Raw genomic sequence first — 119,313 nt, 5'->3', positions numbered from 1 at the left:
ACAGTTTTATGGAAATGAAAAGTGCTTGTGGTCTAATTTTATAATATTCAAAAGCTTCTCCCAATGCTGCATTATCTGAGAGTTCATAAAAATTTGCAAAAACTGAAAAATGGGCAGTGATTTTAATAATTTTCAACAAGATGGAAAAATGTGGCCAAATTGGTGATTTTAAAAAAAGTTTAATAATTTTTAAAGTATTAAAGTTATTTATCAGTTTCAAAACCCAGATAATTCTTCACGGCAAGATTATATACATAGTTTAAAATCATCGCATTGCTTCAAGGATAAAGCACTTTAACTGTGGCTTTTTTATTTTCCTCTTGGCGACAGCGCTTCGAAAAACAATGTTAATAAATAGAAATGAAGCAGATATATTTGTCATCCGCATAACAGATACGTAATAGTTGAACTACTGATCTAGTTCAGCCCACTACCCTCATTAACCTTTATTTTCTACTGTAATTTAATAATTTCTTCTGTTATTGTTACGTTTTTGATTTTGATAACTATTTAAAGTTAAAAGATTAAAACTAAAAGTGATTGTTTTTATTATTGCTGTGTTAATTCACCTTGCATTTCTTAACAAATATAATCAATAAATAAAAAGGTCATTTGAAAAAGCATTTTTAGCAACCATTTTTCAATTTATAAAACCATCAAAAATACTTTTTAATGTAGTTTAAGTCGAGCCATTAAAAAAATAGTTAACTATGGATAAACTGTTTCCCATCTAAGCATAAAATTAAAACAATCCCCCAAAACAACTTTAAATGACAAAGCAATACTGATATTTGACTTTTAGCCCCATTATTAATTAATATCTTTGGTAAAAAATGTTAAGCACGTTAACGCATTTTTATAATGACTGAAAAAAATAAAAAAATAAATAACTGATGGCAGTTTTGAGCACATGATGATGGCTGTATTCTTAAAGTTTAAATAATATTTGCAATAAAATTATAAAGCCGCAATTGAATTCACTAAAAAATTGCTCTCGCAACAGTATCAGCACTATAATAATTGTTTAAAAAGTGTAGCCAATGACATGTGAGGAATTTTTAAATTGAATAATTTAAACTTTTGAAAGAGCTAAATTTATTTTCCAGCGAGAAACGGATTTGAGAGTTGCTATCTGTAAAGTTTAAAATAAACATAACAAGAATTTTTTAAACTTTTTATTTATTTAAAAGTAAATAAAAATTCCAAGTTTCATTCCTGATATATTTTGGTTTTTTATTGTTAAAGTGTTGTGCAGGATCCTGCGCTACATTTATAATTGTTCGAACAATGAACAAGGCAAATGGAACTTATAAAACAGTACGATAACTAATATAATAACGAATAACTAATAGAGATTATTTGCGACACGTTGATTTTAAGTAATTTAAAGTTTGAAAAGCTTACCTTTTTCATTTGTGCAGTTCAAAATTGTAGATATATAGATATATTTTAGAATTAATAAATATCTTTAGAATATACTTTTCTACTCAGTTTAGTTCAGTAGAAACGGCTATCTTTTGTTTTAAATTTTCAATAAACAATGTTATGTAGTACAGAAAGGACAATCACCCATTATTGAAATAATAATGGATTCATTATTTCAATTGCATACATATCACATTCCTTAAAAAAATGTTTTAATTTATAGCAATAGATGACGCCACCACAAACTTGTGTTCAGCTACAGTTTTGGATGCAGAAACATATATATTTCCTTCTTTTCGAAAAATTAGCTGTTATAAAAGATTAAAAAAGTGTTTATCACTCTATTTTTATTAAAATTAATCTTTAGTGAAATAATAACATGTTTTTTTTTTTTTTTTTTTTTTTTTATTTTTTTTTACGAATAAAATATTTTTTGGAAAATGTAATTTAATTAATTTGTGTTGATTGATGTTATTAGATAAGAATGTTGTTAAAAGAAGTATAAAATAGTTAAAATATGCTTTTTATTATCTAATTTTTTTCGCAAATGTACTTTTAAAAAGTATTATCATTTCTTTTTTATATTTCTTTTAAATAAATAGGCAAAATCTTTTTTCAAAAGTTTTGTTTCTAATCTTTTATGATTCTTGTCTTGATTGGAGTTTTAACGGTTTGTTTGATTTATTTTATTGTTTATTGAGTAGGATGAGAAAAGGAGCCGTGTATAACTTTTACATTTTCTTGCCAACTTACAAGATTTTTAAAATTTAATTTTAAAGGAAATTATTGCTTAGCAATGATGTCGCCATCTATCAACAATTTGTGGAACAAGAATTAAAAATGCAGCTGTTGGAACACTATTTGATTCCTATGTTCAGAATACCAAATTCTAAATCTATTCTAATTATTGAGAGTTACGCATGTTTTCAAACTCAATACTACTATTTTAATGGTTGTATCGTATGCTAAACCAGCTCTACAATTTGTATTCATATTTTTTTTTTTTTTTTTTTTTGAGATTTTGATGAAGAGGTTTAATAATTAATCATGAAGTTTAAGTTCTTATTTAAGTGTCTTAAGTACAATCAATTCTATATCAATTTTTGAACTCTTAATAATCAATTTTTGAACTCTTAATAATTTTTGAACACTTAACACTTTTTAAATAAAGTATTAGCGATGCCTTCATGTCGACTAAACTTTTATTTGTTAAGCGTTTTATTTCATTATTTTCAGCGAGATAAAAAAAATCCTATGAGAAGCTGCCACTGTTTTGTGTGTACAACTTTATCATATTGTTTTGTTACGCGGAAACTATAAAACTTTGAAACTTGTAACAACAAGGGATTCACAAAAATTACTGCAAATATTATGGAATAAAATAAATTAAAATTTAAAAAAAAACTGTGTAATAGATACTAAAAAAAAAATAATAACTATACCAAAATTCAAAAAAAGAAGTTGAAATTTTTTTTTCCGTTCATATTCAAACCATTTTTAAGATCGATTAATTGAAACTAAGTACAAATTTAAAAAGAAATATTGTTTGGAATTGAGCCGTGTTTGGCAGATTTAACATCTGATGCAGAAAAAGACACGTATGTTTCATGCTGCATTTCATTACCATAAATTATTAAAATGCTAAATATAATATTTATCACTTATATTGACCTACATTACTACAAAATAATAAAAAAACGATGAAAAATGTGCTTCATAAAAATTGTTCATCAAAGTGTTAAGGGTTTAAACCTTTCCTCGATTATTTTTTAGCTATAATCATGAAGAATTCAATTTGGTCTGAGCTTAAAATTCGTTAAGGTAATTATAGCCATTCAAATATAGGATCATTCAACCTAAAGGCGGGGAATTTCTTATTTTTGCTGACAAAGGAGTAATGCGGGTATAAGTAACAGCAGCTCATTAGGGAGATTTTGCTAATTTAAGTTAGCTTCCGTAAACAAGTAATTGTGCATGCTCCTGTGATAAAAAATCAAACTTACGTAAGTAAAAATAAGAGATTTTGAATAAAATCCGTAAGTTAGGAACGCTAACGTAGTAGAATAATATTTCAACTTTGACCACAAAATCAAAACAAAGATTTACGATGAACGTAGACTATCTCTTTAAAGCTCTGGCATGCGATTTAAGATGCATTACTCTATGTAAACCTGCTGATCTGTGAGCAAAAAAATTTTAGTAGATTGTTGATTTTGATGAATTCAGCAATAAAGAATGCAGATTGTTATTATTATTAATATTTAAAAAAATATTATTGAACTTTTATTGATTATTCATTTAACTTCTTTTAACTAAATTGTATTGTTAAAATATAAATACAGGGTGATTCTAAAAAGATGGGAAAATTATTAGGAAGTGATAGTGCACACCCAGACAAACAATTTTTATCAAAGAATGCATGGTCGAAAGCAAAAACCAAAACCGCTAGAGGGCGTCAAAGTTTATATTCTTATATGAGGCAAAAACACACAAAGAACGATGAAGTTAAGTTATAAAAGCAAATTTAATGGCATGTGATTACAATAAGTGTTCAAAACAGTGGCCGGCAGCGGCTATGCTGGTACAACGGCGAAGAAAAGATAGGCGAACTTTCCCTGCAGCGGCCGAAAGCTTGGCGACAAATAACGTAGCGCAGTAACTCGCAATAGGAATGGAGCTCTCTCGTTTGCATGAAAAAACTTTCCAAATGCACCAGCACCTTTGCGTTTTGTTTTCGACCATGCATTCTTTGATAAAAATTGTTTGTCTGGGTGTGCTCTATCACTTCCTAAAATTTTTCCCATCTTTTTAGAATCACCCTGTATAATTTATAGTTTTAAAATAGCGAAAAGAATATCTAGTTTCTTTTGGAACTAGTGCAATTAGACAACCATAATGTAGGATAAAAACCAATGAAATTACTTTTTTATCGAATGACCCAATGATTGAAAAATTACACGATTCATTTCATAATTTTAATCAATGTATTTCTTCAAATTCGCATTTCATGTCCATGTTTTTAGTTCGAAGGTTAGCTTCACCAGAAAACAACATTTAAACAGCTATAAACAGCGTGCTTGTAGCTCTGTTTTTGTTGTGTAAATCAAGCCGTCATAATGTAAAGATATGTAGCATCTAAAATAAACGCGGGGGATGCGCAGTTGCTTCAAATCTTACGTATGGGGAGCATTCGGAGGCTAACGTAAAAGGGTGGAATATCCTTTTTAACAGTTTAAAATTAAAAATAAAAAAGATTTGCCTGTACAAAGATAATTAGGTACTTTTTATGCTCTTACCTACATAATTTTACAACTTTTAAACTGTATGTGAATTAAAGTGTTCCTATCGATTGCTTAAAAAATACATGGGGATTAATGTCTTGTTTGTCTGGATAGCAATATCAGACGCATAAATATGTATGTGTCAGAATTCGCTCTTTCTATCTAAAACATAAATTCTTTACTATTAGATACATCAACTTGGGTATGATTTTATTCTATTTTGCGTAAAAAAACACCGGTAACACTATGTCATTTGCCTAGATTGCTAAGAGTATGTTTTGTCCCTCTGTCCCCCTCTCCCTATTCTAGTGCTCACCTCACATCAGATATTTATATAGGGCTACATTTTTAAAAAAACAATCACATTAAAAAAAAAAAATGTACAGCTATCCAATAGCTATTTCAGCATTCAATTACTCAGGTACAGACCTTAAAGTTTACAGTCATGAAAGTTGAATCAGTAACCATTCATTTGTTAATTGGTTTCAGGTGTCTGCTATCCTTTAGGCTTCTTTTCCTGCGAATTTCATACTCGTCCAGTTATGAAAGATGTGCAAATTTTCTGTTTCTAGTTACTTTAAGGTCAATTTTAAGGTTATGTTAAATATACAGTGCGCAAAAAAAAAGCTGACCACCCCGAATAACTTTTGATCTAATGATCTGATTTTTATGTTCTAAGATTCAATCTTAATGGCTCGAGAGGGTGACCTCAAATATGCTAACTAATAAGTGCAGACGAAGTTCCAAAATCAGACACAAAAACGTACCTTCTCTGAATAAACATACCTTTTTTTTCGACGAATTTTTGTTTCTCACCCCCAAAATATAGAGGGTAGTCGTAATCTGAGAAATATGATTCCGATAGTTTAGCCAGGAGAACTCCCCAAAGTTTACATCCTTTAATAATAATTTTACTTTTTTTGCATTTTGCTATATCTCAAGATATTTTTTATACGAATTGAAAGTTTTTTGCAACCAATTATAAAATTCGTTTATCCAAAGATAATTTTATGCAAAAAATAAATTTCAGTGAATATATAATACTTTTTATTTTTTTATTTAAAAATGGTCGAAATAATTTAAAATGGTAAATTGTACACTCTTTGCAACATTTTAAAGAATGTAATTTTACATTGCAAAATACAAAATTTGAGTAAAATCGGTCGAATAGTTCCTGAGAAATTGAATTTTAAAAAGTCAGATATTTAAAATTCGATTTCTCAGATTTCCAATTTTTCACAAATTTCGTGTTTCGACATGTGAAATTATAAAAAATTTAAAATGATGCAAATGATTATACCTTAAATTTCAAAATTTGTTTCGACTATTATTAAATAAAATATAATAAACATTTACTAAAAGTGTTGTTTGCATGGAATCATCTTTGGATAAACGAATTTCATAGTGGAGTGCAAAACTTTTTCAATTTGCTTAAAAAGTTCTCGAAATATAGCGAGATACGTAAAAAGTAAAATGAACGTTAAGGGGTTAAAACTTTGGAGCGTTCTCTTGACCAACCGATTGCGGCTACCCCCTATTGCGGTCAGCAATCCGCATTCGTCGAAAAAAAAGGTATGCTTATTCAGAGAAAGTACGTTTTTGTGTCTGATTTCGTAACTTAAAATATCGTCTGCATTTATTAAGTAGCATATTTGAGTCATCCCCTCAAATCATTAAGTTTGGGTCCTCGAAAGTGAAGATCCGATCATTAGATCAAAAGTCAGTCAGGGTGGTCCGTTTTCTTCACTGTACATCACACATACGTTGATTTTTTTAATACAACTCATCAGTATGAATTCACAGAAATACACACATTTGTGGTCGTCTGTTAGCACAAGTAGTTTCCGACTGTCAAAGTCTGAGAAAACAGCCCCATTCCGAAGATTTTTGAATGACCGCTTCGCCTCAAAGGTCCATTGAATGTATTTATATCTATATAGTTAATAAGGAAGTAGTAGATGACAGAATAATATCAGTGCCATGGTTCACTCATTTCACAAAGGAAGTGTTGCCGCATGAAAAAAGAATTTTTTTAAAAGAGGAAGATCTTCAGTTTTCCGACCACTCAAGACCTAGAAACGCTCTACCACAAAAATAACATAAACTACATATCTGATGATTTTACATAAAGAACATATCCTGCAAATTTCAACATAATATAAAACGTTAAATATCCCATCATGCCTGACTTGATCGGTTTTTGAAATACCTGGCTCTTAAATATCATCTCAGGAAAAATTGATAAAAATGTATAAAATTAAAAGTATATTTACTTAGAAAAAAAATATTATACCGTGTATTATATGCCAGACAATCAAACATAATTTCAGTGACATATTTAAAAAGAAAATTAATATATTTTTCAGTTCAAATATTTAGAATGATTCATATTTATAAGGAATCAGTATAATTTCATTTAAAATATACAGTGTGTTCCAAAATTATCTTTACATCACCTGGCTTGTAATTGATTACAGACTGGAAGTGCTTAGGGCCATCAATGGTGCGCATGTTGAAGTGTACTAAATAAAACTTTATTAGTTGCAGTAATACACGCAAAAGACAGAATATAAATATCTTGTTTATTTTCGAAGTTATGAATTTTTGAAGTTGTAAAGAGAATTTTGGAACACCCTGTATTATAGTTCAATTCACTTAAATATATTTTTCAGCTCAAACATTTATATAATTTACAAGAGAAAGCTTATTTTGAAATTTCACATCAATTATAGCATTTATATTAATTTTTAAACGTTTTTCAAAATTAGTTAAGGGGACAGTGAAGTAAAATTCTTTCAAAAATTTGATTTTTTGAATTTGACATCATCTATTAGCCTATACTTTTCTGATTAAGAAAATATATAGGTTTGCTAATTTTCATAAATTTAAAGTGCTTTAAAAGCAATAAAACAAAAGTAAACAAAAGTGCCACGCCCACATTTCAAGGTTTCGTTTTCTGTTTACTTTAGAATTCTACTGTTTTTTATGTTTTTTTACATTCTGCCTTGCGCCTAGAAACGAAATAAAGAAAGAAGCTCTTTTGTGGATCGTTAGTGACGGAATCTAACTTATTTATTGATTTATTGAAATTACATGCATTTGCTGACTTGTGTGCTCAATATAGGCTTATAAGTCATTGTCAAGTAGAAAATACAGATAGAACAATTCAGAGAAAGACATCACAAAGAATACATCCAGGGTTACGGTGGGATTCGAACCCGCTACCTCGAGATAAAACAAGTTATGGTGCTGGAGAGCTTTAAATTTATGAATTATTTTTAACTATATGTTTTTTTACCTTTAAATCTGTTTTTCTCAAAACATTATTTTTTGTTACTTAGGTACATATATCTCTTGTTCTATACAATTTAAAAAGATAAAACTTGGTAGGCTTATACATCATTGATTGTTTTATACAGTAAACCTCAAATTTAGTTAAAAATTTAAACATTTTGAAATCTGGAGTAAAATTTAATTGCCGAAAATCAGCAGAAATTGGTATTTTGAAACAGTCAATTTTTTATTCTGCAAAAAATTGTGCATTTTAGTCTAATTTTAGGTATACTGTATACTCTAGGCTATATATTGTGTGTATAATTTTTTTCAGACAATTATATTGAGTAGTTGTAGTTTTATATGTACCTTACTGATGACATAATTTGAAAATTTAACTAAAAATTTGCCTATAAATTGTATGAATAAAAATTATTGTCTAACTTAATTTGTATATTTTACTGCAGAAATACATTAAAAAAAACCTAACAAATAAATATTAAAAAATTTAGAAACCTATCATTAAAATTAAATTTTTTGTAGCAGTTATTGCAAAAGTCACTTCACGCCGCATTTTCGTTCAGCGAGATGTTCAATGTCCCCTTAAGTTTTCTTTGTAGCTAGAGTTGTGATTTATAACATTTAAATTTTTTAAACCCTTAAATAAAGCAATGTGATAAATTAATTAACCTTACCAGACACCGAATAGAGCTAACAGTTCGAATACAACAGAAAAAGAGAAAAATAAGAATATTCAGATGTTCAGAATTAAATAGAATATTATTATTCGATAAAGACAGAGAGGGAAAAGAATTGAATAAACACATATTTTCTCCAGAATACATATAGCTTTCTCAAACTTGGAAATCAGAACTCTTTAAGATATTTTTAATATAGTTCACAAAATTCATGGCTTTAAAGATTTCATTTTTGCTTGTAGGCATTTCTCAATAATCCCTTGTCATCTCAAGCATCTGAAAGGAAGAAAAAAAATCGTAAATAAAAGTTTTAGAAGAATAACAGATTTAAATATTTAAAAGAATAACAATAGAATAAATGCATATGTCTTAGGTTAATTGAAAAATCTGGCTTAGCGAAGTCTCGCTGTCATTTTGCAATCCACAATTGGAAAAATCTGTTTACATTTTGTCACATGTCTAATACCTATGAGGATTACTACAATGGGCCCTGATAATGCGGGGTGGATCAGAAGATAGAGCGTTCGTCTTCCAATGAGATGAACCGGGATCGAATCCCAGCGATAGCTGGTCGATGCGAATTTCGCACCTGGCTCACACCAATCACATTGCTGACGCAAAATATCCTCAGTGGTAGACGGATCATGGGTTAGAGTCCCCTTACCATCAGGTGAACCATGGAAGGTTTTCGTGATTCTTTGCAAGTGATGCAAATGGGGGTCAATTCCATCTATAAGTCTTATGCGAAGGGCAATACCTCAATCATTGAACCAGGAGTTACCTTGTCTTCTAGATTGGGTTCAAAATTACAATGCTACAGAGTTAAACATTAGTAGTCGTTAATCCAAAATTGGGTCAGCTGTTTAACGACGGTTATAAAATAAAATAAAATAAAATAAAATAAAATAAAATAAAATAAAATAAAATAAAATAAGCCCTGATACTTAGAAGACAATTAGGAAGTATATCAATCATTGTTCAACTAACCTGATTTATTTTAGGCCGTTTACGATAAACCTATTTACTTTTACGCTAATTAACTAATGTAACATTCGCTGCTCTAGTAGTCTCATTCGATATACTTCTTTATTTATAACAAAAACATAATGCTTCACTACAATAATCCTTAGCAAATTTAAACTGATTGAGTAAATCGTCGATTGTGTGAGTAGTTAGCCCCAAAGTATATGGGATAAATGTACTAAACGAAAAATATCAGTTTCAAAAGAAAATATTTCGACTTAGCTAGACGCTTAGAAAAATGACTGATTATAATTTCCAAAAAACTAAATTATAATTTTAGAAAGATACATATAAACACGATACGTTGATTTATTAGCTAATATCTAAATATAGTCACTGCTGCTGTCATGACACAGCGTTTTTTTTTCGTTGTTTTTGTTTAAAAAAATATATAAATTAGAAGGTGCAAAAAGAATATATTTTTCATTAATTTGTTTTTAGTATTCACCCAATATCCTAAAAAAACAAAAATCAAATCAAACCGGAAGTCTTGTAGTCCTCATATAACGTCATAGCAGCTCGTATTAGTGTAAATTAAGCGGTATATTTTTTGAAGTAAATAAAGCTTTTTCATCAAATGATATCTCACAGTTTCAGTTTCTTGACATTATTTATTTAATAAGCCATAATTTATTAAATATATTGAAGTGAATATAGTTTATTGACTAAACGAATTGTTTAATTGAAAGATGCTACAGCATGTTTCAATTAAACATTTTGGATGAAAATAATAACTACAAAAATTATTTTAATACGAAAAATAAATAAATAATTGTTATAGACATAGGTTTTTAACTTATTCTCTTGGTATCGATTTCGCTATTCTTATCTTTCTGTTGATAAAGAATACGTGCCATTATGAAATAACACGGAATTGAATTGCAAATTATTGATTACCTTATGATATCAATAAAATATTGAAAGATAAAAAGATAATACCAGTACTTTGTGCATGATTTCGCAGTTTTTGAACTTTGACATGTAAAAAAACTATGTTAATTCAAACTTTAGTAAAATTTATCGATATTATATTCATAACTGGACTCAGACGAGTGAATTTGATCAATATTGGTATTATTTGTGTGTAATATTTACAAATAATAAGTCAAAACATACCTTGCACAAAGTAGCCCCCAAATGGGGCTACTTTGTGCAGCGATAGGAATTCAGTTTAATAATCAAGTTTTTAGTAAAATATTGATATGAAATTTGTAAAAAAGTTAAGTGTTGACATTTTTAATAACAAAAACATCAAGATATGTAAAGATATTAGTTTGAAAATAATTTTCAGCGTTAAAAAACCATTTTTCATAAAGAATTTTTTCTTAAAAAGAATGTTTATTTCAAAACATTTGAGCTTAAACAAAAGGAAACCATATACATCTTTTGAACATTGAAATAGATGAAATTTCAAAAATAATAATTATTACATATTCATTAACATTTATAATATTGATAAACGTATTTCTTGTGAATTTTATTAGAGATAGTATTTCTGTGGATTTTGCACTTCCGAGAAGCTTCTGCAATTGACATACCACCAGCAACTGCTTGCAAACATTGTTGCAGCTTTTCTAAAGTGTAATCACGGTAGTTTCTCGTTCCATGTATTTTTTTATAACGTCTGACCATTTTTCTGTCGAAAAAAAAAACTAATTAAACTTTGCACAAAGTAGCCCCACGGTGCATTTTTTTTTTCATTTTCCGTTTATTTGTTATTAATTTTCAAAATTTTTTAACGCTAACATGATATAATTGTTTATTAATATATAAATAAAAAATTTTGCACTTACGACAATTGTTTTATCAACGTCTTTGCATTTCACAGCTAAAGTTTCGACGCACACTTTTGGACATCCGACGTTCTCGGAAAGTTGTTAACATTGGATAAACAAAACACACTCTGAGATTGTTTTAAAATTCGAAAAATTGTTCGTAGTAATAGAGGAGACTTCTATCTTCAAATTCCACACATTTTTAAAGTGAAGAAAACATAATACTGAATAGCAGCACTTGAAAAGTGCCAAATTTGAATTTGCACAAAGTAGCCCCACTTGACGGTACGTAAAGTAATTTTTATCATTCAAATCTTTTTAAAATATTGTGGGAAGACAAATAAATCCCCTATACATTTTTGAATATTTTTAAAATGCTATCTATTATCTTAAATTTTTATTAACATATACCATACAAAAATTATAAAGATCTGCTCACAATTTCTGCCAAAGCCATCCTCAATTTTTTTTTTTTTTTTTATAAATATGAAACCAGAAAACAAAGCTTGCAAAATCTCAATTTAAGTGTACTGCAAGGCAATAACACCTAAAAATGTATAGAATGAACGAAAACAAAATCATATAATGAAAAATATTGAATAATCTATATTATATAAAACGCTTATAAGTAAATGGTTATAAAATCAATTTAAATTCTTTTCATGCTTCGGCATAAGTATCAATAAAAACAGTTAAACTCTGTTTCATTATTTCATATTTGAAGATAAATTTTGTTTTAAGTTTAGTCAGAGAAGAGTCAGAAATACTGCAAAAGGATAGCAGCGTTCTAATTCTGCAATCAATTATTTCTTTCCGTTCATCCTAAACGAAAACCTAAGTTTTAGACCTAAGTTAATGATCTGATTTTTATTAACATAAAGTTTTGTTGACTAAATTATTCTGTCGACATCGGCGATTGTATACACCTTGGCTATTGCATTGGCACTTACTGTACAAAAGCAGTGATGGTTTTTTTTAGAAAATAATAAATAAAGATTTATTTTTCAGTTTTAAATTATGACATTAAAATATTATTTTAAATTATAACATTAATATATATTAATTAATATATAATTATAGCATTTATAGCAATAGGAAAGAAAATTTAATTAATACAAAAAGTAGGTTAAAAGATTAGTAAAAGGTTATATTATCCCCTAATGGCGACGAAAAAAATTAATATAATAAAGAAACAAGGTTCTATTAGTTTTTATAATACATTAATTATTATCTTTAAGATTTGAAATGAAAAGTCATTTTTAAAGATTGAGAGTTCGTTAAAATATGCCTTTTATTGTAAAAATACTGACTGTACTTACTTGTAATACTTACTGACACAATTATTTTTTGACTAAATTTTTTCAAAGGTAAGGTATGTATGTATGTATGTAGCATAATAAACAAATAGCAAATACAAAATTTTCTGCTTTTCAGCAAGAAAAATTTGCAATGAATAAAATCTTTCGCAGGGCATGACATATACTGTGATGTATATATTGTGCAACTATTGAAAGCCCGAGCATAATTTTTCATTTTATAAACCCTTCCTGTAAAGAGATAAGACTTTCGATTTAAATAAATGAATATATAACTTTTTTTTCTCGATTTCCATGTGTATTTCTTATATATATTTCTTATTATTATTAATACATTTTGTTAACCGTTAAAAACAGATTTCCCTAACATTTACTTCTTTAAGAAGAGATTACGAAATTATTCGTATAAGAGTTATGCTACAGTTAAATTTCCACGCATAGCCATGATTGAAAAATAATAAAAAATCAAATATAATCCAAATATTCACAAAATATATTTTTAATAAAACAGTAGTATAATTGTAAATAATAGCGAATAAATAAATATAGATGATAGAGATAAAAAATAAGTTTAAATGACATGACATCAAAATAATGAAAACTTTTGACATTTAAAAAATTGAAAATTTTCCTAAAATTTTTTTACAAAATTTTGATAAAAAATAACTATAATTAATAAAAATTTGCATTGTACGTAAATTAAACTAAATAACTACAATTAGGGGAACTTAGCATTAAAATCATTAAGTTACAATCGAAATAATGAAAAAACTGGTATAAGTTGAGTATCATAACTAAGAAAAATTAAAATGCGCATAAATGTAAACCAAGGAAAAATTGAAACCACCATTAAAACCTTTGAGAACTTATATTTAGGAAACATTACGCAATGTTTATAAGAAATTAATAATAATTAATAACTGAATATTAATAACATAACATAAATTTAATTAAATAACTGCAAACTAAAATTATTAACTAACATTAAGTTATAATTCATGGAAATGTATGATTTTTAAAACACCATTTATATTAAGTGATAAATATAGAATTATTTTACTTCATTCAAGATAATAACTTTCAAAAAAACACGTGCTTTCCTCTACTAATCAGCATTATAATCAGCTTGTTATAAATAATTTGCAAATAAGAGGCGATGAAGGATAATCCTTTAGCAGCCCTCTTCAAGCTTCATCTTAGTTCTTCACCCCTCCGATTTTTCTTCTCCGATTTTGACAGTTGAAGATTGATTAAGGATTACGCCCACTGAAGAGGGGGAGAATTCGTGTGACGAAGGAGCTCGCACGCGCAATTTTTCTTATCTTACTGACGATAATAAAGCTTATTATTATTAAAAAGATAAAATCTTCATTATTATTAACCTGCCCATACATGAAAGGACCATAGCAGGGGAAATCCCCTACTGACCATAATATGCAGCTTCATTACTCCATATTTTAAGTTAAATTTTGTTCTATTTTAAGTTAAATTATCTTTTGTTAAAAGTTGAATTTTGTTTTCTTAAAGTTAATTTTTGTTGGATTTTAAATTATGCTTAATAATCTACGGACGGTGTACAGGTATCTACGGAGAAGAGAGAACCGCTCTAATGAAACTCCCGAAGAACAACACCAATGAAAAACAATCAGAAATGCTGCAGAAAGAGGGTGGCGTTCTAAGTTTTAAACCAATTACTTGTTTTCCTTTATTCTAAACGAAAACAAGAAAGTTTTAGAAGGAATGTTTCTTTATTTGATTCCTATAACGATACCAATACCATCTTATTGACAATAATAAAGCTTATTATTAATAAAAAGAAAATTTCTATTCATAAAAAAATCGTTTCCTAAATTTTTTTTTCCACTAATGATGTTATCAATATTTTATTCAAACAAAGGTACAGGAAGGAGAGGGAGGGGCTGCCAACGCATCACAACGTGGCACCCTCTTTTCCTTTGGAAATGATTAAAGGGACTTTCCCTTAATTGGAAACGAAATTTAAGAAACTGATAAATTCCATTATGTATCTCCTTCATCCCTTTATATATCTCCTTTACCTTAAGACTTTAATAAAAAATATTTTTTTTAAATAAATTTATATTTTCTATTATTTAATTTAGTAAACATTAAACATTTCTGGAAATTTAAGGTTTACAAAGTTTTACATTTCAAATGATGTATTCTCTAAATTTTTTAAAAAAAATTATTATATATGATAAAATATAGTAAATAATAATAATTCCATAATTCCATCATCGCATTTTTTTGAAGTTTTTTTCTTCTTAGCAACTATTCAATCTACTTCATATACATTTCAGCTGATTTCTTATAAATTCTGGCTAAAATTTCAAAATTGCGATTACCTTCTTATTATAAGAGCAAAAACTAAAAAATGCCGAAGAAAAATTAGATTTAATCAGAGAAAGTGCATTTCGTGTCCCATTTAATGACTTAATTCCACCTTTATTGACCACAATTAAACTGTGTCTTTTCAACCATTTAAAGTTTCCTGTAATTCATAAGAGTTTCCTGTAATTCAACAATTCAAACTAGTTGTGAGGCTAAAACAAATTTCAGAATATTAATATCACGATATAAATAAAGTGTAAGGTTAACCATGTTTTGAGTGTTATCTCTTATTTGGCTACACCGGTGCGAAATATCACCGTTTGTTATTTTTTTGGGGTGCATCTTGCAGGGCATAGCATGCTTGCCGATTGGTCCAAATTCCTATAATATTTGTTTCGTTTCAATTTAAATTGAAAGAACGTGTTATATTATAAACACTATAAGTATAATAAAATTTGATGGCACCCTTTCTCAAGCTTTGGCTTAAAAATCATTTGGAAGTATAAAACCAAACGTCTTACAACGAATTTTAGCATCTAGCCCCATCTTTGCTTAGATTTCACGATCAACCATCCATATTCGAGAACATGTCCGACACATAGACTTATGATAAATTACTGTTGCCACCTTCAGGCAATAAATGTTTAGGACCTCTACTTTATTTCTCACTCTAAAATAAAGTTATTAATCTAATGCAAGACAAGAGCTGTTTAAAACTTACCAGCATAAATTATTAAAAGATAATACTTCACATATTTTCCCCCAAATCATATAGAATTTGAGCAACTAAATCAGTATGGCACAAAAAATCTTTCCAATGCTTCGAAGTAAAAATTAATTTTAAGTTTTTGCTGAAATATTCCTGCGCGCAAGTCATAAGATCCTTGTCTAGATGCAAATCAGCCAGAAAGAAAGCGTCACAGACATTTTCGACGGATAATTCTTTCTTCAAATGCACGACACATTCTTTTTTTAACGAATCAATCTGATACTTGTCAGCGGCATAATAGAGTGTGACCGCATCATCCCAATTAAGATATTCCAAAGGTTTAAAATACAAGAACTGAATAAGTAAAGCCATAGTATTGTTATCAATATCATCAATGTCAATTGAAGTCCAATCGTTTTCCTTCATCTGACCTTCGAACATGGCGTGAAAAACAGGTGACTTAGAGCACAGAACAGCTTTGTCAACAACGAATTCCTTGCTCGGTGTTCGAAGTCTTACAAAACTGTATTCTTTTTTCTCTAAAAGTTTGATCAGTGCACTGCCATCTTTCAAATCATCGCTTGTCTCGGTTTGAGTAGTCTGAGTTTTCGTTTCTTGATTTTGATTTCTATCATTTAATGCCAATTCGTGGAAGTGAAAATCATAGGTTGGCGGAAAAGACAGCAAATCAGACGGTTTCAAATTTGAAAAGTATTCGACGGGTCTGTGCCACAATTCGCTGTCATCTCCCATTCTAGATATTATCAGACACTGAGATCTTTCGGATTCTAACTTGTTTTGCCTGACACTAAAATTTATTGTCAATGACCCGTTGGGTAAATGAACCCATGGTTTTCCTTTCAGTTTTTCCAAACTCGTTACCTTGAGTATTCCATATCCACTGCAATCACCCTTATTGTATCTATAATCCGGATTTTCTGAAATAGAAACCCATTCTGTGCTCGTCAATACAGATATGCTAAATCTAGTGAGACAGTTCTTTGGGTAAGTCGCTTTGAAAAGAAAAACTCCCAAGAATCCATCTTTTACTGCGATTTCTAAGTGCCATTTTGATTTCAGCTCTTTGATTTCAAAGGATGGACTTTCAATAGATAAGTTAGGACTTGTTTTAAAGTTTTCAACTCTCCAATAGCAAGTAAAGTCATGTGGGTCAGCGTAATTTTCTACTGATAATGCCATTATGATGTAAAAAATATATATAATATATACACTCAATAACACGATAAAATATATACACTGAAATTTAAACGAGACTATAACTATAACATAACCTCTTTTCACTGCGGATCTTACAATAGCATCGAGATTAATTATTGTTCTGAATGATGATGAATGTTATCTTATCTATAGGTATAAGATAAAAACAATGCAATCTACATATTAAATTAATCAAAAGTTTCGTTGTTTTTTTAATTAAAATCTAAAGTTTGTTTTAGTGGAATCTCTTGAAATAACTCTTAAGATTACTTGGTGAACTTATATTAATTATTAGAATTAATCTCTTTTTCAACTTATTTAACTGATAATTTCAATACCTTTTTTTCGAAAAAGAAATAAATAAATAAAAATAAATTGTTTAGAACTAATATAAAATTGATCGCTTTGCTCATTTTAAATTGAGAATATTTATTGATGATTAAACAGTTAAATACTTTTATTATGAGTCTACAGATTTAACGAGGAAATGTCCCCTAAAAGGTTTGTTGAAAGTAAAAAGGCCTACATAAAATGCTATTATTGCCAGCATAATTTGGATTTTAGGAAGAATTTTGCAAAACTTCTTGAAAATTATATGTATTAGTGAACGTGTCAAAAGAAAAGAATTCTGCAATTTATGGAAATTTCATCCGTAAAGGGATTTAAAACATCCTTTTTTTCAATGTGTTCACATATTATATGTCAATAAATAATAAAGAGAAAAAATATGAAATTTGTTTTACATATCTTGTCCTGAATCGCACAATGAAACAACTGGCATAGGATGCTGTTATGCAAACAATTAAGAAGATTCTATTCTTACATTTTCTCATCTGCCTATGTGCATTATATTCCTGACTAAATACTTATAAAATATAGAATCCAGCAAAAATGGGGAAGAGGCAATTTCAATGAAAGATTGTGAAAAGACGTAAGCTATTTTTAAACCTTTTCGAGTACAATACTTTTGTATATATTATAGCTCTTATTTTTGATAATTTTCGGATTAACGACTACCCTTCTTTCTTTATTGAATTGTCTCGGATCCTATGCTCTCGTTATAAGCGACACTATCACAATTACGAACAGTGTCTCAATTGGGTTGGACTATATTCCAACTGTAGCAAGTATTTAAAATAACAGAAAATATGGTATTTCATTAATTAATGTTTCAGATAAAACATTTTTTTTTGTCTGCAAACTTTTAAATTTATTTAGCAATTAAAATTGAATATATAGAAAGTACTGTACGGTATAACTTTAAAACAAAAATTACGTTTCATGCATAAAGTTAATACAATCATTTTGCTCCTTTACTATTCATTAAAATACAGTATAATCTTTTAAAAATAACACCCAGTTAGCATTAGGGCAGAAAATAATCATCAAGATCGAAAAAATAAAAAAACTTACTTCATTTTAGCTTAGAGGAAAAATGTAGTCATTACCGCTAAGATTTTTTTAAAACAATTATTGCATAATGTAGAAATGTTTCTTAACTGCGAGATAGTAGTGGTGACAAACAGTATTTGGCTATGAACAGTTTGTGATTAAGCAATTTGGTTTAGAATATTTTACTCCTCCCGGAAATCAAAAATAAAATTGTTTTACTGTCAGTTTCTTCTCCTTTTCATTTTTTATTTCTTACTTTTTTCTAAATCTGATGGTCAGCGTACACAAGGTTCTTGCCGAACTTACATTTTTTCCTTTGTCCTAAAAAGTGAAACTGTTCGTCAGATACTAAATTTTTGTTTAAGCAGTTTTCCTCCGAAAACGGCTAAAAGAATAATAGCACTAGATACCAACATGCCTATAATTTTTTTTTCACAATATAGATCTTTTAAAACGTTGTTTTATCTCTTATTTTATTATTCTATTATTTTTAGAATAATTGAATTCATCTATCAACTAGGATCTTAAGATATAAAAAAAATAAACAAACTACTTTTATAGAAAAATAAATACTCGGATTTTTCTATTTACATCCTGCATATTAATACATTAGACTTGAATTAATCAGCAAATAAATAATTAAAGTATTTCATTTTGACGAATGATAGTGTTGATTATGTTTTAACGAATATTGACGTTGTATAACATCTCGTCAACCAGAAAAGTTTCTACAAATTCGGCCATATTGATAATAAATCGCTAGAAATTGTACATTTAATGAAAAATGAATCAGGGAAACAAAAAAAAATAATTTTCAGTTAAAGTGCAGAATCGAGGGCCCCTTCGTTTGGCGACAAATTTCAATTGTAAAATTTGACTGAAGCTGTTTCCTGTTACCATAATATTCTTTTTTTGCTGTCTCTACTTTTAATGAAGTCAGCATAGGGTTACCACAATTTCGATATATCGTTATGTGATTGGTTCTTTGTTTACTTTCATATGTATATACATAGGCATGCTTTCAAATCTCCAAATATCAGAGGGACCATCTATTCTATACTTTAAGCTTATCTTATAAAAAAAAATATATATTAAAATTAATGTTTTAGAACAAACGATTAAAAAACTTATATCACAGTTTATTTGTAAAGATAACTAGACAAAGAAGTGCTTCAAATTTATAACATTTTTACAACTTAACTATTAACTGTTTCAATAAAGAGTCTTAAAAGAATAATATATTGGCACACAGTTTTCCAAGTACCATATCACCAGCACAAGTAATTTCGCAGCTATTTTGTCGATTTATTTATTTAAAAAAAGTCACTAAAACGCAGTTGAATTTACTTGCACTTAGTTTGCATTGGCGACTTTTTCGCCTGCACCGGCGAGATGGAAAAGTACCGTTTTCCATTTGGTTGGAAAAAAATTGTGTTTCAGGCGTCATTGCTTGTTTTTGGTCAATGGGAATTTGCACCAATAATAACGAATTTAGCGTACATTTGAGAAAGATAATTACTCAAAAGATAGAACTTAAAAAATAGGTATAGAACCAATAGAATGAAGTTCAAACTTACCAAACAGATTTCATACATTCGCCATGACATTACATGTATCCAGATAACACCTGCAAAACTTCTGCAACTAATTCAGTGTGACATAAAAAGTCCTTCCACTGTTTTGAGATAAAAATCAATTTGGAGTTTCTGCAAAAATATTCTTGCGCGCAACTCATAAGATTCTTGTCTTGATGTAAATCGGCAAGAAGTAAAGCGTCACAAATATTTTCGACAGATAATTCTTTTTTCAACAGCAGGACGCACTCTTTCTTTAGTAAATCTATCTGATACTTATCGGCAGCATAGTACAAAGTAACAGCGGAATCCCATTTTAAATCCCCCAATGGCTGAAAATGAAGAAACTGAACGAGTGTTGCCATAGTTTGGCTATCAATATCATCAATGTCTACCAAGTTACAGCCATCTTTCTTCATTTTTCTCTCTAACAAGGCATTGAAGACTGGAGACTTAGCGCACAGAATAGCTTTATGCACCAAAAAATCTCTGTTCGATGTTCTGAGGGTAACAAAACTGAAATCTTTCTCTTTAAAGAGCCTGAGTAACTCATCCGCATCTTTGAAATCAAGATTTGTATCGGTTTGAGTGACTTGAGTTTTTACTTCTTTTGTTGTGTGATATCCATCGTCGAGTAGCTGCTTGTTGGACTGAAATTCGTAAGAAGGAGGAAAATATGCAAAATGAATTGGCTTCAAATTTGAAAAATATTCTATCGGTCTGTGACACAAATCTGTTTTACTATCAAATCTCGATATCATCAGGCACTGATTATCCTCATAGTCTAGTTTGTTGATCCATATGCGAAAACTAACTGTTAATGATCCATTGGGCAAAAATATCCATTTGTCTTCTTTCAAATTTTGCATACCTACCATCTTAAGCACATTACAAATATCACCACCGTCTTTAAATGCATATGTTGCATTTGTCACAATAGGATCCCAATCTGAGCCTTTTAATAGTGACAATGAAAAATGGACGTCCCAGAGCTTTGGATTATTCTTCATATAAAGATATGCTGCCAAATATTCGTCTTTCTCTGTTAGTAATATGAGCCAATTTGACTTATACTTTTTAGTTTGAAATAAAGGAGAACATATTTTGAAATCACTGCCTGGTGTAATATTAAAATTTTCGATCCTCCAAAAGCATGTGAAACCACGTGAATCAAAATTATTTTTCACAGAGAGGGCCATATTTGCGTGAATTGTAATTATAAAAACTGAATAATTTTATTAAGGGAATAACAACCAGTGACCTTTTCAATTTTCATTTCTAAACTAGCATCCCTATTTAATATTGTTCAGGTGTTAGAAAGAGTTTAATATCTTATCTACAATATAAAGATAAATATCGATATCGAAATTTTTTTAAATGTCAGCGAAACTTCATCATCCCTAATCTTATTAGTTACGTCAAATTTCCTAATATTAATCAAGTTGCCATTTAAAAATTAATGTTTCGTAAAAAGTAATTTATAAGTATCTGAATTTCATGATATCATATGTCATCTTAATATATTGATGAAAACCAGAATTTACGGAATATGTTCTTTTAACGTGATTGATTGCTACTGTTCCTTAAAAAGACAGGAAATGCAAACATTTCTTTTCATAGATTTTTTTAAAATATTTATTTAAGTAACACAAAAAATTTCTGATAGTTAAAAAGTATTAAAACAACGCTAAAACACTTTTATTACTGAAATGCATGATTTCTAACTACACAAAAAAAAATCTAATGATGACATCGCAGTTTCTAGTTGTACAGTCCGCAAAAAAAAAAAAAAAAAAAAAAAAAAAAATAACGAATCACCCTGAATAACTTTCGTTCTAATGATCGGATTTTCACGAACTAGATGTCAATCTTAATGGTTCCTGGGGGTGACCTCAAATATGCTAATTAATTAGTGCTAACTATTAATTAATATACGAAATCAGACACAAAAACGTACTTTCTCTGAATAAACATATGATTTTTTGTTACATATTTGGAATCTAGACACTTGAATTAAGGGGGGAGGGGTAGACAAAATTTTAAAAAAATTGGATCGTAAATTGGGTCGCAATAAAGGTTTATATATTTGGCGATAGTTCAGAAAACCGCCAAAAAAAGTCGCCTGCGCAAATGAATATTTTAAGATATCCCATTGACTAATTCAAAAGAGGAATGCTTAATTTTACTAGGTTGCTAGGCAACCATGCTACTATGACTGTAAAAAAATTTAAATAATGTTTTGTGATTGCTCAGAGAGGTTTAATTAATAGTTAATAGAAAATATCTCGAAGTTTTTAGGCAATAGACAATTTTTAAGTTGATTTCTGTCTAAAAAGCACACAAAAAAATATTTATTTTAATGTCCTTTGAAAGAAAACTTGAATCGATTTATAAATTATTTATGATTTTCTAAGTTTTTAGAATTTAAATACATGAACTTTTTATCTGATATTGTTTAGATTATGCTGTTTTTGCTAAATTTATTCGAGGATTTCATACTAAAATCAAATTATCTTATTTCAGCAATATACAAAATTTTAAGGATAATCATTTTTACAGCATTAACCCCTTGGGGACGGGAGATTCATGAAAGCATTCGTACAAAATCAGGATGTAAATAAATAAAAAACGGTAGCTTAAATGCAGGCGTTGCTATTTTGACAGACTTACTTTGCCTTGAATTTAATTAGTTGAATCAAATGTTAGTTTAATCATATATATAATCAGTGTTAGTTTAAAGTATAACTAAAAAATTTTATTTTGAACTAAGTAATGGTGAATTAAATAAATCAAACAGGTATTTTTTATATATCGATGCCAAAGTTTATTCTACATATATTTTAGGGTATACTTTCGGAGTATTTTGATCGAGTTTATTTTTACACCCTTATTTGCTTAAAATTATTAAATAATTTGCTTAAAATAAATTATTCAAGCTACATGATTTAATGCATCTATAGTATAATAGTAAACGGGGTTTCCATTGCATATTCTTAACCTTAATACCGCTATCATTAAATAAATGGAATAAGCTTAGATAAATAATAAAAGTTAATTTTTCCCTCGTTTTAATTTTCAAGGAATAATAAGTTTCGATCAAACAGATTTCATTCTGGAAATAGCGAAATTATTGAGTGGGCCTTGGAGCAATATCATTCTTATCCTCTTTTGACGAAATATAGGAAAAATTAGTTTTCACAGTTTCTGTAAAAAGTATGTTAGCCTTCTTGCCACGTTTATTTATTTTTTTAATTAAAATAAGTTCGGAAATTGCGTATTTTTATAGCATTTTTTTAAAATCAGATGACTCTAAAATTAGCACGGCTTCAGAATCTTCTTACAAATTTCAATTTTTAGTATTTCCTGCTTAACAAAATAAGGCATTTTCCTGATAACAAATTATACTACAATAATATCTTGGGAATCGTGCTAAAGTAAAAAATTAAACAAAATAGTTAGATATATTATCAGGAAAAAAATCTACTTGGTATCATAAAGAAAGAGTAAAAGATATAATGAAATAATTAGTGAATCACACGTAGTCAGATAATTAAAAATTTGATTTCGCAACTAAGATGTTAGGACGACATTTAAGATACTGAGATATTTTTTCAAAAAAAAAAAAAAATAGTATGCTTAGTAAATAATAAGCTGTTTTGCGTTAAATAATTTTAAACAGCGGAATGTTTTTAATTTCCTAACAATGTTTAATTCTTAGGTAGCAGACAATAATTCTTTTTAAGAAAACTTGTCTATAATTTAGAAAGGAACTTTACTTTAAAGAAAACCTAAATTAAAGAACTAAAATAATTTATTAAAATATTAATGAAGAAATAATAAACGTAAAAGGGTAAAGAATAAGATTCTTAAAAATGTCAAAATTTAATTAAATAATTGGTAAAATAGTTCTGCGAAACACTTGTGAAACACTTCCGGAAATTTCTTTCAAGATTAAAACGATATAGGGTAAACCAACCAGTGATGGAACACACCCCAGTTAAAGAACATTTCATAGATATTTTTTAAAAATAAGATTTTAAACGTTTTAATTTAGATTGATTGGTAACAGTAGCTTACTACCTAACAATAGGAAGTCATCTAACAATGCATTGAGTTACCTGGTCTTAAAGTCTTCTCTGGAAAAAGTTTTGAATTTGTTAGTATCTGTTCAATGCCTTATTTCTTTGACACAATTATAAGGTCAGTGGTGGTAGTTATCCGTTTAAAGTACAATTAATTACATATAATAATGCTTTTTTTCTCATTGTGAAAAAGAGAATTCAAAATATGGTTATTGGAGTTACGTTTTAATTATTTTAAGCATCATAACATAAGCAAGTGCTGAGATTAGGGGGTGCTTATTAACTGGATTACCAAACAATGAAAAACCAATGAATAAACAAGTGTTCCTTTATTGGGATTTTTTCAAGTTAATGAAAATAAAAGAAAATTTTTAATTTTCCTGTACTTTTAGTCATATTATACATCAAAATTATGTTAAAAGTACAAAAAACAACTTCTAACCCGTGAAGAAACAAGCATGTTTCTTCACTGGGAATAGATTTCCCAGTGAATGAACAGCATGTGTGAAATATGGTTTTACATGGATAATTAGTAGTTCTGCGATATAAAGGACACCTAATATTCAGTTAAATGTTATATGAATAGTTCCTATAACAATTTCATTTCAAAATGCAAATTTAGTTGCTAAATTTATTTAAAGATTTATAATAATAATTTATTAATTATTTATCGCTATAAATGTAGTGATTAGTTATTACATCATACCTTAGACACCTTAATAAACTATGTTTACTGATTAAATATAACAACTAAATATAATAATAAGAGCTTGAATAGAAAATTTCTTTGCAGGCCTTTGTGCTAATAATTAGCTAAGTTATTATCTTATTGTGGTCTTTAACGTCTAGACGGGAACTGGTAGGAAAAATCCATTTATAGACAATCATCCAGGTGAAAAATTGGTGAAGTTTTTTTTAAGGTGACATCCACCGATTACTCAGTGCAATGCGAAGATAATTTCAAAAGGCAAAACTTCCCTTAGAGAATAATATTCGAAATACTGGTTCTAAGAACTTTAGATGAATCTTTAGGAGGGAAGTAGCCCTGGCATTCGTTTAGAAAGTGATTGTATTTACAATGCGAACGAAACAAGAGTTGAATACTGCCCTTAAACGGGAAAAATCCTTGGCCCTAAAAATTATAAGGATTTATATTCTAAAGTACCTATGAAAGAAAAAGTATCTCAATTGGTAGTTTTTCCTTACTGAAGAATTCTTTGAGATATTACAGAATCAGTCCCTGCTATATATTTCATTGGAAAAAGCGATTCATGAAGTGAAACAATGACCGCAGCAACATTTTACAAATATATTGCAAATGTTTCTACACATGGCTAATTAAAAATGCTATCAAATTCCCTATTTTGCTTGTTTTGGATAGGTATAAATCTCATATCAATTTGAAACTGAGCAAGTTATGTTCATCAAAACAAATTTTCTGGTTTAGTTTTCTACCTAATTCAGGGAAATCTCCGGTTAGATATTAAAAGATTTGTAAAGCAATATGTCGGGAAAATTTTTACATCCATTTTTAAATAAGATTTTGAAGCATCAACTGATGAAGTTAAAATGCTTTTATGAAATGAGATATTTTTCCATTCGATGTAGAAAACGTTGACTTTAACAAATGCGTGCAATACAGACACCAAGAGTTAATGAGCAAGACAACTTATCAACAAAATACATGCTTCGAGAGTAACGATGCACTATTTCTTCAGAAGCTTGAGAAGGAAATCTCACAAGTTATGTTATCAAATTTTTAAAGGAACATTGACGACAGAAAAGCTTAATCTCCCAAATATCCAATAGCCTGTGCTTTTCTCAATATTGAAGAATTTATTTCTAAAAGAACATTTGGTTAATCAAATTTTGGCGCTGATACAACTAACATTGATAATGAAAGTATCTTGAAAACTGATTTTGTTATAGGTCCTCTTGAGGCATTGTTAGTTGCAAAAACAATTGGTTCCATAAGTAAATGGTAAGTACTGCTGAAGACCCACTAGATATAAGTCAATGAGAGATGGATTTTACTCAAACTTCGAAACTCCTTTTTCTCATTTTTTATCCAGTCAGGAATTCTGGAAATGGTACTGGAACCTCAAAAGAAATTTCGAAGATACATTACATTGGCCGAAAATTTGGAAAAAAGAGGAAGGTTAAATCAAAAGAAAAAAATTACTTTTTTGCATTAACTTCAGAAAAAGAACGAAAATTTAAAGAGATTGAAAGAGCTGAAAAAAAAGTTAAAGCAGAAAATACGACAAAGAGAAAAAAAAAATACTTAAAAAGATTAAAAAGTAGCTTAAAAAATATGGGGAAAGGAGTAAACAAAAAAGTGATCAAATTATAATAATAATAAAAACATCATCGGATTACGCAATGATAAACATTCATAATTTAGAACGGACTATTAAACTGTGAGAAAAAAAGGGAAAACATTTTTTTTAAAATTATGTATTCAAACATATTTTACTTTCTATTCCATGACTGAAAAAAAGTAACATTTTCCATGTTAACTGTGGTTATATGTTGTAATTCCAAGAAAAATCTTGTTTTTAGACATTTGTGTGGCCTATGGATTCCTAACGAGCATCAAACATTCTCTAAATTAAGTGTTCACTGACTGGAAAATTTAGTGTTTATTCACTGGTAAAAACTGTTCCTTCACTTGGTTATCTTACTACTTATTATTTAAACCACCAAAAGCTTAAAACAATATTATGTAAGTTATCTAAATTTTTTTTACATAATTTGTATTTAATAACAAATATGTCGACACCACCATTTAGCTAAAATTAAAAATTTTGAAATTTTCATGATTTTTTCTTAAAGGCAAGCTAAGCTTAAGTGTTCCTTCATTCGTTAGTTTACCCTATAAAATTTGCAATGTTGTGAAATATGCTTAAAAATGTTGACTACGTATTTTTATTAATATTCATTAAATATATATTCAAGAAATTGATAAATATATTATTCCAAATCTATGCATACGTATGTATATTATTGAAATTGTATCAGTTATTGAAAAACAAAATCAAAAAATAAAATATAAGCACAATCTGGTGTATAATCATATTCTATCAGAAGCACGCTTTTATAAAACTAGACATTCCTTGAATAAAATGTTTTTTATTAAAATTGTTTTATTCAAATTTCTTTACTAAATTGCAAATAAATTATTAAGCGACTAAATGGCTATATCACACGAGAGAAAATAAGTGCAACTGCAAGTGTAACTGTAAGTGTAAGTGCAACTGTAAGTGAAATTTCTTCAAAAATATCCTCGTGTGATATAGAAATCACGGTTGCACGAAATATCTGCAACCGTTCAGGCAATTTCTTTCATGAACCAATCAGATCGTTTGCTTTTTATGACGTTTCAATTTTATGTGATGACATATACAAATGTAAATAAAAATGGCGGCGACGTTAGGAAGAGGATGATCGGATGAAATTTTTTTATAGATGAGACGGAACAAGTTTTTAGTTTAATAATAACATTTCCTTTAAAATGAAAGCATTAAAAATACTTTCGCACTATGAGATGACCATCTCAATGCAGTTGATGTACTACCATAACAGGAACCTGCACACGATTTTAATATCGGTGAGTATAGTACATTATTTTTGCGATAAATTTTCTTTTAAAATATTTATTTATTTTAAGCTAATAAAATTAAAACTTATTATAATTTGTTCCGATCAAAGTTTTAATTACTTTAAATAGAAATAATTTCTATTTTTATATATGTAAGGAATTATACTGGCGAAAAGCTTTACTTTGAAATATTCGCCAAGCAACTCGCCAAACTTTGTTACATTATTATAACATAAAGTATAATAATGATTATATTTCTTTATTTTTAAATTTTAATCTTTATTTCTGTTGATTGTAAAAGCATGTGTCCGATTATTTGAAAATTTTAAAATTATTAGTGAAATAATTACTTTATTCTTCCCTAAGAATTCTTTTAATTTTTGAAAATCTCATTTTAAAACAAGTTCGAAAATATGTGTGGTAAATATTTACCTTGTTTCTCACAAAGTTACCCCATTTTCCAGTAATTATTGAAAAGTATTACAAGAAAGGTAGTATATTATATATAAAAAGTAATTATTAAAAATGCAAATTCCCAATCTCCTTGTCTGTTTCTACATTCATCCCCTCTATTTTTTTTTGTGTATGATGATTTGCATAATATTTTGTTTATAATTATTCAAAGTTAACTAATGATACTTTACTTTTTATTTATACTTCATTTATCTTTTAATACTTAGCTTTTCCATAATGACAGTAAGTATGTAAGTGTACCTTACTAATTTTTCAATATACTTATATTTTTAAGAGTGTTCGTTTATAAATACAATTTATTTTTCTTGAAACAAATTTCAATCCAAACATAAGAACTACAAAACCAAACACACCAACCATCTTTCACTAGAGTATAGAATAATCTTAGAACTATAATCAAAATATCTGTCAAACTTTAAATAAGTTTAAAAGGGATACCTAAGGACTTAAATGATTTCAAATTAATGGCATTTAATCTTCCTTATTCTAATAATGTGTTGGTAAAATTTTATCATGAAAGTGATTTCTTTCTTTTATTTCAGATATTTCGTATAATCCTGTAAGGTTTGTCTGGTAAAGAAGGAAAGAGATGTAATACTGTTTTTATGGAAGAAATTAAAAAATAAGAAATAAAAATGAATAATGTTCTAAATGTTTCACTTGACAATAAATGTTTTATTTTTTAAATTGATTCTTGTATTATTTAAAATGCAAAACAAAACACGTAAAAGGCTATAACAAAATAATATGATACACAAAAAGTATGTTCTTAATAAAATATTGTTTTTTTCTTAGTTATTAATAGATTTTAATCTATATACTGTATATTACAATAAATTTGTCCTGAAATAAATCCTATAAATTTTAATTAAATTATCTTATACCAATAATGAATGTTTTAAGTTTTACAATAATAAAATATAAGTATGACATTGAAAATCCTCTTATATTTAAAAAGCAATTTTACTAAGAAATTGGAAAAAATAATTTTCATAAAAGTGATATTCCTGATATGCAATGTGTAAATGAATAAAATTGATGATCCCTTCATGTAATGTAAATTAATTTCGTCGCACTAGAGCTGCACAATGGGCTATTGGCGACGGTCTGGGAAGCATCCCGGAGGATGATCCGAAGACATGCCATCACAATTTTGATCCTCTGCGGAGGGGATGGCACCCCCGCCTCGGTAGCCCGACGACCTGCGAGCGAAGTTGAGCACTTTGCGGTAGCACAGTTTAACGAGGACCCATACCGCACACCCTCGGTCCCTACGCAGACTGATCCAAGTGGTCACCTACCCGCACACTGACCATAGCCAGTGATGCTTGACTTCGGTGATCTGCTGGGAACCGTGTCTTAACGATCAGTCCAGTGCGGGACGAATGAATTCTGAAAACGTGAAATAGAAAAATGTGAAAAGTACGTTTTTACATAATATGTGGCGAAAATCGACATTCCCTTTCATAAATCTCATTTTCGAAAAAGGAAAATAAGGCACTTTTTAAAAACACTTATTAAGAAAAGCACCTTTAAGGGCCTTTAAAAAATGAAAATCGAAAACAAGCACCTTTAAGCATTTTTTAAAAACGCTGCGCACCATGTTTTATACCTTAGTCACTCAAATCAAGATAAAAAAAAATCGTCAAAATTCTAGATAGTATTTAAGTTCATCCCCCTTTCACCCCCTTATCCTTTTAGGGACACAACATGAAATTCATTGATATCTTAATATCATTTTACATTATGAGGTAGAAATCATAATCCTTTTTATACTATGCTACTTCACTAATGGGAAAATAAAGTTTTCAGAATTTTAATTTGCTGCTGAAAAAAGGACTTAACACAAATACAAAGGTAAAAAATTAAATCAAAATCAATCAATATTCTACAGCGTCTTTACGAACATCGTTGAGAAACTATGATATAATAAAATCATATGATATAATTAAATATGAGCCAAAAGTAAAGATAAATAACAAAATATGGTAACCCAATTACATGCAACCGTTCAGGCAATTAAGCAACCCTATCGGCAACTCCGAACGGAGGAATTGCGCTTAGAGTTTCACTTACACTTGCAGTTACACTTACGGTTGCACTTATTTTTCTCTCGTGTGATAGAGGCATTTTATTTTATAATTTTATAACCGTCGTTGAACAGCCGACCCAATTTCATGGGTTTACGACTACTTACGTTCAACTACGTAGCCTTGTAATTTTGAACCAATCCAGAAGACAAGGAAACTCCTGGACCAGTACCCCCAGAGGTATTGATTTGTTGTGGGAACATGGAGGACTTTGAGACTCGACAGATTTAACGTGCATCAGTCACCATTTACTACACGGGGAGTCTTCGGCCGGCGAGGATCGAACCCACGACCTCTTGGATATGGGCCCAGTGCCCTACCGACCAGGCTATCCCGGCCCTGTGATAGAGGCATTGTAATTTATAGTTAGAAAGAAGTAAAAATAAAAAGATTAGCAAACGATTATTAGCGAAAAAAATATGAATGAAATTTTACGCTACGCGCGCGAAGTCAAGTTCCTCGCAAGTTTATCACATTTTAATATTAATCGCCCCATTTAATCATTTCTTTATTGTCGCTAAATTATTTTTTAAAAATAATTAATTTTAATTTTTCTCAGCTTCTAATAAATGAAAACAGTTGAAACTTCAGATTTTTCAATTGAAAAATATGTAGATTAATATGGTATAAAAAATGCATACCATATAATTCAAATTTTTTTTTATCCTCAATTTAATTAAATAATAAAAAACAATTAATAATTATTAAAAATGATTTTTTTCACAAAATTATCTTTGGGTAAATGAGTTTTATGAGTGGGTGCAATTTTCTTTAAATTGCTTTATTAGTTTCAAAAATATGACTAGAACCGTGAAAAGTGAAATTAACATTAAGGGGTACGAACTTTGGATCGCTCTTCTGACCAAACGATGGGGACCATATTTCCCAGATTGCGGCTACCCCCTATATTTTGAAGGTTAAGAATCGAAATATGTAAAAAAAAAATGTATGTTTATTCAGAGAAAGTACGTTTTTGTGTCTGATTTCGTAACTTAATTACTAGTTAGCGCTAATTAATTAGCATATTTGAGGTCACCCCCAGAAACCATTAAGATTGACACTAAGTTCGTGAAAATCCGATCATTAGAGCGAAAGTTATTCAGTGTAATTCGTTTTTTTTTTTTTACGGACTGTACTGGCCGGAAAATTATGTGTTAGAATCCACTTTTCCAACATTAATATTCATATTCTAAGTATAAAATTAATAAAAGTCATAATTGTTGTCTAGTAAAATATTTTCTATTCTAATTTTAAGGAAAATATTTAATTTTTATTTATTTACTCTCCTATTACTACGTTTTTGATTTTAATTGTCTTTTAAATAAAGAATTTAAAACTAAAGGAGCTGTTTTTTTATTCTGTCGTAATTCTATGACATTAGCTTATTAGGCTACATTTTAAGATGAACTTGTTTGAATCGGTGTCGTAAATTTACTAACAGTTTTAGAATTATTTTTTGTTGTTGTGTAAATTACTTCAATATGACATTGTACCAAGCACCGGGGCTCGTGTCGATTGGAGATGAATTAAACAGTGCTTAAGACTCCAAAAATGTATTAGTAGAATCTTCCAGAAAACAGCAGTTTTCAGCACTCAAGTACAACACGAATAAGCGGCTAATACACAACAAATCATAGGTTTTGAAACCTCAGACGGATGAATGAAAGCGAAAGATTAAAAACATTTTTGCAGCTCCTCACGGACTAACAATCTCTCTACTCAGTTCTGACTGACTGACTCATACAGTTAAAACAGAGTACCGATCCATGAGGGATATTTTCTCCTTCATCTCAAATAATTGAATTGAGGGTAGAACTTTCGACATGATTCTAGAGTTCTAGACAATTCCAGTATAACTCCGTAAATATTGGTCCCTTCGCTTCGAAACTCCCAATTTCCCAGAACTATTATTTTGACGCCAAAATAGTCACCAAATATCGTCAACACACCAAAATTATTGCTATGTCCGCTAAAATGTCGCCAAATGGTCTTGCCCAAGAAATGCAGTAGGTATCATTTTCTTTGTAAATTATGTTGAATTTACTCTATTTTCTAACACATTTTCTAATTAAATTATTTATTTACGAACCGCCTGAGGTATTTAGCCTCATAACAAAAGAATATACACAAAATTAAACACACATATAAACAAATTCATTACAATATTATAAATTACAGTTAAAGAGATTCATTAAATGATTTAGAGCTTTAAGATCAGCTTCATGCACTATGCAATGCATCCTAAAATTGTATTTGATATGTCAGTTTTGTAACCGAACATATTAAAATGAAGATGCAAGGAACTTCCGAAATTTGTTATAACAATATACCTTTATTTTGAATGATACTTTTTTATAAAAAAGAAAAATGATTATTTGAAAAACAATTTTTGTTTACAAATAGATCTTAATAAAATTACAAGGGATGTAGAATCAATACAAAATCCTTCATACTATTTACCAATCAAATTTGACTCAAAATAAACCTTTAATTTAAAGAAATGAATATTGGACGAGTAAAGTAGGAGTGTAAGGAAGCTGATTTCTTCATAGTACATATATAAACGAATAATTTTTACTTTCGTAAAAAAAAAAAAAAAAATTTTTATGCTAAGAAACAACAATTTGTGCGAAGCATTAATAGTGTTTGGTGAACGGCAGTGAACGGGGTTAATTTTCTCGTAATGGTATTTCATTTTGAGCACAATTAAACATAAAAATGAGTGCATTATTGAAGTGAGCCATAAAATATATTTTTTACAGCATTTTATTAGCCGACTTTTATGTCTGTAAGAGTAGAATCCTGTAAATGAATTCGTAACCATTTTCCAACTATCTAGAGCACTGAAATATTTACCAGAGCTCCCAGCCGTAGAGACTACTTTTCAAACGCTTTCAGACTGCTGCGAGCAAATGTTTATTGCCATTTTCGAAATTCATCATTAATCGAAATTCCGACCGCTTACTTAATTTCAGCACTTAAATTTCAATTAGACCTCTGTACTGCCGTGCAATTGAAAAAGCAAATGTGAGTGCTTACCGATTGGTTCCGTGAAAAGTGGTTTGACGACTTTTCTCCTTCTATTGCTAATGGTACAAACGGTAAGAATAGAATTTCAAAAAACTGATAAAACAAAATTTATTTTTTATTTATTTATTTATTTTTGCTTTATGCAGCTTACCATATAAAGATGCAACATATAGAAAAATCTCAGTTTTGAATTTTTTGTCGTTTACGATGATTTTTCAATAGCACGGTAGTATGTTCCGTGACAATTCAAATTTAAATTACTTTTTGATTACTAAAAGCAGAGTTTAAATCAATACCACCACAGGGGATTTATCATCAGTCCGAATTCCGTTTAACTAGAGAGCTCAAATTTTTAATGGAATTCTGTGTCTGATGACAAACTTTCCGAACTTGTCCGAAACTTTCTCTTCAATTCGTAATTCAAAAATATTATTTACATGTATTTACCATTTCTTAGCAGATATGTGGCCTATAGAATTTTACAAAACTATTACTGCTACCTCCAGTTAATAAAAGTGTAAGACCCTTACTTTTACCTTTATCTCTTATCATAAAATTAATCTAATGAAAACCAACAGTTGTTTAAATTTGTATTATTAATCGGAAATGAATGCTTAATTTTGACATGAAAACAACTACTCGACAAGCCGAATATAAGTTAGTCTGCAAGATCACGCGAACACATTTATACCTAAAAAACAGTTATAGAATATTTCGATTTCCTAAATAACGGCCAGTAAAGATTTATTCATTACTGGATCTCAGGTAAGATCCACCTTAAAGAGTCCAAGGCAAACCAGAATATATTCCGTCGAAGCTGGTTGAATACAGTATTTTTTGAAAGTACGGAAGATCTTTCTGTCTCCCTCAAAAGTAAGGCACTCAAGATGGCCACTTGCTAATCCGACCAAAACAGTCTGGATTCCTCGGTCACATTTTAATGCCCAACAAGGTACCATAGGATGTCCTGTGATACAAGTGCTGTGTAGCAAAGGTATAGCGTAAAAGAAATTTTTGAGGAGGTACGCTGTCTTTTTATTATGTATTTTTATTTTTTAGACTATATATGTTAAAACTTTAAAAGAAATACACAAAGAAAATTTTATAAATGTCTTTAAGTTTAAGAGTGATTTTCTGTAGTCAACAGAGGTATGTAATATCTTGTATATATTCAATAATTAAAAACTTTCGTGGGGGCATGACGGATTCTGCAGTGTATTCGGAGCGTATTGTGAAACCATGAAAAGTCTGAACTTCATGTTTTATTTTTTTAAAATTAAAAAAAAGCTATGGCAATATTAAAGGACCATCCAGAATAACTTTTGATCTAAAAAGATCAGATCTTCACGTTCTAGAACTCAATCTTAATATTTCAAGGGGAAGACTTCAAACAGGCTAATTAATTAGTGCAGGTGATTTTTTACTGTTACGGAATTAGACAAAAATGCTTTTACTCTGAATAAACATACCGACATTTTGACGTATTTGGATTTTTAACCCACAAATTATCGGTGGCAGAAGCAATCTGTGAATATGGTCCTATACTTTGGTCAGGAAAATGAACAAAAATAATTTTTAGCTATTATTTATTATTTTTTCATTTATTAGATAAAAAAAGGTCGAAAAAAAATTTTTTTTTTTTGAATTTTACGGAAGACAATTTTTTTGCTTTAATTTGAAGATTGTAATTTTACATGGTAAAATACAATCTTTGAGAGAAATCGGTCTAATAGTTAAAGAGAAATCAAATATGAAATATAACTCATTTTTAAAATTCGACTTCTCAGGAAATGTTCGACTAATTTCTCACAAATTTTGTAGTTTGCGATGTAAAATTACATTTTTAAAATGATGTTGTTGTAGTTCATTTACGTCGCACTAGAGCTGAACCATGGGCTATTGACGACGGTCTGAGAAACATCCCTGAGAATGATCTGAAGACATGCCATCACAATTTTGATCCCCTGCAGAGGGGATGGCATCCCCACTTTGGTAGCCAGACGACCTGCGCGAGCACTTTACGGTAGAACAGTTTAATGAGGAGCAATACCGCACACCCTCAGACCCTGCGCATGCTAATTGATGGTGTAAATTATAGAAATTGCAATGCTAACTCTTTCTATTAGATCTGAATAATTGAAACTAAGAGCAAATTTGAAAAGAAATACTGCTTGAAAGATTTTACATTTGATGCAATAAAAGACACCGACGTTTCAAGCTGCAATTCATAACCATGGATTATTAAAATGCTAAATATAATATTTATTACAAATAAATTAACCTACTGCGTGAAGGCAGTTTCGAATAGTTTATGTCGCAACTGTGATGCCAGTAGCCGAATGAATGTGTTATTGAAGAAGAGTGGCATTTATATTTCAGTGTCTCCGAGCCGTTGGTGTTATTCTGCGTTTTTGCACGTCAACGCCCTTTCCCTGATCTTCGGTTTGCATCTCCAGTCTCCAAAAAACTATTCTAGATCCTGGGAATCACAATTTGCGAAACTCCAATGGTTCTTCTACTTCAGCTTATGTTTTGCCCCCCTAACCGGCCAACTACTCTCCAAGCTTCTGATTCGGTTAAATGACTTTGTTGAGGCATCGCACTCATCGAAACAATACGCTTAATGAAGGTCGATTATTCTTTTCTGCTTTGTCTTACAGTAAAATGAAAGCCAAATCAAATTTGCTGCAATTGAAGCGTCGTCTTCGACGTCAATCGCAAAATTTGCATACTGCGTAGTTTGAAAATAAGAAAAATCAGCATTTATGACTCTCTTTTTCCATTATATGTAAAAACTGTTATTTTATATAAGACTTACAATATCCTTAAATTGTTTCGAGCAGTGTATATCCAGTTTCTCATAGAACAATTGCAATTAGATAACCATAATGTTAACAAAACCAATAAAATTATTTTTTTATTGAAAGAATCAATGGCTTAAACCGAAGACAATATCTAACAGCTATAAACAGCACGCTTGCAGCTTTATTTTTGTAGCTTAAATTACACCACCACAACGTAAAGATAATCAGCATCTAAAATAAAAGCTAGGATGCGCACTTGCTTCAAATCTTTCTTACGGGAACCTACAGAAACTAGCGTAAGAGTGCGAAATCTCCCTATTACTTCCTATTTTAAAAAAAAATTGCATGTTAGGAAATATAATTAAACTTTTTTTTTCCTATCTAGCTAAATTTGCAACTTTTAAACTGCAAGTGAATTAAAGTATTTCTATCGATTGATTAAAAAAATTCATTCTTGCCTGGAATGTGAGATTCATAAATATGTATGTGTCAGAATATTATCTTACTATATAAGACATGAATTCTCTACTATTAGATACATCTACTTGTGTATGATTTCGATCCAGCGTAAAAAACACCGGTAACACTATATCGCTGGCCTAGAAAGTAAAAAATTTGTTTTGCCCTCTGTTTCCCTCTCCCTCTGTAAATTCTAGAAAGAGAATAAAGCTCACCTCGCATCAGATATTGATATAGGGCCAAAATCACATCTTTTAAAACCAATTTACAGCTTTCCCATAACTATTTCTGCATTCAATTACTCAAGTGCAGACCTTAAAGTTTACAGTCATAAAAGTTGTATCAGTAACCATTCATCTGCTAATTGATATTTTTCTGCTATACTTCAGGTTTCTTTTCCGTCGAATTTCATACTTGTCCAGTTTTGAAAGTTGTGCAAATTCTGTTTCCTGCTTAGGGTCAATTTTAAGGTTATGTTAAACATGTACAGTGCGCAACGGACCACCCTGACCCATAACTTTTGATCTAATGATCTATAGTGTTCATTAGAAGTTCATTAGATCTTTGTTTTCTAGGACTTGAGGGGCTGAACTCAAATATGCTAATGAATAAGTGTAGACTATATTTTAAGTTACAAAATTAGACACAAAAACGCACGTTCTCTGAATAATTATTCCTTTTTTTCCGACGAATCTAGATTTCTGACCCCAAAAATATGGGGGGTAGCTGCAATCTAGGAAATATGGTTCCAATAGTTTAGTCAGGAAAGAGCTCTAAAGTTTGGACCCCTTAATGTCAATTTTACCTTTCACGTATTTTTCGATATCTCGAAAACTTTTATTGCTAATTAAAAATGTATAGCACCCAATTATAAAATTCGTTTACCCAAAGATAATTCTACGTAAAAAATAAATTTTAGTTAATATTTATTTTATTTAATAATGGTCAAAAAGTGTAAATTTTTGCATCATTTCAAAGAATAAAATTTTACATGGTAAAATTAAAATATCTTAAAATATCTTCAGCACTTATTAATTAGCATATTTGAGGTCACCCCCTCCAAACATTAAGTTTAGGTACTAGAACGTGAATATTCAATCGTTAGATCAAAAGTTATTCAGGCTGCTCATTTTTTGTGCACTTTACACCACACATGCGTTGGTTTGTTTTAGCTATTCATTTATATATTAACAGAAATATATACTCTTTTGGTTCGCTCTTGGTACAAGTAAATTTTGACTGTCAAAGTCTACGAAAATAGCGTCATTTTGAAGATTTTTGAATGACCCTTGACTTTCGATGCAGTCCATTGAAAAGTATTTATAAATAAATATTTAGTCTGAAAGTAGTAGAACACAAAATAAAATCAGTGTTGTGGTTTATTCATTTTACAAAAAAAAAAAAAAAAAAAAAAAAAAAAGATATGCCGCATGAAAATGGGTGGGTTTTTTTTTCTAATGCCAGAGGTTCTTTAGTTTTGACCAATTAAAACTTTGAGAAAAAAAAATTTTCCTTCAAAAAAGAAAAGAGTCTGTTTTTTTCACTGTACATCACACATTGATTTTTTTTAAGTACAATTCATTTATGCATTCACAGAAATATATATCTTTGAGATTCACTGTTGGCAAAAGTAGATTTTGACAGCCAAAGTTTAAGAAAATAGCCTCATTTCTGAGATTTTTGAATGACATTTGACCTTCGATGCAAAAGTTCATGGAAAGTATTTGTATCTATATACATAGTTAGTATGGAAGTAGTAGAACACAAAATAATATCAGCTCACTCATTTCACAAAAAAGTATTGCTGCACTAAAATAGATGTGTTTTTCTCAAAATACCAGAGGATCTTCAGTTTTGAGAGCACTCAAAACCAAGATACGCTTCTGCGCAAAAATAATAAAAACTGCGTGTCTGATGATTTTGCATAAAGATCATGTCCTGAAAATTTCAACATAATATAAAACGTAAAATATCCCATCATGCCTAACTAGCTCGGTTTTTTAAAATAACAGGTTATTAAATATCATTTTAGGAAAAATTGATAAAAATGTATATAGAAAATTAAGCTTATAAAAATATATTATAGCGTGCATTATATACGAGACAATCAAGCATAACTTCAGTTAAATATCAAAAAAATATATGTATGTTTTTCAGTTAAATATTCGTAATGATTATTAATAAGGGTTTATTTATAAGGATTCATTTTAATTACATTTCAAATATTATTACTCAGTTCACTTAAATATGTTTTTCAATTCAAACGTTTATACAATTAAGATAAAGCTTATTTTGAAATTTCACATCAGTTACAGCAATTACATTAATTTTAAAACGTTTTGCATAATTAATTTTCTTTTTGTTTCTTTTTTGTAGCTAGAATTGCAGCTTATAGTTTTTTAAATATAATTTATATTTTTTATCAGTTAAATTTTTTAAAACTTTTAATAATGCAATGCGATAGGTTAATTGGGTTTACCAGATATCGAATAGAGCTAACAGTTTGAATGCAACATTGAATGCAACAAAAAAAGAAAAAAAAGAAGAATTTTCAGACGTTCAAAATGAAATAGAATATTACACAAGCCTGCGAAATTGAACTTTTTGAAAAATACAAGAGAAGTTATTGTTGATTTATATGTTTTTTGATGTGCTGATTTTGAAAATGACCTTCATTTTCCCCAATCACATCAAGATTTTTTATAAAATCGATATTAATGTTTTTACTAAAATCCTATTTGGAAAGGAATTCTCTCAAATAATTTTGCATGTACTATCCGGTAACTCTTCTCTTAATTCATTTTGATCTATGTAAAATTTAATCTTGTGAAAGAAAATTGATTTTTGAGCTATCAACTGATTTTTTATAGGTGAAAATGAATAAAAATACTGTTACCAGACAGCAGAAGTCACCTCTGGTCAAGAGAAAAACAATAAGTTCTTTGTAACTTTTTACATCAGTTTCTAGAAGAAAATCACCAACATACCATTTTAATTTGTTTTTATTGAGATAACTTACGTGAAATTGACGATTAACCAAAAATAACAAATATTGTGTATGTGTATATGAAAGTTTGAAACATAAAACAAAACAAGCAGAAAACAAAAGAGAAAAGTTTCTATTTAAGTATATACTCGTTTTCCTCTGAAACTAATTTTTGATGATCTTTATTCATGTTTAATCTCAGGTTTATCCCGAGCTATCATCCAACAGTAGTCAGTAAACATGCTCTTGTCCCATCTTCCTTGATATTTACGCTAAATATCTCTGATATCTTGATGGAACCTTTTCCCTTGTTCTTCGCTAACTGCTCCTAAATTTTTAGGAAAAAAGTCCACATGTGAGTGAAGGAAATGCATTTTTACACTCATGGAGCAACCCAACGTTTTAAATTTGTCCAGCATTTTCATTACAATTTCCTTATAATCAGGATCCTTGGAATTACCCAGAAATTTACTGACGACATCTTTGAAAGCAACCCAAGCTTCTTTTTCCGTTTCTGTCATGTTAGTCTCAAATTCTTTATCCTTCATGAGTTTGCGGATATCTGGACCAACAAATATTCCTTCTTTCAACTTAGCTTGGGATAAACCTGGAAACTTTTTGCACAGGTATTTGAAACAATTGCCATCTTTTGGAACAGCCTTGACAGACTGCATCATTACATCCAGTTTTATATGTAGCGGAAGTAATAATACTTTTTTCGGATCAACTAAGCTGTTTTGAATAACGTTCCTGGTGCCTGGGTCAAGATTTTGTCTTTTCGGCAATTCTTTTTTGACCCAATGTTGAGTCTTGTCACGGCTGTCCCACTCACAAATGAAACATGGGTACTTTATAAATTCCCCTTGTTAACCAAAAAGCATGGAGTTAACTTTCAAATCACCGCAAATGGCCCAGCTGTGGTCAATATATTTTATTTTGTTCAGGACGAGAGCCGGGTATAGATATTAGACTTTGATATTTTCGGTTATACCCACGAACATGGCAGGAACAAAAATAACAATCATCAAAGTGGTTTGGGGGCTCTCTCCACGTCATAGGAATTCCAAATCGTAAAGCAGTCTTCCTTCCTTGATGCCATAAGCTTAGATCATTGAGACACTGTACACAAACTTTATGAGGTGCCCAAGATTTGTCCTGATCTCCGAGTTTCATGTCAAAATATGCGCGATACAGTTGTCTTACATAGTCTGTAATGCTCCTTATGCGATTTTTAACTACACTATATTCGCGGCATGTATAACAGATGTCATCTGGGAAATTTTCACAATGTCTTGAACTCAAAGCCATGTTTCACGAAACGCACAGAAGAAAGCAAACCTTAAAATGACTCCCTATAACGCTTGCTAGTGTTTCTGAGAGGTCAGCGGACCTAGATAAGGATTCTCGCGACGCTATATTGGTAGAGAGAGATTATTACAGAGAAAGGGACGGTGACAGGAAGTAGTGATAGAGTGGTACTTTTGTAGATTTGACCAAAGTAGAATGCTGGTCCATCAAAAAGGGAAGAAATTCAAAAATAAAAGTTTTTTTATGGTAAATGTTCATAAAAATTCCAGTAAAATTGAATTTTTCTAAGAAACGTGATGTGATGGACATTTTTCATTATTATTTTCCATTTCAGCACCATAAAATACATTAAGTTCAGCTATCAGACCCCTTGTATTTTTTTCATCGCAGGCCTGTGTTATTATTCGGTAATAAAGACAGATAGGGAAAATAATTGGACAAACATATAATTTTTCCCGAATTGTATATAGTTTTTTCAAACTTGGAAATCAAAATCATTTATTATATTTTTAATATAGGTAACAAAATTCATGGCTTTGAAGATTTCATTTTGGCTTGAAGGCATTTCTAAATAATCTCTTGTCATCTCAAGCATCTGAAAGGAAAAAAAAAATCATAAAAGTTTTGGAAGAATAACAAATTTAAATATTTAGAAGAATAACAATAGAATAAATGCAAATGTCTGAGGTTAATTGAAAAATCTGGCTTAGCGAAGTCTCGCTGTCATTTTGCAATCCACAATTGGAAAAGTCTGTGAGCATTTTCTCACAAGTCTTATACCTATAAGGATTACCACAAGGAGCTCTGACAGAACCGTGGTGGCTCAGAAGAGAGAGCGTTCTCCTTCCAATGAGGTGAACCAGGTTCGAATCCCAGCGATAGCTGGTCGATATGAATTTCGCTCCGACTACATTGCTGACTTAAAATATCCTCAGTGGTGGTGTTAGAGTCACCAGGCTAATCGTGGAAGATTTTCGTGATTCTTTGCAAGTAATGCAAATGCAAGTTCATTCCATCAATAAGTCCTATGCGAAGGGTAATACCTAAATTATTGAACCGTGAGTTACCTTGTCTTCTAGATTGGTTTCAAAATTACAATGCTACAGAGTTGAACATTAGTAGTCGTAAATCCAAAATTGGGTCAGCTGTTCAACGACGGTTATAAATTAAAATGAAATAAGCCCTGATACTTAGAAGGCAATTAGGAAGTATATCAATCATTGTTCAACTAATCTGATTTATTTTAGGCCGTTTACTATAAACCTATTTGCTTTTACGCTAGTTAACTAATGCAACATTCCCTGCTCTAGTAGTCTCATTCGATATACTTCTTTATTACCATAATTAAAACCATAATTATTACATTGGTAGTTATCAATAATGATCACGATATTATTATCGGTATAGAAATTCAACAGCATCAAACGACCTCATTAAGGTTTTGAGGTTTGCAATTACGGTTATCTTATCGACAATCGCTTATAAACAACTAACATTACTTGATTAAAAAAATTTTCATTCGCCTCGAAAATTATACATACTGGAAACAAAGGTCGACATGTTTCGAGCGCTCAAAAATAAGGTGCCCATTTTCAAGACTTGCCAAACGTGAATGAGAAGAAACAAAAGCGATTTGAAAAATAAAACATTAAGTTGCCAACGAAAAATTGAAAATAAAAGTATGAAAAATACTGGATAACATTGGTTGCCGAGAGAGAATACTCTGCTCTTACTTTCGGCATACGAGTTTTTTTTTTTTTTTTTTTTTTTTTTTTTTTGGCTTTGTTTCCCATCTTTTTTTCATATCTGTCAATATTTGGTTTCATTTTATTAAATTACTTTTGTTTTTTCTCATATTGTCTAATCATTTTCGTCTGCCAAGTCTTGAAAATGTCCGCCTATTTTTGAGAGCTTGAAAGATATTGACTTTTATTTCCAAGTTGTATGTTTTTGGAAGCGAATAAAGTTTTTTAATCAAATGATATCTCACAGCTTTAGTTTCTTGACAATATCTATTTAATGAACTATAGTTGGAAATCGAATTGAATATAGTTTATTAAATAAATGAATTGTTTAAATGATAGTTGTTGTAGTTCATTTTACGTCGCACTAGAGCTGCACAATGGGCTATTGGCGACTGTCTGGGAAACATCCCTGAGGATGATCCGAAGACATCCCCCGCTTCGGTAGCCCAACGACCTGCGCGCGAAGTCGAGCACTTTACGGTAGCGCAGTTTAACGAGGAACAATACCGCACACCCTCGGTCCCTACGCAGACTGATCCAAGTGGGTCACCCACCCGCTCACTGACCGCAGTCAGTGATGCTTGACTTCGGTGATCTACTGGAAACCGTGTCTCAATGATCAGTCCACTGTGGGACTGTTTAATTGATAGATGTTATAGCTTGTTTAAATTAAAAATTTTTGATGAAAGTTAACAACTACAAAAAATATTTCAAATTGAAAAATAAATAAATGATTGTTATAGACATAAGTTTTTAATTTATTCTTTTGGTATCGATTTCGCTATTGCTTATCTTTCTGTTGATAAAGAATACGTGCCATTATGAAATAACATTGGATTGGATTGCACATTAAAGATTACTTTATCTTATCAATAAAATTTTGAAAGAAAAAAAGATAACACGAGTATGTAAAGTAATTTTTATCATTCAAACCTTTTTTTAAATATTCAAGGAAGACAAATAGATCCGCAATACATTTTTGAATATTTTTAAAATGCTTTTATCTTAAATTTTTATTAACTTTCTGTGCGATTTCTAAGTACAATTTTGATTTCAGCTCTTTGATTTCAAAGGATGGATTTTCAACAGATAAATTAGGACTGGCTTTAAAGATTTCAACTCTCCAATAGCAAGTAAAGCCATTTGGATCAGCGTAATTTTCTACTGATAATACCATTATGATATAAAATATATATACTCAAATTTAAACGAGACTAGAACTATAACATAACTTTTTTCGCTGCAGATAGTACAATAACATCTAGTTTAATTATTGTTCTGAATGCTGATAGAGGTAATCTAATCTGTAAGTTTAAGATAAAAAAAATTCAATCTACGTATTAAATTAATCAAAAGTTTCTTTGTTTTTTGAATTAAAATCTAAAGTTTGTCTTGGTGGAATCTCCTGAGATAACTCTCAAGATTATCTCAAACAAACTTGTATTAATTATTATAATTAATATTTTTTTACCAAATTATTTAATTGATAATTTTAATACTTTTTCTTCAAAAATAATAATAATAAATAAAAAGAAATTGCATAGAAATAATACATAATATAAATTTGATCGCTTTGCTCATTTTAAGATGGGGGTATTACTTATTGCTGATTAAACATTTGGATTCATTTATTATGGGTCTACAGATTTAACGAGGAAATGTCCCATAAAAGGTTGGTCGAAAGTTAAAAAGCCTTCATGAAATGCTATTATTAAGAGCATAATTTGGATTTTATGAAGAATTTTACAAAACTTCTAGAAAATTATATGTATTAGGGAAGGTGTCAAAAGGAAATGATTCTGCAATTTGTAGAAATTTCATCAGTAAAGGGGTTTAAAAACATATTTTTTTTTAAATGCGTTCAAAAATTATATGTCAATAAATAATAAAGAGAAACAATATGATTTCTCTTATATGTCCTGCCTTGAATCGCACAATTCAACAGCTCGCATAGGATGTTGTTATACAAACAATTAAAAAGATTCTATTCTTAAATTATTTCATCTGCCTATGTGCATTATATTCTTGACTAAATATTTATAAAATATAGAATCCGGCAGAGAAGGGAAAGAAGCTATTTCAGTGAAATTGCAAAAAGACGTAAGCAGTTTTTAAACCTTTTCCAGTACAATTCGTTTTTTATATATTACAGCTTTTATTTTTGATAATTTTCGGATTAACGACTAACCTTCTTTTTCTATCGAATTATCTCGAGCCCTATGTTCTTGTTATAAAAGACAATATCACATTTGTGAACAGTGTCTCAACTGAGTTGGACTGTATTGAAACTGTAGCAAGCGTTTAAAATAACAGAAAATATGGTATTTATTTAATTAATGTTTCCGCTAAAACCAATTTTTTTATCTTTTAAATTTACTTAGCAATTAAAGTTGAATAAATATAAAGTACTGTATATTATATAACTCCACAACAAAAATAACGCTTCATACTGAAAATAATATAATAATTGGACTTTTGATATTTGTTAAAATAGAATATAATCCTTTAAAAATAACATCCAGTTAGCATTAGGACAAAAAATATACATCAAAATAAAAATTTTTTTAAAAAAACTTATTTAATTTAAGCTTAGAGGAAAAAATTATTCATGACCACCAAGGTTTTTTTAAACAGTTATAGCATAATGTAGAAATATTTCTTAAAACATAAACATTTTGTGGTTAAACAATTTGGTTTAGAATATTTTTCTTTCTTTGAAAACCAGGTACAAATGAAATTGTTTCACTATAATTATTTTTTCCTTTCCGTTTTTTTTCTTCTTTTTTTTTCCTGATCTGAGGGTTAGCGTATACAAGGTTCTTGAAGAACTCGTATTTTTTCTTTTGTCACTATAAAGTGAAACTGTAAGTCAGAAATTAAATTTTTGTTCAAGCAGTTTTTCTTCAAAAAAATAGGTAAAAGAATAATAAAGCCATAAATCAGTAAATCTGAAAATTTTTATTTCTTCCTTTAGGAATTTAGTTTTTTAAAACCTAGTTTTATTTCTTATTTTATTATTTAAATATTTTTATAATATTTGAATTCATCTATCAAATAGGATCTTAAGATATCAAAAAATAAAGAAACATACTTTTGTATCAAAAGAAATACTCGCATTTTTCTATTTATAATCTGAATATTAATACATTAGACTTATCTTAATCAGAAAATAAATAGTTTAAGTATTTTATTTTGACGAATGATAGCGTTGATTATTATTTGACGAATATTGACACTGTGTAACATCTCTTCAACCAGGAAAGTTTGTATGAATACCGCCATATTGACAATAAATCGTTACCTGTGTGCATTTAATAAAATTTAAATCCGGGAAACAAAAAAAAAATTTTTTTTTCTGAGAAAATACATTAAAATTAAGATTTTAGAACAAACGATTAAAAAACTGCAGCAGAGTTTATTTGCAAAAGTGACTAAATATAAAAGTACTTCTAAATCATTATATTTTCGCAACTGAAAAAGAGCTTTTTCAGTAAAGAGACTTAAATGAATTATATATTGGCTCATAGTTTTCCAAGTACTTTTCAATTTCGCCGGAGCAACTAATTTCGGCTATTTTATCTATTTATTTATTTTGTTTTAAAAATGTCACTTAAAAAAAAAACAACTGAATTTACTAGAACTCAGTAAGTTTGCATTGGCAACTTTATCACCTGCGCCGGCGAGATGGAAAAGTACCATTTTCTATTATTGGTCAGCAAAACATTGCTTGTTTGGCTTCATTGCTTGTTTTTGGTCGATGGGATTTAACACGAATATTAACCATTTGAGAGTACATTTGAAAAAGATAATTGCTCAGAAGACAGAACGATGTTCAAACTTACCGAAAAGATTTCAATTATGTGCTATGGCAGAACACGTTTTCCGCTAACTTATGCAAAACTTCTGCAACTAATTCAGTGTGACATAAAAAGTCCTTCCACTCTTTTGAGATAAAAATTAAAGTGAAGTTTCTGCAAAAATATTCTTGCGCACAACTCATAAGATTCTTGTCTTGATGCAAATCAGCAATAAGTAAAGCATCGCAAATATTTTCGACGGATAATTCTTTTTTCAACAGCAGGACACACTCTTTTTTTAGTAAATCTATCTGATACTTATCGGCAGCATAGTACAAAGTAACAGCAGATTCCCACTTTAAATCCCCCAATGGCTGAAAATGAAGAAACTGAACGAGTGTTGCCATTGTCTGACTATCAATATCGTCAATGTCTACCATGTTACTGTCACCCTCCTTCATTTTTCTCTCAAACATTGCATTGAAGACCGGAGATTTAGCGCACAGGACAGCTTTATGCACCAAAAAATCTCGGTTCGATGTTCTGAGGGTAACAAAAGAGAAATCTTTCTCTCTAAAGAACCTGAGTAACTCATCAGTATCTTTGAAATCAAGATTTGTATCGGTTTGAGTGAGTTGAGTTTTTACTTCTTTTGTTGTGTGATATTCATTGCCGAGTAGCTGCTTGTTGGACTGAAATTCGTAAGAAGTAGGGAAGTATGTAAAATGAATTGGCTTCAAATTTGAGAAATATTCTGTTGGTCTGTGACACAAATCTGTTCCATTTTCCATTCTCGATATTATCAGACACTGATTATCTTCATAGTTTAGTCTTTTGATCCATATGCGAAAACTAATTGTCAATGATCCATTGGGCAAATATATCCATTTGTCTTCTTTCAAATTTTGCAAACTCACCATCTTAGGCACACTGCAAACATCACCACCCTTTTTAAATGTATATTTTGTGTTAGTCACAATAGGATCCCAATCCGAGCCTTTTAATAGTGACAATGAAAAATGAACAGTCCAGGGCTTCGGATTGTTTTCCATATAGAGATATGCTGCCAAATAGTCTCCTTTCTCTGCTATTTCTATGGAATATTCTGATAAATATTCTATAGCGTAAAATGAAGGAGACAGTAATGTAAAATCACTGCCTGATGTAATATTAAAATTTTCAATCCTCCAAAAGCATGTGAGACCACGTGAATCCATATTTTTTCCAGAGATTGCCATAGTCGCCATGGATTGTAATTATAAAAACTAAATAATTTTAATAAGGGAGTCACAATCAGAGCCTTTTTAACTTTCATTCCTAAACTAGTTTCTTTATATGACTTTATCCAGGTGTTAAAAAGGGCATTATATCTTATCTGTAAATGAAAAATAAATATTGATATCTAAAATTTATTCAATGTCAGTGAAAATTCGTCACCCCTAATCTTTTTATCTACGTCAAACTTCCTAATATTAATCAAGTTGAGCATTAAGAATAAATTTTTCTTAAAACGTAATTTATATGAATTGCAAGACAATATTATTATGGCATCTTAAATCATTGATTAACACCAGAATGTGCGGAATATATTTCTTTAATGCGATTGTTTACTTTATTTCCTTAAAAAGACAGGTGGTGCTTAAAAAGACTTTAAAAGACCTTTTCCTAGATTTATTTTTAAATATTTTTTTTTAAATTACACAAAATTTTTTTAATAATTAAAAAGTATTAAAACTTATACAAAACTCCTCACAGACTAATAATCTCTCTACTCAGCTCTGACTGACTGATACAGTTAAATTATTTTCTACTTCATCTCAAATAATCGAATTAAGGGTGGGAAAGGGGGTGCGATTAATAGCTAAACGTTGGAACCTCGGAACTTTCGACATGGTTCTAGACAATTCCCATATAATCCCGTAAATATTGGTTCTATTGCTTCGAAGCTCCCAATTTCCCAGAACTATCATGATTCCAAAATACTCGCCAAATATCGCCAACACAAAAAAATTATTGCTATGTCTGCATAGATGTCGCCAAATGGTCTTCCATAAGAAATGCAATAGGTATCATTTTCTCTGTAAATTACGTTGAATTAATTTAAATATCAATTTTTTTTATTTAGGGACCGTCCAACACCTCCTAGAAAAGAGATGGTCTCTGCACGGGTTACCATAAATATCCTTTAGTAGTCCAAACGTAATGACATATTTCGTATTTTCAACCACTGCGCAGCTTAGTACCCCGAACGTAATAACATCTTTTTAATTTTTCATCAACTGCGCAGTTTACTTCGTCACATCTGTGTCAGACTATGAATTTCGATGAACAAGGTTCGAGTAAGAGTCAGAGATCACGAGTTCGAAAAACCTCTGAAAGAGGGAGTTCGAACATTTAAAAATAGTTTAAAGACAGAATTTGAATAGTATTAATTTTGAGTGTGTAAGTACCCTCATTATGCAACTGTTATTTTGCATATATATATAACAAATCAAGATTGGATTTGGAGTTTGTTTCTTTTGATTTTCATGACTGTATGTATTGAATTCGTTACCTCATGTAATGGAGAGGATTGTTTCTCTTTTATGATGTTTAAGATAAGTTATGATTTTTCTTGCTTAATAAAATTTCTGATTAGTTAAAAGATGCCTTTTTCATTATGATTCTAAGCATTTTCCACAACGCACTGAACTCTGCCAGCAATCTGACTACTAAATTGATCCGTGCTGAGGCCTTCCTTATTCTAGGAGGTGTTGGACCGTCTGAGGTATTTAGTCTCATTACAAAAGAATATCCACAAAATTAAACACGCATATATACAAATTTGTTACAATATTATAAATCACAGTTAAAGAGATTCTTTAAATGATTTAGAGCAGAAAGATCAGCTTCATGATGACTGTTGCAATGCATGCAATGCAACAATGCAATGCATCCTAAAATTGTATTTGATATGTCAGTTTTGTAATCGAAAATATTAAAATGAGGATGTGAACTCGCGAAATTTGTTATAACCTTTTTTTTAATGATACTTTTTAAAAAAAAAATTATTAGAAAAACAATTTTTGTTTACAAATAAATCTTAATAAAATCGCGATATAAATTAATTACAAATGTATATAAATCTTTGAGAATGAAATTACAAATCTTTGTCATGCGATCAATGATAGGAGCAGTAAAGTAGGAGCTTGATACTAGCGTACTCAAGCTGATTTCTTCATAGTACATATATTCTAAATGAATAATTTCTACTTTCGTAAAAACAAAAACGGTTTTATGCTAAGAAACAACAATTAAAGCGAAGCAGTAATAGAGGTTGGTGAACAGGGGTTATTTTTTTCGTAATGGTATTTCCTTTTTAACTCAATTAAACATCAAAATGAATGCATTATTAATGTGATCCATAAAGTATATTTTTACAGTGTTTTATTAGCCAATTTTCGTATCTGTAAGAGCGGTATCTTGTAAATGAATTTTTAACCATTTTCCAAAAAGATAGTGTACTGAAATAGTCACCAGAGCCCCTAGCCGTAAAAAAATGCATATTTTCAATCGCTTTCAGACTGCTATGAGCAAATGCTTATTGTCATTTTAGGAATTCAAAAGTGAAAAAGAAGGAGACGAAGGAGAAAAGTGGCTGGACAACTTTTCTCCTTCTATTTTATATAAATAACGCTAAATAAGAAGTTTTAAAAAAAACTGATATAATAAAATTTATTTTCTAATTTATTTTTTTTGCTTTATGTAGCTTACCATATAAAGATGCCAAATAGATAAAAATCTCAGTTTTGATTTTCTGTCTCTTACGTTAATTTTTCAATTGCACGGCAGTATGTTGAATGACAATGAAAATTTTAAATTCCTTTTTGATTACTGTAAGTAGAGTACTTAAACTCAATACCTCAATACCACCACAGGGGTTTTGTCATCAGTTGAAATTCCTTCTAACTAGAGAGCTCAAATCTTCAATGGAATGCTGTGTCTGATGACAATTCAAATTTAAATCATCTCCAACTCACTACTAACAGAATTTAGCAATATATTGCTGAAGGGAAGTTATCCTTAGTAATTTTTATTCCTTTTCCCCCTTTTGTTAGCTTGCGCAATATTTATTAACAGCTCTGTACCCGATGACAATATAAAATACAAGTGCTTAAAAACAAGACAATTTTACCATGAATCAAAATTTATCCCATTCCCAACTTAGAAAAAACTAACAAACTTAAAATTAAGTACACCCAAACTACGATGGAGACAGTAAAAGACACCATGAAGGGAGACACTAAAAGATTAGTAATATCAAAAATTTGGGATATCGAAAACCAAGCATTTTTTTAAAAAATTTCTGTTAAAATATAACTTCACCGACATTTTAAAAATTGCATAACATGTATTTAATTCAATTTATTTCAAACCATGTCAATAATTCTTTTTTTTCCTTCTGCTTTGCCACGTTTCTTTTCTGATATATCTACATTTGCTTCAACCTCTTATAATATTTCCGATTCTTTACAAGCATACTGAAACATTACTGTTCACTGTGATAACTTCCTCATAATTAACACTACTTTTTAGATTCTTTAATTCTGCAAGTTTCTTTCTTTCTTTATAAACATATATTTTTATGTACTTTCTAAAAGAATAAATCCGAAACTTTCTTTTCAATTCATAATTCAAAAATATTATTTCCTTATATTTACCATTTCTTAGCAGATATGTGGCCTATAGAATTATACTAAACTATTATTGCTACCTCCAGTTAATAAAAGTGTAAGACCCTTACTTTTACCTTTATCTCTTTTCATAAAATTGAAAATGTTAATCTAATGAAAACCAACAGTTGTTTAAATTTGTATTATTAATCGGAAACGAATGCTTAATTTTGACATGAAAACAACTACTCGCCAAGCCGAATATAAGTTATTCTGCAAGATTACACGAACACATTTATACTTAAAAAACAGTTATAGACTATTTCGATTTCCTAACTAAGGGCAGTAAAAATTTATTCATTACCAAAAGAAGAAGAAAAAAGACTTAAGGAGGAAGATGTTCTAAACTTACCCATAACTTAAGTCATGTTAATGCATAGTTTCAGCCAATTTGCATAAAACGTTTGCAGCAAGTTCAGTATGACCCAAAATGTCTTTCCAAGGTGTTGAACTCAAAATGACTTTGGAATGTTGACAAAAGTACTCTTGAGCGTACTTCATAAGATCATCGTCTTGGTGTAAATCAGCCAGAAGAAGAAGATCACAAACATTTTCTGTTGATACGTCTTTCTTCAAAACAGTAACACATCGTTCTTTTAGTATACCTATTTGATATTTATCAGCAACAAAATATAGAGAAAGAGCAGTGGACCATCCGAGTTCATCTAAAGGTTCAAAGTTCAAAAATTTAACAAACAAGGACATAGTCTGGTTGTCGATATCATCAATGTTGACTACGTTACATTCATTTTCCTTCATTTTTCTTTCGAACATAGCTTTAAACACTGGTGACTTGGTGCACAAGACAGCTTTGAGCACAGAAAACTCTCGGGTTGGTGTTCTGAGATCTACCAAGCTGAAATCTCTCTTTTTAAACAGACTACGTAACTCATCCAGATCATCAAAAGTATCATCAGTCTGCGTTTGTTGAATTTTTGCATCGCTTTTATTCTGAATTTTAAAATGAGTCGCTGCATTGATAGGAAGTTCGAAGGAAAATGGAAATGGAAACATATCACTCGGTTTTAAAGTTGAAAAAGTTAGAATAGGTCGATTGTTCAAGTTGCATTCCTTTCCTAACCTGGACACCATAACAGACTGAGAAGACTCTGTTATATATTCGTTGCAAATTCGAAAACTTATTGTGAGGGATCCATCAGGTAAATAAACCCATTTTTCTTCTGTAAGCTTTTTGAAATCTACTAAAACATTACCATGACCATCCTCGCCAGCTTTGAACCTTTTTTTACCGTTTTCGAAAATGGTAATCCATCCTGAACTCGTTAATAAGAACAAGGAATAGTGAGCAATAAGTAACTCGGGATTAGTTAGATTAAGGTAAGCAACCAGGTAACCCTCGTTCATCCTTAAAATAACTTGCCAGTTCGATGGCATGCTTTCGATTCGAAATATTTCACTATTTATGCGAAACCTATTTGATGGTTCACCAATAAAATTTTCAATTCTCCAATAAATTGTGAATCCGAATGCTTCATCACCCATAGTTAAAAGTAAAAGTGGATATAAATAATCAAACAAATCAAATGAAAATGACACGATCGTAGATTACACGTTCCTTACTTTAGTTTAATACTTGATATGGCATAAACTGTTCATCTTGACTTCGTTGCTATGATAAAATTATCTTATCATTAAGAAATGTTGCGCTATCTTTAACCCAGCATAATTGATTTGCGTACATAAAAGAGTCCCGTATCAACTTGAAAACGAAACTTCATTCTTATTAACGATTTATTTGGTTTTTATGTGAGAAAAATGCTAGTTTCTTTCAGGAGATTAAAATAAAATGACCTTTCAGATATTAAGATATCATCAGTTGTATGTTTATAATTGGAAAATTAATCGTGGAAACAAGAAATCTGTAGGAAATATGAACTAAACAACTGATTATAGACTGAGACATAAAAATTTACATAAATTCAAAAAAAAAGTTTATGATAATACAAAAAATAGATCATAGACATAACTTCCCTAGACGCAATGCAAACTAGTTCATCAATGTTTAGGGCGATGCCTGTGTATAAAGGTAAAAGCAACATTTAGAGGTACAACCAGTGCTGGGGTTGGGGAGGAGTAGAAGAATTTGTCTTGTTTGTTTGTTCTGCATTTTTGCACGATTGATAAACAGTTATACTAAGATATTTCTTTCAGAATACGTTTATATTATCTATGGTGATTCAATCTGCAAACATATTTCGGCATAGAAATAGGGAATAAAATGGCGATTGGCGGAAGATCCTGAACTTAATAGTTGTCCAACAACCGGTTCACAGGTGACGCCTCTCCTGACAGTCATTTTCCTTCCTATGTTCCAACTCAGTTCGTACTGCTTGTCTACGATAGGTACTCTGCCAGACATTCGTCTGGAGTTGTGGCAGTGACTATGGTAGCGAGGTATAATTATTTCAAGTAGGGATGCGGGGTCCCTCTTCAGGACTGGTTTGGGCGAAAGAAAAGGAGACCTCTTCATCGAAGCCACCCTCCCTGAAATGCCCTCTTCTTGTTTCCATAGCACCAGACTTCCGCAGACTTAGTGGCGGTCAGAGTACTTATCTTAGACAAACAGTACGATGCTCTGCTAAATTTGAGTATATTAATCACTCTGCAATTGTTTTTCTAGTATAGCACCGAGTAAGTGCCCCGTGTAAATGAAAATTGCAATAAAATCGTTACAAAATTGGGATCCAGTACCAAATATGACAACTGCTCTTTTATTGTCCCCTTCTCAGAAAAAGTACTAAACAATTTTGTGCAGAAAATTTTAGTGAAAACGTTACAAAAGTGGGCTCCTGTAAGAAATATATTCTTAACTGCTCCCTTAATACCCCATCACAGAGAAACCACTAAACAGTTTTGGGTGGATAATTGTAGTGAAAATGTTACAAAATTAGGTTTTAGTACGAAATATACTTCTAACTGCTCCCTTCCTTTCATAGAGAAAACACTAAATAGTTTTGTGTGGAAAATTGGAGTTTAAATGTTACAAAATTGGGTTCTAATAAAAGTAAAACTGCAATGTTTTGTTCGAAATCAACTTGCAGTACTAGTCAACATAGTTGTCAGCCTCAGCTACCATAAAATACCAAATTTGGTGTAACCTTTGTTCCAGCTCAAGTTACAATCTTGAAGGAGGACTCAATGCAGCAATTGGTCTGCCCTGCCAAGGTAATTCTAAACTACCTCTATTATCTAACAAACTAAACTTGGCTAAAGGTTTTAAAATATATATATACTTACTTACCTTTCAACACAAAGTTGTCAGTTGCAGAACAACTACAATTTACAAAATAAGCATATTCCATAAATTGTAGATTGATTAGTAAACCAAATTTAATGCAATTTGTAAATGTCTTTAGTGACCATTACAGACGATATTTTTTGTCAGCTTTTTGGTACAAAAAATGTTTATTGATAAGAAATAGGTTTTTGTTTCCTTTTCTGTGATTTAATCTTTTGTTAGAACTACTAAATGAACATTTTTGTTTCACTTATGCGTATTCATTAGTTCTAACCATGAATAACTGCTTGAATTAGGATTGGTAAAATAATAATAAAAATATTTATCAGGATCAGTTTTTCAGTATTATATCCACTCACATTGCACAGTGCTCATAAAAATAAACGGACCACCCGAATAACTTTTGATCTAATGATCAGATTTTCACGCTTTAGAATTCAGTCTCAAAGGTTCAAGGGAGTAACTTAAAATATGCTAATTAATTAGTGCAATTAATATTTTGAGTAAAGAAATCGGACACAGAAAAAACATTCTCTGAATAAATACATCATTTTTCGAAGGAGTCTGATTTCTGACACTAAAAATATAGGAGGTAGCCTCAATCCGGGAAATATGGTCACAATAGTTGGAATAAAATTTGGACCCATTAAAGTTAATAAAATTTTTTTACACTTTTTTTTAATGTATTTCACCATATCTCGAGAACTGTTTAAGTGAATTGGAAAACTTTACTCACAATTCTTAAATTCGTTTATTTAATGATAATTCTATGCAAAAAGTAATTTTAACTCTTCATTATTTGCTATATTATTTCCTTTAAAAATAGTCAAAATATTTTGAATAGTAATTTATATATTATTTCAAATCATTTAAAAGAATGTAATTTTATACAGCAAAATACAAAATTTGAGCGAAATCGGTGAGATAGTTTTTGAGAAATCGAGTCTTAAATATACGATTTTTTAAATATTCAAATTTAAAATACTGTTTTTGTGCACACTGTATATTGTAAAAATGACGACACTAACTTTGAATTAATATTAACTTTGACCATAAAAGAATATGCTTATAATTTTTAAAAAAGTAAGTGATAAAAAAAAAAAAACGTCGAAACTTACCCAGTTAAACCTGAGAGATTTTAGAGCCTAGTCTCCGCTAATTTGCACAAAACTTTTGCAACCAGTTCAGTATGAACTAGAAAATCCCTCCATTGTGTTGAAGTCAGAATGGCTTTGGAATGCATGCAGAAGTACTCTTGACCATTTTTCATAAGATAGTTATCTTGATACAAATCTGCCAGAAGTAGAGCATCTCAGATGTTTTCGTCAGACAATTCTCTATTCAGCAGTGAAGCGCATTCCTTTTTTAATGAATCTATCAGATACTTGTCAGCGACACTGTATAGCGAAACAGTGTCGCTCCCTTTAAGATTTCCCAAAGGTTCATAATGCAAATATTTAATAAACAAGGACATGGTTTAGCTGTCGATATCATCAATATCCATTACGTTCGAGTTAGTTTCTTTCATTCTTCTTTCGAACATTGCATTAAACACGGGTGACTTTGCACACAGGACAGCTTTATGCACAAAAAACTCCTTGGTTGGCATTCGGAGAGTTACGAAGCTGAATTCTTTTTCTGTAAAAAGTTTACGTAAATCATCCGCATCTTTTACATTAATGTTTGTATCAGTTTGCGTATGTTGAGTTTTCATTTCTTTTATGTTTTGGCTGTTTAAACTTGTCCTTGCATAGTCATGCCGTTCAAAGCAAAATGGGAAAGAAAACAAATCATCCGGTTTTAGAGTTGAAAACGCTTGAAGGGGTCTATGGCACAAATCGGTTTCATTTCTCAACCTGGAAACCATAGCAGACTGAAAATTTTCCGTTGTGTTGAAGTATCAGATCTGAAAACTTATAGTAAGAGAGCCATCTGGTAAATAAATCCATTAATCTTTTTTAAGCTTTTTCAAATCTATAATTTTACTACCATTATCATCTCTGTCAACTTTAAATATAAGGCCTTTACAAATGAAGATGAACAATAAGTTTAATATCAACAACAAAAGGAAACAAAACATTGATTGAATTTGAACTAGTAAAAATGGTTTTAACTTAAGATAATAGAAAGGTCTGAGGAATGAACCAGTTAAATAACTTGCATAAAATTAGCAACAAAAAAAAAATATCTGCTTTTAATCTGTGATAAGATGTTTCTTCTTACAGTTTATTTTAAAATATTACACACAATTGGAAAACTATCAGTAATTTCACAATTATATTACGCTTGAAACACGTATACTGTATATGCCCACTTATTATTATTATTATTTTTTTAAGATTCAGAGTGACAATAAATCTTAAGCATCTATAATAGCTTTTGATTAAACATATACGATTTGCAACGATTTTGACTACCATTATACATAAAAAAAATTAAAAAGTATGTGTAAAACATAATTCAAGTACTGTCAATTTAAAAAAAAACAACTGCAATTAGTATAAATTTACATCGGTAGCTTCTCTTTGCATTTTAATGAATTTTGAGGCAGGTACATTGTCTACGTCGCACTAGAACTCCTAAATTCGGTTATTTAATGATAATTCTATGCAAAAAGCAATTTTAACTATTCATTATTTTTATTATTTCATTTAATAATAGTCAAAAAGTTTTGTACAGTAATTTACATAATATTTTACATCATCTTAAAGATTCCAATTTTATACAGCAAAATACAAAATTTGAGCGAAATCGGTGGAATAGTTTTTTAAAAATTGAGTTTTTAACATACGATTTTTTAAATATGCAAATTTAAAATCATATTTTTGTGCGCACTGTACATTGCAAAAATGACGACACTAACTTAGAATTAATATTAACTTTGACCATAAAAGAATAGAGAGATTTTAGAGCCTAGTTTCGGCCAATTTGCACAAAACTTTTGTAATCAGTTCAGTATGACCAAGAATACATCTCCATTGTGTTGAAGTCAGAATGGCTTTGGAATGCATGCAGAAATACTTTTGAGCGTAATTCATAAGATTGTCATGTTGATGCAGATCAGCCAGAATCAGAGCATCTCAGACGTTTTCGTCAGACAGTTTTTGAATCTATCTGATACTTAGCTGCGACAATAGCGAAACAACATCGCTCTGCTTAAGATCTCCCAGGGATTCATAATGCAAATATATTTAATAAACAAGGACATGGTTTGGCTGTCGATATCATCAATATCCACTACGTTCAAGTTAATTTCTTTCATTTTTCTTTCAAGCATTGCATTAAACACGGGTGACTTTGCACACAAGACAGCTTTATGCACAAAAAACTCCTTGGTTGGCGTTCGGAGAGTTACGAAGCTAAATTCCTTTTCTGTAAAAAGTCTACGTAAATCATCCGCATCTTTTAAATTAATGTTTGTATCAGTTTGCGTATGTTGAATTTTTATTTCTTTTGTGTTTTGGCTGTTTAAACTTGACATTGCATAGTCGTGTCTCTCAAAGAAAAATGGGAAAGGCAACAAATCACTTGATTTTAGAGTTGAAAACGTGTGATAGGGTCGATGGCACAAGTCTGTTTCATTCCTCAATCTGGAAACCATAACAGACTGAAAACTCTCCACTGTGCTGTAGTTCCAGATATGAAAACTTATAGTGAGAGAGCCATCTGGTATCTAAATCCATTCATCTTCTTCAAGCTTTTTAAAATCTGTAATTTTATTACCATTATCATCTCTGTCATCTTTAAACTCAAGGTTTTCACAAACGTTAATCCATCCAGAACGCATCAATAGGAAAATTGAATAAGAAATGAGGGGCTGTTGAAAAAACTCTCTATTTAATAGGAAGGCATATAGCTCATTTTCTGTCGTATTTAATATTATTTCCCAATGCGATTTCATGCTTTCATTTAGAAAAATTTCACTAGAAATGCGAAAATTGTTAGACGGTTCTCGACTAAAATTTTCGATTCTTCAATAAATTGAAAATTTAGGTGCTTTATAGTTCACATAAACGGGTGCAAAATTAGGAACAAGTGAAAAAAAAGTTGAAGAATCTGAAGTTATACTTATAAAATATTGATAGGAAAAAATAGAATAAATTACAACGAAATTGTTGGACTAATGCAGTTTTTTCTACTCTGTAATAGACTTCTGTTAATGTTTTGCAAGTTGAGATGAAAATTATCAGTAAAACTTGTACTATCTTTAAGTCAGACAGTCTTTATATTTGCACAATGAGTTCGATATAATCAGTAAAATATAACAAAGCTTTCTCTCTTCTATATTCCCAACACAGAGAAAGCACTAAACAGTTTTGTGCAGAAAATTGCATTGAAAACGTTAGAAAATTGTTCCAGTAGAAAATACTAAACAGTTTCGTGTGGAAAATTGTAGGGAAAACGTTACAAAATTTTGCTCCAGTAAGAAATATATTCCTAACTGTTACTTTAATGCCCCAACACAGAGAAAACACTAAACAGTTTTGGGTGGAAAATCGTATAGAAAACGTTACAAAGTTTGGGTCCAGTAAAAGATATATTCCTAATTGTTATTTTAATGCCCCATTGCAGAGAAAACACTTAACAGTTTTGTGTGGAAAATTGTACTGAAAACATTACAAAATTTGGCTCCAGAAAGAAATATACTCATAATTTCTCCTTCAATGCCCCATCACAGAAAAAATACTAAACAGTTTTGTGTAGAAAATTGTAGTGATAATGTTGCAAAATTAGGCTCTATGAAAAAATATATTACTAACTGCTCCATCATAGGGAAAACACTAAACAGTTTTGTGTCGAAAAAATTGTACTTAAAACGTTACGAAATTGGGCTCTAGTAAGAATATATTAACTGCAAACGCTTTGTTGGCACCGACTTGCAGTGCTGCTCGACCTAGTTGACAGCCATCGTAAAATACCAAACTTGGTGTAACTTTTGTTCCTGCGCAAGTAATGTCCTTGAAGGAGGACTCAAAGCAGCAATTTGTCTGTCCTAACAAGGTAATTTTAAATTATCTCTATTATCTCATAACTAAATTTAATTAAAGGTTTTAAAATATATATACTTACTACCCTTTCAACACGAAGTTGTCAGTTGCAGAAACAACTACAATTTTCACAATAAGCAGATTTTGTAAATTGTTGATTGATTAGTAAACCACATTTAATGCCATTTGTAAATGTCCTTAGTGATCATCACAGGCGATGTTTTTTGTCAGCTTTTTGATATAAAAAATGTTTATTCATAAAATATAGTTTTTTCTTCTTAACATAATCTATTGTTAGAACTACTGAATATGCATATTTGTTACACTTATGACCATTCATTAGTTCTAACTATGAATAACTGCTAATGAATACGCATATTTATAAATTCTAAAGTAAATTCTTTGAACAATTAAGATTAACCTTTGGCATGTCAAAATCCATATATTAGGACAAGTTTTTCAGGGTGATATCCACTCACATTGTACAGTGTCCATAAAAATAAAATGACCACCTGAATAACTTTTGATCTAATGATCGAATCTGCAGGTTTTAGGACTCAATCATAATGATTCGAGGGGATGACTTCAAATATGCTAATTAATTAGTGCAGACTATATTTTAAGTTACAAAATCGGACATAGAAATGCACTTTCTTTGAAAGGCACCATTTTTCGACGGATTCAGATTCCTGACTCCAAAAATATAGGAGGTAGCCTCAATCTGGGAAATATGGTCACAATAGTTTGGTCAGGATAGCAGTTGAAAGTTTGGATCCCTTTAAGTTAAAATTTAATTCATTTTACGTATTTCATCATATCTCGAGAACTGTTTTAGGTGGATTGAAAACTTTTGCACACAACCCTAAAATTAGTTTATTTAAGGATAACTCCATGCCAAAAATAATTTTATATATTCATTATCTTTTATTAATTTAGTTAATGATAGTCAAAAATATTTGGATTTTAATCTATATAATTTTTTGCGTCATTTTATAGAATGTAATTATTTATAACAAAATACAAAATTTCTGCGAAAACGGTTGAATAGTTTTTGAGAAATCTAATTTTAAATATACGACTTTTTTAAAGGTACAAATTTTAAATACCATTTTTTGTGCACTGTTGATTGCAAAAATGAATATACTAATTTTGAACAAATACTAATTTTGAACAAATACTAATTTTAATCGTAAATTAATAGGCTTATATATACGAAAAAAATGATTGATAAAGAAAAAGAATCGAAACTTACCCAGTTAAACTTGAGAGATTTTAGAGCCGACTCTTGGCCAATTTGCTCAAAACTTTTGTAACCAGTTCAGTGTGATCAAGAATAACCCTCCATTGTGTTGAAGTCAGAATGGCTTTGGAATGCATGCAGAAGTACTCTTGAGCGTAATTCATAAGATCGTCATCTTGATGCAGATCAGCCAGAATCAGAGCATCACAGACGTTTTCGTCAGACAATTCTCTATTCAGAAGTGAAGCACTTTCCTTTTTTAATGAATCTATCTGATACCTAGCAGCGACACCGTATAGTGAAACAGCATCGCTCCATTTAAGATCTCCCAGGGGTTCATAATGCAAATATTTAATAAACAAGGACATAATTTGGCTGTCGATATCGTCAATATCCACTATGTTCGAGTTAATTTCTTTCATTTTTCTTTCAAGCATTGCATTAAACACGGGTGACTTTGCACACAGGACAGCTTTATGCACAAAAAACTCCTTGGTTGGCGTTCGGAGAGTTACGAAACTAAATTCCTTTTCTGTAAAAAGTCTACGTAAATCATCCGCATCTTTTAAATTAATGTTTGTATCAGTTTGCGTATGTTGAGCTTTTATTTCTTTTATGTTTTGATTGTTTAAACTTGCCATTGCTTTGTCGCGTCGTTCAAAGCAAAATGGAAAAGGAAATAAACCATTTGGTTTTAGAGTTGAAAACGTGTGATGGGGTCTATGGCACAAATCTGTTTCATTCCTCAATCTGGAAACCATAACAGACTGAAAACTCTCCACTGTGCTGTAGTTCCAGATCTGAAAACTTACAGTGAGAGAGCCATCTGGTATATAAATCCATTCATCTTCTTTAAGCTTTTTCAAATCTATAATTTTATTACCATTATCATCTCTGTCAACTTTGAACGTAAGGTTTTCACAAATGCTAATCCATCCAGAACGCGCCAATAGAGAAATTGAATAAAAATCGTTGAATCGTTTACGATTAATAGTTTTTTTTAATAGGTAGGCACGTAGCTGCCCTCCTGTCACATCTAATTTGATTTGCCATACCGATTTCAAGCTTTTATTTAAAAATGTTTCACTAAAAATACAAAAATTGTTACATGGTTCTCGGTTAAAATTTTCGATTCTCCAATAAATTGTGAATTTACCTGCTCCACGTTTCACATAGGATTCAAGAGTGGGAAAAAATGGAAAGGAAGTTGAAAGGTCTGAAGCCATACTTTTAAATTATTTTTCGGAAAAAAATAGAATACACTAAAATGAAACTAAGACTGAGGGAACTTTGTCTACTCAGTTATGGACTTCTGTTAATGCTTTTGCAAGTTAAGATAAAAATCATAAAATAAGATAATACTTGCACTATCTTTTTCTTTGCAAAAAAGATAAAACTTGTACTATCTTTAAGTTAGGCTGTCTTTATTTTTGAACAATGAGTTCGATACCACTAGTAAAAGGTAACAAAAGATTGTTTTAATTCATTAAATTTAAACGAGATAAAATGGTTTGAACCTAAAATATTAGATATGTATGGAGAATCAAAGAGTTAAGTTACTTCAATAAAATTAGCACAACTGAAAGAAGTTCCTCTTTTAAAATGTAATTGATGTCTTTTCTTACAGTTTGTTTTAAAATATTGCACACAATTGGAAACTATCCATAATTTATCGATTATACTACGCTTGAAACAAGTATACACACATCAGGTCTCGAAAAAACTCAGAAATTTTACCCGTCCCCGAGGAAGTCTTGTCCAACAACGTACCCGTCCTCCTTTGAAACTAACCCATAGCTTCTAAATAAATAAAAATATAATTTTCTCTTATTTATTACTAACATTTATATAAAATGCACAATGAATTAGTAGTTACAAGGATTACAAATACTGGGATTACACTATACAGTAATAAATGAAATACTAAGTCACTAATAGTAATCTAGTATTTCTTTTATGAAATAATTTAATGACAAAGGTCAAGTTATCTGAAATGTCAATTTATCCGAGGGTACAGCGTTTTTTAAATGAATCAAATATGACGTTTGCCAGTTCCACAATCAAGCCAATGGTGTTTAGAGGTTTCTGCACAGAAATCTGAAGGGGGTTTTCCATTTAGGTAGATGTTCATAATTGCCTTTGACGCTTCTTGTTTAAGAACAGTACATAATGTGTTTTTTTTTGTAAGTTCATTGATGAAAAGCCTATTTTAACCGCTGCAGTACTCCCAGACAGAAAAAACACCAATTCCACCATGCGCTGTATGGTGGGTCATTTTGCTGCATTAGGTCTTTATAAATAGCTTGGGCAAGGAGGGCTGAAGTTTTCTAGTGTTTAACGATGTTAGTATCTTAAATTTTAATGACACCCTTCAAAATTTTAGATATATTCCTACAAAAATTGAAAATGTATCATGAACATTAATGGGAAAAGGGCCGTCCGCGCGGACGTCGGATTCGAGAAATTCGTTGTCCGCGTGGAATTTTTGACAGCCGAGGACGGGCGGACGGGTGGTTTTTCGAGCCCTGACACATATGCCCTCTTCTTCGTATTTTTTTTAAAAAAGATTTAGAATGACAATACATTTTATGCATCACCTACAACTTTTTATAAAATAAATTCGATTTGCAGCGATTTTAACTGCATAAAAATTTAAAAAGTATGTATAAAGCTTACTGGCAAATTAAAAAAAAAACTATGATTGCTTTGATTAGTAATTAGCTATTTAAAAATTGTGGGAAGTCAGTATGCCAGGTTTTGAATCTGTGCAAATAGTATGAATTTACACCAGCAGTTTCTCTTTGAATACTGAGGGAGGGAGGTACTTTGTTTACGTCGCACGATGAACTATCGGCGACGGTCTGGGAAACATATATCCCTAAGAATAATCTGATCTATCGCCAGTTTGACCCTCTGCAGAGGGGATAGCTTCTTGGTAGCCTGACTACCTGTTCTCGAAGTAGAGCCCTTTACGGTGGAACATTTTAACGAGGACTGATACCGCGCACACTCGATCCTTATCTGGGTCATCCTCTCGCTTACTGATAGCAGCAGTGATACTTGACTTCAGTGTTCTACTGGGAATCGTGTCTTTACGATTAGTCAACTGCAGGACCTAATGAATTTTGAGACTGCATATTTTGTGAATTACTATGAATATAAAATAGCGGTTCTCATTTTTTTTTCGATTGTTGAATTCGGAAACCTTTTTTGTCCTAAGACTTTTTCTGTCTTAAGTCTTTTTTTAAATCATTATGAAAAAATTTCATTACCAAGTGTGAATTGATTACAAACGAAAGAATATTAATATTTTCGAAAATAATTTGTGAATGAATGAAGAATGAGATTTTTTTACATTTTATCATTTTACACCAATATTAATCATAAAATTGGGTGTCAAGCAGTTGAATTCTCAGGACTGGACAGTCATCTTGCTTTTATTTATTTTAGTGTACACATAAACCGAAAATGAGTATGCTGAAATATATTCTCAGCTGAAAAAATAAATAAAACAAAACACTGAAAATAAACGTTGGGAAAATTTAACAAAAAACACACTTCATTGCTGAATTTGATTAATTTTATTCAATGCGACATTGTTCATAAATTCATACTTCATTTATTACTAGGAATAAAAAACTTGCTTTTTATAATCTTTCCTCGCCTGGTTTTTAATTAAATAATTTCATAAAAATGAAGGAGTTATAAAATATTTAATTAATTATTAGTTACGATACAAATTTTTATTTGTTTATTCAATTCGATTAAATTTTTTCAGCTTATTTTGATTTTTAAGAACAATACAATAGCTTTCAAAAAAAATTCTAGAGTAAGAAAAATTAATGAGGGGGCACTTGCCCCCCCCTTCCCTGTGCCCCCTCGACGATACGCCTTGAATATTTCAAATTTCTCTCTTAAGTGGTTATATTACAATTTTAACTTTGATCCGATTCATTTTTTTAACATTTAAATTAAATCTATTATAGCTAATAAGTTCTGTTTCAATTCATAGAAAAGAAACTAGCTAAATTTAAAACTAATCTTATTTAAAATTAAAATTATTAGAAAAAGAAATAGTTGAAAACAAAATAAGAATTCAAGGAGGAAAATAATGATAAATTTGATCGCAATTAATTTTCATTGTACTATCATTTTAGAATTCTGATAACAATTTACGATATAATATTAAAATATTGTTTTGAATAAAATAAGTTCTTATTTACTTCAGTTATATATTCTTTAAAACTTGCCAATATTGAGTAACATAAACAATCCAATAGCCAAAGAAGAGTAAGGAGAGACGAACCACTTCGGGTTTGAAAACATATGTTAGTTGCTTATAATTATGCTGCCATCTAGTGACAATTATAAACATAAAAGCATCTTACTTTCTCCTTTAAAAAGAGAATCATACATAGAACTATTTTTTATGCCACCAACTCGTCCTTAAAAAAGTTTGACTATATTGATTTTCCTAAATAAACAAAATAATTATCAAATATATCAGTGTGAAAAAAGGACGAAAAACAAATAAAGCAACAATATATTTATTAATATTAACCAATTTAAAACACCATCTTTAAATTTTAAGTTCAGCTTAAAAGTTTTACCCCATTTATTTCAAAATAAGGCACACATTTCCTCACATCGAAAATTAAAATAAATTACAATTTTTATGTTTCTAGTCTTCCTGTCAATTAGATATCTTGAAGTGATGACTCATTTATTGACCACGAGGAGAATCTAAAATAATGAGAATGATTAATAAACATAAAAATACAGAAACAAAAATTGCTATAAATTTCAGTTATATTTTACTCTGATTTTTAGAGAAATAACTCATTAATTAATTAACACAAATATAAACGATTTATATATATATATATAATAAATAAATAAATAAATACAAGAAAACACTAAGAAAGTTAAGAAAAACAATAATCTTTATTTATACAATTTTCCATGTGCAAATCCATTTCGGGCAAATCCGTGGCTAAAATTATGTACAAAAATGTTTCTTTGTTAATCTTTCCATGTGCAAATCCATTTCGGGCAAATCCATGGTTAGAATTATTTACTAAAAATTCCTTTGCTAAATAATTTCCCTTGTTAATCTATACAGTTTTTCCATGTGCAAATCCATTTCGGGCAAATCCGTGGATAAAATTGTTTGCTAAAAATTTCTTTATTAATTTATACAATTTTCCATGTGCAAATCCATTTCGGGCAAATCCGTGGTTAAAATTATCTGCTAAAATTTTTTCTTTGTTAATTTTTCCATGTGCAAATCCATTTCGGGCAAATCCGTGTTAAAATTATCTATTAAAATTTTTTCTTTGATAATTTAAATAATTTTTCTATGTGCTAATCCATATCGTGCAAATCCGCGGCTAAAATTATTTGCAAAGCAGGCAATTTATGTTTCTCTTTTCTATTTTTTCTTAAATAAACATCTATCTTCTAAAACTATTTATGATCAATTTTTAAAATTATCCAGTATAATATTACCTTGCGCACATCCATTTCGGGCCCATCCTTGGTAACTAACAAATCAAAACTCAGAATAACAAATCACTTCAGCAGTGCAGTAAGAACGACACTTTAAAACCCTCTTGTTACACTCAATTTGCGCTTTTGTTTTCATCTTTTGTTTTCATATTTTGTAATCTGGCAATCTTTCTGCGAAAACATTTTTAAATCATTCTTGAAACATATCCGTCCGTGTAAGTTGTTATGATTTTGCTACTCGCTTTATAGTCCCCCCTTTTTAATGTTTTTTCTTTTTATTTTATTTTATTGTCTGTTTTTACATGTTATTTTTACTTTTTATGATCTATTTTTATCTAGTTATTTTATAAAAAAATTTTTTTGAGTGCTCCTCAAACTATTGTATTAATATATTTTGCTCTGGCTTTATTGATACAATATCAGAAAGCACTCTGTTTTGCGGATATAATCGTGTGGGCTGAAGAAAAGATTATTTTTTTTTCCGGCTTTTTTCCGGTTTTTTAATTAACATTTAAATTTTTTTTTTTTTAATAAAATGTTGTTTATTTTTTTTTTACTTATTATTTCCCACCCCCTTTTTTTCATATGTCTATAATTTTTCTTTGTTTTTATTCTTCATTTTGAAATTATATATATATATATATATATATATATATATATATATATATATATATATATATATATATATATATATATATATATATATATATATATATATATATATATATATATATATATTACACTGAAAGATCGAAAACAGAGAATGTCGACTTTCGCCGGTAAATGTCAACAGTCACATAGTGTCTTTGGTGAATGTCTGAAATATTTGTTATATCCGATTTGATATTAATTAATTCGTTGATATTATTGTATTTATTCGACATTTTAGTATCTGCTGAGGATAGATAAGGAGAAACATCAGTGTTCGGAGTACCGGTTAAATGTATACTGGGTAGAGGCACAAAACCTTAAAAATCATTGATGTAGGGTATACTGGGCAAATTTATACTGCCCAGTAGCACTTAACTAGACCAACAATATATATTTCGGACGTTTACCACAGCGACAATATGATTGCCAACATTCACTGGTGGAAGTCAACAACCCCAATTTCGATCATTCACAGTAACACATAAATATATATAAACACAAAGAATAATTATAAAATAAAATAGAAAATTTTTTAAATCGGAAAACGTGAAGGTTTTCTTAAGAACGCATTCCTTAGCGATGGTAAACGCGATATTTCAAAATAAAGAATAATTATCCTAAGATAAAAATTGCACTTTATAATGCGTCTACATCGCTAAAAAAATGCAGTTTAAAATGAGTTTGAGATAAGAACGCACAAAAAAAATTTACCGACGAAGAGTAAAAGTAAAAATGCCTTAAAAATTGATATATTAATCTAACTGTTAATGAAAATTCGCTAAGAAGCAAACAATAAAAAACAGTGCTCCTAGTAAAAAATAATTTAAAAAGTATATTTGGAAGAAAAAATATGAATCGAATTGCATTTCATTAAAAAATATTTGGAAAATTTAAGTAACAAAATTCTTAAGAAAAAAGAAAAATAATTTAATTAAAAAAAATTTTAAATGAGGAATTTAAAATACATATATATGTATATAATATATATCTATAGATATAAATATATACAATATACTGTATCTATATATATATATATATTCACCCACAGGACGTAAAAATATTTCTAAATTGAAGTTTATAGCAATAGAGACAAGTTAGAGTCAGCTTTTATAAAGTCGTCTTACAACATTAAGAGTCTTAAATGCCAAACTTTAAAAATCAAAAATCAAAATGAGAAAAACTTTAAAAATCAAGATGGAAAAAGTCGCCGTGTTTCATGTTCATTTAACAAACAAGTTTTTTACCTTAATTGGTTTTAGTTTTTCCTTTGGCAACTATACAGATCGTTTAAGTTAAACGTTTCAATACTTCTAAGAGAGAGATGTTAAATGATTTAAGTTATAATAAAACATAGCTGTACAGCTATTTCAAATCCTATGTGAATGCACGTTTTTACAATATATTCTCAAATATAAATTTAGAAAAATAAAATTACCACTTCAGATGGGCAAAAACGGACAGTCCGAACTGAGGAGGTATCTGTAATACAGAAGAGCTCGGTTTCCTTTTTATCATAGTTTTTAGAAAATTCGCAGACAAGGAAAATAAAAAAAACCACAGTTTAAATGCCTCACACTTCAAGCAGAGTGATGATATTACGATGATAAACTAAATACATCATCTTGCCGTGGAGATTTATTTTAGCTTTAGAACGGACAAATAACTTAAATACCATCAGATGGGGTGACTTTGTGCAACGAGGGGTGACTTTGAGCAAACTGTCATTTTTTCAATTTTTGCGTCGTGCCATCTAGGGGAATTTTTTTAAAGCTCGGTATCAACTGATTTGAGTTGTCAGCATAACAAACTAATGGTCTACCAAGAACTGCCAATGTAAACACCATCGTTCGTGGAAAATTGTGAGCTCAAGTTACAAGCAGTTTCAAATTTTTAACGTCGTAAAATTGGAGGCTGGAAAGTCTGCTCAGTTGAAGAAGTTCCAGTTATCCTGGCCAGGAAGGCAGGTTATACTTTAAAATTCTTTTAAATTGAGGTAACAAATGATACATAAATGTTTGTTTCTAATTATTATAATGTTAGTTAATTATTAATTAATAAAAAAAAGCACCCTGCGGTGACTTTGTGTAATTTTTTTTTCAGAGAAAAACATGCCAAGGACTTATTAAAGAAAGTCTGGAGCAAGAAATTATTGTGATTACTACAGCAAAGAAGTGTTAGAAAAATGTTTGGCAGAAGTAAAAAATGGTTTATCCGTTTCGAAAGAGTTAAAAAAGTTCGGAATTTACCGAAACACGATTTCGTACAAAATTCATGCGAAGCATTCGAAATCTCACTGTGAATATTATTTTCATTTTCATATTGTTATTTTTCATTTAAATTTCCATTTGTTAATTGTTTACCTAGAATTACCTAGATAATCTGCTGATTAGTGTAAAAATAAAATCTTCCCTAAAACAAAATCCACGTTCCAGGATAAATTATTTCATTTTTCAAATTACCTAGACAATCTGCTCATTAGTGTAAAAATAAAATCTTCCCTAAAACAAAATCCGTATTTTCGGTTAATTGATAAATTAACTAGAGTAAATTGTTTCATATTTCAAATTACCTCGATAATCTACTCATTACGGTTTAAAAATAAAATCTTCGCTAAAACAAAATCTACGTTTCTGGATGCTTAAATTAACATAATGTGATTCATTTTTCTCTATCTAAGAAATAGGTGATTACAACCAACAAATTATTTGACAAAATCAATCAGCATGGACATGGACGCCGGCTTAAAAACTATACTTCCAAGAATCGAAAGGTTGAAAATATTATTACAATAAAGAATTAACAATACAAATAATTAACATATTGCCATACATTTATTTTCCGATATCTAATGAAAAAAGTTAAAACAGTTAACAAATGAATTTATAAAATGAGAGAACAAACTTTTGAAGTCTCTTCTGAAGCCGTTAATCCGCATATTACGAAGTTCAAGTGGACCGGGAAAACTTGGTTATTAGGGTATTGGGTCCATGTCCAAGTGGTTGCGAGTTCGAACTCGCCGGCTGAAGACTCCCCGTGTACAAAATGGTGACTGTTACACGTTAAATCTGTCGGGGTCATAAAGCCCTCCAAGTTCCCATAAAAAAACTGTGGGGGGTACTGAAAAGGATCGTGCTTCTGGTTCATGTTAAAATTACGGACGGTAGGTTGGAGTGTGAATGTGTTCTCTCTGTAAAATGGGCTGTGACGTAAGTATACGGCAAAAGCTGAATTCTTTTCCACAGATGGCGCCACTGAAAAACAAAAAGGAAGAAGCGTAGTCTCTTGCTTTAATGGCATACGACTACAACAACTAAGGTAAAATATGAAAAATTGATGATCCTGCCCCTGAGTGAAAAATGCGGGATTAGTTAACCTCCAGATTAGCAATATGATGTGCACAGTACCGATTTTTGATTATTAGTGTATACATTAATTCTTTACTAATGTAGGGAGTGCTTATTATTTTTTAAACTTAAGCATTTTTACATTATTTTAAACTTTATACCTGGACCAAACTGATTTTTGTATACTCGTTTTGTTTGTAGGTAGTAATGAGGTAAAAATTATATCATGAGTTATTAAGTTTCTACCATGAGCCATGTAATGAGAAAGTCACTTTTCCTTTCACGGGTTGTTCTACTACATTACGATGTCTAATATGTCCCCGCCAAGGTTGCTATGCACTTGGAATTAAACACAAAACACTGTTCATAAGAAATCGACGGCACAACTCAAAAAAGGATTTACCATTTCAGCAATTGGTATTAACTAAATATTACTTAAGATTATTAAACTTAATGTATGCAATTAATACTTTAAAGTATTTAATGCTCAGAGTGATCAAGTTTAGCTTTGCATCTTTGATATGAAAATATACATGAAATCAAGTTATTATTTTTGCACATATTTCAGCGAAAAAAACTTTTGATACTATTTTTAAATAATTCGTTCGCAGAATATTGAACCACTAAACCAAACAAACCCACGAAAGATCAAACACATCTGAAAATCTTTTTTGTTTCTGTAACTTTGATTTTTGTCTGAAATATGTGAGCTGTCGAGCTATAAATCATAGATTTATAAACTGTCTTTTTATTAATTTGAAAACTACATCAGGCAATCTTAATGGACCTATTCGCTGGTTTGCTTGCTTACGAAATTCGTTCTTTGTTTTCCTTTCTAGTCGCTTACTGCATCAAGAATAGCTCATAATGATGGTTATTATAGCTACACGCTATTCATAAAAATATTAAATGGCAATAAAGGCAATATTTTCTTCAAATCAACGCTGATTTAGGAAACGTTACTTGTTATTAAGATAAATAGGACTTAATTACATAATCTAAATTAATAAAATCTATATTATATGATGTATAATATATAACTTATGTTACATTATCTTTATTATATTATCCATATTGTATTATTGATATTGTATTACATTATATTATCTATATTATGTTATCTTCATTCCTATTAAGAACTTATATGTGTCTTCTTTGTCTGACGTCTTTACTCGTTAAAGTTAGAAGGATTATTTTAGATCGTGCAGTAGTCGCAAGTAGTTAACAGAAATTTTTCACACAAATTGCTAATTATAAAATAAATTAACTATTCGACATTTGAATACCAAATAGTTATTATTCCTCAAGCCGAATATAATTTATTCTACAAGATCAAACTAATATATTTAAACCAAAAAATAGTTATAGACTATTTCGATTCCCAAAATCATGGCCACTAGTGAAATAAAATAAACATCGCAACAAAACAAATGAAAAAATGATTTCAAGAGTACGTATTTAATGGTTTCATAACTTCAAAAATTTCGTCTGTACTTATTAATAAACATATTTCAGGTCACCGCCTTGAACCATTAAGACTGAGTTTTAGTACGTGAAAGACCTATCATTAGATCAAACGCTATTCAGGATGATTATTTTTTAGCACTGTACAGTATGAAAAATAAAAAAGAATATTACCCTAAGTAATAAGAGTTTTTTTCCATTTAGATGGATAAATACAAAAAAGAATGAACTCTTTAACATCTTAATGCCAAATAATTATTATTCGTTTAGATAAACATAGGTTAATGAACTAAAATGTCGGTAATCATTTTTTTCCTTAAAATATTTTTTTTTACAGATAATCTGTACTTCCAGAACTAAGCTACCAGAGACAAAGAATTAGATCACTACCAAATAAAAGTGATTTAAAGAAGATGTTCTAAACTCACCCATAATTTAGTCATATTAGTGCATAGTTTGAGCCAATTTGCATAGAATTTTTGCCACGAGTTCTGTATGACCCAAAATGTCTTTCCATTGTGTAGAAGGCAAAACAGATTTAGAATGCTGACAGAAGTACTCTTGAGCGTAATTCATCAGATCATCGTCTTGATGCAATTCAGCCAACACAAGAAGATCACAAACATTTTCAGTCGACAATTCATTCTTTAAAAGAGAAGAACATTGTTCTTTTAGCGAATTAATTTCATATTTATCAGCTGCATAGTACAACGAAGCAGCAGAGCTCCAATTAAGATCATCTAAAGGCTCAAACTGCAGGAATTTAACGAATAAGGCCATGGTCTGGTTGTCGATGTCATCAATGTCGACTACGTTACATTCATTTTCCTTCATGTTCTTTTCGAACATGGCTGTAAACACAGGGGACTTTGCACACAGGACAGCTTTATGCACAGAAAACTCCTTGGTTGGTGTTCTGAGTGTAACGAAACTAAATTCCTTTTCCTTGAACAGTTGGCGCAACTCATCTAGATCTTTGAAATTGAAAGTTGCGTCGGTTTGAGTTTGTTGACTTTTCATTTCCTTTGCGTTTCGATACTCTGAATTACTTTGAAATTCATAAGATATTGGGAACGAAAGCAAATCACTCGGTGTTAGAGTTGAAAAAGTTTGAATCGGTCTATGGCGCAAGGATTCCCCGTCAATCAATCTTGAAATCATCACACGCTGACTAGACTCATTCTTTACACGTTCATTCCACAAACGAAAATTTATTGTGAGTGATCCATTGGGTAAATGAAACCACTCGTTTTTCCTAAGGATTTTCAAATTTACGATATTCGTTCCGAAACCGCCACCACCAGCCCTAAATCTTTCTCTTTCGTTAGCTAATAGGGTGACCCATCCCGAGCTTGTTAATAAAGACAGGGAATAATTAACAACAAATTGAGCTGCATTAGTTACTTTGCAAAGATAAGCAGCCAAGGAGTCCCCCTCAGTCTCAAGTTCTATTTGCCAGTTTGAATTCATGCTCTGAATTTTAAATATTTGACTTTTTATTAAATCAAATGTCGGTTCAGAGTCAAAATTTTCGATTCTCCAATAAATCGTGAATCCACTGGTTTCCTCATCCTTTTTTGGTAAATCCATTTTTATATGGAAAATAAAAAATGAACTAAGGCTTGAATCAAAAGAAAATTACAGAAGAATTTCTTGTAGCTACGCCCAGTGTGGTGCAAAAGTCTTCCAACACCTTAACATATATTTTGAAAAGAATTCGCAATAACTAATAATTTTGCTTTGTTATATTTTTCTTATAGGAGCTGATGCCCAACATTACTTTTTTCAAAATATCTGCAAAAGAAAAGAATTGTTGAAAATTATTTAAATTTTAATAAAGATAAGGACTGTTAATAAATTTCAGCCAAATAAATATTAAAAAATTAAAAAGCGGAATAATTAAGTCAACACTAATGACATAAAATGTGTTTAAGTTAGCATTCTAAACGTATTTTGCCTCAAAAATCTAAATTTTATTCGATTATTTCAACCAGATATGCAGATTATTAGAAAGAGAATAAGGAATTTAGTTCTATAGTACTTTTACTAATCCGTTATATAACATTGATATAAGAACTGTTAATAATGTTAAACATTTCCAAATTATGCTACATAACAGTATGATTTAATGCCTAGCTACTCGAGGACAAATCAAACTTTAGCATAATGTAAGGAACTGAGACAATACCAGAGAGAAAATGAATTGCATTTTCATTCGAAAACTTTTTTTTAAATTCACATTGAGAGAAGTTTGTACTAGTTTAATACATCATTTTATTTCAGTAGTTGTTTATTTACGTCGCACTAGAGCAGCATAATAGGTTATTTCATTTTATAGCCGTCGTTGAACAGTCGCCGATTCAATTTATGGTTAACGGTTACTAATGTTAAACTCCGTAGCCTTTTAACTAGATTATATAAATCACGGAAACTTCTGGATCAAGTATTGGGAGAAATTTGCCTTCGTGGAGGACTTTTTGATGGAACTAACCAGCATTTGCATTACATGGAGAGAAAAAGTACGAAAACCTCCCTTGGTTAGTCTAGCGGCAAGAGGACTCTAACCCATGATCCGCCTACCACTGAAGATATTATACGTCAGCACAAACTTTAGGAAAATTTTTATCTTTCCTTCTTGAGATTTTATATTTTTCATGCATTATATTCTTTTGATTTTCTTAATTGTGTGAGGGCCCGTATTGGGTTTTGATTTTAACAGCTGGATCATCTGTGTAAAGTGTACGATGTATTAATGGTGATGTTTTGATAGACCATCTCTACTGGCCCTGCGTGGCCATGTCGATTTTGTTTGAGTCTTTAGCTCATCTTATAAATGATCAATGATATGCTTTGTATTGTACTAGAGACACCACAACTGTCGACAAATTTGGTGATGATCTTGTGTAAGTTGGTTTTAACTTTTGAGTCACGGTTTGTTTTAAATATAAGGGTCGGTTGACCTTATTTTAAGCTATAAAGTAATAAGGGTCTATTGACATATTTTTAACCATAAAGTCATAAGGGCCTGTTTGCCCATATACCTTTTACTTTTAATTCTATAATGGCTCAGTTTTGGCAGATGTCATTGATGTTATACCTTTTTTGTGTTGTTATTTGTGATGTTGTATTTTTTCTGTCGGGCTGTTGCCACTGACATCTGTGATTTTAAAATAATTGTTGTTGATATAATTTCTGGTGTTTTATGTATGTTTAATACATGTTTTATGTATATCTACTCTCGTATAAATAGGGCAGGTCGAGATACAAATAAACATTATACGTCAGCACTGTAATCGGTGCGATTCGGATGCGGTAAGGCTCCCATACTATCAGAGCTGACCTATCAAGCAATATTGGAGCAAAAAAGTTTGCAAGTTAACATTATGTTAGTATTGTGCTTATGTTAGCTCTTTGGAGCAAAAATAGATGATGAGTCGGCCTGTCTAATTCAGTGGCTCTAGGATGCGGATTTCGCTAGGTTTCGAACCCGGTTAACCTCATTGGAATGCGAACGCTCTACTCCCTGAGCCATCACGACTCACATAATGGGTTATGGACGATGGTCTGGGAAACATCCCCGAGTATGATCCGAAGACATGCCATTCCATTTTTGATCTTTTGTAGATAGGATGGTTCCCCTGCTTTGGTTACCCAACGACCTGCCCGCGAAGGCGAGCATTTTACAGTACTACAGTTTAACGAGAACCTCCCCACATACCCAAGCTCACTTCGTAGTCTGATCAATGTGGTCACCCTCCTCCACATTGACTGCAGCCAGTGATGCTTGACTTCTGTATTTTACTGGGAATCGGGTCTTACACTGTGAAATCAATTAGTACTGCCTTTTTAATACAAGCTTATCATTGTCCACCGAATGTACTGTAAGGAAAATTCTCAGGTTCAATTTTAGTAAAGTACTTCAATTCGAGTTCTCATTTTTCATTTAATATGTTTGAGAGCTTAAAAAAACACTTTAGCACCCATATGTGCAACCAAACAGCAATATTATTTGCAAGGAGGATGTAAAGCACTTTAGGAAAACGCTCTTTAGAAATCAGATGCCAGAAATTTTATTCTGGTGAAATGGGTTTACTAAAAAATCATAAGATAGCGCAGAATACACTTCAATATTCAGGGGATTGTTAAGCAGTGCTAGTTTGGTTTAAAAGGGTGAAAAACCCAGAAATCAATCCTGGCAGGACACGGATTATGGGGTCCTGGGATAACCTGGTTGATAGGGCGTTGGGCACAAGTACAAGAGGTCATGAGTTCGATCCCCTTCGGCCGAAGTCTGTCCGTGTAGTAAATGGTGACTGGTGCACTTTAAAAACTGGCGAGTCAGAAATTTTTTCCATGTTCCCATAACAAACCATACCTCTGGGGGTACTGAGTTGGAGTTTGATCGTTCTCTGGTTCAGATCAAAATTATGATCTGTGGATGAATGAGTGGATGTATAAATGGGTCCACCTTATAAACGGGCTGTGACGTGTGTGTGTCTGAAGTCGTATTCTTGTCCGTAAATGGCGCTACTAAAAAATAAGAAACGCACCATCTGCCTTAAATTCGCTTGGTTTCATCAAGTAGGCTTGCTGGTATTGGCAAGTAACATTAGAAACAACATCAACAACACGGATTATGATGATCGAAGAGTGAATTTTGAGTATGGCTGTAACATGAAAAATCAAAGTGCTGCTACATCAACTTTCTAAAAAAATACCTAAAGTAGTCTTACTTGGGATTGACCTCAAATAGGCTAATTAATTAAAGCAGACGAAGATTTTTTAAGAACGAAATCAGACACTAAAACGTACTTTCTCTGAATAAACATATCTTTTTTCGTTGGATTCGGATTTCTGACCCCAAAAAAAGGGCTACTCCATTTCTTGGAAATGGAAAAATATGGAAAAATTTCCGAATAGTTTGGTCAGGAGAGCTGTCCAAAGTTTGGCCACCTGAATATTAGCTTTATTTTTTGCGTATTTCGCCACATATAGAGAATTGTTTAAGCGAATTGAAGAATTTGAGCACACAAGTATTAAAATCATTTATCCAAAGAAAATTCTACACAAAAAATAACCTTCAAATATTTTTTTATTATTATTTTGTTTAATAGCAGTCGATTTTTTTTTAATTGTAAGGTATACAGTTTTTTACATCATTTTAAAGGGTGTAATTTTAAATAGCAAAATACAGAATTTGAGCTCAATCGATCGAATAGTTCCAGAGAAATACGACCTTTTTATATGGCAATTGAGGTAATAAGTATTACCTAGTATTGTGGAAGTAGGTATCTAATATACTAATATAGATATCATAGTAAGTGTTATTTTTATCATTATATGATCAATAATTAATTATAAAGGTCAATTAACTTATTAATTGTTTTTTATACACACATTTGTGTCAGAATTTTTTGGAGATAATTTACAATTTAGCAATATTTTATTTTATGTTTAGAACTATTTCTGGAAGAACTTCTTACAACCCAAATGTAGAATAAAGAGTAGAATATAACAAAATCCTCGAAAAATTATTATTTCAAAAAACGACGAATGTAACGACGTTTGTAACGTATGTAAGTCAAATTCATAATAAACTTCCTAATACTTAAATTAACATATTCAAACCGGACTTGATACCTAAATAGTGCTTGATAAAAGATAGCTTTTAACGAATATATTTTTAAATATTTTCAAAAGACTACATTTTTTATTGAAAAAAAAAGCATTTATTAGGATGTTAATAAAATTCATTAATCATTCATTCTGTTTATGGGCTAAGAATCAATATAGAATCAGATACTGGGTGCCATAAAACAGTATTCTTTGAATCGAAACATCATTTGTTAACTACAAAGAAATTATCATTTAAAAGAGATATAACAAAATATTAAACTGTTTATAGATCATAAGAATATGAATATGTTACCTCCTTCAGCTTATTACGAAAAAAAGTTATTTTGCATAGCTTTAATTGTATCAACATGGAGATAAGATTCGCCACATTGTGTTTACGAAAATAAGGGAGTTTCCTTTAACGATGATCATCTAAAGCGCATGCTCCAAGTACTACGTTCACAAAATCAATCTATTTAAACGGAACTTACCGTTTCAAACATTTCTTCTCTTGCTTTAATTCTTACGGTTATTTCGCTTCGCGAAATATAATCAAGGTGTAAGTATTGATATATGAAACTTGTAAAACACTCAATTGCACAAAATCAAGTCCGTTTCTTAAAAAAATTAAGTTGGAAAAAATTAAACTACAATGGAACGTGTCAATTTTGATTTATAATCTCCATGGCAACCTGACCTTCATTTTATCTGTCTGCTATGTTTTTTTTAAATTTCTTTAGCGAATTACAAGGTCGTTATACTTAAACAAAAATCTATTATCTGCTTTACCAAACTTATATTGTTGCTATTATAACTTTTTTCAGGAGGATAAACGAATGTAAAGGGCAGTGGCAAATATTGAAATTCTACTATCGCGATGCATTGTCAGGAAATATAGCGCTATTCTTCCAATTTAGATGCTTTATATTGATCAATAATTTATTGACCTTAATGAAATTTACCAATACTCATTGTAATATGGCATTCGATATTTATCGGTGCCGACAATGCTCGTGATGTAATCGTATTCGATAAATATCATTGTCGATAGCAAAAGAAATATCATCGCAATCGATAAATGTTATTGGCGACAATAATACTCGCGACATTATCATTTTCAATATTTATAGCTGTAGAAAATAATCAGCTGCAGAAATTTTTCATGTAATCGAAATTTAACGTAAAGTTCACGGTATATCGAGAAAAACACTTTTTAAAATGTTGACATCGAATTGTTTAGGGAAGAAAAAAAGCGATGTATCAACATATATTGATAATTTTTCATTTTACGTGATCATGACGGTAAAAATATTTGAGTTTCAAATAAAATGGTATTTGCAAGTACAAAATTCAATTAAAAATTCACATCGAAACAACACCAGGCAGAATGGAGGGCGAAAGAGGTAACGGTACTATGCATGCAGGGGACATCTAATCAACTACTTAATGAACTGAAACTTTTAATCTGTTTCAAAATTATGGACATTTTTCTAATTGGGAAATAAAACATTTTACTTGACTGAAGGGTAATATTTTATTAAAGATAATTTTCAAATAAATTAATAACGAAGTTTAAAGTCATTCAAATTTAAATATTTATGGCATTTAAAAAATACAAATTTACTATTCATCATCTTCAATGGCTCGAAAGCTCAGGGTGGGCCTTGGCCTTCTCAAGAAGATTTTTCCAGGCTAATCTAGTTTGTGCTAGCGATTTAGAGTTTTTAGTTTTTAAGACCAAAAGGTCTTTTTCTAGGCCATCTATCCATCTTACATTCGGCCTGCCTCTTTTTTGTTATTATTATTACCTTATATTTACAAAATACGGTTCCCGTGAAAAATGAAATCGGACTGATTCGAAATTTTATGAATGCATGGCATTATAATGGTTTAATTTCATCAAATTTTTCCCCTTCCAGAGAATAAAAAAAGATTTTGTCATAGATACCCACCCACATCTTTTATTAAAATTTATTTATTGAAAATAATAAAATCAACCGTTAATCGTCTGGTCTTCTAGAATATCGAAGAAAGTAAGGGATCCCTGGTGTATGATTTACAATTTACAACCATCAAAATCTTTGTACAGAAGTTCTGTTACAACACAACTTATATTATCTTCATCTTTCAAATAAAAAACATGAATCAATAAACATTACTTTTTTAACTGCTACAGTAAAATTTTCGTTAGAGTATCTAGACTTCAATTCTCTCATTATTATGTTTTTGTAATTTAAAATATATATATATATAAATATAATGAAATAATTTCATGATCAATGCTTTTACATTTCTCGAATTGCTTAAATTATCCCTAAAGATAACTAAACTTAAATGTTAATCCGTAACTAATCATTCGACTGAAATGATTATAATATTTTAATTAAAAAATAGAAATATGGTAAAAAATATGTTTTCTTTCTTCTTAGATGCTAAAAGTGTGCGCTCCACAAACAGCCGTGTTGCAGTAGTTGCACATACATATTTTGGATAACTAAACTAAAATCAGTGTTAATCCGTAACTAGTCATTCGACTTTAAGACAACAAATTTAAAATAAGTATATAGTTACATTTCCAATAATTATTTCAAACAAATTATCGTTGCTTAAAGTTGCAGTAGTCATATATATATTTCGTCATTTTGCGTTTCATAGATAGACAGGAAGTACAAATTCTGTGTTTGTTCGACGCACTTTTAGTCGAAAATAGAATAAAATATCTTCAATGTTTGTTTTGATGGAACTAAACATTCGACTGTTAGACGACGATTACAGAAAATCTTGAAAAGTAATAAGTGCACAGTCGTGCTTTTCACCTTCGTATAACTCATTTTACCAGTTATGAAGGTATTGTAAATTAGGTGGTGTGAGCACAACTGAAACATCTCGAATTATCTAACCTATCAAAGGGATCGTTAGTCTAATAGTTATCTAGGGTTAATAATGTTAATTCTTCTAAAGATTTTTTACTTAAAATCTGTCTTACATGAATTTAACGTCTTTAGAAAAGTGAAATGCTTGGTTTTAATTATTTTTGCCAACATAATTTTAATTATGTAAATTTCTATACAATTATTCGTCTAACATTAAAATTTAAACCCTATGATGAGGTATTATTTTATGTAATCGATTCTAATAAAGTACTATTGCTATTTTGAAATCTTTCCGATTGAATGAATAACTTAATTGAATCGTTTTGCTTGCTAATAATTTGTTATGACGCAAATTAGATTTCATTGTCGTGCGGATAATGTTTGTATATGACCCTTAATAAACCATATCAGGGAGAGAATTTTTTTTTTCATGTTTAAACTTTTTTGGGTGAAATTATTACACAATGCTATTTATTTTCGGTATGCTTAGCAGGTATGCAATATTGGTATGCATTTCAGTGAGATGCTTTTAATTTCGAGAGTCACAAATTTGTAATTTTAGAAATATGACACAAATTTTATTCGTCACTATTAAACAATGGAAATGCATAAAAAAGGGTCTCACAATAAAGGAGTAAATTCATAATTTTAATAAAGCTATGATTAATAGCACTGCAAAATATAGTGTCTGCGAAAGTTTGAATAATTAATATTTTACTCCCCCAAAACTTTTAGTTCATTTATGTTTTAGAAATCAACACTCGATGGAAAAAGTTAGACTTGATTGATAGAATATGTGGTGTTCAGCAGTAGTAGCAGATCAGAGTGGATAACTCCATCAAAGTTTTCAGTTTTCACATTTTCGAAATAAACACTAGTTAAAGAAAATTAGACATCTTTGATAGAATACATGATGTTTAGCAATTTTCAGCAGAATCAGATCAGTGGTTAACTCTATCCAAGTCTTCAGTTTCTTACATTTTAAAAATCAACAAGCGATAAAAAAATTGAAATAATTGATGGAAAACAGGGTGTTCAGTAATGATCACCCTTTATAATATTAGAGTCATTGTCATATACAAAGTGAAAAACAGAGTGCAAATAATGCAGCAAATAAGTATTAGAACAAAAAAAAATAGTCTATCGTCATCTAAAGAATCATTTCTGAAAAAGAGAGGACTAAAAACATTGGAAAGAGTCTCAGGAACCAGATGAAAGAACATTGTTAGAAATGCCCAGTTTCACTGGGCAATCAAAATGGTTTTATAAATTTTCTGTCCAGCTTCATCACTAGTGATTCAAGAGATATCGATAGACTCTTTGCTTCTCTCTTGTTTAAATATTAATTTATAATTCTTAATGTGTATATTATTTGGAATAAATTTTTTAACACTACTTTAAAAATTTATATTTAGAGTTTTGATTATAGAACACTATCTTTGCTTGAAACAACTTCTCAAATTGCCCTTAAACTAATGACATTGCAAAAAATATTTTTCATTATTATTTATTACATTTTTTCTGCTTTCATTATCGTTCCGAGTAAAACTCCTCTTTACAAATTCAGATGTACTGCAGGCTGCAGGAGCATTTTTTTTTCTTGGTTCCTTGGGAGTAAGGCTGAGAAAGGAAATAAAAATAAAATAATATTACTTAATTAATAATTAATAAAACATGATTACATGATAAACGAATTCAATTTTACAAATAGCTACAGAATATATACAATTTTAAGAATATTATATTAATGGTAAGTAAATTATTAAGTACTTTCCTCATAGTTATCGGTAAAAATCTCATATATAAAGATATCGCTGTATGTATTATGTACTTTATTAAATACTAGTACTAATAGTTACGATTAATAATACAATTACTATAATTACATATTAGTACTTAAGCATTATTAAGTAATTATTAAGCACTTTCCTCATAATTATTGGTAAAAATCTCATATTTAAAGATACCGCTATATGTATTAAGTACTTTAAGTACTAATACTAATAGTTACTATTACTAATAATTAATTAATATTACTTAAGTACTATTAAGTAATTATTAATTGCTTTCATCATAGTTATAGGTAAAAATCTCATAATTCAAGATACTATTGTATGTGTTAAGTACTATTTAAGCACTTTCTTCAGTACTATTACTAATAATTACTGTTACTAATACTTTTACCAATAAGCATTTAATAATGCTTAAGTACCATTAAGTAATTATTAAATACTTTCCTCATAGTTATTGGTAAAAACCTCATATTTCAAAATAGCGCTGCATTTAAATTTCCATCAAATTTATCCCTTTTCCCTCAGGCAAAAAGTGAAAGAAATTATTCCCCTCGTGCCAGAAAAGTTGTATGTGCATGATTATTTAACTTAATTCATTAAGTTGAGAAATTTAATTAAAACTTGATTTACACGACTTCTCTTTGAACTTAACTTTTTTTGCAGGGGAGGGGGAATTTCATCGAGTTTGGGCATGAGGAGCTGGGGAAAATAGTCTTTACAATTTATTTTTTTACTCTGAAATTAATGAAACTAATCCCGAGATAATTAAACTAATATTCACCAATATATATTGCAGCCATTCACGCATCTGAAATTGCTATAAAGACAAATTAAGAAAAATTATATCTCATGTATTTTTAAAACGTCATAAAATAGGACAGTAAAACTTATATTTGGGGGACCAGAAAGTAATGTCGTTGCTGTGGTGCATTTGATATTTGTTATCAAGCTATATTTTTAATCAATAATGTATTAACCCTCGTTAGCAACTACCTTTCAATGCCGAATTGAAAATGAATTGCAATGGATTGAAAAAAAAACGTATTGGTTTTTAAGACTAACGAATATTTAATGAGCCGAAGCAACATTACTTTCTGCTTCCCCCAATATTACAGAAGTCACAATGTTCTTATTTTCTGCTTTGTTAAAAAAATTATATTTTTAAATTGTACAGATTAAGAAAAAAAATCCTTATATACAATACTATACTAATGATAAACCATTCAATTTATCTAAAAAAAATGCGCGAGTACGTTTATCTTATTTAAGCAGATAGCGACTGTATAGCAATAGCAGGTACAAGTTGAGTATAATTCAGAAATAGTACCTTCACAAAATTAGTTTGCAAACTTTTTACAAGTGACCATGAGAAGAGTTCTTAACAGTTTGCAGTAAGTTAAAACATTTTCTTCGATATCTATTTTAAATATTTTTGAAGTACTCAAATGAACTGAAAGAATAAAACAGATTTTTATAAATAAATCCGAAAACCAAAATCAATGTTCTAAAATATGTCATTCGTGCTTAATAAAATGTCTGTGCAAATTTAACATCGATACATTTATTCTACTTAATTCGTGTTCCATATACCATTTTAAATCTGAATACAAGTTATTTTTCTAATAAACGTGTTTTGTTTATAAATAGTCACAACAATTAGTGATGATGTATCATATAATAAACTGAAATACAGCAACCAAAAATATAGAGCTATTTGCACAAGACTGTCAAACATGAAACCTCACAGAACTTGAGTCAGAAGTTCTCCTTTCCACTTCCTTGATAAAAATGTTTTTAAATTAAATTATATATAAATGAGTAAATAATCAGGTGAAAGTAGCACTATTTGTCTAGATTTTATTGGATCGTTATTTTGTGTCGGCTTATGTCACAATGTCTAAATCTAAAAAGGTAGACAAAAATATTTTGAATATTCCTAAAGTAATGCATTGTTAAAAATTCGTTGAAAATCGAACTATTATCGCATCTTTTATACATTATCTCCTTATAGGAATTAGTTTACTTATAATGCAAACAATTAAAGGAAGTGATTTAAACGTTAGATTGTTAATGGCAGTTACCGTGAGAAACTAAAATAAATTAATAAATGGATAAGCAGTAGCGGGCATTTAAAAAAATCTGTATTAAAAATTCAGACCATAATCTCGTGACCAACACCTTGACAATCGCATGCAAATTAAATAGAATTTTATGAGCGTTTTCAGAACAATTTTGTACTAGTACCGGCTTACGCATCTGAAATTGCTATTTAAACGTCATTGTTTCTTATGCATTTTCACCCGCTGAATCAAATTAAACTATACACAAGTCAAGGAAACAAATAGTTAAAAGAGCACAAGTACGAAAACAAGTGTCCACGGAAAAGTATTTCTTTTGAAACGCACATGTGTACACACTTTACATTGCTGTTTAGTAATTTGTCTGAACATGTTTGCAAACGTAATTTTTTATTCTGCAATGAATAATACAAAACAGAAATAGATAAGTTAATTTGTTAAGCAGTTTTTTATAGCGGCAAAATAGCAGATGCTAGAATCGGAAAATTATATATTATGAGCAATCAGTAATTGGAAATTGGAATGTTAGTGAATCAGCATATTGGAGTCGGATCAGTGAATTAGAAAAAAGTGAGTCGGATAATCGGTGAATTGATATACACTGGTTATCATAAATTAAGGAAAAATCACAAAAATAGCGATAACTCTTTCAAAAGTAAGCCAAACCGTGCAAAATTTGCATATGTTGTCCACTAAGAGTAGCTGAGTAAAATTGCAATATGCAAATTAGTGGCGCTGCACTCGGCTTACGTCATCTGCCTGGAGCATAAAAGTCCAAGTTTGAGAGAAAGCACACAAATTTTACTGTGATTGCGACATTGAAAATCTGAGATAGCCAATTCGTAATAATGACCTCTAGGCATCATTTGCCTGAAGAACTACGATGGAGAGCCATCGGGAGACTAGAGGCAGGGCAGAGTCAATCAGAAGTGGCCAGATGGCTAAATGTGAGTCCATCTGTGGTTCATAGACTTTGGAGGCAATTTCAAACCACAGATTCGGCATCTAGGAGGTTCAGTCAAGGACGGCCAACTGTTACGACCAGTGCCGATGACCGATATTTGACATTAAGTGCACGCAGGAATAGAACCGCTACTCCGACACATCTTAGATCCTCTCTTGCTGCAGCCACCGGAAGGTTGGTGTCAACGTCAACTGTGTGCAGAAGGCTCCACGAAGGTGGTCTGTATGCGAGACGACCAGCCATTTGCGTGCCGCTCACATCACGCCATAGGAGAGACCGTTTGCAGTGGGCCCGACAACATGTCCACTGGACGTCAGATCAATGGAGGCCTGTTCTCTTTACGGATGAGTCCAGGTTTAGTCTAGAAAGTGACAGTAGACGTTATTTGATATGGAGAGAACCTGGGACCCGTTATCATCCATCAAACATCCGTGAAAGAGATGCATACGGAAGAGGCAGTGTCTGTGTTTGGGGAGGCATATCCTTAGGAGGGCGCACATACCTCCATGTCTTTCCAAGGGGAACCGTGAATGCTCAGGTTTATCGAGACAACATCCTTGATGCTTATGTGCGCCCATATGCCGGGGCAATTGGTGATTGCTTCCTGTTACAGGACGATAATGCAAGACCACACAGAGCTCGCATTGTTGATGATTATCTTCAACAGGAAACAATTACTCGCATGGAGTGGCCAGCTCGATCCCCGGACTTGAATCCTATCGAGCACGTTTGGGATGCTCTAGGGAGGCGTGTATCTGCCATCAATCCGCCCCCTCAGACCCTTGCCACGCTTGCAACTGCTTTACAAGAGCAATGGCTCTCACTTCCTATTGAACTGATAGACCGCATAATTGAAAGCATCACACATCGCTGTTTGTGCTGTATTGCTTCTAGAGGCAATCATATTCCATATTAAAGGTACTTTTTCTATTGCAAACCGATACTTCCAATTTGTTTATTTTATACATGTGCTAATTTCTATACTACTATTAATGTCTGATAATTTCTTTTTATGTTGTTTAATACCTTACTATGTGTTGTATATTGTGGGTAAGTTTCATAAAATTCCATGTGTAATTTCTTGAGTTATCGCGATTTTTGTGAATTTTCCTTAATTTATGATAACCAGTGTATAATAAATAGATGCATTAGTTTATAAGTCTTAGGTGTTAAAAATGGATAAAGGTGAATATTGTTGAGCATTATTCAAATCTTTTTGAAAATGATTTGAATACGCCTTTGTTTAAAAATAAATAACATTTTGATGTGGAATTGTAAAAGTCCAAAGTTCATCAGGCACAGAAAAGATTGTTAATCTGGAAAATTTCTGCTTTTCAGAAATAACACTGTTATACCTAGTCATTTAATAAGGTATTACAGAGCTTTGGAAAAACCCGAATTTGATGTGTGATTCTTTACAGTTTTATGTCAGGTATTTAATTAAAGATTTTAGTTAAATTCGATAGTTTATCATTCAATTAAAAATATAAATGACTAAGTATTAGTAAAAATACAACTTACCAATTTCTGGCACTACATTATTAATTTACATGTTTTGCGCCGATTTGTATAATATTTCGGCTATCAATTCAGGGTGACTCATAATTAAGTCTTTCCAATGTTGTGAAAGAAAAATAAATTTCGAATTTTTGCAAAAATATTCTTGAGCATAAGACATTAGTTCTTCGTCTTGATGCGAATCTGCAAGAACAAAAATGTCGCAAACGTTCTCAACAGATAATCCTTCCGCTAGAATAGAGGCACATTTTTTCTTCAATGAATCAATCTGATATTTATCGGCCGCGTAATATAGCAACACAGCAGATTCTTGGCTTAGATCACCAATAGGTTCGAAATGTAAAAACTTTATAAACGAGGTCATAGTTTCAGTGTCGATATCATCAACATCAACTGAATTAAGTTCATTTTCAATCATCTTTTTCTCGAACATGGCATTAAAGACTGGAGATTTTGCACACAATACGGCTTTATGCAAGAAGAATTTCTTATTTGGGGTGCAAAGTGTGACGAAGTTGAATTGCTTTTCAGTGAACATTTGAAGTAATTCGTCTTTGTCCTTAAAATCAACTATTTCATCGGTTTGAGTCAATTGCGTTTTTACATCCTTAGGTTTCTGAGTTTGATTTGTCAGTGAGTTAATCTGAAACTCAAATGAAGGCGGGAAAGGAAACAAGCAATTCGATTTCAAAGTTGAAAAAATTTGAGGAGGTCCATGTTGGCAATATTTTCCACTCATTTGGGAAAACAACAAGCACAGGGAAGTCTCATCGGCCATTTGGTTGTTAAAAATACGGAAAACTAATGTCAATGCTCCTTGGTATATATATAATTTTCTTTGTATTTCTATTTCTTCAAAACTCAAAAACTCAAAACCCCGTCCTCTTAATCCAGATTTAAATTCCATTTCCATCTTATCGAAAATAACTATCCAACCTGAACGTGTATATAAAGACAGGGTAACATCAAGTTTGGTACTTGAATCATTAGTTATTTTGTGAAGGTAGGTTTTCAAACATTCTTCTTCATCACGGATTTCTATTTGCCATTGTGATCTCAAACTCTCAATTCTAAAAGGTGAACTGTAAATACTAATTTTGTTACCAGGTGTCCAAGTGAAATTTTCGATCCTCCAATAACACGTGATTCCTTTATACTCATTTTTAAGTCTCGTTGAAGCAGCCATAGTTATGAAACTTAGAGATACGTATATCAACCAGACAAGGGAAGATTTTAATTTATCTAGAGATGGGAAACAAGCAGGGATTTCGCAGGTACAAATTTCTCGTATCAATGCATTAATATTAAAAAAAAATCTAAAACTTATTTTTATCTTGAGAGTGAGATAAAATATTTGTCTTAATTTCATAGCAGTTTATCAGCAAAAAAGTTTGAAATAATGATAATGCCTAGTGATAAAATGTGAAAAGTCTGTCTATCTGTTCGCAAAAACCCCAGAAGGAGAAAGTTTCCTAATATATAAGATAATTTTACTTTTATAACAAAACAGTTATGTTTAGTACTATTGCATCTGATGTACTACAGTGCGCAAAAGAAAAAATAGACCACCCTGATTAACCTTTGAACATAAAAGATGGGATCTTATAGTTCCAAGACTCAATCTTTAATGGCTTGAGAGGGTGAGCTCAAATATGTTAATTAATTAGTGCAGACGATATTTTAAGTTACAGAATCAGACACAAAAACGTACTTTCTCTGAATAAATGTATCTTTTTATGACGGGTTCAGATTTCCTACCCCCAAACAAAATATTAGAGGTAGTCGCAATCTGAGAAATAGGATCCCAATAGTTTCAACAGGAGAGCTTTCCAAATTTGGACCTCTTAATCCCTAATTTTACTTTTTGCGTACTTCACCATATTTTAACTTTTCAAGCTAATTGAAAATTTTTTGCACTCAATTATAAAAATCATTTGTCCAAAGATTATTCCCTGCAAAAAATTAACTTTTAGTAAATATTTACTTTTTGTTATTTTGTTTAATAATAGTTGAAAGATTTTGAACTGTAAGGTATTTAATTTTTTCATTATTTTAAAGAATGTAACATGGCGAAATATAAGATTTGAGTCAAATCAGTCGAATGGGTCCTGAGAAATCAAATCTTAAATATACGACTTTTTTGAAATTCGATTTTTCATTTATTCTTTTTCACACATATTTATTTTTATTTAATTCCTGATTGAACAATTAGTTCATTTGAATGATTTATTCATTATTCCAATCAAATGAAATAATCAATCAAATAAACCATCCATATATTATAGAAAGGTTATTGTCATTCCTCCGTTTCGTGCGTTCTCATTGGGCAGAAAAATCACATGAGTACATTTATTAATAAGCAAAAAAAAATCCAGACGTCTTTGGTTGTAAATTAATGTAAGAAATGAAAATATTGACTTATAACTTATTTATTTACTTATTTTTTAACTACATTTTTCCTTGCTTATTTATCATCTCTTCTTTCTAATTCTTTGCTATTATTGCAGCTTTGGTTTTAATTATCATTATAAAGCAAATGCTTATGCTTAAAAGCACCATTTTTTCACTGCATTATAACATTATTCGATTATATACACAACGCTTTATGATAAACGTATTTATTACTGATTTACAAATATTACTAAGTGGTATATTTTCGCATATAAAAAATTTTATGTCGAGTTTAGCAAATGCATTAAAAATACAGAAGAAAAATTTGCAAAACAATATTAGGAATAAACCTTTCGCACAGTTGCTGATGAAGCTCTTTGACGAAAAACATTAAACGAATTTTTACAGCTAATAAAAATTAAATACAAATAATAGTTTTTGAGATAAGCATAATGAAATTATACTTATCTCAAAGATAAGCATAATGAAATTAAAAATGAACCAAGAAATCTGAATGAATACATTAAAAACTTTTTTTTTGACCATATGAGGTTCAATAAAAAAAAAAATCAAATTTTTAGTTGAATTTTTTTTAATCTTGAATTTTTTGTATCTTTTTAATTTTGTATTAAATAATTTTTAATTTCGGTATTCTCATTTTCATTTGGTGAAGGGAAATTAAAATTTAAAGACTTTTTTAATTTTGACCTTTTATATATAGAGTTGTTCATTCTGGCATATTCAGTGTATAGTACTTATAAGCAGGTATAGCAGTAAATTGTCATGAATAGGTGGTCATTGGGAAAATGATTCGTTTATGATGTAATATGCATTCTTCAATGATTCAGACTCATTACAAAACATTGACACAACTGAAAATTGCATTTTTGTTCAAGTCCTGAAATAATATGTCAATAATTTCATAACGAATAAAATCTGATTCCATAAGTAACCAAACATATTTTAACTCTGGAGAAGTTATTCTAACGCATTTCGAACGCACGGTGATACATTTTACAAAAATACAGGAAAATAAGTCAGAAAAATGATGACGACGTTTATTCTTTGCATGCCTCAAAGTTGACGTATGTTTTTAGGTGTATTAGTTCCATCTTGTATTCTTTGCATTGTTGGTTGTATTAGTGCTTAACATGCCTTAGAATGTTTTAAGTTGCAATAGTGCAAAGCAAATGGTTTCTAGTAGTGAAGTATATGAAATAATGGTGATGGGCAAGTACACTTTTCGACACAGAAGTGACACATGAAAATTACTTATTATTTTAGTCAAAGATTTTGTTTTTGTTAAAGGCGCAATCATGCTTAAAATATCTTCATATAAAATATGCGTAAAAAAGCTAAATTCATATTTAAAAGATACCAGAGGCTGTAGACACATCTTGATCGTCGTGATATTAATTTGAATGCATATGGAAAATATTCATTTTAAATTAGTATTACACAATTAATTAAATTATCTAAAACTTACATTTATGAATGAACTATTGTTGCATTATTTCACATCTCCTCAGACAATTTGCTCAAAGTTTCTGCAACCAAATCAGTATGGCCCAACAATTCTTTCCATTGACTTGAAGACAAAATTACTTTTGAGTTTTTGCAAAAATGTTCTTGCGCAGAAGTCATAAGATCCTTGTCTTGATGTAAGTAGGCAAGAAGTAGGCCCTCACAAACATTATCAGCGGACAATTCCTCCTTTAAAATAGAGACGCATTCTTTCTTCAATCCATCGATTTGGTATTTATCAGCTGCATAGTATAGCTTGACAGCAGAATCCCAACTCAAATCGCCAAAAGGTTGGCAATGTAAGAAATTTATAAGCGACACCATTGTCTCATCGTCGATATCAGTGATGTCAATTAAGTTACTGTCATTCTCCTTCATTTCCAACTCAAACATGGCATTAAAAACAGGTGATTTGGCGCAGAGAAGTGCTTTGTGTACTGTAAACTTTTCATTCGGCGTTCGGAGAGTAACAAAACTGAATTCTTTCGTGCACAATTTTAATAAACCTTCCATTTCATTGTAATCAAAATAAGCATCCGTTTGAACATACTGTGTTTTGAACTGTTTTATTTTCTTAGGTCCAACAGTGGGCACTTCATTAGGATGTGAGTTACAGGAGCCAGGAAAATGTAGGAAGTCTTTAGGCTTCAGGTCCGTAAAAGATTTGATGGGTCTGTGCAAAGTGATTCCACTTTCCAATTTGGAAATTATCAGGCGTTGATAGCTCCGATTTTTCATATTGCTACTGGAAATGTGAAAACTCACTGTCAGCGATCCATTCGGTAAATAGTACCATTTTTCTTCCACTAGGTCTTCTAAACTCAGTATTTGCGTTGATTTACAATTATTTAATTCAAATGTGAATTCATAGTCTTCCACCATGTACCATCCCAAGCCAGTTAAGATAGAAACGGTACAACTTAGAGACGCACTTACGGGATTTGATCTTTTAAAAAAATACATTCTTAAACAATCATTTCTAGGAGTCATTTCGAGTTGCCACTTCGAATTCAATGATTTAATCTCAAACACAGGACTTTCTATTGTGAAACTATGTCCTGGTCTGCAAGGAAAATGTTCGATTCTCCAATAGATCGTAAATCCATCGTCATCAGTGTTTGAGGAATCCATTTTTTTCTCAAAAACACACGAAAAAAATTAAAACTAAATGTTGTTGCCTCTCTTTTACAAAGGTGTTGATTTGTATCACTCATATTATAAAGATAAAAGTTTATCAGTATTCAGCTAATGGAATTGTTATCTGTAAAAAAAAGGTCCAAAAGCACAATTAAATAAACTATTGCTTCCCTTTAGGGAAATCATAACCTATTTTTTTCAATAATTACTCGAATTTTATTACTATACATTACTATATAATTACACGATTACACCAAATAATTTGTATCCATGTCTACAGCGAGTTGAAAAATTTAATAGGCACCTACATTATATTTCTCTGAGAACCGAATCTTCATTATCTGGAATTTCATAGTAAAATCTAATATTTCAAAGTCGTAAGTATCTTTCAAAATTGCACAATCACAACTTCTTGAAATTGTAGAAATGTAGTGAATAAGTGCTGTGATTACAAACTCAAAGGGAAGATAGAAGAATGGGGACAAATGTGAATATGGGGGCTAGAGTGGATATCTTGAATATTTTAGTTTATTTCTTGGATACATTTCCTCTGTGAGATATTGAAGATTAGGATCACTGATATGCACCTCCATGTGCAGTTGTATAATTACACTGTGAATATTTCAGTAGAAATTCGTAAAAGAAGGGTTTTACGATTTAAAAGTAACTTGCTAGTTTTTTTCTTTACTTTTTTATTTACTTATATTATTTTAATAATTTCAACAAATATTATTATCAATTTCATTAAAATCAATATCTAAACACGAAAAGAATTACCATGCTCTTCAGAGTTAAGACAGAGCCAGAAAAACGATATATTTTTACCGTATTCTAGTAGTTTTGGCCCTACTTTTTTCTCCGGATAAAAAATAAAAGCTTATAGTAATTACATTTGAAAGCAGGTTTAAGGTAAAAAAAAAAGTGCCAGACTGTCGTTCTCTTTAATATAAGATACCAGTTTTTTTTATAAAAAAACAATTCATTTCTGCAAGGCCTACCAAATTTATTGAAGGTATATTATTTAAGACTAATCTCTTTATCGAACCAATTAGTACAGTGCACCAAGAAAAAAAAAACATTGTGACCACCCTGAATAATTTTTGATCTAATGATTGGATCGTTGCGTTTTAGGACTCAATCTTGGGTTCGAGGGGATGACTTCAAATATGCTAATTAATTAGAGCAGACGATATTTTAAGTAACGAAATCAGACACAAAAATGAGCTTTCTCTGAATAAACATTCTTTATTTTTCAACGAATTTGCATTTCTGACCCCCAAACCGTAGGGGGTAGTTGCAAGTCCATATAGTCCCCATGGTATGGTCAAGAAAGCATTCCAAAGTTTGGACCCCTTAATATTAATTTTATTATTTACGCATTCCGCTATAACTCGAGAACTTTATATGCAAGTTTGAAAATTTCTGCACAATATTATAAAATTCGTTTATGCAAAGATAATTCTATGAAAATTCTTTTCTTAATTTCAGTAAGTATTTATTATTTTTTTAATAAAAGTCGAAAAAAGCTTGAAATGTAAGGCATAAAATGTTTTACATCATTTTAAAAAATGTAAATTTGGATGGAACAATAAAAAATTTGAACAGAGATCGGTCGAATAGTTCTTGAGAAATAGAATTTCAAAGAAGTCAGTTACTTAAAATTCAATTTCTCAAGAACTATTAAAACCCATTTTGTTCCAATTTTGTATTTTGCCATATAAAATTACATTCCTTAAAAGTGATGTAAAATATTTATATCTTACAATTTAAATTTTTTTCGACCATTATAAAATTCAAAAGTAAGAAATAATAAGTAACCCTTTTATTCTGTGGCTGAAAGTTATTTTTTTCCTGGAGTAATCTTTGAGTAAAGGAATTTTATAATTAAGTGGAAAAAGTTTTCAATTCGCATATAAAGTTCTCTAGTTATAGTGAAATATTCAAAAAGTAAAATTAACATTAAGGAGTCCAAACTTTGAAGAGCTCTCCTGACCAAACTATGAGGCTCATATCTCATAGATTGCGGCTACCTCTTATATTTTTGGGGTCAGAATTTCTAATTCGTTGAAAGAAAAAGGTTATGTTTATACTAAGAAAGTAGATTTTTGTGTCTGATTTAGTAACTTAAAATATCCTCTGCAGTAATTAATTAACCTGTTTAAGGGCACCCCTTCGAACTTGAGTCTTAGAACGTAAAGATCCGATCATTAGATCAAAAGTTATTCAGGATAGTCCATTTTTTTGCTCATTGTACAACAGGTGCAGTTAGCAAAAATATGCTTCCCTGTAAACTCTGCCACTCACAATATGTAGAAAGTATTATGTTCTTAAAATTTTTTTTAACGTTTTGAAATATTTTACTAAACTATCTTTTGATATTTCTTTTATGAATAACTTGATTCATATTAATTCATGCAAGCAACTTGAAGAAATCTGTATTAAATAAAAACCAGAACGCAATCAACTAACAAGTTTAAAACAAGTAAACTAAAAGTGAGTGTTATCCTAAGAGTAATATAAAATGGTCGAAGATACAATATGGAGTTGCACCTTCGACCGAATTTTCTTACTTTAAAAATTTTACTATCCGAAGTATATGACGCACTTCGTTAAAAAAATCTTAATAATGGAAAAAAAGTATAACACATTTGAGACAAGATTTCAAAATTATTTTGGTTACTACTTTTTGCATTAGAAAATAAAATAAACAAAATCATCTAAAGTCTGACACTCGTCCCGACCCTTTATTTCTAAATTATCTTAATTTATGTTTTCCAGTACTATTTATTGTAGCAATTTTTGGGCTCAGAATGAGCTGTTTTATTGCAGTTTAATGATTTGAAAGCGAACTACCGGCTCAATTCTTGCTATCCAACTTTACATTTTAGAGTGAAATTGATTTATGATCATTAGTTTTCTTGCAACTGGCACAATGCGCCAAAAAATAGACAAACCTGAATAACTTTTGATGTAATGATCGGATATTCATGTTCTTGAACTCATTCTTCAATTTCATTTCAACATTTCAATTCATTTTGAACGCATTCAAATATCTGATAGTAGGGTCAGATATCTGATAGGGGGGACCACAAAATAGGAGAGTAGCCACAATTTGTGAAATAAGATCCCCATAGTTTGATCAGGAAAGTGATCCAAAAATTGGACCCTTTAATATTAATTTTAATTTGTGCGTATTTCATCATACCTTTTAGAATGTAAAGTTCCGTGAAGTTGGAAAAAAAATATATGTTTATTCGGAGAACGTATGTTTTTGTGTCTTGTTCTTGTTAAAACATCGTCTGCACTAATTGATTCACTCCCTCTAACTATTAAGAATCTGTTCTAGAACGTGAAGATCCAATCATTAGATCAAAAGTTATTCTTGGTGGTCCATTTTTTTTGGAACACTGTACATTCAGTTTTTAAAATGCAATGTTATTAGTTGTGTAGAATTCAGATGCATAGAAAATAGAAATAATTTCTATTAATGAATTACTCCTCTCAGAATTCGAAACGTTTATTATAAACATGTAATATTTTAAACTGCGCAATGTTTAATATTATAGAAAAAGGAAATAATTTTTGATATTCAGAAATCATTTTCAGAATTATAAACTTGTGAACTTGACACGTGGGATGATCAGCAGTCCAGAAAAATACAACTATGGTGCTGAGTTATATAATTTGTCAATTCAACAAATCTGAAAACTCAAAGCACGCTTCTTCTGCTTTTTTTTTGTATTTTTTTAGCACCTTACAACAGGAATTTAAGCCACAATAAGAGAAAAAGTGCCCAAAAATAACTAACTGATTGAATTATCTTGAATGGTAGAAACAAATTGCAATTGAGCAAGTTTAGAAGATACTTGTCATCTGAGTTATAATCAAAGTTGCAAGTGTATATTCTCACCTGTTCAATGATTATAAATAAAATTGAAGACAATATTCATTTAGACGATACTTTTTCACCAGAAATGATAAAGAGGATTAAGATGCAATCATAAGACTGGCTAACATTTACAAAAGGAAGCAAAATTGTGCTTCCAGAAACACTTTTAACTTTGTCGTCCTATAAGTTTTTAAATTTGCTGTAGGAAATTAATGAATAAAAAACAAGTTGAATAAATAAAAATATAACTTTAATAAGGACCTTTTTAGCACATTTTTGTGAAAATTAAGTAATCTTCAATAAAAACTCTTTTTAGATGTAAGTGGTTGATGCCTTATTTTACAGTATATCCTTGCATGTGATAATAACACTAATATCTATGTTAATATGCATTGAATTGGATCGCAGTACTTAAGATGTGTTTTTATTTTGAAATAATTTGGCATAAACCTACTGAAGTTATACATATCTTTTTTTATTTAAGTAAGATTATTAAGACACAAACAATGTTCATCGATAAAAACAATAGTAAAAATAATGAAGTACAATAAGTTTTAAAATTAATAATACAGCAAAGAAAGTTTAAGATAATTAAAACTATTCTAAAAATGTGAAGCGATTATTCATGCTTATACATATACAATGTCAAAGCTCTTTTAGTAAATGAAAAAGAACACACATACATAAATTTCCAGAAAATAATTTTTAAGTTAATAAAAAAATAGTCTGGGTATCGAATAGCAACTTCAATAATTTATAAATTAGGAAGATGAAAATCTAAATTTATATGCTGCCAAAAAGTGTTTGCTCTTGATTTCATTATTTTTTTATGTTTCATAAAAGTAGTTCTTCGTAGCTATTTCCTCACTCTTTTGGATGTACATGGGAAGAAACCAAAATCTGAAAAACAAATTAAGAAAGGTTCATTACAAAGCAGTATCAGTGAGCCAAAATTAAATATTATTCTAAATAGTAGCGTTGTTCTAATAATCATATTTTCCGGTATAAAAAAAAATCAACCACCAGGTCAACTTCAAATGTGCTTATATGGATGGTTTACAGAATGTAAACAATAACAAGCTTCCTATAACCGGAAGGAATTTAGAAAACTTCCGGTGTATCCCTCCGCTTATGTTACACTTCGGAGGCGATGTGTGAACAGGCTTAATATTCTAAGAAGTTTCATCAATTTAATTTGTGATTGAATTCACTGGTAATTTTACCATTCATAATAGTTTTCTGCAATTTACAAATTCTAAGCGGTTGTGAGTCAAAAACAAATTTAAGAAAATTAATATCAAAACATAAATAAAGGTTTGCCAAAGTGTTATCCCTTATTTGGCTATATTTGTACAAAATATCCCTGTTTGATATTCTTTGGGTTGTTCGACGTTTTCCGAATTCATTTGTTGTTTGTGTCGTTGAACTTTAAATTAAAATAACGCGTATTTTAAACACTATTAGTATAATAATAAAATTTAATGGCGAAGATTTTTCAAGTTTGATCGTAAAAACGACGAATTACCCCTAGCTCCATAAGTGTTAGCCTTTACTCAGTCAACCATCCATAGTTATAATTATATACGCATAGTTACTTGTTGTAATTTTAGCTAGGTAAGTTCATATAGGGACATACGTAATTTTTCTGAGGTACACATATGTCTCATGAATCTTACATTTGCTGCGTAGTATGATGCTATTATATTTCAGTGCAATATCACCAATGCACTGAGACAATAGCTAATGTTCATTTTTATTTATAAAAATGCTTTTAATAAAATTCTTATCTCATAGCTGTCAGTAAGGATAGGAAAAAATCCTGTAGATTTCATGATAATGTTGTCATATAATACTAAATATTTCACACATAGGGAATTTTAGGGATTTTTACAGTCATGAAAACAAAATAAAAAACTGCACTATCTTCAGGCTATTATTAACATTAATTATACTTGAAATGTTATGCATTATGTTTGCTCATAATTTTGAATAGTAATAGACATTTAATTCAGCAAAAATAGTAAAAATATTTTTTAATTAATTTAAAAAGTGAGTTCTGAATAAAACTAAACTAAATATGGGGGACGTAAATATCGACAATGTCAACCTTCATCTATGAAACAACTACTTCAACATAGAATCGAGTTAACATGCCTTTTAAATACTAATTTTCATAAATAAGGCTCACTTCATTATGTATTAGTAATACTTATTTAAATATTCAAGCAAGTAATAATTTGTACAAAAATTCCATTTCAAAAGGAATGTTTTAGGAAACTTACTCAATTTTTGGAAATTTCATAAAATGTACAAAAAGTAAAATGTAAAAAAAGGAAAAGTACAAAATGTAGGTGAATTTTTATTCGACCAGTAAACGAGGAGAAACAATCAAAATCTAGTAGAGGTAGCAGCTATTTTAATTCAGTATACTCTTAACTCCATACTGTATATAATTCCATTGAGTATAAGCTGCAATATGTATGTAAACACCATTTGCTGAGAGACGGAAATTCTGTAGCAGATATTTATATATTATTTTAACACTAGTGGTTTTAGTAATCTGGTAATTGAAACTTTAGTATATTGGCATTTCTGATGCACATTTTAGTTTATAAAATGCTTTTAGCAATATTTAATACGTTAGTGTGGGATTTTTTCCCTAGTGCCACTAGTACCATGATTTATACTTCAGTATAATATTGCCAATGATTCATCCAATAACTATTGAAAAGAATTTTGGATGCACAGCATTTTGAATTCTCATATTAATTATTTATACAAATGTGTTCAAATATACTTAATACATTCTAAAACAAGTACAAATAAAAATTTATTAAACTCTTGAAAAATTTGCATACGAAATAGCATAAGAAAAAGCATAAGCAATGGCAATACATATAACATATTAAAATAATTTTAATCTATATACAAATTAGAATCGGTTATAAATATTATATAAATATTGGAATCGGATATATATATATATATATATATATATATATATATATATATATATATATATATATCCGATATCTCTATCTTAACTACTTGGATGATGATTTCACTAGTTAAGTAAATTTAGTTTTTTTTTTCTTTAGTATTTTCAAATGTGTGTAATTTTTGAGTTGCTACATTATTTTTCTGAAAAATGAAATGTTTTTAACAGTTACGTAATCTGCTGAAAGTTTTTGGGGTAAAATTTTTATTAAATGGATTGCCTTAAAGAGGTCATATTTCTTTAAAATGTAAAACGAATTTCAGCTTACCTATGGAAATCACAATCTTAAGTTAATTGGGAGATTGAATTTCATTACCGATTCTAGTAGCTAGCTGATAATTGCTTCGCAAAAATCTTTGCCATTCCGCTGAAATTAAAATTTTTTCGAAATTTAAGCGGAAGTATTTTTCAGCACAGGACATTATGTTCTTATCTTGATGCTTATCAGCCAGTATAAATAGATCAAGCACATTTTCTAATGATAAAACAGTTTCTAGGAAAGATCTGCAAAATTTCTTCAAACCTTCTATTTGATACTTATCAGCGGCATAATACAATTTTGTTACATCTTCCCAATGCAGAGTTCCCAAGGGCTCAAAATGCAAAAATTTTATAAGTAAAGAGACAGTCTCACTTTCAATATCATCTATATGAACTGAGTTCGTATCATTTTCAATCATATTTCTTTCAAACATGGCGTTAAAGACAGGTGATTTGGAGCACAGCACAGCTTTGTGCACCACAAATTCTTTATTTGGCGTTCGAAGCGTCACGAAGCTGAATTCTTTTTGTTTAAAAAAGTTTATAAGTTCTTCAGAATCATGGAAACCAGCACTTGTGAACGTCTGAGTTTTTTGAGTTAAAAACTCTTTCGTTTCTTTAAACTCATAAGAGGGAGGAAAATGTAGCAGGTCGTTCGGTTTTAAATGCAAAAAAGTCTGTATTGGTCTATGTTGTAAGTCGTTTCCATCACTGTGAAGCAAACGAGAAATAATCAAAGTCTGCGAAGTGTCTTTGAATTGTTCTTCTTTCCAGAGATGAAAACCAACTGTCAATGATCCGTTGGGCAAATAAGTCCATTCTTGGTCATTCAATTCTTTAAAACTGATTAATTGGTCTACTCCGGCGTGAACTTGGCCTATTCCAAAATGGACTGGAACTTTCTCCAAAATTGTTATCCATCCCAAACTACTGAGTAAAGTGGTAGAAACTGTTACAGAACTTGTAACGGAATATATTTCTTTGACCAAATGAACAGATAAGAATCCATATTTTTGCTTAATTTCTATACGATACGTTGATTTTAGTGATTTAGTTTTGAAAGATGGACTACGAAGCAATAAATTCTTACCAGGCTTGCAGTTAAAATTCTCGATTCGCCAATATATAACTATTCCATTCATATTTTCGTATTTTTCTGATGTAGTTGCCATCGTCTTTAAATGAAAACAAAAAATGATGCTGAGAAACAATCAACTTTAAATGAATTGTTTGATAAAAGCATTCCGTTTAAGATAAGACAGAAGAATAACATTTTATTATCTTTGACAGTTGTAAGATACCGTTTATCTTTTTTTTTGTATGTTTCTTTTTCTTCCTATTAAACAATACACACAAACGCCTTCTTATAAGCCTAAAAATTACATTGTCACTTTCACAAGCTCAGTTTATAAGACCGAGTCACAGCTGTCAGTTTTAATAAGTGTTCTATGAATTAATTGAAATGCTCGAAAATTACCCACTCTAATAGTCCAGGGTCACCGATTGAAGAGTGAAGGACCCTGGAATCTCTTCACGTATTGAAGGAATGAAAGAAATCTTGTAATATCAAAGCTGGGATTCGAACAACTGTTCAGCCGGTTATGAGATTGACCTTCTTAGCTTCAGTACGTACCCAGCTGCATAAAATATTTTTCTAAAGGTGGGCCTAGTAAAGCGGATAGAATTCAGGCTTTTCAATCGTTTTAGGAAAAAAAAACAATCAATAAATGTGTTTTCTCACGCTTAACAGTTTGAATATCATCTTTTTTATAGTTAAGCGATTGTTTCGGTTGAATATGGTAAAGTAACAATTAAAAAATTACCATTTTACCATTTTTACCGAGAATATCATACAGTGCACCTTAAAAGAATAATTTGAACCATAACTTGTTTTTTAATTAATATCTTCCTTCCAAGGAACTTGACATTTCTTTCAAGCCTATTTTGATCCGGACGAGTATTTTTCAAAATAAGTAAAAAATAAAAATAATGTTTGTTACTATAATTACTATAGCATATTTAATTTTCTTTTTAGGAAACTAAATAGAATTAAATAATTAAGTTAGAATTCGTTCTTTAAATCCAACAGGATTTTCTTCGTTAGTTCCAGTCAGAATTTCGAAACAAGATAAAAAGGATTTTAATCGCTATAGTAAAAAAGCACATTTAAAAATTATAACATCTCTTATTCAATTTAAATTATTTTTCATGTCAATTTTAATGTTCCGCAAAAGAGCAAAAAGTGGGGCCTATTTTGAGCAAAACGTAATACAAAATTAAAATTTAAATTATTTCAATGGAAACGTTGCTATAAGACTAGCTGAAACTCACCAATTATTACTTCATCTACTGTTAAATTTTTTCCGACAACTTGCACAATATTAAATCTTTCATTTTTCTTTACGGGAAAATAGTCTTATAATGTCTACAACAAAAAAAACAACAACTTCTGATTGCATTTTATGCGTTCTTTGTCTTGATGTAAATCGGAAAGAATAACGCAGATATTTTCAACTGTTAACTCTTTCTTCAAGAGATACTTGATATCTTTTTTAAGAGAATCTGCCTAATATTTATCCGAAGCATAATATAACATGATAATATTTTCCCAAAGCAGATCATCCAGAGGCTCGAAGTGTAAGAAATTAACAAATGTGGTCATGATCTGGCTGACGATATCATCTCAGTTGCTCTATGTTTTCCATAAATCCTGTATCGAACACTGCACTGAATACAGGAGATTTTGCGCACCAAACAGCTTTGTGCACTAAATAGTCTCTGTTCGGAGTACTGCAAAACTGAATTCCGTTTCAGCAGATCTGCAGATCTGCCGCGTCTTTGTTATTGTTGTTATTTCTAATACCATTTACCATTCCAGCAAGGCTGGTATTTAAGACCGGAGAGGCATTTCTTGTTTTTCAGTGGCACCATCCATGGAAAAGAATACGACTTCAGCAGCACACACGTCACAAAACATTTATGCAACGGACCCATGGTTACAATTTGTTATGGAAACATAGAGGATCTTGCGACCCCGACAGATTTAGTTTACACCAACCGTGCACGTTTACTAACCGGGGAGTCTTTGGCAGGAGGGATTTGAAGTTACGATCTCACGAACATGAGTCCAACTTCCTACCAATCATGCTATCCTGGCCCCTAAATCAACTTTGGCGATAACTGCAACATCCAGAACTGAGATGGATCAGCTAATAGATCATTCGCCTACCAATGAGGTGAGTCGAATCCCAGTGATGGCTGGTTAATACGAATTCTTCCGCCTCCGGCTTGTACCAACCACAGTGCTTTCGTAAAATATCTTCAGTGGTAGACGAATCATTGGTTAGAGTCCCCTTACCATCAGCCTAACCGTGGGTGGTTAACGTGGCATTGCTCTCCATGTAACGCAAATGCGAGGTAGTTCCATCAAAAAGTCCTTCACGAAATCAAATTTCTCCCTATATTTGATCCTAAAGTTCCTTTGTCTTCTGAATTGGGTTAAGACTACGGAGTTGAACATTGATAGTTGTAAATCCAAAATTGGGTCTGCAGTTTAACAAATGTTATAAAATAAAATAGTTTCCGTGCCAAGGTATCAGACTTTTTTATTAATCCATTTTGAATTCATCAGAGTTTTTGCTGTCCACCCTTCTGTGTTTATTGAACTTATTGATAATGATCCATTGGGTAAACATTCTTTCTCATACACTTGTTCTAGATTGAATAATTTTTCACTTACTCTGCGACTTTAAATCTTATTTCAGAATCTTTAAAGGCGACAGTCTTTCCTGAACCAGTTAGTATGGACACTGAATAACTAATAGCTAAATCTTAGGAGTAAGACATTTTGGACAAACAGTCATTAATGTTGTATTTCCTCCGTGTAACTTCAATTTGCTATTTCGTATTTAGTTATTTAATTTCAAAATAGGTAAGAAATCTGTATCAGGTTCATGATTAAATTTTTCGATTTTCCTATTGACTGTGAATTCGTTAACAGGGTTTGAATAGTCCACTCTTTCAGAAAGTGTTGGAATCTCAACAAGAAATTTATAGCAACACAAAATTGTGACGTAAATTAATTTACTATAAACTAAATTTTACTTTACTTTCTACTATGGTATTATATATTATTTTATTAAATAAAATAAAAGAAGTTTATCTAAATTCAAGTAAGTGACAACAATTCATGATCATAATCGGTATATTTATCAACAAATTACTAAGTACAACGTTGAACTTAGATAAAAATTATTGAAGCGATTTGTTTCATTTAATTAGTAGTAGCTGGTTTTGAAATTCTTATGTTTTACACTCTAAAGGTACATTCAACTTCTATGATTGCAAGAAGATCCGGTTCAATCAATCCTGAATCATATTTTTAAAAAAAAGTGAATCCATAACCGGTTAGCATTTTGTATAATGGAACTCCTATGCTACATTATAACTATTATGTTACAGAATACGATTATTCATAATTTCATGAAAAATGTAAATGTTATGTAAGAAATTATGCGAATAGTTTCAAAAGCATTGATAACCTAAATTTAAAATTATATTTAAAAAAAAAAAAAAAAAAAAAAAAAAAAGAGACGAAATGGGCTGTATATTACAACCCCTAATAATGAGGATACAAAGAATGTTCACGAAAAGAGTTAAAATAACGTGAATAAAGCACAAATAAAGGCACAAAAATTAACTTACTATTGTTCCGATTTAACCTTCTTTTGCGTTAAAACAACTACTCAAATACTATAAATAAATAAATAAAAGTGTGTTAGACACAGAGGATTGTCCTCGTTTATAGAACCGAAACTATATTATGCTTGTTTTGGTACTTTTATATGAGCTACATTCACGTTGTTGTTCCATATTCATACACTGATTAAAAAAGTATTGTTGAAACTACCAGAATATGATTGAGTTCATCGTGATTTTGGCTCAATGGAACCTCCAAAAAGTTCTGTAATTTAATTCGAAGCGCTTTGGCTTTGTTTGGTTAACGATGAAGTATAGTTTTATAATATGCGATAAAACTTAGCGTATCTCGTAAAATACGGTAGTTTTATCATGATACTTAAGAGCATGAAAAAAAAAACATTTAAACGGTTGACTTTACTTTTCAGTTTTGTATTTTTTACTAAATGTGTGGTGATAAGAATTATAATTTTGAAAACCAAAGAATTATAATTTTTGTCGGGAAACGTTACCATATGAACGAAATAATTACCACATGAATGGTTTAAATTATTTTGGTTAGTATTAATTATTAAGTATTTTACAAATAATTATTATATAATTATTATATATATAATACTAATTAATAAATATTATTAATAATCGTTAATAATTTCAGTTTTATCATTCTGATTTAATTTTTTACTTTTTGCCACAAATGTCATTACTATATAATAAGTAATTTTACTAGAATTTCTTTTCTTCGTGTAAGTAACACAAAAGTATATACCTTATCCTCATTTGATCAAACGTTTGGGAAAAACGTTGAGACTTAAAGTTCGGATTTAAATACATTTATATTTCTGTCTGAAAATTCTGTAAAAAATTTTACACTTCAAGAAAGTTCTATAGAATGACTTTTATAGATACTTTTTTAATGATTTGTTGTTAATTTACAGGAAAAATAAATAAAACTCGTGGATAATTTTCTCACTATTTTTAGCTTCTTTTACGTCCAGTTCTCTCAAAACATTCAACAACAGTAACTCCGTAATCGGCACAAAGAGAAAATACATTTTTTCTCCAAACGTAAATTGAAGGGCTTGATTAAAATGACAAGCCACATTTTCAAGACTATCATAAGAGCCATTCAACAGGGTCATTACATGGTGGAAAAAAGCACCACAATTTTCATGTAATCAATAAGATAATTTTTCGGAGTAGATTGCGGTTAATTAGATCTGAAAACTTGCAAAATAACTATCTGGAGACAATACCAAGAAAATGCTCACTATAAAAATGTCACCTTCGAAAAGTGTGTGTATGATCACTTTATTGCATCAAGTCCTCAATTTCTTTGAAAAATAATCCAGTTTCTTGAACAATTATCAAAATCATATAATTTTAAAAATTTATATTTTTGTCAAAATGAAATCCACAACTATAAAAGTTAAAATGTGATGCTTTGAGAGATGAACAGAATATATCTTTCGTTAACATTACTGGAGTAAATTCAATATGAATAAGTTTTGATTTGCAGGAAAATTTCTCAATAATACAGATTTCAATCAACTCTTATTTAGTTAAGGAGTGCGTTCTAAATTTTTATATGTTCCTACAGTATAGATAAAAATAAACTATAAGGGAATACATCAATAGCGTTACATTAAATAAAAATGATTTAAAATTAGAAAACTGTTAGTTCAAATACAAATGAAAGTTTAAATGAAAAATACCTAGATAAAAATATTATTAAAAGAATCATTAAAAAACTTACTTAAATGAAGTTTAATGAATTATTTCTATATGTTATGAGCTAATTTGCATAAAACTTCTGCAGCTAACTCTGTGTAACTCAAAAGAAAATCTTTCCATTTTTTAGAGGGTAAAATTTGTTTAGAATGTTTGCAAAAATAATCTCCAGCGCAGCTCATGAGATCCTTATCCTGATGCATATTAGCTAGAACAAAAGAGTCACAAATATTTTCAGTTGTTAATTCATTTTTCATGCATAAAACACAAGCTTTTCTCAATGGTTTCATGTCATATTTATCAGCAGCATAGTACAACTTCATAGCCGCTTCCCAACTCAAATCACCAAGCGGCTCAAAATGCAAAAAATTTATAAGTGACGTCATTGTTTGACTTTCAACGTCATCGATATCAACTACATTCAAATCGTTTTCTTTCATTTTCCGCTCAAACATGGCTTTGAAAACTGGAGATCTGGCACACAATACTGCTTTATGCACAGAAAATTCCTTTGTCGATGTTCTAAGAGTAACAAAGGAAAACTTTTTCTCCTTGAACATTCTTAGAAGATTTTCCTCGGTATTTAATTCTTGATTAGAAGTCGATGGTGGTAGCTGAGTTGGTGACTTTGTAGTTTCTACGACGTGAAATTTGTAGGAAAGAGGAAAAGTTAAGAAATCACTTGGTTTTAGTGATGTAAACATTTCGATTGGTCTGTCTATTCTTTGTTCTAATTCGGATTCACTTCTTAAACGTGTTGTAATTAAGTACTGGTATGCCTTCTTGTTTGTATTGTTGTTCCATAAACGGAAACTTACGGTTAAAGTCCCATTTGGCAGATAAAACCATTCATCTTCTTTTAAGTTTTTCACATTAATCAATTTATCTACTCCCCAAACATCTGAATTACCGCCAAATTTAACTTTTGCACTATCTAGAACCGAAAACCAACCACTTCCTGTAAGTATTGCAACTGAATAAAACAAACTCAAGTATTTTTCGTGTTCTTCTTTGGATATGAATGCCACTAGAAAATCACCACGTTTTTTAACTATAATTTTCCAATTCGTTTTCAGTGGTTTAATATTACATTCTGGACTTATCAAACAAAGACTATCATTTGGCAATGGGTTAAAATTCTCGATTCGCCAAAAAATTGAAAATCCACACAATAATTCCTCATCTTGTTTCGGAATGAAATTCATATTTATCAAATGGAATTGAACGTATGTCTAAATAAAAGAAAATAAATGTAGGGGAAAAACACACCGTTAAAGTTATCCAAACATTTTCCTATCATTTTTATCAGTCATAAAAAAATGATAAGAAATTTGTAATCACACATATTGCGTGTCAGCAAAATTCGATAGGTCAGCATTAAGCAGACCTATCGCATTTGCCAATAGCAAAAATGAGTGTCATAAATATTTAAAACTTGCATTAACGTTTAGCTTTTATTTTTTCTAAAGATGTTTTTATGTGACGGCGAGCTAATAAATCTAATTTCTGTAGTTATTTCAAATAAACAAAATTTTATTCAATTCATTATTATATTTTTATTCACCATACTTTCATGCAATAATAACAACTTGTGCTTTTCTGTGACATTTCATTCACCTTTTGGAAATATACCAGAAACTTGGCTCACTTGTACAAGGATATGATCAAATGCTATTCAAATTTCTATCAATTTTTCATCAAAATAAATAACGTCTCTAAGTTCAATTTTAAGAAAATATTGCAATTTGTGAAGTGCCTATCACAAATCTGAAAAGTGACTACAAAACAAACTATTTAGCTAATAGAAATATAGTTTCCATGGTTCATATCACTGAAATGATTCACTAAAGTTTCCTTTGCTTTATTATAATTTTGATCAATTTTCACCAAAAACAAAAACTGTTTTATTTTAACATTTTCAAAAGGAACAACAATCTAGGTTCAAAGTGCTAAGCACCATTTTAAAGATTCACACAAAAAAAATCTAATTAGTTCACATAAATATTGGTTCCATTGTTCAAAAATTTTGATAAGAATATCAAATGTGTATCTTATATCATAACAATTTCGTTTTAAATTTTTTATCAAAATAAAGCTTTTTTTTAAATTAAATTTTAGAAAAAATTTGCAATAGTTTTGATAAATTACATACCTTAAAATAAAAAATACTTTGATTAGTAATTAAGTGCCACTGCCCGGTATACATTTGCCAGGAATACCCTACATCAATGTTTTTATAAGGTCGAGTACCACTGCCCAGTATGCATTTAACTGGTCCTCCGAACACTGATGTTTCTCCTCATCTATCCTCAGCAGATACTAAAATGTCGAATAAATACAATAATATCAACGAATTAATTAATATCAAATCGGATATAACAAATATTTCAGACATTCACCAAAGCGATTGCTGACATTCACCGGTAAAAGACGACATTCTTTTGATTTCGGTCATTCGCGGTAAAAATATACAACGAAACTATTATTCATGCATAAATGGTTCAGCCCCTGCAGAGCTCCGATTTCCGTTTTATTTTTATGGTTAAGAAACTATGTGTTGAGAAACTCTGAGCTATTTGACTTTACTAGTTTGACTTTAAAATTTAACCGTAACTGCGGTGTACCCAGAGTTTCATAAGTAAAGCAGATGTAGAATGATCGCCTCCGAGTTATTAAGTTGAGATCCGAGTTGAAATCTGCTGCTCTTTTTCAAAATATTAATGGGTCGTCTAATCTTGTTTTTTTTTTCTTTCTTGTTTTTTTTAACGTTTCTTGTATGAATATTAAATGTTTTCAAAAAATGGATAGGAGTTAATTCCTTCAATGACAGACCTTTGTTTTTACTAATGACATCTTTCATTTCAAGAGTAACGACTTTTTAAATCGAAAGAAGAGAATTCTGTCTACCCCTGGATATATAGCAACTTTAAATATTACCTTACCTGAAATACAGGTAAGGCAATTTTACCTTTAATTAAGAAGTGAAATAAAAAGTATATATATTATTAAAAATATTGATTTTTATTCTATACTATGCTAGTCATAAATGTTTACAATACCGCATAGCAGGGCTCGAAAAACTGCTCGTCCGCCCGTCCTCGGCGGTCAAAAATTCCCCACGGACTACGAATTTTTCGAATCCGACGTCCGCGCGGACGGCCATTTTCCCGTTTATGTTCGTGATACATTTTTAATTTTTGTTATCTTACAAGAATCTAGAGCCTCACTTCTAAAATGACCCTTTAATCTTGAAATACAGCAACATACTGCGTATGGTGGAATTGATGTTTTCTCTGTCTGGGAGTACAGCAGCGGTTTAAAGGGGCTTTTCAGCAATGAACTTACAAAAAAACACATTACATACTGGTCTTAAACGAGAAGCTTTAAACGCAATTATGAACATCTACCTAAATGGAAAACTCCTTTCAGATTTCTGTGCAGAAACCTCTGTAAATCATTGGCTTGATTGTGGAACTGGCAAACGTCATATTTGATTCATTTAAAAAAAACGCAGTACCCTCAGATAAATTGACATTCCAGATAACTTGACCTTTGTCATTTAAATTATTTCATAAAAGAAATACTAGGTTACTATTAGTAACCTAGTATTTCTTTTATTACTGTATAATGTAATCCTAGTAACTACTAATTCATTGTGCACTTTATATAAATGTTTGTAATAAATATGAGAAAATTATATTTTTATTTATTTAGAAGCGACGGGTTAGTCTCTAAGGAGGACGGGTACATTGTTGGACAAGCCGTCCTCGGGGACGGGTAAAATTTCTGAGTTATTTCGAGCCCTGCTCATAGATATGTATTCACGTTTTTTTAACCGTACCAGTTACAAACGATTTCAAAACCGTTAAGTTATAAAAGTGTTCCTAACCATAAACTTTATGATTAACCGGATGTACAAATTGCTACCGGTGATTTTACCGTAATTTCAGAATGAAAATTGTGACAGTTCATAGAGAGGTATTGCGACAACTTTGGAACTTGCGCAGATTTATATTTCGCTATGCAATAATTTGATAGTGTATCTTGGCTCATTGTCAATTCCTTAAATTGTGATTTAACTGTTAAAATCAGTTTTGTAGTACAAATAAATTTAAACAGATGAGCAAACATTTTTTAGCAATATTCAAGATTATTCAAAGTTGTGTATTATGTAATTCACTCTTAAGTATATAAATTCTTCAAAATTCTTTTCGGATATAAAATTCTGAAAGATAATAATGAAAAACTAAAAAAATTTTTAAGATAGTAGTAATATAATTAACATAAACTTTTCGTTCGCGATACAACTTCTTATAATATAAAAACAATATTAACCTTACGAAATTTTATATCTTTATTTAAAACTTTAAACGGTAAAGCAAATGATTTCCCTGTTGATCTTTAATCAGAAATCTTAAAAGTATTGAGATTGCAGATTCTCAGGCCATTATTATTACATTAATTATTAATAATTATAAATTTCTGATCTTGAGAGTGCTTCTTGAAGCACGTGTTTGTCGCTTTAGTGACAGAAAAATAAAAAAATTGAGGGAGCACATCGCAATATGGTGTCTAAATCCCTTACAAAATCCTTTACAAATATTGTGCCGAACAAAATTAACCATATATTAAACGCAAACTTATCTTTATAATTATTTTCAACCTAGTTACGAGAATAAGACGATCATCGAATCTCTATCGTGAACAGATGAAAACAAATTGAAATTTTTCTTATTAGTTTCAGAGATGAATCTCATGATTTAATCAATGCCGAGACACCTTTGAGAGAGTCAAGTGAAGTAAAAGAGACTGCTGATAGAGAGGTAATTTCAAGCTTTTTTTTTTTTTTTATCTTCCTCTTATCCAGATTTGAAGAAGTGTATGGTGTTATACAGATTGCTTATTTAAATGCAATTTTATAGCGTACGAAATAACTTTAGATTATATCTACTTATTTTTAAATGGTGTAAGGGGAGGAAAATTAATATGATGATAAAGCTTAGATAAACACAATTATTATAAATGATTTTACTTCTTATAAAAAAGGATTTTTTGAAAAAAATTATCAAAACTATATATACAAAAGTAAATTTCAAAATTTCATTATTTGTCTCTGAGTTCAAAAGTTTCAAAGTGAATAAATACAAAATGAATACCAAGAATCAAGCTAATAAGATATATTTCTATATAAAAGCTATTTTTTTGCATTTAAATTCATTGTTGCCATCATCTATGCCTTTCTTCCTTAATGTCCTTATGTTCCGAAAAAATACTTAATTTAGCATGATATTTAGAAAACATCATTAAAAATAAAAATTGTACTGTAATTTATATTCTTTAACCAGTATAGAGTAAAAAATTAATTTTTAGCATGAAGGATTGGCTTTATTTCTCATAAAAGTACGAACCTCAGCTCACTTAACGTAAAACCATGAAATTTATCATTAGAATATTTTGCATTCGACTTACAGGAAGAAAAAAATATGAAAAACCCTATCTTGAACAGCATGATTTTAAGATGAGTCTCATGATTTTATTGATGGTGATCCATCTTTGAGAGAGCCAAAAGATAGAGAATACTGATTTGGATATAGAGAGATAATATAAAAATCTTTTTGTTTTCATCTTCAGATATTAATTTAATTTGCATTCTAAAATTTAGGTAAAATAATCGGCAGTAGTCTGTTTATCTAATTAACGGTAAAGAACCCTTTTTACCTTTACGGTTTTGGAACTATATAAACTTGAATACAAAACTATGAGGTTTTTTAACAATTTGCCATTTGCATGTTTTTAAAACCGTAAAAAAGAAATTTAAGGCTTTTCGTTAGGTAATGAGCATTGGAGTTAGGTTGCGTTTTATCAAGTGAAAAGTTGAATGTGAATTAATTAGATTATCAGGTTGTTTCACCCATCGTAAGATATGAGAAACACTAGACTTTTTGTGTTCAGCAGGTTTATGGTGTTGCCCTCTAAGGGTTGCCATCTTATTACGTTGAACAGCATGAGGGAATCGTATGCTTCAATGCCCGTCGGTATTGCAGCCTGCATTCGCACTAGAGGTGACCCTAGAGGGTACTAAAATACCCATTTATGTGTATTTTTTCTACCATAAGTGATAATTAAGCTTTAATCACTTAAGTACATAAGCGTCGTACTTACCAGAGTTGGCCGTTGATTACAGTAATCGATTACAACTGTAATTAATTACGGATAATTACAGCTATGTAATCAATTACTTGTAATCACGATTACAAGTAATCAATTACTTGTAATCGTGATTACAACTTTCAAAAAATTTTGATTACAGCTGTAATCATGATTACAATTTTGATTACAGTAATCAATTACTTGTAATCACGATTACAAGTAATCAATTACTTGTAATCGTGATTACAACTTTAAAAAATTTTTGATTACAGCTGTAATCATGATTACAATTTTGATTACAGTAATCAATTACTTGTAATCATGATTACAAGTAATTGCGATTACAAGTAATCACAACAAAAACGATTACAAGTAATTATGATTATAAGTAATCGAAATATATGATTACATGTAATCATGATTACATGTAATTTGATTACATGTAATTGTGATTACTTGTAATCAAACTAAACGATTACAAGTTATTACGATTGTATACTATAGTCAAATTTTTTATGTAAGTATTCATGTGTTTACATATTTTTATGTATATAGAATGTACGCACGAATGAACGTACAATTTGCGATTCCTATACATACAACGTATGCACAAACGTTGTTTGTACGTACAATATTCATAATTATATTGTAATATACTTAATGCAATGCGCATATGCTTAGTACATATAATTATGCATTTATGATACATGTACGCATGTATGTTAGTTTGTACAAAAAGGCAATGTTTTGCATCTTTGTATACATAGACAATGCATGTATGAACGAATATGAAAATAATGTTTATGCGTGTGCATGCTTTTATGTACTTAAGTGCATATATTGTATAAATTTACGATAATAGCACGTATATACGATGTACGTTTGTATATAAAATTGTACGTATTTGCGTACAATATGTAAGAATGTTATTTAAAGGTACAATATATGCACATAGTTGCGTAAATAAAATGCGTACATGTATACATGCATATTTATATGTACATCGACATATGTGCACGCAAAGTATGTACTTATGTACAACTTACGTATGTACTTGTATAACTACATACTTTGTTAATACTTATGCGCATGTAATGCATGGATGTACAAAAAAATAGTTATATGCACAATGTATGCATGTGCATACAACGTATACATGTACATAATTACAAGTAATGTACAAATGCATGCGTACATTTAAATATATGTAATTACAATATACACATACATTGTGCATACATTAAAAAAATTTATATGAGTAAAGTTATTAAAATTTGTTTTAAAATTTATTCTAAGGCATATGAAACTCGACCTCATATTTTTTTAGAAAGCAAACGATAATTTTATTTGGAATTTCTAAATATTAATTCCACACATAAAATTTACCGCTTTTCTTACCATTTAAGAAATTTCTATGAATCATGCATTATGTTATATAAAAAATAAATCTGTATTGTCAAACATTTCATGAAAATACCTGAAAATAATTTTTTATTCAGAGAATTTCAAAATGAGATTAAAGAACAATTAAAGCTGAAAACTAAATTGAAATATCGTTTGATTCTGTCATTTAACTTGCTTGAGTCATTAAAAGTTAACTTACATGCATTTTATTTATTGCATTGTACACATATTTAGACATAAATGTAATGTACATATGTATGCGTGTAATGTATGTACGCATGTACAATTTATGTACATACATTCATGTATTGTACGTGCATATATAGTACATATGGATATGCATACATGGAACATACGTGTATTGTACATGTGTGGATAAATTCATTGGACATATATACATTGCACCATATGCATAGATAGCGATAGCATGCATGTACACATGTAAAATTTGTACGAAAGAGTTATGCCCAATATATTTATGCACATATGTACTGTACATGTACACACATATGTACTTTATATGAACATTATATGTTCATTTCATCATATGTACATTATATGAATATACATCTGTACTCTATATGTATATACATCTGTACGCTATATGTATATACATCTGTACAATATATGCATCTCAAATGTGTGTATGTACGTACGTTATGCATGTCGAAAGCATGCATGAATATATGTGAAATATAAATACACCCAATGTACGTACAATCGTACACAAATGTATTATGCATATTTGGATACTTACATTGAGCATGAACATATTATGTACATGTACATAAATACACTGGACATGCATATCATGTACATGTATACATACATATATTGTACATCCTACAGATATACCTATATTGTACATGCATACATATATTGTACTGTTCATAAATAAATTGCACATACATGCATGGGACATACATTGTACAGACAATGTATGTATGTTCGTACAAACACAAGTACTTGTATATACATGCGTACATGGACATAGATATTCATTTTACATACACAAATATTTGCATAAAATGCATATATTCATTGTGTATAAATATACATGTTTACATTGTTTGCACATACATACGTAATTATCTAAATATATACGTACATATATTTTATACCTACAATATAAGAGTATGTACATGTGTGTGAAACTAAAATGTCTGAACATATGCACTAGATAAAATCATATGTACATACATTTTAGTTACGTTCATTTGTACGTATACAAATACGTACAAAATGCATTACATGTTAATACGTGCAAAATGTATCATTATAAAATACATTCTACTATCTACTGTAAAATATAATCATTTATAGGAATACAATAGTCTTGTAATCGTGTAATTAGATTACATGTAATCATAATTACATGTAATCAAATTACATGTAATCAAATTACAAGTAATCAAATTACATGTAATCATATATTTTGATTACTTGTAATCATAATTACTCGTAATCGTTTTTGTTGTGATTACTTGTAATCGCAATTACTTGGAATCATGATTACAAGTAATTGATTACTGTAATCAAAATTGTAATCATGATTACATCTGTAATCAAAATTTTTTGAAAATTGTAATCATGATTACAAGTAATTGATTACTGTAATCGATTATGTAATCATGATTACAGCTGTAATCAAACTTTGTAATCACGATTACAAGTAATTGATTACTGTAATCAATATTGTAATCATGATTACAGCTGTAATCAAAATTTTTGAAAATTGTAATCATGATTACAAGTAATTGATTACTGTAATCAAAAAATGTAATCGATTACATTTTTGGCCAACTCTGGTACTTACGTAAGTAGAATTTTGTTTCCTTCTGACAACTCTTTCTAGATGCTCTACTGTTTATGGTAGTGAGTACATTTTGCATTGCTTCGTTGTTAAGTTGCTTAGAATATATATTTGAATTCTTTTTACAATTCAATATTTGTATTCCAGCTTATAAAACCACAATGAGTCAAATTTAATTTCTATAATTTATACTTTGTTTGAACTGTTATCTACTATTGCGAACTTCAATTTATCATACTCGCAAAGACTGGCAAATGAAAATTACTATGAATGCACATTAATAACGATATTATCATATTCTTAATATCTATTATAAGGAGTCGTGGTGGCTCAGGGTATAGAGCGCTTGTCAACCAATGAGATGAACCGGGTTCAAATACCAACGATGGTGGGTCGATACGAATTTCACACTTGCACCAGCCACAGTGCTGCTAACGAAAAATATATCCTCAGTGGTAGACGGATCATAAGTTAGAGTCCACTTGCCGTTAGTCTAACCGTGTAAGGTATTCCTCTCTAAGTATCGCAAATATGGGTTAGTTTCATAAAAAAATCCACCATGTAGGCAAATCTCTTCCAATATTTGATTCACGAGCTCTCTCGTCATCTGTATTGGGTTCAAAATTACAAGGTTAAGGAGTTGGACAGTGGTAGACGTAAACTCAGAAAATTAGGTCAGCTGTTCAACAACGGTTATAAAATAAAACATCTATTATAATTATCGAACTATTCCTTATATGACTGTTTCACATTTGGACGAGCGCTGCTTTCTATGAGCGAGTGGAAAAATATTGGAGATGTCCAGTGGTCAAACGATTGACTATTGATATATAGAGTTAAAATACATCTTGAAGTTTAGTAACGATTCTATTAGATATCGTTCAGTGTGGATACTTTCTTTCCATAGTAAATAGATTTTGCACAACGTGACGGGTTTTCAAACGCTATTTAAGTTTCAAAGCGCATGCTCGAAAATTTCTTTATAAATCTTTTTACAGGCTAAAAATAATATTATCCTTACAGTTAGCGTATGACAAACGCTGGGCAAAATTTTCTAGTATCAATACGTTGTTTCAATAGTATCTGAGGTATTAAAAGAATTTTAGAAAATTTTACGATGCTGACTATCGTTATTTTCTTTCGATGGCATATCCCTAAAAAGACATAGGAAGCTGAAAAGAAACCAAACAAAAATAGACAGAATTGCTCCTCTAATGTTTAGAAATATACCTTGGTAAAATTTTCGATTTAAAATTTTGGTTTTACTTACTTTTAAATCTATTTGAGGCATCCCTTCTGCAAACCATTCTAGAACATTCGTTGCTAATTCAGAATAAGCGAGCGAAAATTTTTTCCATTTCTCTGACTGCAAAATTGAAGTAGAGTTTTTGCAAAAAAAGGTTTGAATATACGTCATCAGTTGTAGATTTTTATGTGTGTCAGCAAGACTTATAGCATCACAAACATTTTCAACAGTTATTTCTTTTTTGAGAAGAGAAACACAAAATCTTCTCAATCTTCCGATCTGATATTTATCAGCGACATAAAACAACTTAGCAAGAGTGTTCCAATTAATATCTTCCAAAGTTTTGTAATGCAAAAATTTCAAAACTAACGCCATAGTATCACCATCTATATCACTGATATCAATTAAATTGCAATCGCCATTGTTAGTGATTTCAAGCATATTCTTTAACACTGGAGAGTCGGTACTGAGAACAGCTTTAAGCACGAAAAACTCTTTGTTCTCAGTTCGGATAGTGACAAAACCCAGTTTTTTCCTTCTCAATAATTTTAACACGTCTTCTTCACTACATTCATACATTTCAGAAAATTTTGATTTTAAACATTCTTTTGATTTTAGAGCATTTAGAGATTTCAATGTTTTGTCAGATTGGAATTTAAAAGATGGTAAAAAATAAAGCATGACTTCGTGTGTCAAACATGAAAAAGCTTCTGTTGGTTGATGGCTCAATTTGCCTTTGTTATCCATCTGGGATGTTATCAGCCATTGAGAATTCTCGGCAGTAAATCTAGCGGACCATACATGAAAACTTATTGTTAGAGAATTATTGGGCAGATAAAATGACTCTTGTTTCGCCAAGTTTTCTAAACTGATCAGCTCATGTACTCCCCAACCAGTACGAAATGCTTCATACGTCACCTCAGTATTTTTCATAATATCAATCCACCCAGAGTCTGCAAGCAATGATACGGAAATAATGACTCTGGTACTCATATGAGAGGCCTCCTTATAAAGATAGGCGGCCAAAAATTCATTTTTCTGTTTAATTTCTAATTGCCACTTACCTTCCATTCTCTTCAATTTGAAACTAGGACTTGAAAGCGAGAGATCTGTTTTAGAATGGACGTTTTCAATTCGCCAAAAGATGTCAAAACCACGGGTTTTGCTTTCGATAGAAGCCATAATTGTGAACAGAAGTGAGTCAAAACAATCACTGATGAACCCGCTTTTGTTAAAAAAAAAAGAAAAGGTAATAAATAAAGTTTTTGATGTCGAAATTATTGGGTGCCGCCTTGTTATCATTTTATGTGTAAGATAATGTTTCAATTTATCTTATCTCACAAAATGTTTAAGGTAATTTCCCGTCTTGTTAGGGTAATTTCCCGTCTCGACAATTTGACAGTTGTTATTCTGAATTGTTTAAGCATGAATAAAACCATCTCTTTGCACCACAATTCGGAACAACGATATTTTAATGCATTCATAAAAAAATATTTTTTAATTTTTTATTAATTTACTGGAGTCATTTTCTGGACTTATGGGGGAATTGTCTTTAACTTATTACAAAGCAATAACTTGCAAATAATATCCATTGATAGCCTTAATTTGTATTTGTAATAGCATTGATCTTAAACCTTAATTTGGCCTAAATTAGATAGAAATCCCGTTTACTTTAAAAACTAATTACGCTAGAAAAAAATACGAAATAATAAAAACGTTTTTATTTGTCCATGTCAACAATATGAACCATAATGATTCAAGCTAAGAATCGTGAGCTGTAGCCCACTAACTTGAAACCCGACCAGCCTGTCTAGAGAGTAAACAGATAATATTGTCATTATAATATCACGACGTTGGTCATGAAATTGCGAAGCCTCTATATTTCCACGACCCGTTCTGGCCCACAATGGTCTGTTGTGGGAATGCTTTACTTTTAATCAGCAATTTAAATTATATAAAAAAAATTCTCTAGAGAAATACTTTTCATTCCTAAGTTCTTTTTATGATCACATAGTTTTGGTTAATTTCAAATTAACCAAAACTCAAGTCAAAATCTGCTCAAGTCAAAATCTTGCGAGTATTTTCAAATTTTTACTTTTCGTAACCTTTCAATATGTGATTCTTAAACGAATTTTGACTTTTCATTATGTTTCTTTACCTGGTTTATGTCTAATATATTATCTTAAATTCATTGTTATGCACGAGTGATAAAAATCTTATTAATTAACGATACTTTGTCAAGATATTTAATTCAAATTTCACGAGATTATTTTATTAAAAGATATTTAAAGGACATCTCGAAATAAAAGTAAAGATTTCTGTCACTCTTTTCTTAGAAAAAGTATTGGTACTAGGTTAAAGGCTTAACCCTCTAATCTACTATTGAAGTACAAGTAAAAATCATTTTTTAAAAGTAACGAAATGCAAGTAAAAGTACGCAATTTTTGTTTATCATTTCGTTACTTAAAATAAAGTACTTATCTTGTACAAGTAGTAAATCAATTAGGATATTAATTAAAATTGGTCTTTTCCTTTTTATGGGGCATTTTAAATTTCCAGGAAAGAATTCAATTAAATCGAAGCAGTGAGATTTGAAAGTGAAAAGTGTTGTCAAAAAGTCGACAAAGTATCGGTTCTATTTAGTTTTAATTAATTTCTTATCATTTGCATTGTTTCTTAAGAATTTTTTTACTATTTTATATCTAGAGAAAGAGAAATTGTGCAAGAATGCCAAGAAACAGCATAATTATCAGTTGTTCGCATAATCACTAAACATTTGTACACTTTTTATTTTAGTGCAAAAAGACAAACATTTTATACCAGATAAAATTATAATTCCAGTTTTTTTCTGAACAATTTCACCTTATTTTTCAATTTTGTGAATACTTTATGCTTTCATTCCTGAGACTTAGCTGCAGTTTGCTCCGACGGTTGCAACTTTTTTTGGCATTTGAGTTTTGATTCTTTCGGATACTGCTTGTGTACTGCATTGTATACTCTTATAAAACTAAGACAAAGCTAGAAGAAAAGTTCAGCGCCTTAACTAATTCACTTTATTTTAAACAATCGGTATGATGTTAAATATGGTTAAGGTCTTTCCTCTAATAAATGAAAATTAAACAATTGAAACAAAGAAAAAAATGAAAATTGTTTTTCAAAACGAGTTTTTCTTTCTATTTCAATTGCTTTTATGAGACATCCGCAACCTTTCAGCCAATTTTTTATTTAAATAATTTTCTCTACCTCGTCTCACAATATGCTTCCTCATATTTTATGTCACATTAATTACAATCTGGGCATTTCGACCCAACTCAAATGTTTTAACCTTATTCTTTGGATCAGACAGGTCGACTCACGGTAGCCATTTTGTTTTTCCTTCAAAATTATGCGTGTAAGATATGATTAAAGTTTAAATCATTCGAATTTCATAACAGCGTAATGCAAACAAGTAATATTATTTTAGTTGTTTATAAATAAATGTAACGTTGTTATCTCATATCAACTATTTAAACATATTATAAAACGATCAATAATTTCTAAAAAAAATTTCAAGTTACTTTTTCACTCAAAAAAAGTTTCATAAGGTAAAATAAAAAAAGCATTTTTCCTAAAGCATTCAAACAGAATGATCAAATTTATAACTTGTCTGAGGAT

General features: G+C 30.2%; 5 protein-coding genes across 12 annotated transcripts; all 5 read right to left on the bottom strand.

Annotated features, from left to right (window-relative positions):
• Window positions 1–8,817: 8,817 nt before the first annotated feature.
• On the bottom strand, window positions 8,818–21,335 carry LOC147807519 (uncharacterized). Its single transcript, XM_087166564.1, has 3 exons — window positions 20,070–21,335; window positions 15,862–17,188; window positions 8,818–8,953 (listed from the first exon to the last, which is right to left on the bottom strand). The coding sequence occupies exons 1-2, from the start codon at window positions 21,230–21,232 to the stop codon at window positions 15,889–15,891; spliced, it is 2,463 nt and encodes an 820-aa protein (XP_087022690.1). The 5' UTR covers window positions 21,233–21,335; the 3' UTR covers window positions 8,818–8,953; window positions 15,862–15,888.
• Window positions 21,336–41,327: 19,992 nt separating this feature from the next.
• LOC107438409 (uncharacterized) lies at window positions 41,328–61,930 on the bottom strand. Of its 3 annotated transcripts, none has more exons than XM_087165338.1 (2): window positions 60,621–61,930; window positions 41,328–41,462 (listed from the first exon to the last, which is right to left on the bottom strand). In XM_087165338.1, exon 1 carries the CDS (start codon window positions 61,832–61,834, stop codon window positions 60,641–60,643), a length of 1,194 nt encoding a protein of 397 aa, XP_087021464.1. In that variant the 5' UTR covers window positions 61,835–61,930; the 3' UTR covers window positions 41,328–41,462; window positions 60,621–60,640. The 3 variants fall into 3 exon arrangements, with proteins under 3 accessions (XP_087021464.1, XP_087021466.1, XP_087021465.1); XM_087165340.1 differs by lacking the exon at window positions 60,621–61,930 and adding an exon at window positions 51,474–52,737; XM_087165339.1 differs by lacking the exon at window positions 60,621–61,930 and adding an exon at window positions 46,455–47,766.
• Window positions 61,931–65,139: 3,209 nt separating this feature from the next.
• On the bottom strand, window positions 65,140–77,880 carry LOC107438408 (uncharacterized). Of its 2 annotated transcripts, none has more exons than XM_087165341.1 (3): window positions 77,683–77,880; window positions 72,004–73,369; window positions 65,140–65,351 (listed from the first exon to the last, which is right to left on the bottom strand). In XM_087165341.1, exon 2 carries the CDS (start codon window positions 73,163–73,165, stop codon window positions 72,020–72,022), a length of 1,146 nt encoding a protein of 381 aa, XP_087021467.1. In that variant the 5' UTR covers window positions 73,166–73,369; window positions 77,683–77,880; the 3' UTR covers window positions 65,140–65,351; window positions 72,004–72,019. The 2 variants fall into 2 exon arrangements, with proteins under 2 accessions (XP_087021467.1, XP_015906185.3); XM_016050699.5 differs by having other exon boundaries at window positions 77,505–77,798.
• A 2,805-nt stretch (window positions 77,881–80,685) lies between these two features.
• LOC107438407 (TD and POZ domain-containing protein 5) lies at window positions 80,686–91,525 on the bottom strand. Of its 2 annotated transcripts, none has more exons than XM_016050696.4 (2): window positions 86,421–87,696; window positions 80,686–81,684 (listed from the first exon to the last, which is right to left on the bottom strand). In XM_016050696.4, the coding sequence occupies exon 1, from the start codon at window positions 87,601–87,603 to the stop codon at window positions 86,446–86,448; it is 1,158 nt and encodes a 385-aa protein (XP_015906182.3). In that variant the 5' UTR covers window positions 87,604–87,696; the 3' UTR covers window positions 80,686–81,684; window positions 86,421–86,445. The 2 variants fall into 2 exon arrangements, with proteins under 2 accessions (XP_015906182.3, XP_015906184.3); XM_016050698.4 differs by lacking the exon at window positions 86,421–87,696 and adding an exon at window positions 90,295–91,525 and having other exon boundaries at window positions 80,697–81,684.
• Window positions 91,526–95,812: 4,287 nt separating this feature from the next.
• Window positions 95,813–116,935, bottom strand: LOC107438406 (TD and POZ domain-containing protein 2). Of its 4 annotated transcripts, XM_087165337.1 has the most exons (3): window positions 116,724–116,935; window positions 115,684–116,612; window positions 95,813–96,258 (listed from the first exon to the last, which is right to left on the bottom strand). In XM_087165337.1, the coding sequence occupies exons 1-3, from the start codon at window positions 116,839–116,841 to the stop codon at window positions 96,223–96,225; spliced, it is 1,083 nt and encodes a 360-aa protein (XP_087021463.1). In that variant the 5' UTR covers window positions 116,842–116,935; the 3' UTR covers window positions 95,813–96,222. The 4 variants fall into 4 exon arrangements, with proteins under 4 accessions (XP_087021463.1, XP_087021460.1, XP_087021461.1 ...); XM_087165334.1 differs by having other exon boundaries at window positions 115,684–116,931; XM_087165335.1 differs by lacking the exons at window positions 115,684–116,612; window positions 116,724–116,935 and adding an exon at window positions 105,072–106,331.
• Window positions 116,936–119,313: the final 2,378 nt, after the last annotated feature.

This window comes from Parasteatoda tepidariorum, chromosome 6, assembly GCF_982258835.1.
Source record: "Parasteatoda tepidariorum strain Cologne lab strain chromosome 6, Ptep-v5.0, whole genome shotgun sequence".
In the NCBI taxonomy this organism is placed as follows: Eukaryota; Metazoa; Arthropoda; class Arachnida; order Araneae; family Theridiidae; genus Parasteatoda; species Parasteatoda tepidariorum.
The sequence above is the reverse complement of the archived record's forward strand: the minus strand, read 5'-3'. Positions and strand labels throughout refer to the sequence as shown.

Bases quoted from the DNA above. Each gene is read 5' to 3' on its own strand.
- LOC147807519 (XM_087166564.1), bottom strand. From the start codon at position 21,232: ATGGCCCTCTCTGTGAAAAATAATTTTGATTCACGTGGTTTCACATGC. The intron at 17,189-20,069 runs GTAATGTCATGG...ATCATCATTCAG, and splicing joins CAGGTGTTATCTGGATACAT to AACAATAATTAATCTCGATG.
- LOC107438407 (XM_016050696.4), bottom strand. From the start codon at position 87,603: ATGGCTGCTTCAACGAGACTTAAAAATGAGTATAAAGGAATCACGTGT.
- LOC107438409 (XM_087165338.1), bottom strand. From the start codon at position 61,834: ATGGCTTCAGACCTTTCAACTTCCTTTCCATTTTTTCCCACTCTTGAA.
- LOC107438406 (XM_087165334.1), bottom strand. From the start codon at position 116,841: ATGGCTTCTATCGAAAGCAAAACCCGTGGTTTTGACATCTTTTGGCGA. The intron at 96,259-115,683 runs GTAAGTAAAACC...TTTGTTTTTCAG, and splicing joins TGCCTCAAATAGATTTAAAA to ATTTTGGTTTCTTCCCATGT.
- LOC107438408 (XM_087165341.1), bottom strand. From the start codon at position 73,165: ATGGATTTACCAAAAAAGGATGAGGAAACCAGTGGATTCACGATTTAT.